Consider the following 144,179-nt stretch of genomic DNA (forward strand, 5'->3'; position numbering starts at 1 on the left):
GGTTTGTAATGTACAAAAGAACCCTTTTCATTCACAGAAGAGATTCTAAGCCAATGGTGATTCTTACTGGCAAAGAGGAGGAATTATGTCAAGTCAGTCTTACCTTAACATCATTGGTTAACTCAGAAGATACTCCAGAATTTCACAATTCGGGGACTCACAGAAAGAAATTTCACCAATGAAAGCAACCAATGAACTCAGTTCTACTCCAATTTCTTTCTTTCAGCAGGCATCTTATATGTAAGCCTGCAGATCACATGTGTTTTCTGCAGCTTGCAATGTTGCTTTGGAGGGGATGGCTTAGAATGGTAGAAAGTGTCTCGGTCATGGACCTGGCTTGGAGTGCAACTATGGGTGGGATACCAGCTTATTGAACTTGAGTGGCTCTTTCTTGGGATTATAAGAGGATGTGCTTTCACACCCAGGCAAGACAGTCCATGGGAACTGTTGCACTACTGATATCACATGGTATACTGGCACAGCAATCTCCACAATGTCTTCTTCTCATTGGAAATTTGGGGTATGGATGTCTCAGTACTAGAAAGTAAATCAGTCCAAGAAAGTGGCTTTACATCTGACACTTTATTGCGGTATCTTCATTGTAGGGACTAGGGAAGGGGTAGGTTCTGGCACCTACTACTGCTGGTTCACTTGTGGTCGGCAGAGTGCAGTACGCTTGATGTGTGCTGCGTGCGCATGCGCAATACTATAAAAATGCTTCTGTGCATGCACAGAAGCCAAAAACAAGATGCCAGTGCCTACAGTGTTGCTGGTAGAACCAGTTTGGGGGCATAGCAGGCCTGGGTCGCTACCGGTTCCAGCGATCCAGGCCGCCAAACCACTACCAGTTCAGTTGAACCAGTCTGAACCGGTAGGAAGCCATCACTGGACTAGGGCCTGTCAACTTGCTGTTAGTGGCAGAGAGCTATGACAATGACAGTAGTAGTAGATGGAGTTGTAGTGTTCTAAAAATTTAATTCAATGAGTAGGGATTTTCTTTTTCAAGTTGCCTATGATTCTGTTTCAGAATACTTTTTAATAATTTCATTAAATTGGTGCTTGATTGTGTGTGCTATTTTCTTCGTTTTTGACTTCAATAGTTTTATGAGGTGAGAGTGGAGCTTCAGTCTTGTAGCCCCTGGGATGGTGCCACAAGAATCTTAATTTTATTACATTGTTTGTATGACAACCAAGAAATATGAATGGAAATACAACTGCTCAGAAGAAAAGATATTTTACATTTACATTATATTCCTTGCTCAAGGTATGAATATATTATGTGTTTACTTCTTTGGTCTGATGTTCTGAGGACACAAAGGTCTGCAGATATGTAAGCATCATGGGTTACAAATAATATCATCCTATAATCATAAACTATTGAATGCTATTTCATAGTATAATTTTATACATTTTTAAAATAGTTATAGAAAATTCCAAAATACTACCACAAAAAAAAATCATTGTAAATTGCCTGTGCTTAATATTTTCCAAGGCTGAGCCCTTAAAGTTACTTTCAGTGTTAGGAACAAAACTTGGCAAAATAAAAACTTATTGTCTTTCACCAAATACCTTTTCTTCATTATTTAGAATAATGAAGAAAATATTTAGAAGATAGAATCCACTTCTATCGGACCTTTCTCATTTTGGAATTAAAACACTGTAGTTTGTCTTTTGAATGGTATTGTTCTCTTTCTGAAGATCCAAATTCACAGTATTTGTCTATGTTCAACCACCCTAGGCTTTTCTAAGCAGCTTTCTTAGCATGTGAAAATGTAGATAATTCAGGATACATTTAGGGGCACTAAACTTTTGCACGCCACTGAGTTTCTTTGGGAAGATCTTATCTGTTGATAATTGTTCATGTCTTATTTACTGTTATTTTGGTTTGTTCAAGTCAGTTTTTTACTATTCATGAACACCCCGTTAGTTCCTGCAGTCTTCTTGACAATATTTTTGTCAAGAATATTTTTGGAAGTAATTTGCCTTTGCCTCTTCCTAGGGCTAAGATGTAACAGCTGTCAGAAAGTTGCACAGCTGGTTTTGTGCCTAAGGAAGGACAAGAAGCCATGCCCTTCTGATTTGTTTCTTTCTGGTGGCTTTACCACTACACCAAACTGGCTATTTATGCCTTAAATATAACTCCTTAAAATACTGCAATGCATTCCTTGTGCCCTTTAGAATGAATATAGAGCACTGCTCCTGAATCAATATCACATTTCCAGATTGTTTACAAGCATAATATGAAGTGTTTCCTTTAATACATAAAGAAGCTGTGATGAGATTATACATTGCCTTCTTCTGTGAACTGCTTTGGAATTAACTCTATTAATTCTTTGAGCCAATCTGGGGCAGTAACACCAGCCTATAAATTGGGCGACAGTGAGTTTTAGGCTCACCTTAGGCACAAAGTTTTTCAAGTGACTTTGGACCAGTCAATTTGTCTCAGCCTAGGGACAAGGTAAGGGCAAACCACTTCCAAAAACCTGCCAAGAAAACTAAAGACTAGCCCAGATGGTCACCAGGAGTCAGCACAGATTTTAAGGCACAAATTGAATTAGAGGCAAGAGTTGTAAATATACAAAAGGGGGTCATTTCTGTACCAACTTGCTCCTAACACTCCTTCCTTAGACAATTCTTGTTGCTTCTTTCTCTGCCAACTTTGCAAGGTCCATTAATAGCTGCAGTTTGCTGATCTTCTGCTTGTTGCAAAGAAGAATCTTTTTGTCCTTTTGTTTTGCTGGGTGGTTTGCGGGCACAGATGGGCAGTATTTATAAATACATTTTAAAAACAAGTAACAGATTTACCATTAAATAAGGTCTAGCAACTATTATTCAAAGGAAGTGGAGATGTATTATAAAAAGTTAGCTTTGAAGTATTACTAATGGAATAGTAAATTGCTTGGGTTGGTATGCTGAGAGCACCTTTGCATAGCTTAAAAATGGATTTTGTTCTGGGACTGTAAGGTCACTTCTTCTGGATATAAGCATTACATCTCAATCAGCGTTTTCTTCTGTCAATGACATCTGCTACTGAGCCTTTTATCCTGGTATGCAAGTTCTACAACCTGAAAGTAAAATGAATTAAACATACAGTAGATGTAGTCTACCTCCTACTCTCATTCCCCTGGAAATAACTACAAATTCTTACTAAAAGTGACTGTCATTGATCTTGGCAAATTCATTTATACCAAAGACACAACCCTATTATTGGTCACTGAATCTCAACCATGCTTTGTCAATACCTTCATTGAAAAGACAATTAGCTGATTGCTAAAGCTGGTTTTATGAAAAAAAAAGAATTTCCAAAATTGATTAGGTCAGAATAATACACCTATTCTAATTATCTTCAGAACCACAACATTGCTTTGTGATTATTTTGAAGAGAATAAATAATCTAGTGCTGTGCCAACAATTTCTCACATTTCTTTCCTTTAATCTGATGTAAAAAAAAAATCTGATGAAAGGGTTGACAGACTCAGGTCCTTATTTTAATTACAAGATGGCCAAGGGATATGTATGAGTGTCCTTTCTTGTTATACAACTATTGTTTCAGTGATCTATAGATTCTCTGAAAGGGCAGCAATCACATCCTGCATCATCAAGCAACAATAAAAAGAACTTCAAATATTATCGGAAGTAGTTCTGAAGTATACAGAGAAGCAAAAAAACAGAAGCCTGTTTTGAGAGGGAAATTCCACAGTGTTTTGACAGATTGTGATTCAAAGGATGCTGACACGCTCACTGAGGGCTTTCAACTCTGCTTCTTCTGGTTCAGGATTTTCATTGTGGTTAGGGCTTCGACTCATAAGGTGTGCTGGATACTGCAAACTATTGTCTCCTGCAAATTGTTCCCACCGGGAATCGTCACTTTCATGGGTGATATAACGCTTGCCTATTTTGCATTCAAGTTCCCGCAAATCTAGCCAGGCTTGGTAATCCTGTAAAACGAAATAGTAATTTTAATTAATATTCAAAAAACCCACTGAGCATATAAACAATATCGTAAACACTTCATATTCTAGCAATAAAGGGTATGAAAAAAAACCTTACTTTTTAAATGTTCATATATAGATTCATCTCAATATGCAGATGGACCATTAGTTCAACTATTTCAGTTTAATCTATGTTCCAGGATTCCTAGGTCTTGGATATGGGATTTGAAATCCAAATATAAGAGATGCCAATTTGGGGAAAGACGGTGTAACTAAATGGCAAGAGTGTTCCAGGATTCTGGCAGTTCTGAACCCAGGGGTGGGCTGCTATGGGTTCACCCAGGTTCGGGAGAACCCATACCTAACCTTATGGCCAGTTTGGAGAAACTCCAAATCCCATCCCTGCCTGGACCTTCAGGGCTCTCATGGAGCCTCAAGGAGGGGGGAAATGGGCCTCTCGGAAGGCCTCCAGAGCCCAGGGGAGGCAGTTTTGCCCTCCTAGAAGCTCGAGGAAAGCTTCCAGAGCCCAGGGAAGGTGAAAAAGCCCCCCCTCCACTTTGGTGCAACAGGCTGACTAGGCCACGCCCACCATGGTCACACCCACCCAGCAACCAGGCAGAGAACCCATTGCTGAAATTTTTGAAGCCCACCCCTGTCTGAACCCAGGACATTCTGCATGTAAAGTATGGGGTGCATCATAACTTCTTGTCACCCAAGCAACACTGTAGACAATTCAATTAGAATTAAACTTGGACTCTGGAAAGCTATATATACTGAACCAGCCTGTACATGAGGGTATTAGCATTTAAACCAGTGCCTTGTTTTTCACATGTCCAGGTAATTGTGCTCAAATCTGTAGCAATTGTGGTAAACTGTTATCCTAACTACAATAAAAAAGAGGTAAAAGGCATGACATTTATAGCATTACCTGCAGCCAGGGGTGGCTTAATGTCTTGTCAACACTGTAACGTTTTCTCATTTTAACTTGCAACAAATTATTTATGAGATCTATAGCTAGAGAGAGAGAGACAGAGAATACAATTTCAGAGGACACCATTCTCTAACAAAGACAAAACAGAAAGGCCAAACTAATAATTCAGTTTTTGTCCTCCATTCTGACCAAAAGCTGCAGCTTAAATGTATTGAGAAGAGAAGTTTAATTGAACAGAAAGGAGGCAATCATATCAGTCTTATTTTGACATTTTGATTCAACAGCCTAATGGGCAGGACCTTAACATATAATATCCAACTTCTTGTTTTGGCTTTTCTCTCTGCAGTTTTCATTGCCAGACAAGCTGTTTGGCTGGAAAACTACAGTGGTAAAAAGTTAAATATGGTCCTCTTGTGGGCTGATATATCTATTCTCTATAGACAAATCAATGTGATTATGCTAGCATTTGTACCAAATAAGGAGATTTCAGAAGATGATTTTATATATAGAATATGATACTGTAATTCAACATAGGGCTTTAAAAAAAACTTATTCTCTAGCTGCTGCATTCTCCTAAATCAATGTTGCAGTGTTTTTTGGTGGGAGGACAATTACAACTGGAAAACGTCCAATAGACTTCATTGGTTACTCATATGATAAAATATTATAAAACGAAAGTGTTATTAGCAGAGTTAAATGTATCTTACTTCCATGCATGGTGTAGATTTGGTTCAAAGGAAAGAACTTTCATATATTAGGTATTCTTCTCCAGATATCCACTCTCAACACATAACCATTTCAGCTAAAACAGCAGATACCAATCACTTCCAGGGGCGTAGAAATTCTCTCGAATCATTACATGGTTCCTCTTTATATCAGGAAATATATGAAGGTGACTTGTAATGTATTGTTCCTATGAACACTTAGTTCTGGCTGTAAAACGTGCACCTCCATGTATTCTTCAATTTATTTTTTTTCTTGGTTAAACATGATTTGCTATTCGCAAAAAGTAAATTAAAAATGTGTCTTTAGCATAATTTGTCTGATGTTTTATATTAAGCTTCCACTTTAGAAATTTAGATACTCTTTAGATACTCTCCCAAAGTATCTGGAAGCTTCAGATGGTGCAGAATGTGGTCTATAGTGAGGGGCAAAGAAGATAATATATAACACTCTTGCTCCATGAACTGCACTGGGTACCAATTTGCTTCTGGGCCTACTTCAAGATGTTGGCATCACCTATAAAGCACTATATGACATAGAAACAAGTTACCTACAGAATTGGCCTTGCCTTATCTCATCAGCCTGTTGTCATTCAATCAGGCAGGGAAGGTATGATGCAGAACCCATCAGTCAAACAATTTTGATTGGCATGGTCTAGGAAGAGACCCTTTTCTGGCCTGCTTTGTGGAAGGAAATGGTCTACAAGGAGGGAAAGCCCCAATCTCTTAGTTTTTTGCAAAGGGGTCAAAATCTGGGTATGCAGCTTTGTGGGGGAGGGCATGGAAGACTACTCAGTTGTGGGGCTGGCTAGTCCCATGAGAACTGGCCCCCTCTGCATGTAATAGTCATTATTAAATGGCTAGCTTAGGTTCCCCCTTTTTTGATGTTGAATTGTCATTATTCTATAATTCTAAAGGTTTTAATCCTATTTCTATGTCATTTTATTTATTGTCTATATTATATTGTATACCACCCAGAGACCCTTTTGAAGGAGATGGCTGGTTTAGAGCTATGGAACATAAATAATAAACATTTTTTTTTTTTGTGATTAGTACATGTTTAAGAGCTGAGGTGGCGCAGTGGTTAGGGTGCAGTACTGCAGGCCACTTCAGCTGACTGTTATCTGCAGTTCAGCAGTTCTAATCTCACCGGCTCAAGGTTGACTCAGCCTTCCATCCTTCCGAGGTGGGTGAAATGAGGACCCAGACTGTGGGGGCAATATGCTGACTGTAAACTGCTTAGAGAGGGCTGAAAGCCCTATGAAGCGGTATATAAGTCTAACTGCTATTGCTATTGCTATGTTTATTGTCTATTCCTTGTCTGATGGTATGTTTCATATTATCCATGCAAATGCATCATAATATTTGGAATAAAATACTTACTGTATTTTTCGGAGTATAAGACGCACCTTTTTCCGTCAACAAAGAGGCTGAAAATCTGAGTGCATCTTATACTCCACTCCCCTTCATCAAAATGGTTGTGCATAGCTTGTAGGAAGCTTTGAGAGAGCTCTTGGGGGCTGGGGAGGGCAGAAATGAGCAAAAAATAGGCTGTTTTTTGCTCAATTTTGCCCCCCCCCCCACCAGCCCTCAGGAACATTCTATAAAGCTTCCTAATGCCCTTTATTTTTACAAGAAATGAGCCATTTTTTGCTCATTTTTCCGCCCCCCCTGGAATACTCTACAAGTCTCCTAAGGGCTATTCATGCCCTTTTTTAAAAATAAAACTGGCCCATTTTCGCAAAAAAATGGCCTTTTGGGGAGATTTGCAGAGTGCAAAAACTTTTTTTTAAATTTGCCTCTTCAAAACCTTGGTGTGTCTTACACTCCGAAAAATACGGTAATACACTATTTATCAGGACTATTACATTATTGTAAGAGTCTCATTAAACAATGTCATAAAATGCCCAGGGATATGTGTCTACCATCATTCTTTTTTTATAGTATAAGCTTTCAGAATTTTTTCAAAATTATTCAGAAGCCAGATCAAGAGTATTGACAGCTAAAAGAATGAGACTGCAACAAATAAGAAACATCCTATACATGGAAAATGTATGTTGTTTTATTAGCCAATTTTTGTTCATTGAAATTATTAAATTGCATCATTCTATTTTATTACTTTCTATAGCCTTTTGTCAACTGACAGGCAATTGGTGGCATAAAGGTTTGAATGCAGTATGCGGGCTAACTCTGCTCACTTCCAGAAGTTCGATCCTGACCTGCGCAAGGTTAACTCAGCCTTCCATCCTTCTGAGGTAAAATGAAGACCCAGATTGTTGGGGGCAATATGCTGACTTTATAAATGCCTTAGAGAGTGCTGTAAAGTGCTATGAAATGCCATATAAATTTAAGTGTTATTATTATTGCTATCAGTAATTGCTAATTCCCACATGTATTTTCTGAAATTCCTAGCTTAACATGTAGAGAGCTGGCTTAACATGTCACACAGAAACCATGAATTATAAGCCTAAGCATGGTACTAATCACAGGAAAAGTAGATCCTAATGAGCTCAATGTTAATTTCCAGCATAATAAGAACATATATAAGTTAGTTTTTAAAAGCTGGACATCAAGGACACTTTCCAAATGTCTCCATGTTCCTATTCTACATTAGGAACATGCTCTACATGGGGCTGCCCTTGAAGAGCATCCGGCGACTTCAGCTAGTACAGAATGCGGCCGCGCGAGTGATCGTGGGTGCACCTCGGTTCTCCCACATAACACCTATCCTCCGCGAGCTGCGCTGGCTACCTGTTGATCTCCGGGTGCGCTTCAAGGTGCTACTTACCACCCATAAAGCCCTCCATGGTAGTGGATCTGGGTACTTGAGAGACCGCCTCCTGCCAATTACCTCCTTGCGACCTATTAGATCACACAGATTAGGCCTCCTCCGAGTTCCATCCGCCAGTCAGTGTCGACTGGCAACTACGCGGAGGAGAGCCTTTTCAGTAGTAGCTCCGACCCTTTGGAACGATCTCCCCGTGGAGATTCGTACCCTCACCACCCTCCAGACCTTCCGCACAGCCCTCAAGATCTGGTTATCCCGTCAGGCCTGGGGTTAAAGATTATAATCCGTCCCCTCCCGAATGATGAATGAATGTTGCTTTTATTTTTAATTACGTACTGTTTTTATATGTCATTGTGTGTACTCCCTTCCCTATATGTTGTAAGCCGCCCTGAATCCCCTCAGGGAAAAGGGCGGCCTATAAATAAATTTATCTACATCTACATCTACTAGAAGAAGCTATCCAGCTGATACATACTGTAGTGTGTCTTTGAGGATGTACGGACTTAATGTACATACAGAGAGATTCAAACATGGAAGGATTCCATATCTGGTCAACGTCTTTGTGATGTTGGCAGTAATTCAATGTTCACTGGTATGTTTGGAGATTCAGTCTCCAAAAGTTCTTTGGAGAGCAGGAAAAAGTTAACTGCTTTAAGGCATTGCAGACATGTCCTCTTTGTGTTCCAGGGCTCACAGAAACAATTTTTGTGAAGCAAATCAGAAGTGCTGCACAACGCTACTCTAATAAATTGATGTATTTCAATGAGCCATAATTAAATATTTTCACTAATAAAGCTAAGTGGGAGTACAGCAACATAGGATCCTATTAGTTCCATTAAAAGGATAATTAGTTGTATATCATAAAGTCTCACTCTAGAGCAAGGGTGTCAAATGTGTCACATGCAGGCCATGCCCACCCCAGCTCCATGAATGGAGAAAAGTCATGAAACGTCACGTGACACCAATGTGACACTCCAAGTGGGACACCTGTGCTCTAGAAGTACTGTGTCTCCAGGTACACAAAAGGAGGAAATCTGTAGTCAAGTAACTTCTTGAATGTTTTCTTTTGATTTTTGATAAAAAGGAAATAACTTACCCACTTTCTATTTAAAATATTTATAAAATCACAGAATAATAAATTGAATGTCAGTAACAATATTCTCTTTAATTTTATAACAATATCTTTTTAAACTTTGGATTTAATTATGGACAATTATAGATTCTTATTATTAGATGATAGATATATAATATCTATTGTTGGAAATCATCTATGGAATAGATGATAACATTTATGAAAAGGAAAATGAATAGAAATGTAAGTACAATAAATAAACAAATAAAAAAGTAAGTAAATAAATACCTTCATGTGAGATTTCCTTCCAGGGATTAGGTGGGTACATAAAAGCAGCGTTCTGGATTTGATCATGAATATCCTCATCTTCATTGAATGGAAAAGTACCACTGAGGCTAACATAGATAATGACACCAACAGACCACATATCAAGTGATCTGTTGTATCCTTTATTTCTCAGAACTTCAGGAGCAAGATATGCTGGTGTACCCACAAGTGAACGTCTGAATGACTTCTCTCCAATAATCCGGGCAAAACCAAAATCACAAAGCTTCACCTATTTGATACAAAATTGATGAGACAACTTTTATGAAGTAGAGCTATATCCAATATCAGATAAATTACTTTTTACCTATAAAATGGAATAATTGATATCCTGATAACTGCTCCCTCTTTTCCACATGCATCACACCCGTTTGTTGTAAAAGATTTCATTTCATTTCATTTATTAAATTTATAGGCCGCCCAATCCCGGAGGACTTTCCCGGAGATTTATGAGAGTATCCCGGAGATACTCTCACCTACTGGAGAAAAGGGGTAGATTTGGTATGATGTCAATTTGATAATGGACAAAAATAGTGGAGAGCTAAAATCCTTATATATTTGATAAATTCAAAAAAGAGTGATATTAGTATGGTTCATTGTGGTTCTTCACACAGCCAGATGTTCAGACTGGATTTGACATTTTTATCCACCTATCAAGTACTTCCCAAGGATCTGGGACAGGCAGATGTTGATGTTATATACAATACAATAGCAGAGTTGGAAGGGACCTTGGAGGTCTTCTAGTCCAACCTCCTGCCTATGCAGGAAACCCTATACCGTTCCAGACACGTAAGTTACAATCTGGAACTCATCTTCACATAACTTAAAGCTTATATTATAAGAGGCAATGATAATGCCATAATTCCCCATGATAGCTAGCTAACTAACATACATACATACATACATACATACATACATACATACATACATACATACATATATATATATATATATATATATATATATATATATATATATATATATGTTATATTTATGCTGATAAATAAATAAAGGGAGACTAGTATAGATCTATTTCAAGCTATTTAGCTCTCATCAGCTAGCCATACCCAAGTTTGGGAATCGAACCTGTGCTCTATTGCCTCCCAGGCAGGGAGTTAACCATTTGAGCTACAGAGAACGACTCCTTATCAGCCAGCCAGGGTGGGAGGTATATACTTAAAGTCACAACCCCTGGTATGCCCAAGTATGGGAGGAAGGTCACACTTCCACTCTCTGTCATTAGGCTCGTCACAAGAGACCATCCAGACAGAAACCCAATATTTTTTACTGTTGCCTTTTTTGTTACATTTGTTATATTTATGCTGATAAATAAATAAAGGGAGACTAGTATAGATCTATTTCAAGCTATTTAGCTCTCATCAGCTAGCCATACCCAAGTTTGGGAATCGAACCTGTGCTCTATTGCCTCCCAGGCAGGGAGTTAACCATTTGAGCTACAGAGAACGACTCCTTATCAGCCAGCCAGGGTGGGAGGTATATACTTAAAGTCACAACCCCTGGTATGCCCAAGTATGGGAGGAAGGTCACACTTCCACTCTCTGTCATTAGGCTCGTCACAAGAGACCATCCAGACAGAAACCCAATATTTTTTACTGTTGCCTTTTTTGTTACATAGATGAGAGCTAAATAGCTTGAAATAGATCTATACTAGTCTCCCTTTATTTATTTATCAGCATAAATATAACAAATGTAACAAAAAAGGCAACAGTAAAAAATATTGGGTTTCTGTCTGGATGGTCTCTTGTGACGAGCTGAAGACAGAGAGTGGAAGTGTGACCTTCCTCCCATATTTGGGCATACCAGGGGTTGTGACTTTAAATATATATATACATATATATATATATATATATATATATATATATATATATATATGTGTGTGTGTGTGTGTGTGTGTGTGTGTGTGTGTGTGTGTGTGTGTGTGTGTGTTTTATTTGTGCTGATAAATAAATAAAAAATATATATAATTATATATATATATATATATAAATAAATGCACAGAAAGAAAATCTGGAAAGTATCATGTGGGTTCTCACATATAATTTAATCTACATCCATATAATTCATATTAAAATCAAGATGCATTGATTCACATTTTGCAATTTATAGAGGTGTAAAGTGATAAATTTTACTGATTCCATATTTGTGTTAAGAAACTACGGTCATGGAAAGCATTATTAGAACAAATAATTAAATCATACTCTGAGGAGCTCATCTTCAAGAAAATGAAACATGTTTCCTTTGGTTATTTTCTAAAAAAATAATTTCATATTTCATTGAAAAGCAATTAATCCTATAAATCACTTTCAGTAACGTGCTTTGTTTTAATAAATGATTGAGCTATATTCCTTCAAAGAAAAATATTCTGACTTGCCTGTGGAAAAGGGTCAGCTGATGCTAGCAATACATTCTCTGGCTTGAGATCGCAATGAACAATATTTTTAAAATGAAGATGCCTCAAAGCAACAAGAATCTGTAAAGAAACAAATCAACTGTGCTGCAAACATAGAAAAGCCATTCAATATTTATTTTACATATTAATGCATTCCTAGAAATGTGATATAACATCAACAAACACAAAGTTGGTGATTGATTTGAACTGATTTTAAAGATTTTATTTTTATGATCCCATTCCAAATTGGAACAATAACTTACAAAATGAGAGGAACATAGTATTAAGTTTCCATAAAATGTCACAAATACTCTATTGTTATCACTGACTCTACAAAAACATTGGCCAGTGCATACTGTCATACTAATTCAGGAAAAAGCAGTTTTAACAATTTCTTTGCTTAACCTGAATTGCACTGGAGAATTTGTTCAGTTTGCATTTTAATATCCAATTACCAATTCACACCTTCTGAACCAATACATGAATAATGCCACAGTCATTTTTGGTATTCACACTTCTTAAGAGTTTTGCACAGCAATTTTCCAAACAAAAATATGTATACTGATGAAATACTATAAAGGAAAACTGCTTGTAAAAAAATGTGTCGATGATGCAAAAATGCCTACAAAATGTGTAAATTAGGAGAAACGCACATGAAATATCCTCGTAGACTTTTTTTTAAAGAGAAACTGCAAACTAATGTAGAAATAGGACAGGGCAATTAAGATCTGAAAACATTACAAACCAAACAAGCCAAAATTGGCTTGTAGCTTCATTTTTCCAAATGGCTTCTTTCATACATAAAGAATTTTTGAAAATGTATTTAATTTATAGAATTGAATCTCACACAAAATGAAGTATATTTGATGTCTATCCTAATAGGCTCTTCTTACCTGTGTAATTAAAAATTTGGTTATCCTCTCTGGCAACCTTCCTTTTTCACTTGACAAAATCATCTCCAACATATCTCCATGGAGCTTCTCCATAACAACAAACACTCTTTCTGGTGTCTCAAACATGCACTCCAGATTTACAACCCCCAGGTGATGCAGATTCTATAATAAAAGATAAACACTATATAAATGAGCCAATTTGTCTCCATCCAATGACAAGGAAATATTATGTTATTGTGCAGCCATTCATTTTTCAAGTCCTTTGGCACCAGCGTAAGTGTAACAAGGCAGAAAATACATTAGGAATGATATACTGTGCTGATTAAGTACCCAGGATAACAGACCTGCTTAGAACTTGTCAAAAATTTGGTCTGACACATTAAATTTTTTCTCTAGATAGGGAACTGGTCTACTTTGTTCTAATCAAACTACAGGTCCTTGACTTACAACAGTTCATTTTGCGACCATTCAAAGTTACAAGCATTGAAAAAAGTGACTTGCAACGGTTTTTCACATTTACGACCACCGCAGCATCCCCATGGTTATATGTTCGAAATTTGAATGCTTGGAAACTGCCTCACATTTATGATGGTTACATCATAATTCTATGAATCTGCCCTGAGTAGTGTCTCTGATTTATTAACATTTTAAAAAGAGCTTGTCTTTAGCATCTAGGATGTAAAACCTTTGCCAGTGATGGCTAACCTTTTTGTCCTCGTGTGCCGAAATCTCTCAAATGTGCGTGCCACAGCCATAATACATTGCACCCCATGCATGTATGCACAACACCCTGTGGTTCCTCCACCCTTGCACATGCGCATAACTCCACACGCTGCCCCATGCATGTGGAAGACACCCCCATGCCCTGTTTTGGGCCTAGCAGGCCTCCCTGAAGCCTCCTAAAACCAAAAATGGGACACGGGGGTACACAACCCCCCATATGCACATGTGACCCCCACCCCACATGCATGCATGCGCATCTTCCATATACGTGGCAGAGTCCCAAAAGTCAGCTGGCCAGTGGGAGGCACACACACATGCGTGGTGAGCTGAGCTGGATGGGCTCTGCATGCCACAGGTTCACCATCACGGACCAATGCCATTAGCATTTCACTGTAAAACCATGTATACTGTACTGCCCCATTTAAATTTAGTGTTCACATCCAGACACAGGAAGCTTTCTTGCTGTAAACACTGCTGCTAAAACTGCAGATAATTCTGAACAGAAGTTGTCATCTGCCTGTGTTCAAAGGAAAATTCATTCTTCTTTCTCTTTCCCTCCCTCCTCCCTCTCTCTCTCACACACACAAAGACACACACTCCTCCCCCCCCCAAAAAAAAACATACTACAAGCCTCTCCCTTTTTCTAAATGACTGATATGGGTTAACTTTACATTGTTACAGAACCTTAATATACACTCAGAAGGACCAGAAGCCAGACTGCAACTGCACCATTAGCCACTTTAAACCCCTCCTATCCTTACATGAAACACAAACCCCCAACCAATCAGAACACACCTCCACCCAATCAGAACACAGCCAAGCTCCCACCCAATCAGCTCAAACCCCGACTGGCAGTTAAAAGGAAGAAACAGCCGAGATCTCACATTGCTCCTGGAAGCACGAAGCCTGAAGATGACAAATGAGACTTCGTCGAAACGTCGCTAAGACACCTCCAATTTTACGCGGGAGAAAACCCAAATAACCAAACACCTATATTTGTGTGTGTGTTTTTTTTTTATAATCTCTGTGTGTGTCTGTCTGTGTATGTGTGTGAGTGTGTATATATATATATGAATTATATGAATTATAATTGTCATATGTTATCTTACCGATGTATATTAACAACTATAAATACCGGTCATTTTGATTTCCAATTTGCTGTATTTAAAACAGATTAGAAATTATCTAAAAAGAGACCTTACTTGAGAAGTTTATCTGTTGATTCAGTGTAAAAATTGGTTCCACAGATTTCTTCTGCTGGAGCCTTTCTCAGTAAGTTTTATTGCCCTGCTCTAAATTAAATACATACAGGATATAATTGGTAATTAAATAAAAGATACCTGTAAAATTGCAACCTCATTACGAAGCTGGCTTTCTTGCTTAGTTGGAAATCTCAGTTTGTCAATGATTTTAATTGCTACATCTCTTCCTGTTTTCCGATGTTTTCCTGTTTGATGAAAAATATGCCAATTAACATGATCAGGTCTAAGAAGCAGTACCTTCTTAAAATTCACCTTTTTCTTTTAATAAAATGTAAGTTTTGCCTTTTATAATGGGAATTTTTGTCATCCAATTAACGGTTAACCCAAGGCAGGCTTCCCCAACTAGAAACCCTGGCATATTCTAGGATTACAATACCCATTACTCTCAACTACATTTTCCACATCAAATATAAAGACGAAAGGCAATAAATTTCCTTCACATTTAATCCTTTTTAAACACTTCTGATGGGGCAAAAACAGTACAGTTCTGTTACTAAGACTGTAGATAATTCTGAACATAAGATGTTATCTGATTCTGCCTATGTCCAAAGGAAAAACTCATTCTTTTTTATTTATCTATTTCTTTCTATTTCTATTCTCTCTCTCTCTCTCTCTCTCTCTCTCTCTCACACACACACACACACACACACACAGACACACACACACACAAACACACGAGAGAGAGAGAGAGAGAGAGAGAGAGAGAGAGAGAGAGAGAGAGAGAGAGAGAGAATAGGATAAGAAGAAAAGTTATGTGCAATTCTCTTTTTCTTGCTCTACACAATATTTTATACATATTTGCAAGAGCAAAGGGCTACGAATCTATCCAAACTACATAACAGAACTTCATTTGCAAACTACTTCTACATTTTGTAGAAGCAGAGTTTGCAAATGAACCTCTGTTATGTAGTTTCTTGACATTTTGTAAAATGTCAAGAAATTATGAAACTTGTCTAAGAACTAAAAAATAATATAGTCCATAATTTTGCCATGCAAACAGACCAGGCATTTGAAAGAAAGTGCCACTAGTCATACTCCAATATGTGCAACATGTTTCCCACAAGTTATTATAGAAAAAGAACTGGATGAATATGAAGCCAATTCTCAAGTGAAGCCAGTTTTGTTCCGAATTTTGTTCAGCAGCCTGAGCAAGTTTTTCCTTTTAAAAAAGCAGCACAGTAATACTCACGGGGGAGTAAATTTCTCAGAATTCAAATTCAAAAAATGCAAATGCAAAAGAAAATATCGCAAAGTGCTTTCAGATAATCATGAACAATATATCTCAAATTATAAAACATTGTGCCACTTGTTGAAAATGATGAAATAAGTATACTGCCTTTTGTTTTCCATGCAATTACCTTTTGAATAACTTCCTATTTATATAACATAAATAAATTTTAAATTACTAGAAATCCTGCATTTACATTTCATTTCATTTCCCCAATGTATAGCTAAAGAGTCTTACCCCCATAAACAATTCCAAACTGTCCAGATCCTAAAACTTCATCTGGAAATATTTGATATACTGTACTGATATCCTGTGGATACAAATGTTTTGCAACTTGAATTAATTTCTTAAAACTTAAATTAAAGCAAATAGCATACAAACATGCCACTGAATTCTGCACAAAGGGCAGTATCCTAAATGTTGGCAAAGGAGGTTTAAATCAATTTTGGTCAAGGAGGTTCTATTGTTTCACTCTACACTGCCCTAATCCAATCTGTCGGTGTTCTGAACCCAGTCCTGGGTATCACCCAGTTTAAAAAAAAGACACTGAAAATTGGAAATAAGTTCAAAGGAAGTTACTGTGGTGGTGAAAATTCTAGAAATCCAGCCCTATGATAAACAGTTAAAGGATATGGGTATAATTGCTTATAGAAAAGGTACTTGGGAGATATGTGTTCACCCAGTGGCTTCACATAGATGTTGAATTGGTGCAGAGATTGCACTGAATCCTGCAGCACCCTTCAAGGTAGAGGCTAAGGCAGTGATGGTTAATCTTTTCGGCACCGAGTGCGTGCATGCACTGGAGTGCGGGAACCCGGAAGCGACCAGCTGGCTGGTGCACATGCATGTCATCAACAGCTGTTCTTCTGGGTTCTGGCGCATGCATACGTGCCAACTAGCTGGTCTTCACCAGAACCCAGAAGAGAGCAGCTCTTCACCAGTCAGTGCTAGAACCCGGAAGAGCAGCTGGTGATGATACACATGCCCACAGTGCCACCTGTGGCACATGTGCCATAGGTTCACCATCTTGTGGCTAAGGGATCTTTCTCCCTCCTCCCCCCGCCCTCAATCACCACTGACTGATATCAAGAGAAAGGAGAAGAACCAGTACAGTAAGATGCTGCCCAATCCCCAGAGCTGGTGCTGAAAAATACCATGGGTGATGGTATCAAAGGCCTCTGAGAGGTGAAGCAGGACACAGATGGATGCACAAGCCCCATCTTGCTTCCAAAAGATATCATCCAAAAGCACAACAGATGCTGTTTCCATGTCATGCCCAAGGCTGAATCCTAACCAAAAAGGGTCCAGAAAATTCACTTCACTTAGGATCCTTTGAAGCTGCTATTTGCTATCTTCCCTGTAAGGGGAGGTTAGATACTGGACAAAAAAAATGTGTCTAGTATAGTGAGAACCAGCAATGGTTACTTGAGGAAAGGGTGAATTAATTGGTCAAGAGGCAGAGAAACAACCCAAGGAAAAACTCTCACCACTAGAACCCATTCACATGATATCCCCTGAGCAGCTTTAATTAGTCAGGAGGGAATGACTAAAGAGCAAGTGGCCATGTTTACAGTCATAAGGACCCTGCCCACTTATCAGGCCGACCAGATAACAAGGCAAGACTTTGCTCCAGGCATCTCCTTTGAACATAGAACAAGACTAGTGTCCAGCTCAAATGAATTTGACTTTATCCAATAGACTCTAAACAAATTCTGCTACATGGCTCTGCTGGGGTATTTCTGCAGTCCCTCTACCAAGGATGATATGTGTCATCTAAAATACTATCTGCAAGTTCAATAAGAGCAGAGAAGTACTGATGCTTCACTGTTCTTATTACTATAAAGTAGGCCATAATAGCATCTGTAACCCATGTTCAGATGATTTCATCCCTTGTTGGGCCCGAACAATGTTCTAGGACTTCTCCCATTTTATCTCACTCAGTTCCTCTATACACCACGGAGAATGATAGGATCCACAAGAGAGAAAAAGTTACAAAGGTTCAGTCCTATGTAAGGTCACAGCCCTCCTGTTCAAGGTGTCAATCAAGGTCTCAAATGCACTGTGCAACAGACAGCCAACACTCCAAGCTCCCTTGGAAACATAGGATAGGCCTATGACTATGATAGTAGCCATGAACTCCTGAGCTGCATCAGATCTCACACCTAGAGAAAGCAGATTAAAGTCCTCCAAATGTGTAAGTCTACAAGAGGAACCAACATGGAAATGAAATCTAGAACCCAGGCAAGGAGGTTGCTATGCAGCAGGAAGGCAGGTATAGTAACAACAGTGAAAATGTCCATTTAAGGAAGGAACTTTCTCTTATTAGATTCATTTAATGTCTTCTATAGTGCCGTGAATGGAATTAGATTTGAATTGAGAATATCTTCATTTGTTTAACTATACTTAAATGCAAGTAAAGAATGGGGGGGGGGGAATCATACTGCCGCAATAAAATATGGAAGTAACTAGTGAATTACCACATTCTCTTGGACTTCACAATTGGATACAGAAATACTTATGGATATATTTCCTAGAAAGAAAAAACCCAATCGTTATTTTGTAACATATAATATCAAATAAAAGGATACTGTAAAAGAACTGTACTATACTGTAAACTAAATAGCAGGTAGTCATACATGCATTTGTGAGAACTTGCCACATGCAAAGAAAAAACAGGAATAGGAGTAAGGAATAATATATCACTTCGATGTAACCAAATTAAGTTAGAATTGAATTGTAATGAAAATATATTTAAATTTTGCCTGACTGTACTCATCTGATAGCACACTGACTTGAATCCCTGCCTACTGGTATGGATCTAAGTCATCAACAACAACAACATCTTTTAATGACCCCCATAATCCCTTGTGGGGTGGAGTCTGGGCAACTGAATGGAACAAGTAGAGTGTTTAATGGCCAGATACCCTTCCTGTTGCCAATGTGGAGTTTGTTCAGCATATATATTCTCATTGTGCCCTGAGAGAGAAATACGTGTCTCTACCTAGGATCAAACGTACAGCCTACTGATTGTAAGACGAGAGTTCCACATCTAGGCTACCACACCACTCTACTGGTATGGACCTAGGTTCTGGGGTAAAAATGCAGAATTTCATTTCATTCTTTGCACTCATGTATCTCCTATCCTGTTTAAACATTAGTTCACTATCCAACAAACTGTTTCTAATAAATGTCTGTTGTTGATATGAGTCGCTTCAATGATGTGGAGATGGCAACTGAGCCTTTAATTGGTCTGGGATGTTTCCGTGTTATAAATGAATAGGGGTCAGAGATCTCAGACTTACTGTGTAAACTTGGTCCTGAACCAGTAGATGCTCCTTTAGGATTGACAGGCATCAGGGCATGCTGGATTGCCATTTCCCACATTCTTGCAACATCTGGGCCACAACCATTTGTGAGAACACTGTTATTAACTGAAAGACTTGGTAGGTTTTCAATGTTTTCCCCAACATAATAAACCACATTAGCTGTAGTTATTTCAAAGCAGTGGGGATTTGCTTCTTGTGATAAAAAACTGAAATTTTTTGCAGGTTCCAGGGATAGTACTTCAGACAATGGAATTTCCTGTGAAGAACAGTTATTCATGTTATTCCAAGACTTCTTTTTCAAAGTTTGTTTATTCTTTGCAGGACTGGTGTTCTGCTTACTTTATATATATAAATACTGATTTGTTCCCAACTTTTGAGAACTCCAGTTCTCAGCTCATGAAGTTCTATCTCTTCTATAATTTTCTGGTCCTTACATCTTGGTATTCCACCTGGGGAGGAAGCTAAATGTTCTTTACAGGGTTAAACTTTGAGAATCAAGAGCTTAAACTTATCTTCTTCTTAGCAAACTAACTTCTAAATCAGGGGTTCCTAAACTTTTTTTGCCATAATGGCTCCCCTTAATCTTAATGTCACTCTTCCTTTAAAAATTCAATTACAAAGTCAACACAAATGATCAATGAAAACAATACAATGAAACTTTGGTAAGGATAGATTTATGTTAAGATAAAAGGTAAATGTTTCCCTTGTCCATTGTGTCCAACTCTAAGGGGTAGTACTCATCTCCATTTCCTAGCCGAGGGAGCCAATGAGGGAGCCAATGTTGTCTGAAGACATTTCTGTGGTCACCTGGCCAGCATGTCTATATGCTGAGAGCACAGCTCAGTATTCGGGTACACTGTTATTTTCCAACTAAGCTGGCAACCAATTATCTATTTTCATTTCCATGTTTTCAAACTACAAGAGCTGGGGCAAGAACAGGTAATCATCCTGTCCTGTGGTACCTGGATCTTGAACTGACAACAAACCAGCATCTTAACCGCTAGACCATCCCACCCCATAGATTTATTCTAACAATGGACAAATAAAGAGATTCTTCACACTTCTTCTCGACATGGTCTATACCTCCATGTGGGAGATATACCTCACAGTTTGCAAAACCTTGTTCTAAATAGCAACAGCTCAATCCTACACACACACACACACACACACACACACACACCTTGTTCCTAACAATCTACAAATCACTAAAGTTTTTTTAACTTTATTCATTTATTTATTTATCACATTTTAAAACCACCCATCTCCCTCACTCACAAATATTCTGCTAGAATCCAGATAGTACTTTTAGCCAAAATCATGGTTAATATTAGAATAACTGAAAAGATAATTGCACACAGCTTTCTTTATTCTTAGAAACCCCAATTTAAAAAAAAAAGCTCAGGGAAAGGTTAGGTTTAAATATTACCTCCTACATTTTGCATGGCATCTGCCAATTTAAATATTATAATTATGTTTAGTAATTAAATGATAAATATTGGCATCAATAGTGATGTATTAGACATTAGGTTTTTACAAATCATTTGATGAGCTGATTTGCTAACTACCCCGCTGGAAATGTCTTCTGGGCATGCAAATGCATGTCCAAAAGATCTCAGGAGGACCTGGAAGCAGTTGTTCTGAGCTTTCAAAGCAGCAGCAGCTGCTCCATGGCTTTGAGAAGCAGATCCAGAGGGATGTTTAATTCATCAGTGAAGGCTCATCAGATAATTTGCACAGGCTAACTAGAAACATTGGAGAAACTTGGTAAGATCAAGTTTAATTCAAGGTTTGGAAACCCACAATTTCCATGCTAAGTATATTAAAAACATTATTCTTGTTTGCTCAGATTTAAACTGGAGCTGAAGTCGGATTCTCCCAAATCACTGGGAAAACTAAGCCAAGTTTGTTTCCAAGACATTAGCATGTGAAAGAGACAAGGACCTTCCCCACTCCTAGCAATGAGATAACCTTTTTCAGAGGACAACTCTCATTATTGTTATGGGCTGGATTTTTTAATTATATATATGTTGTTGTTTTTTTTATGTTGTGCCCATCCAGAGCCAATTGAAGTCAGGCAGCATCCAAGTCCAAATAAGTATGGAATTAAACTTCACCTTAAAAGTGAACCCATTTTTACCTTGTAATATTTGCTTTCAGTTTCATTTTGAAACAAAGTGATGCATTTGCTATCCAATCTCCAATAGTGCCGTTTCCTCTGTATGGAAATAAAAAATTCAAATACTTTAATTACTAGTAAAGAATGGAGCTATAATGAAATAAAATAAAATAATGCAATGACATGGATTTAGACAAATTAAGTGGTTGCAGTTAATATACATAATATATAATTAATGTAATGTAATATAATATGATATGATATGATATAATACAATACAATACAATACAATGTAATATAATATAATATAATACAATACAATATAATACAATACAATATAAAACATAATATATTATATAATATATAATATTATATTGCCTAAAAGTAATGTGTCAAATCCAATCTCCAGTAGTGCTGCTTTCTCTGCATATTTTGTTATGTTATTCTCTGAAGACTTTATTTTCTCCTGGGTAAAATAATATTTTCCTTGCCAACATTTATACTGTACAAAGTTTCTATTTATCATTTCACATTAACTGATCAGATATAGACTGATTAACATACAACATTTTGAGTCAATACTGGTATTATATGTGAAATATTGAAGTGTTAGAAAAATGATATTAATTAATTAATTTATTAAATTTATATATTGTTTTCAGATTATACATAAGGCACTGTTCAAAGCAAGAAACTGGGATCTATCAAATAACAGTGTATCAGGCAACCAAGCTGTTCTTGACCAGCGGTCCCCAACCTTTCCAGTTTTGTGGACCGCCAGTGGCAGTGGGGGAAGAGAGGGACTGGTTTTGTGTGTGTGCCGCTTGCACAAATGCAGCTTCGCGCACTCACCCACTGCTTGCATGGCCCGGTTCCCAAAAGGCTGTAGCCGTGCACCAGACTGCAGAGTGGAAGTTGGGATTTCCTTTTCTTGATTTCATACTAATCAACATAAGCTAATGGAAAGGAACCATGGAATATGTGGTGGAAAATATCTATTCTTATAGACATTGATATCTATTCTATAAGACAAAATATCTATTCTTATAGACATCAATGAGAAAAGATTACTCAATACAGGGATTGTTCCAGATGCATGCGTGAACTGCGCGCGTGCACGAGGATGCCGCCGGCCCCGTTCCAATCGTACCGGTTGGAACGGGATGAGCAACCCACCACTGGATTGTTCCCTTTATAAAAACTCTTAAATGAAATGTTACAACTTAGAAAATAATAGACGTTAGATGTTATTCCAATACATACAATAAGAAACCTATGTTGTGGCAACACCTGAGTGTCCCTTTGTATACTTCTTTGAACACCATCCCAGGTTGTTTGCTTTTTGTGTGACTCTTGAAGCACTTTGTATACATGGAAATTAAACTGCAGCATACACAATGTAATCATGAACAATGAAAGACTTCTGCAAAGAACCCTGAATGTTCTTTATTTCAGTGTTAAATAAATGAATAGGTTCAGCTAATTACTTACTTACCAAACTGTCTTTGCTTGTGTAGTGAACCATCCATCCTTCTTTTATTACTGTACTACTTCTCCTTTTTGCATGTTTGACAGATTGTACCACTCTCATTAATGGGATATTATTGCTTGTTGAAGGGCTTGAAAAAAGAACAGCAATGAATAACATCATTTGAATGAAGCTTTCAAAGAGAGACAATTTAAAGAGTTACTTGTTCAACTCATGTAATTCTAAACAGCTATTTATTGCAGCATAATAATATCTAGAATCACATTCATTTGTTATATATAATGAACCAACACAGAAATGTCACTAGAAGGTTTTAAAAAGAGCTACATGGCTACCTGTTTTGTATGATCTAATTGCATTTGCACTGTGCAGAAGGTTGATCTAGACCACAAGTATCAAACTCGTAGCATCACTGTTGCTGTTACGTGATGTTTTCCCATTTGTGGAGCTTGGATGGGCATGGTCTGTGTGTGGCACCTCCGGCCCATGGTCTGCTAGTTTGGCACTCCTTATCTAGATCATATATAATTTACCTTATATCTGACACATTCAATGAAGAAGAACATTAAAATTATATTATAATAAAACTAACATGGAACTTTAAATTTAGACACATATCATTTGATCTCAGTATGATATCACTTGGAGAAAAGAACCAAGAAACTCAAGATGGCAAACATATCCAACTGACCTTTCTACTCCTATTTTCCCACAACCATCCTGTGAGGTGAGTTGGCTTGAGAAAGTGTGATTGCCCCAAGGTCACCCAGCTGGCTTTCATGACTAAGGCAGAACTAGGACTTGGTCTCCAGCTATCTAGTCAAGTATCTTAACCACTAGATCAAACTGCTCTCTCACTATGCTAAACTCACTATGCTAAACTTACCTGATCATTCTGTTACTCTCATCATGGTCAAGATCAGTGTCCTGCATGTCTCCACTATCACCTGGATTCACAGTCACCATCTCAGCATCAGGCGCCATAGAATATTCCATTTCATCTAAGAGGCCACTGTTTCTTTCACTGTCATTGTCATCACTTCCCTCTTCCATCACTATATCAGTCTCCATTCCAGGGCTAAGCAAGTCTGGAATGTTTAAAAAAAAACGACATTGTTATAACAATCTGGAAAAATAGTTCAAGCTGAATTGGCTACATTATCCCAGATCACCTAAGTAAACCTTATCTCATCCTCAAGTATCTAAATCTGCTTTGGAGGGCTCTTTATCTTTGGAGCAGATTATGCAGTTGAGAGAAGGAAGAATAAAACTTCCTGGCTCATTGGTGAATACAAATTTAGTCATTGGATGAAGCTAATTGAACAGAATGTTATATCTAAACAGTATATCTACCTTTATGTCTACAATAAATATAGAAAACAGAAGTGAAACTACATCAGGAATATTCTCTAACTTCTACAAAAAATATTATCTTGTACTTACACAATGCATGTGACCATGCATTAGCATATTAGCCAATGCAAAGCATTCTTCCTATCAATAAGCAAGAAACAGCACAACTTTTATATACAATGTAGGCATACATAATGATCCATTTTATCTGTGGGATGCAAAAGCCTGATGAATATAAGGTAAAGATAAATTATTCCATGGACTCACATATATATTATTTTTGGCAACAATATAAATAGTTTGTCCTGGTCAAAGACATTGACTGCCTTTAATGATATTTTTCAACTTCTCTGTCTAATGTAACACCCTGTATTTTTTGTTCATCTCTGATTCATCTATATTTTTTAGCTTTTTAAGATCAGCTAATATTGGCTTCCATCTGCTGTAATCAGATGCATATAGGTGAAAACAACACAAGTGAGGGAAAAGCATGAATAATAAGTAGCACATCATGTAGTTAGATATAACTAGTTTTTTAATCTCATTTTATCTAATTATATAAATTACAAAACTAGATTAAGCCAAAATCTTCTCAAAAACTTGAAAAAAGAATAAGAGGAGCAGAAGATATAAAAAAATAAAGTCAAAGACTTTATGAAGTAGCAGATCACCAGGTGTTATTAAAGACAGGAGAGCAAATAATGATTAGTAGAACTATTGACAAAATTAAACAACATTTTAGCATTTTGCTGTAGCCCACATTGAATAAAATAGTGCATTACAATATGAAAGCTAAGCCTGTAAATATATTAAAAATATCCACAGATTACAAAAAAATATTTCATGAAATCAATAGCAACGTGTAAAATTCAAATCTTTGTCACAAAGTGTCATTTCTAAGTATTTTCTTATCAGCTTTATTCAAAATTGAAAACACACTAGGGGAATCAGCCTTTCCTCTAGTATCTTTTTCTGTAAGCTTACATGTTTTGTGCCAGAAAGAAATTGTTTTTCTTAATTATCTTTAGTTAGAATAATATAATACTGTAACTACTAGTACTGTAATCTTGTTTTTCTCTCTTGAAAGAATTTTCAATAAACATTTTTTCTAATCCTGGGCTGGTTGTTTAAGGATGGCAAACACCCTTGTGTAATTTCCTGAAAGTCATTCCCCTTTGGCAGACATAACAATTGCAGAGGCAAATATGATTTGCCTACAAATTGATTCATTTTTAAGAGATTCTTCACAGGAAAGTTGCTTCTAAATACTGAAAGACTGCACTACTGAAAAAAGTATGTTATAAAGACAACATTGATCAATTGTTATTTCTGGAATATAAATATTTTTAATAACTGTCTATAGAAACTTTAAAATGGGCTCTTTAGGAACTCTGGGGTTCCTAAATGTCGACTTCATGATAGACCTTGATTGCAGTGACCGTAGCATGTATAATATTTAAGTCTCATTTATTTTTTTGATCAGTTATGGACAACATTTTTAGGTCAAAGTCTATTCCAAAATGGTTGAATGATAATTGTATGCCAGAACCTATATTCCAAAAGTGAGCAGACCCAATATCAAGAAAAGGGTTTGGCTTGTCAACAATCACAGAGTTGGTCCAAGATCTGCAGAAGAAAATCTGAAGGCTGCTTGCTTCTTTCCAATATGGAATTCACTTATGTTGATGCATTAAAAAAAATTAGAAAAACTGTTTTTTCCAGATGCAATGTATGGCTGTGAAAGTTGGACCATAAGAAAGGCTGAGTGCCAAAGAATTGAGGCCTTTGAACTATGGTGCTGGAGAAGACTCCTGCAAGTCCCTTGGACTGCAAGGTGATCAAACCGGTCAATCCTAGAGGAGATCAACCCTGACTGCTCTTTGGAAGCCCAGATCCTGAAGATGAAACTCAAATACTTTGGCCACCTAATGAGAAAGAAGGACTCCCTGGAGAAGAGCCTAATGCTGGGAAAGATTGAGGGCAAAAGAAGAACAGGACGATAGTGAATGAGGTGGCTGGATGGAGTCACCAAAGCAGTAGGCGTGAGCTTAAATGGACTCCAGAAGAGGGTAAAGGACAGGAAGGCCTGAAAGAACATTGTCGTGATGGGTCAGACACAACTTCACAACTAACAACAACATTAACAAATTATGTATAACAAGAAGATTTATTTTATTTTTAAATAAAATTACGTATTTATATTTTAGACTTCAAATATCTTATGTATTATTTATGGACTAGAATTATTAAAGACTAGATTATTACATTTACAATAACTGTATTAATAGCTATTCTCAGTATTTTAATCTAAGGCTTATTGACATACACATTCTTTGACACACTATAATCTAAGCAAAATCCTATACCAGTGATGGCTAACCTTTTTTGGATTGCATGCAAAAGTGGGGGAGCGCAGGGGGCGTCATGCTCGGGCATGCCACACCCATAATGCTATGCATGCAAACCCCCTCTGTGCATGAACGTGTGACCCTTTCCCCCTCCCAGCTTTTGGCCTGTGATGGACCCATTTTTCGCCCTCCCCAGGCTTCAGAGGCTTTCTAGGAACCTGGGGAGGGCAAAAACAGCTTCCCTCCCCCTGGAGGCCCCCAGAAGTCACTTCCGGGTTGCCCGTAGGGCCGTTTTTCACCCTCCAGAGCCTTTAGGAGGCTTCTTTGAAGGCTCCGGACTGTGAAAAACGGCCCAATGCACAAACTGGAAGTCCATTCCCAAACTTCTGGTCTGCACATTGGGTGATTTTTTGCACTCCGGAGGGCGAAAAACAGCTGAAAAAGAAGGCAGAAGTCAGCTGGCCAGCGTGCACATGCACACAGGAGCTGACTTAACAATGCCTCATGTGCCCTAACAAATGGCTGCACGTGCCGCTTGTGGAATTTATGCCATAGGTTCGCCATCACGATCCTATACCATTTCAGACAAACATCCAATCTCTTCTTAAAAACTTCCTGTGTTGGAGCATTCACAGCTTCTAGAGGCAAGTTGTTCCACTGATTAATTGTTCTAACTGTCAGGAAATTTCTCCTTAGTTCTACAGTAGATTGTTCTAGGCTGCTTCTCTGCTTGATTAGTTTTCTTTCTTTACTTCTTGTTCTGCCTTCAGGTGCTTTGGAAAATAGACTTGTTCCCCTTGTCTTTGTGGCAGGCTCTCAAATATTGGAACTCTACTATCATGTCACTAATCCTTCTTTTCATTAAACTCAATATAGCCAATTCCAGCAACTGTTCTTTATATGTTTTAGCCTCCAGTTTCCTAATCATCTTTGATGCTCTTCTCTGCACTCTTTCTAGAGTCTCCACATCTTTTTACGTTTTTTTTCTTCATCTCACTAATAAATGATTGCTGTTTTTTCAAATAGTTTTTAGAGTACAGTATACTAATATCCTTGATACAACTTACCTCCGTTAATGGCCACTTCTCCAAGGCAATTATTCGGTACTTTAGGTGCACAGCGTTTGTGGCAGTTGAATCTACAATCTTTTTAAAGAAAAGATGCATGATTTGCACAAATTGCTGGGTTATAAAGTGACAGTTTCAGATACAAAGAACCTTGTTAAAGCTGGATATGAGACAGTGGTTCTTGACTCAGACAACAGATCTTAATTCAAGCAATCCAAGGTCTAATGCCATGTGAAAAAGCTGGGAATGAATTCCATATATTTCCTCCTCTTCCTGGAATTACTTCCCTACCAGCTATTCCATACAATTCAATCAAGTGACTATTCCACAGTAAAAAGGTAAAGGTTCCCCTCGCACATATGTGCTAGTCGTTCCACACTCTAAGGCGCGATGCTCATCTCTGTTTCAAAGCCAAAGAGCCAGCGTTGTCTGAAGACGTTTCCGTGGTCATGTGGCCAGCATGACTAAACGCCAAAAGTGCACGGAATGCTGTTACCTTCCCACCAGAGATGGTCCCTATTTTTCTACTTGCATTTTTACATGCTTTCAAACTGCTATGTTGGGAGCACACTCCATTTCATGGCACTAGGGATTCCACAGTATAGGACAGGGGTGGGTTTCAACCGGTTCACGGCGGTCCCCGCGAACCGGTTGGTCGGTGAACCCGGAAGTAAGTAACTTCCGGGAACGGCGAAGGGCCCACCCGCCCGCCCGCGCTCCTTACCGGTCTTTGAAGGCTTCTGCGCTTCCACGCAGGTACATGGCACATACAGCGCCTGCGCGATTCTCCGCGAGCAGCTGGATGGCACATACAGCGCCTGCGCGAGTCTCCGCAAGCAGCTAGAGCATCATGCAGGCACTAAGACGCATGCGTGAACTGCGCGCGTGCACGAGGATGCCGCCGGCCCCGTTCCAACCGAACCGGTTGGAGTGGGATTAGCAACCCACCCCTGGTATAGGATCATATAAAATATATTGTAAGCCTATTTTTAGAAGGCAGTGACAAAGTACATCCAAATGAAGAATGACATTTTACCTCTTAAGAAAGCTTTGCTATCTATGAATCACAGAGAGAATCCTGCACTAAGAACTTGTGCATCCTATTTGTATATTTATAGCATATTTTGCATCATATATTCAAAATCATTTAATATTTTGTATCCTTCATTCCAAATTTGCTACATTGTTACAGATTGTTACTATGACGGACACAGTAGGATTTCAGTCTAATTACAAGAAGTTTTATTCTTCACTCCTTTACAGCATATGAAAGTTTCATAAGCAACAGACATACATTCAGGGAGACATTCAAGCATCAAAGCTAAAATAGCTAATTATCTTTAAATAACATATTTCTGAAAACTTGTTCAAAGATTCGAGCCTGTTTACTGTATGGTACACTAAATCATCAATGTAGAAAAAAATTCCTATAATCACACATTTCCTAATGACCTGCTGAAAAGCTAAAATCTGGTTTGCACATGCACTGCCCAGTATTAAACTGTAGTGTACTTCCAAATAGCAATAGCAGATTTATGTAGCACTTCATAGAGCTTTATAGCACTCTATGAGCTATTTACAGAATCAACATATTGCCCCCAACAATCTGGGTTCTCATTTTACCAACCTTAGAAGGATGGGATGCTGAGTCAACTTTGAGCTGGTAATGATCAAACTGCTGGCAGAAGGCAGAGTCACCTGCAAGGTTCACCGACAAGTGTGCGCTCGACAAAAGCGTGCCGATGACAGCGCGCCAACAGAAGCACGCTCTAAACCTAACCCTAAACCTAACCCTAACCCTAACCCTGAACCTAACCCTAACCCTTATCTTAAACGTAATCGCGCTTCTGTCGGCGCTCTTTTATCAGCGTGCTGTCAATGTCACGGTTTTATCGCCACGGTTTTGTCAGTGCGCTGTTGTCGGGCGCACATTTGTCAGGTCACGAGTCTGCAATACTGCATTCTAACCGCTGCGCCATCACAGCTCATGTGCAGAATTTGCCCATTGTCATATCTCATAGCATGCAAGGTTGAGAAACACTGCATTAGAGTGTAATAATTGGGACAGACATTGGAGACATATAGTGTAAGCTATCTCTCTCATATTCCAAACTGATGATAAGAACAGTTGTATAGTTTAGTGCAGCTGCAAACAAATGAATTAAGGTTTTGTTCTTCAAAATACGTTTTCCAGCTGACATTGTCTGTATCCCACCAGCTAGGAATTATATCAGCATATAACTCAGGACACAGTAGTAACAAATAAAATATTAACATATTTTTAAATTTGTTAAAACAAATGCATTATGATCATGCTTTCAGTTCTAAATCACTTACCTTTGCACTGTAAGCCTTGTCTAAAAAGTCCTTTAAGTAATTTTTTGCAGTACTGACAAACTGTTGGCCTTGTATATGAGTGAATGACAAAAGTATGAGGCACTTTAACCTTGGAAAGTAAAATCTTGTCAAGTTGAATAGGTCGCCCAATGTGTGATTGTGAATTGGACCTCTTCTCTCTCCCAAGTGAAAAATCAGGTGGTGATTTCTGCTACAATAGGTCAGTAAGATACATAAAGTCATTTTAGTATGGAAGGCATTTTTGCATATATATATATATATTTTAAATACCTTAAACATATACTCTAGTCCTGTGATGACGAACCTATGGCACACGTCCCAGAGCTCTCTCTGTGGGCATGTGCACGATTGCCAGCTGGTCTTTGTGGGCACTGGAGCACTGGAAAATGGCCTGAAAATGGCACAAGAAATGCTCCAAAATGCCTATTTTGGGGACGTTTTTGGCCCTTTTTGGGATTTTTGGCCTAGTTTTAGGCGTTTTGGGGCTGTTTTCAGGTCAGAAATGCTGGGGAAACAGCCAGAAAATGGCTAGAGAAATGCTCAAAAACCAGCCTCTTTTGGGTGCATTTTTGGTCCTTTTTTGTGCTGTTTTCAAGCCAAAATTGGCTGGAAAATGATCAGAAAATGGCCCCAAAATGACCTGAAAAAGGGCCAAAACAGGCTCTTTTTCAGGCCACAAAAACAGGTATGTGTGCACTGGCCAGCTGGCCTACAGGTTTCTGGTGCATGGACACGCGCATGCACGCACGTTCTTGTTTGGGCACTTGGTGCCGAAAAGATTCGCCATCACTCCACTAGTCTCTCAGGCTCCTTACAGGAATTCCTTTTTGCCTTTTCTCCCTTACCCACATAGCATTTGTAATGAAGCAGCCCTTAAGAACATCAGAGTGGATTATCAGTTGAGACTTCTGGACATGAAAAATTCTACACTTGGCCAAATGTACGTAAATATGGCTTCTATGTTCAATTTCAGCAATACGATTAATTTTAAATCTAATCAGGTCTCCAGCATATTATTTAGTAAACATGAAAAAATATATAATGCTATAGAATACATGTATAAGAAGACTGTGTACTTTTAAATACAAAATACAAAATAGTGATATTATTAAATCATTGTTTGGAACTGATTAGTTGAGATGAAGAGAAAAACAGAATTGAACTTCAAACTAGTCCATTTCTACCACAGACATATAAACTGAAACATTTCTGCATTTTATTTAATTTATCAATTTGTTTAATCAGAAATATTTAGAATGGTTTTTGAATGTATCTTTATATATTGGGACAGTATAGTCCAACATAGTTAATGTAATAAGCCCTGCTTCCTATGTCATTTAAGAAGATCCACCTTTAAATGACTGAGTAACACCCACAACACAATTCTACAATATTCCCTGCCAATGTTTTCTATTAATGAAAAGCAGACAATAGAAGACCTAAAACTGGGACTAAAAGTTAAAGCAGTATCTTCGATAAGAAAGTGAAAGGATGCCTTAACTCTTTCTACAGTCATTCATTTAGTGACCTTTCAAAGTTACAGCAACACTGAAAAAAGTGACTTATGACTGTTTTTCACTCTTAGGACGGTTGCAGCATCCCCATGATCATGATTAAAATCCAGATGCTTGACAACTGTTTCATATTTATGATGGTTGCAGTATCCCAGGGTCATGTGATCACCTTTTGTGACTTTCTGACAGGCAAAGTCGCGGTGGCGGAGTGGTAAGAGTGCAGTACTGCAGGTTACTCCTGCTGATCACTCGCTGCCAGCAGTTTGTCAGATCGAATCTCACCAGGCTCAAGGTTGACCCAGACTTCCATCCTTCCGAGGTGGGTAAAATGAGCACCCAGATTGTTGGGGCCAATAGGATGACTCCATAAACCGCTTAAAGACGGCTGTAAAGCACTGTGAAGCGGTATATAAGTAGGCTATTGCTAAAGTCAATGGAAGAGCAAGATTCACTTAATAACCCTGTTACTAACTTAACTGCTGCAGTGATTCACTTAACAACTTGGTCTTAAGAGAGGTCTTAACATGGGGCAAAATTCACTTAACAACTGTCTCACTTAACAACAGATATTTTGGGCTCAACTGTTGTTGTAAGTCGAAGACTACCTGTATTCTTTCATCTCTCGAAGCTCTAGGAATCTATAGTCAGAAATAATAAACAAAGAACAGTGTAAAATAAAAAAGGTGCTTCAGGGCATTCAGAGTCCTTAAGTTCATAAGGAGCTGCAAATGGGTGATAGATTCAATATAATACATTGTGCTTTTGAACCCAAATTAGCACAAAGCCCTATTGTTATAAATAAATCTTTTTCTGCAGGGCAATAGGCACAAATTCCCCAAAATGAAATATGATTAGTGAGATAGAAATGTTTCATTAGCATAAAAGGTAGCACTAGTTCTAAAGTTTTCAACACAAAATTATATTCTGTTGCAAAAATATTAGGTTTCTTGTATCAAAGGCATAGTTGTTGTTTTTTTTAATCCACTATGCTTTGCTTAGCTACAGATTTCTTTGGTCCAGCCTCCCCGAATAGCTTGCCAGAATTCCTGACTCAGGAAGCTTGGATACTGACCAGGAAACAATTGCTCAGATTACACTATGGAAACTACAGAAGCCAGCTGTTTGTCATGCAATAAGCAAATTGCTCCAATTAATTTGCAGCAAGTATTCTGAGTCTGGGCAATAATATCTTTGAAATACTACAGGAACCTTTTGCAAATACTATGGAGGTTTCATTACAAGTGCCACATTGCCAAATGTTTCAGGAAAAAACTGATTAAATCTAAACTATCCTTTCAACAGCAAACATTCAAAGTTCAGCTTTGGCTAACTATAACCAAAGTTGAAAAGAAAAATATCCATAGATCTTCATCTTCCAAATACAGGATTGCCTGCACAAAAGGAAGAAAATTGTGGAAGCTCCTAAATCCAATTAGGCAGACTTGGGCCTCTGAGCTACCTGTGGCCTTCCCGTCACCATTTTTGTGGCTCCCAAAGCTCTCAGAACAGTGCCGTAATGCAAACTGCCAAGTTGTAATATTGCTGCTTTTTTGTTTTCAGAAATGAAACCTTAAAAGAGTTTTGTTAAACTGTAGATCCATCCTTGACCTAATGTCTTGAAACTTAAATGTTTGAAACTGTCTTGAACTACCCTATACACACCACTTGCTCTGATCTCTGTTCTTTTCTGTTGACTTGTTTAAAATGAAACAATAGAGAGCTAAACAAGCAATCTTTTTGATCATGGCAGCTTCATCCATCTCTGAGAGAAAACATGCTTGGCACAAACAGAGTGTTCTTTTTGGAGTCATAACAAACTCTTCTAGTTCCTTGGACTTTCAAAGTGATATTTTTAAAAATTACCTTATAGAGTCATCTTTTATTTGCTAACTATTCTAATTATGTGGCTTATTTGTTTCTTGAAATTTTCATTTTGTTAGTGAATGTGGAACGAGATTTCATGAAGGTATATAAAGGATTTCGGTGAACACACATTTACTGAAGAAATGTCCTTCTAGATTCAGTTCCAAGTGGAGAAAGACACTGGAAACATAGAAGCTGCTTGGAAAATGGTCGATAGGACCACATGGGTTTTTTGGTCCTGGGCAAAGGAAAAGCACATGGGTGGGAGAGAGAGAGAGATTTATACCCTCTCTTGGGGCCCACCTTGGAGCTTCCGGTTCCTGTGTAAGAAATGTATTCTGATTGGTTGTCAGATTCCCATGGGGCCATGCAGGGGTAACTTTGTATTGTCTTGAGTCCCAAGCTTGGTTAAACCTTGCTGGGTGATATAATCTCCCCAGGTGCCATATAGTGAGTTCTATTGCTAGACAGTTAAAGGTCTAATCCTACCTTTGGGAAGGCATTTGCTTATGAAGAGACTTAGCTATCTCTTTATCTCTTAACTGCTAGGATCTGCTGTGGGCTATTGATAAGGTGACCAGACGTCCCGATTTCAGCAGGACAGTCACGATTTCTAACAATTAGTCCCATGTCCTGGGGCGTTTTAAAAAAGTTCTGATTTTCTGGCTTCATGTTGAAAGCCCAGTGGATTTGCTTAAGAAATCCTAACCAGGGCAAGACAAAAGACACTCTGTCTAAACAGAGTTTCAGTGTCCTGGGGTCATATAATCACCTTTTGACAAAGTCAAATGGGGAAACCAGATTCACTTATGTTACTAACTTATCAGCTGCAGTTATTCACTTAAGAACTGTGGCAAGAAAGGTGGTACAGTGACCAAAGTTACAATGTCATTGAAAAAAGTGACTGATGACCATTTTTCACACTTAGCGACCATTTTCACACTTAGCGACCGTTCAGCATCCTCATGGTCACGTGATCAAAATTTTGATGTTTGGCAACAGTTACAATTTATATTTGTAAATTGTAGTTATGTTGAAATAAAAAAAATATTACAATACTATTTTTGAGTTGTATGAAAATTTTTGTTGCTCCATATAAAATTTTTAATCAAGCCCCCCCCCCCCCCCAGTCAAAGGTGTCCCTCTTTACCAATCTGAAAATCTGGTCACCTTAGCTATTGAAGAGGGTGGGGGCTATTAAGAGTGAGTCTGCTTCCTTCCTAAACAACATGTTTCTCCATTTCTCATACAGGGAAATACAATATTCTGCCTTTTTAATATTTCCTAGAATATTTCATTCTTCTAGGAGAGGGTTGGGTGCTAACTTCCTATACACAGACATACACAAATGTGTTTCTGTGTGTGAGAGAAAGTTTAACAAAGTATATTTTTGCTTTGTTTCAAGATATCAAATATGAAGTGTCACCTGAAATCCCAAAACTTCCCTATCAGTTTAATCCAAATATCTATCAACACATCTACTTTCAAATTCAGATGCTTTCTTTTTACTGTCACCAATCTATTTGTTTGCAAAACCTCTAATGCACAAAGCATCTTAATCTTTTTAGTACAGGGCTTCAACTTTTTTTCTCTTGCATTGCATTTTCTTCCTTTAAGCTTTTAAAACTATTTTTATTGAACAATTTTTAACAAAGTAAAAAAATAAAGAAAACAATAAAATGTTAAAAAAGAAAACAGTAGTGGCTTCCAATTTTCTTGAGAACAATTATAGATACAATTTTTCCATCTCTGTCTAACGTTGCATCATAATTTCCTTCTTTCCATAAAAAACCCTAATCTCCAAACCCATTAATCACAAAATATTTTTTCTCTTTTTTCAGCTAAAAGGGTATAATCGTTTAAACCCTTTTCTCCAAGGTGTGAAAAAAATCTACAGACCTCTCACATCCTGGACATAAATTGTTTCAACTTCTATCCTCAAAACGATGCTATACGATGCCACACCAGAACAACTAGTCACAAGGACAGTTTTTTTCCTGAATGCCATCACTCTGCTTAACAACTAATTCCCACAACACTGTCAATAATTTACTGACTGTATTACTACTATTATTCTTTTCTTCCTTCCTAGTATCTATCTCTCCCCACTTATGACTATAACCATGTTGCTTACATCTTTCGATTTATATTGTTTTTACTTGCTTCCTAGTACGATTCAATAGCTTATTAGTAACTTTGACTATCACTAAGTGTTGTATCTTTTTATTCTTTATGAATGTATTTTATTCTCCTTATGAGAGCATATGCACCAAATTCCTTGTGTGTCCAATCACACTTGGTCAATAAAGAATTCTATTCTATTCTATTCACTTGAGGTATAAGCCACTTTGCTATATTGAAACAAGTTTTGTTTCAGTTTGATAAATGCATACGTAAAATAATATTTGACAATGAAAATGAAAGTTTTGGATGAATTAGGCTGCAATGAACCACCTCTTAAAATATCAATATTTTCCATTACAAGCCTTGTCTCCTGGGCATTAGCTATGTTATGATACAGCATAATGAAGCCTTGATACATTATCTATATCCCTATTTCTGGCTAATATGTGGCAAAAATATGCCTTTTCCACTGTGTTCTTAAAGTAGTGCAGCATAATGCATCTCAAATTATAGGAGAATTTCTCAATGTTTTATTTCTGCACTGAGAATATATGTTTTAATCATACTATTATCATTCTTACAACTTCCAATTGTATAGAACTAAGGAATCATGATCGATCTGTAGTCTTACATGAAATTTACAACAAAACTAGAAAGGCTGAATTCCTGATATGTTTTGATATGACAGAAAACAAAAACAAAAACCCACCTCAAAACTGGGGCTTGCAGGAATCTAGAAAATGAAGATCACATTCAGAAAAAGGGGAAAACAAAATGTAGAGCAATATTATTTAGAAAGTAAATATAAAGTTTAGAACAAAATGTAACAAACTGAAACTTGCATGAAATTATTTAATACATGCATTCTCATTACATAATTGTTCATTTTTAAAATGCGTGCAGATTCTATAAAATTAATTGATCAACAAGTTCAGGATTGCCAACAAAGTAAACACAGCTAGCAACACAGACTTCCTCATTTTCCTTCTTTTTAATTAAAAAAGAAAGAAAATTCTTTTGTGAAAATTAAATTCTGCTCATGCAAAATTCAATGTTCTTTGCTATTTTTTAAAAAGCCATAAAATTATATTTGGGTAATTTACAGTTTGAACTTTAATACCAGAAATGAACTACTGTAACTTTTCAAAGTTCAAAAGAAAAGAATGGTAGAAGATTGGAGCGAAAGGTTCCACTAACCCACCCACCCACCCACCCACCCAAAAAAACAACCCACCTAAGGAATGTTTTTGATCCCAAACATGTTTATCTTACTGGAACAGTTTGATACAAAAGTTTGGAAAATTCTACCATACTGAAGAAATAAGAGGCAACTAAGATCCCCTCCCCCTCATTTGTAGAAACTGTTGTGCTGTTTGTACAATGAGTTTGGTTATGGGATTCCAAAAGCATTTATGATGGGACACACTTGTGAAAAGCCCATCTACACTACAAAAAAACGTTCAAATATATTCATTACTCAGCCTACTATTTTCAACATTTAGACATTCCGTACCTGGAGTCCTTCATCTGCAAGCGTAGATGAAAGTTCAGCAGACATTGTTCTGATATTACCAAGTCCTGTTAATGAAACATTTGATAATCGCCTCTTTCGGACACAACTGCAGTTATTAGGGATTTTAAATGCACATCTCTTGTGATAGTTTAAGCCACATCCTGAAAATAAAATAAAAACCTATTACTCCATATTACAATATGATGGAAAAACTGAAATCAAGAGCAATGAATACTAGAACTTTATAAAAAGGCTATTATGTTTTTTTAAGTTTGCATTTTTAAGTAAGCATGAAAAATAAAATGTACAGGTTCACCAATATTCCATGCTTTGTTTCTGTAACACAGTCCTTCTCATCAAAGTAAATTTTTATACTCTGGAATATGCTAACGAATCTCTAACATATGGACTCCATTTATGCTGTCAAGAACATGCATTAAAAAAGCAATTAGATTTGAAAAAGGTTCTTCACTTAGGGATGATCTAACACACCTTATATTAATAAATTTCCCTTGAGCGCAGATTTTTTTCTTTCTGAAATGATCCAAATTCAAATCCATATTTAGTAAGTAAAATAAATATGTAGCTTTTCAACAACAGCAATAACACCAAGACACAAATACCATTTTACAGTGATTTACAGCTCTCTTTAAGCAGTTTACAGATCAACATATTGCCCCCAACAATTGGGGTCCTCATTTTACTGACTTTGGATGGATGGAAGGCTAAGTCAACCTTGATTCCTGTCAAGATCAAACTGCTGGCAGTCAGCAAGCAGAGTCAGCCTGCAATATTGCATTCTAACCACTGCATTACCATAGTTCCTAATATCCTTTTCTTCTTCTTTAGTCTTCCTTGGTGCTTTATCAGTGCAGTAAAAAAAATGTTCTGCTTGTAGTAGTTGTGGTTATAAAATTGTTTTTACTATCACAGAGCTTTAGTTTAGTTCAGTTTGGGTAATTTACTGGTCACCATTAAAATCTACCCTTCAGCCTGTTTCTATGAACTTCTGTGAACCAGCATGAAAAATCTTGTTTATACGAAACCAACTAACAGGCAAGGTTAGCATATTTAGTGATCCCTTGCAGAGTTTCTTTATCAGTTCAAAGGATGAAAAAGATGGGGAGGGGTATCCTCACCACAAGGAAAATATCCCCAAGAAGCAGCAAGTCCTGCAATGACCATGTTGTGTAAACAAGAATTCCCCTTATTTTGTAAGCACGCAGAAAACAACCTTTTCAATGCATTTTATTATTTGACTTATACTTGCTACAAGTTCCAGCTCACATAGTGTATGTCATTCAGTGCCCTCGTCCTGAACCTTGTATGGACAAAACAACTAGAGTTTTCAAGACCAAAATTAGAGATGGTTTCGGCATCATAAAAAATACAAAATGGGAGCCCTTCTAGGGAAAAATGCACTAATATTCATGCTTTGGGGCAATGAAACCCTACTGACCTTATATGACAGAGTTACTTTTAAAAAATAACAAATAGATTTTAGTACTGAACAATCCTAACTACAGAAGGAAAACATCAGTAACCTTTTTATTTAAACATATTCCTCTTTAAAAGTTTGCCCTTATAGTTCATTGCTCTCCTTTGCACTAGAAATTGCCACAACTGCTATCAACATCAGTCAGTTTTATAGAGTACACCAATCAATTAAACTCATGGACATTCAAGAAGTTAAAACAATCCTGTGCTTAATTTTGTGTTTGTGGAGTCTTTTCTTATTCACAATAATAATAAATGCTTGCTACCTGTTCTAAGAATCTCTGTGTTACTTGTAGATAACTGTTCTTGTACTTGTTACAGCAACATTCCTATCTTTAATAGCTAAATTCAGCAAACAGATATATAATTCCTTTTCCCTACAAATGATTTGCATTTGTAACATCAGGCTATTCTGTTTTAGACCTTTACTGACTTATTTTGAATATACACAAAGAACACTGACCATTTTTAGAAATATTGTTATACATAAGTTGCAAGTCATTCTAATAAAAAAAGGACTGCACTTTTTAAAACATGCTGAGCCAAATAAAAACTTTTTTTAAATTGGAACTCGGAATTCCTCACCCTCTCTTTGTTTTTCATCAGAGAAACCAGAACAAGATTAGGAAAAGGGAAAAAAAAAGCAGCGCCCAAATGAAGAAAAATAACAGCTCCCGAAAGAAACCAGCATGGCTGCATAAAGAACTCTCTGATAAATTGAAAGACAAAAAAGATAAGTATAAAAAGTGGAAAGAGGGGGACCTAACTAAGGCAGAATATCCGCAAATAGCCCAAGCCTGTAAATATGAAGAGAGGAAAGCTAAGGCTCACAATGAAGAAAGTCTTGCCACAAAGGTAAAAAATAACAAAAGAAAGCTTCTTCCAACATGTTAAAAACAAGAAAAAGGTTAAGGAAACAATTGATCCATTGCTGGGAGAAAGTGGCAAGAGGTGATAAGCAACAGGGAGAAAGCAGAACTATTTACCATATTTTTCAGAATATAAGATGAACCGGAGTATAAGACGCACCAAGGTTTTGAAGAGGCAATTTTTTTAAAAAAAGTAGGTAGGTAGATAGAGGGATAGAGAGGGAGAGAAAGAGAGAGAAATACAGTACGTAGGTAGAGAGAGAGAGTAGGTAGGTAGGTAGGTAGGTAGGTAGGTAGGTAGGTAGGTAGGTAGATAGATAAAGGGATAGAGAGAGAGAGAAACAGAGAGAGATGGAGAAATAGAAAATACAGTAGCTAGGTAGGGAGAGAGTGAGTGTAGGTAGATAGGTAGATAGAGGGAGAGAGAGAGAGAAATACAGTAAATAGGTAGGGAGAGAGAGTAGGTAGGTAGGTAGGTAGGTAGATAGAGGGAGAGAGAGAAATACAGTAGATAGATAGGGAGAGAGAGAAAGGTAGGTAGGTAGGTAGGTAGGTAGAGGGATAGAGAGAGAGAAAGGGAGAAATACAGTAGGGAGAGAGAATAGGTAGGTAGGTAGGTAGGTAGGTAGGTAGGTAGGTAGGTAGGTTGGTAGGTAGATGTTTCCAGATGTATTTATCCATGCGCTGGAGAAGGAAATCACTGACAATCAGCAGCACCTAAGACTTGTTTCTGCTGGCACAGCACTTGATCAATCTAATTCTCATCAATTATTCTAACTAAAGAGCTTTCAGAAAGGGAAAAAAAGTTTTTACACTCTGAAAACCTTCCAGAAAAGGCATGAATAGCCTGGGGGGAGGGGGCTTGCAGAGTGCTGCTGGGGGGTGGGGGGCCAAAAATGAGCAAAAAATGGCCTGTTTTTCACAAAAATGGAGCCTTTTTTGTCAAAAAAATTGCTTATAAAAGGCTTATAAAGTGCTGCTGGGCGGGGCAAAAAACAGCCCATTTTTTGCTCATTTCTACCCTTCCCATCCCCAGGAGCTCTCTGAAAGCCTCCATAAGGGTATGCATGGCCATTTTTGTGAAGGGAGCGGCGCTTTGGGATGCAATAAAATGCTGTATTTGATGTATAAGATGCACCCAGATTTTAAGCCTCTTTTTTGAGGAAAAAAGGTGTTTCTTATACTCTGAAAAATACAGTAACTCATTTTTTGCATCTGTCTTTACACAAAGGGATAAAACAGTCCAACCTATCAAAAACAGCACCACAAAAATCAGATAAGGAACACAAGTTAAAATAGGGAAGAAAATGGTAAGTGAGCACCTGTCTATGCTAGACAAGTTCAAATCACCAGGACCGTATAGATTATACCCCATGGTTATAAAGGAAATGGCAGACGAGATCTCAGAACCACTGAACTATATCTTTCAGAGATCCTGGAGCACCGGGGAACTGTCAGAGGACTGGAAAAGAGCTGATGTGGTTCTCATCTTCAAAAAAGGGAAAAAAAGTAGATCCAGGAAACCACAGACCTATCAACCTGACCTCAATACCAGGGAAGATTCTGGAAAAGATAATCAAGCAATGATTTAGCCAACACCTAGAAGTAAACAAAGTAATAGCCAAAAGCCAATGTGGGTTTGTCAAAAACAGATCATGCCAGACTAATCTTACTGCATTCTTTGACAAAGTAACAAAATTAGTGGACCAGAGGAATGCTGTCAATATAGTTTACTTGGACTTCAGTAAGGCATTTGATAAGGTAGATCATAACCCACTACTAGATAAAATAGAAGAATGTGGGTTAGACAGCATCATCACCAGATGGATTAGTAACTGGCTGCCAAACCGCACTCAATGTGTAGTGCTCAATGGAACTGCATTTACATGGAGGGAAGTATGCAGTGGAATACCCAAGGCTCTGTTTTAGGCCCAGTACTCTTCAATATCTTTATCAATGATTTGGATGAGGGGATAAATGGGGAACTCATCAGATTTGCAGATGACACCAAGCTGGTAGGAATAGCCAACACTCCAGAAGATAGGCTTAAGATACAGAAGGATCTTCACAAATGTGAACATTGGGCACTATCTAACAAAATGAAATTAAATGGTGAAAAAAGTAAGATTCTACATTTAGATAAGAAAAACAAAATGCACAGGTACAGTATAGGTGGTACCTTGCTCAATAGTAGTAACTGTGAGAGGGATCTTGAAAGTCTAGTGGACAACCATTTAAATATGAGCCAGCAGTGTGCAGCAGCTGCCAAAAAAGCCAACGAAGTCCTAGGCTACATAAACAGAGGGATAAAATCAAGATCACGTGAAGTGTTAATACCAGTTTATAATGCCTTGGTAAGGCCACACTTGGAATACTACATTCAGTTTTGGTCACCATAATGTAAAAAATATGTGGAGACTCTAGAAAGAGTGCAGAGAAGAGCAACAAAGATGATTAGGAGACTGGAGGCTAAAACATCTGAGTAACATTTGCAGGAACTGGGTATGTCTAATTTAATGAAAAAAAAGGACTAGGGGAGACATGATTCCAATGTCTCAGGGGTTGCCACAAAGAAAAGGGAGTCAAACTATTATCCAAAGCACCTGAGGGCAGAACAAGAAGCAATGGGTGGAAACTAATCAAGGAGAGAAACAACTTAGAACTGAGGAGAAATTTCTTGACAGTTAGAACAATTAATCAGTGGAATTTTTGCCTCCAGAAGTTATGAAAGCCCCAACACTGGAAGTCTTTAAAAAGATGTTGGATAGCCATTTGTCTGAAATGGTATAGGGTTTTCTGCCTAGGCAGGAGGTTGGACTAGAAGACCTCCAAGGTCCATTCCAACTCTACTATTATATTATTGTATGTCTTTTCTCCACACATACAAACATATCTTATTGTATGTTCCAAAATTTCACCATTACATTTTCTTTTCCTATGTGTGTATGTATGTGTGTGTATACATACATACATACATACATACATACATACATACATACATACATACATACATTTGTGTGTGTGTAACTTGCAATACATTTTGAAGCATGCAAAATATGTAAAGGTAGATCTTTCACTTGCCTTCACATTTAAGCCCTTGACGTACAAGCCCCCACAGCATTTCTCCACAATGGTCACAGAAGGCTGGTGCTCTGTAGGAATGGACAAACAAAGCATGTGGCCGAATCTGAAAGTCTTCAAAAGTTGCAGAAGCTGGTAAAATAAAAGATAATTTACAATTTTAAAACATGGTGATTTAAGAGCTACATTTATTTTGTCACTGTTTATTGCTCTTCTAAACAATTGAATACTTGAGTCATTCTGGCAAAGGAGTATACATTTAAAGACTTTTGTTCAACTGAAACACAAAACAAAGATTCATAGGATGATAATAATAATGAATGGAACAAGTAGAACAGTTTACTTAGTGTTCCCAAAGTAGCTGTCAAATCATTCTGCATCTACAGATATCTTTTTTGAGGTTATTTAATAAAAGCATATTGTAAACAATATTGTAAATATGAATACTACCTTCAAATTTATAATCTAAAAGATACAACACCAAAAGAAAATGGAAAAGAGAAGCTGAAGAAATCCAGGGCTCAGATTTAACAGGGAAGTTTTTTCTCACCCCAGCAACAAAGATATGGTTTCTTCTCTTCCTACTTAATATCACTTAAATATGAGCCAGCAGTGTGCTGCAGCTGCCAAAAAAGCCAATAAAGTTCTAGGCTGCATAAACAGAGGGATAGAAGCAATATCACATGAAGTGTTAATACCACTTTATAATGTCTTAGTAAGGCCACACTTGGAATACTGCATTCAATTTTGGTTGTAAAAAAGATGTTAAGACTGTAGAAAAAAATGCAGAGAAGAACAACAAAGATAATTAGGGGACTGGAGACTAAACCATTTGAAGAATGGTTTTAGGAACTGGGTATGCCTAGTCTGATGAAAAAAAGGAGTAGTGGTGACATGATAGCAGTGTTCCAATATATCAAGGGCTGCCACAAAGAAGAGGGAGCTAGGTTATTCTCCAAACACCTGAGGGTAGGACAAGCAATAGGTGGAAACTAATCAAGGAGAGAAGCAACTTAGAACTAAAAAGAAATTTCCTGACAGAACAATTAATTAGTGGAACAACTTGCCTCCAGAAGTTGTGAATGCTCCAACACTGGAAGTTTTTAAGAAGAGATTGAATAACCATTTGTCTGAAGTGGTGTAGGATATCCTGCCTAAACAGGGGGTTGGACTAGAAGACCTCCAAGGTCCCTTCCAACTCTGTTTATTCTATTCTATTCTATTCATTTCTAGAAATTAAGAAAGAATCGAGAAATATATGTCCCAATGAATATGGAGATTTCTTAATTTCTATGAAGATGGAAGGATTAAATCATTTTAGCCAGAAAGATGGAAAAAGCAGCATTTCATCCCTGACATATATGAGGCAAATCCATTCACAGAACACAAATTTGCTGGCCTAATGAAATAAAAAATGTTTAGGTCAACAACTAAATGGAGCATAGTGTGAATAAATTGAAGGGCTCAGAAATAATTATTTCTACGACAACTGCAAGACTACTTTGAGAGGAGTACATTTGTTTTGCATCATTTGCATTTGTTTTCGTAGAAGACATCTAACTTTGTGTAAGTTACATATCTCTTCAGAAATCAAATTCAAACTAGTTACCAACTAAGGCAACTTCATTGATGTTAATGAGTATCAGGTTTGTTCCCTGCTTATGTGCAGTGGGATGCCCTACCAATATTGGTGGGAGGGTGGTTTTCTCCTTGATAATTCCTTGATTAAAGTATTGGTTTTGGTTTGGTTTATATATTGGTTTGTGTGCTATCATGATGCATCAAATGTACCATATAGGGAATCCAGGTGGCCCTCGCTAACCTATCATTTGTTGAACAACCATTTGCAGTCAGACCCATTTGACACTGTAAAGGAGGCCTACAATGGTTATCACATATGCAGCATATCCATAGTCACATAATTACAATTTGAAATCTTCACTGCTAACTTCAAACCAGCAAAGTCAATGTGGAAATCATTGACTTATTGACTAGAAATAACATGAATTTCATTTTCTGATCACATTGCCTCGCAACAGAGTTGCCTGCCCCAATGGTGATCAATAAATGAAAACTATCTATATACTCCAGCTATGGTCTGGCCACTTTGGACATCACTTCTAATCAAACAATAGCTTGGTTTTTCCAGGGTTCCACTTTGGTTCTATGAGTACTGTCGTGGCCTTCACCAATTCCAATAGTCATTTCTTCTCCTGATATCAAAGATAGCATATTTGACTTAAGCTAACAAGGACTTGCTTTAGTTTTATTTTGAAACATGTTTTTGTTATTAAACAAGATGCCATAAACAACTAAAATATGAACATTTAGTTTCTCCTCTTGATGTACAATTATGTTTATTTAAACACACAGGATCATTTTCAGAAGATATTCATATATTACTCATAAGTAAACATAATAGTAATAACTCCCAATACTGCAGCCTCCATTACTGTAGCAATTTTATTATTATACAGCCTTCATCCTAATATTCCAAGTCAGTTGATTGGGAAATAACTAACATATATCTTATTAAAACCACTGTTTGTCCAGGAAGGCTATTTACAGATTAATTATGGGATTATCACAACTCCTTTTCTTGACATAAAATCAGAATGAGTAAACAGACTTGAGGGCTAAACCCAAACAAAAGTGACAACTCAAAAAAATGTTAAATCAATCAAACATGTTTTCTATTAATTTATCCCATTATGTAGGGTGTGTGGTGAGCAGGGCTTCAAGATGACTTTAGTGGGTTTTTTTCAGCTGCAACATGTGAAGACAAAAAAAAATGTAACATTGCATTAGAAGACATCCAGAGGATTTCTTCTTCACAAATGAGTAATTCACACTAGCGTTAAAGTAGGATGAAGACCAAAGAAGAATGCTTTTGATACCTATAAATAAGCTTTCGTTACATTTAAAATAATTTGAGCACAAATGATGAATACAAAATATTCATTTAGAAGTGAACTATGTGAACCAATAATCCATAAATATACCTGTAATGCAATTTTAAATGTCACAATAGTAAAAAAAAAATGTAGTACCACAGTCAGAGAAATTCCCGTGGAAACATAACTATGAAATATTATTCCAAATAGCAATAGCAATAGCAGTTAGACTCATATGCCGCTTCATAGGGCTTTCAGCCTTCTCTAAATGGTTTACAGAGTTAGCATATTGCCCCCACAGTCTGGGTCCTCATTTCACCCACCTCGGAAGAATGGAAGGCTGAGTCAACCTTGAGCCGGTGAGATTTGAACCACTGAACTGCAGATAACAGTCAGCTGAAGTGGCCTGCAGTACTGCACCCTAACTACTGCGCCACCTCGGCTCTTAATCCAACAGCAATTGAGAATCATACAAAGATTAATCTTATGTTAATCAGCCCTATATATTTTTCTAACACAAGCCTATGTGTTTGATATTTTAACCTAATTTTATTTAACAAAAATGTAATTCTAAAGTTTCTCAGCAATATTCCAGGGTGAAAATTTAAAAACAGTTTGTCCACACTTGAATGTTAGCTTTCAAGGAATATGCAAAGCTGCAAGGGGACTGCTTTGATTCCATAAAGCTTCCATCAGATTACTCCAACGAAGCACATTCATGAACACAAATGGGGACATTTGTATACAGTAATGCCAGTAAGCGGATGTGGTGGGTCAGTGGCTGAGAAGCTGAGCTTGTTGATCAAAAAGGTCAGCAGTTTGGTTGTTTGAATCCCTAGCACCGCATAATGGAGTGACTCCTGATACTTGTTCTGGCTTCTGCCAACCTAGCAGTTCGAAAGCATGTAAAAAATGCAAGTAGAAAAATAGGAACCACCTTTGGTGGGAAGGTAACAGCATTCCATGTGCCTTTGACGTTTAGTCATGCTGTCCATATGATCATGAAGACATCTTTGGACAGCACTGGCTCTTTGACTTTGAAACAGAGATGAGCACCTTACCATGTAACAAAGCCAAGCCCAGAAAAGTCAACATTCATCTACACTACTGACAAGGTTAAACCAGCTATCCTAGAAACAAAAATGGGAAAATTACAGCATACCTTTTAAACAGCTTTTGAAAGGGTTTGGTATTCAGTTAGGATAGAACTCATTGCATTAGTTCAGGATAATTTAGGTTCTTTGCTGGGCAATTCAGAGGCTGTTGTACTATCCTTCACATCCCTGCCTGAAAAGAGGTGCAGATAGAATATTTTTAAAAAACTAAAGAAGAAAATGGGAAGACATCCAGTGCCACATTGCAGGACCAATTTCAATTAACAAATTCACTGCCCTAGCTATTCTCATCCTTTTATTTCAAAAGATGAAGTAGTTGTAGGTGCTTTGATGCTTCCTTATCACAGCCTATGGATCTTTTTAAAACAAAAAACAGCATTTTAATCCTGAATTATAAATTTAAATAAGACCTGTCTTGAATCTCAGATCTCTAGTTTAAATCGTACCACATAATTCACACCAGCAGAATACTAATTCCATAAATCTATGCTCATTAAGCATCACTAAGCCCTTAGAACCCACTTCAGATTAGAAGCATATTTAGGATTGCAATGCAATTGTTTCTTCCCATTCATTTGAATGGTAAACTGCAGTAAATCACTTTATGCCTTATTTATGAGCAATTTAGAAGAGCTTTCTGCTGAATTATACACTGTGTTTTACTATAGTGTATAATTTTATTATTTCTTTTCCTTGAACATTTGTAGTTGTTTTACCTTAAGTATGTGGATAAAACATAAACCTTAAAAAATCTAACTAATACTCCACTATAAAACTAATACACTTGCAGGATTTCATTGAGTAATTTGTTTAATTAACATATCCCCAACAATAATTCTTTTGGAAGGGTTTATGTCACTGAACCTATATACTACTAAAGGTTTCATATTTATTTGTTTGTAACATTAAATTGGGTGAGATTGGAAGATGCAGGACAACAATTATTGAACTAATAAAATCCAAATAAGTTAACTTACAGAATGCTGGAACCCATGAGTTCCATGGAAATGAAATTTGGGACAGCTGCTGCCATTTCAGTGCCACTGTGCTAATGGTGTTCAGTGTCTCCACTGCACTGCCATGGTCAACTATGGTCAGATGATTCTCACTTTTAACATATTCTGATAGCTTCCCAGAAGTCGATAAGGAAACCAGAAGGAACTGATATGATGCTCCTTGCCACCTTCCCACTAACAAAATCAGTGCTTAGGGGAATAAGTCAATGGGGAGCCCTGGAAACCACCCTTGCACCATCTGCCAGACCTTCTGGGTTTGCACTGCATTAACTACTTGCACATTCCCTCCTTCCTTCCCCCAATTGGCAGCAGCCACTTACCTGCCAGCTGGAAAGGGAATATGGAAAGAGGAAGGGGGGAACATTTTGAACATTCCCTGCCAGCTTCCTACAAGCAAAGTCAATGGGGAAGCCAGCAGGAAGTAAGAAATCATTCCCATTCCGAATGCCTTTTTGCCCACCCATGGTCATTAAGAGTCATGTCCTAGGATTCTGATTTAGCTGCAAGATGGGCTCCTCCACCACTTACTTCCCCCCTTCCCAAGCAAACCCTTCTAGGATCTCTGCACCTCTCTAAAGTGTGCAACTCAGGAACAAGCAGCAAAACATTGCACTTATCAGGGAAGTATGACAACATCTGTGCATATTAAGCAGGGAAAGGCTCTAAGCCTCATTGAAACATTATTCCCTTGCTAGACGCAACTGCAGCATCTGGCTTGCATACCATACCATGAGTCATGATATCCAGTTATTTACACCCTGGCTTGCATTGTAAATCATCTGCTTGACTTTGTACTGCTGACTTGGAATTCACATTTCTCACCTAAGTCCTTATCTATATCTGACTGCTGTTTTCTGCTGCCTTGCTGTACAAAACTTGCAGAAGCAATTCTTCCTTCTAACATAGTGTGGTCTTAGGAACTGGGTCTGTCTCCTGAAGGAAATCCAGCACATCAAATTTCGTTTCATTGTTTAGGTAAAGAAATATCTCTGAAATGATGACCCAACAAATCATGGCCTGTCTAGTTTTATCTAAAGAGGATTAGAATATATCATGAATCCTTATTTGAGAAATAATTTTATTATTATATCGACTGCAAGCCATTATATTTCTTATATCCTTTTTCCGCTATCAATGTTTCTGTCTGAAAGGAGGTGAACTGAAATCCACCTTGAATTAAGACCATTTTCAATGCAAACTTGCCAAATGTAAGTCACCCACTCTCTTTCTTCTTGTTTGTCTGTGGCTTGACTGAGTCATAATCTTTTGTTCTGTTCGAAAGGGCATGGTCAAGAAAATAGCAAGACATATTGTTCCTAGAGATGTAAAGTCTAGGTACCGTATATACTCGAGTATAGGCCGAGTTTTTCAGCCCACTTTTTGGGCTGAAAAAAGCTGCCTCGGCTTATACTCGAGTCAGTGAAAAATTTGCCCAAATGGAGGAGAAAAAGGGGCGCCCCTTTTTCTCCTCCATTTCGGGACCCAGTGGAAGTTCTCTGCGCGAGGTGAAATGGCCGGCAGCAGCCTCACTCTCCTGCCGTGGCTTCCGTTTCAGTCGCGCAGAGAACTTCCACTCGCTTCCCGGGCTTGTGTTCTGATGAGGGGGAAAGAGAGGACTTTCCTTACGCCCGCATGAGAGCTGGACGTAAGGACTTTACCCCATTGATGAGGCGGGCGGCGCGGATTGTAGCAAGGACGGCCGCCGATCGCAGCCTGGCTGCGCTGGCGGGGACGGGCGGGGCGGGGTGGGATGAGACTCCCCACTCGCCAAGATGGTAGGACTCCAAGTCCCATCCCCTCCACCCGTCCCCACCAGCGCAGCCCCTGCCGCATCAGCCGGAATCTAATTTCCCCCTCATCAGAGCTCGGCGCGGATTGTAGCAAGGACGGCCGCCAATCGCAGCCCGATTGCGCCAGGGGGTTCCGCTGGTTGAAAGAAAGTCCTTCTTTGCACCAAGCGCTTTTCCCTCCCAACTAATTATAACTAATTATATTAATTAGATAGATCAGTGTTTCTCCACCTTGAAGACTTGAAAATATGTGGACTTCAACTCCCAGAATTCTGGGAGTTGAAGTCCACACACTTTCAAGTCTCCAAGGTGGAGAAACACTGAGATAGATGATCCACGGTGTTTATTTTTGGAAAAAAGCGCCTCCTGCTCTGGACTGCCGGGAACGCGATCGCGTCTCTCTCTCTCTCTCTCTTCCCCCCACCCCCGGCTGTTCCCACCCGGGAATGTTCTGGCGGGCTAGGCAGAGGGTGCGTGTGCGTGCATGTGTGTCAAGGGTGGGGAGGCTAAGAGGGCGAGGTGAGATCCTGGCGGGGACCGCATTTCACCCGCCGAGCTTCCTTTTCCCCCGTCTTTTCCTCCGCTTGCCGACTTCCTTTCTCCCGTGGCTGACAGGTGGGTGGGTTTCCCTCCTCCTCCTCCCTGCTGGACGTGGATCTGCGGCGTGGGTGGCCGTCCTTGTTGCCCGCCGGCAGCAGGTCGCGGCAAAGAGAGGGAGAGGGAGAGAGAGAGAAATGCCGCCGCTCCCCGGCTCGCCTCTTTTTCCCGGGATCGCCGTGATGCTTTGAGTTTTCCTTCTGCGGAGGTGGGGTGGAAAGAAGAAGAAGTGGGGCCCTTCCCCGCTTCTTCTCGGACTACCTAAGCGTTGGGTGCGCTGTCCCCATCTGGGAAAGTAGTGCTGACTCATCAGGTGTCTGGGAACGGGTGGGGCTGAGGAGCGGCTGGGGGTGGGGGGTGTTTCACAGAGCGGCTGGGGGTGGGGGGTGTTTTACAAAGGGATGAGGTGGACTGAATTACCCCCTTGTATCTGCTGCCTTGTTTAGTGATTGTTTTGTTTGCAGCTATAATGATGGTGAAAAAGACCTGTAAAGCAAAGGAAAACTGAATAGGATCCTCAGCCCAGTCACAGTTTCATTTAACAACCATTTAATGACCAAGATACTAGTCCCAGTTATGTTCACTAAATAAGGATTATCTGTAAACTGTTCTTTTGGTATCCACGTATGCAAAAGACTGATAGCTGTAGGAGATGACCAAGCTGAGCCCAAGGGAAGGGTCAAACACATCAATGGCCAACGTAATTGTTTCAGGGTTCATTTTATTTACACCAAATATAATTCATTTAAGAAATTGGACAGCACATCCTTTATTAGTTTCAAATTCTTTCTTTAAAGATATCCATGGTGGAATGTAACATGCTGAAAGCAACAGTGGCAATGGGATGCTTTTGTGGCCCTTTGGGATAACCAAGAAATAAGTGTGTGTGTGTGTGTGTGTGTGTGTGTGTGTGTGTGTGTGTGTGTGTGTGTCAGAGAAGAATTTTTAACACAGGTATGTTGTACATGCATACATTTGGACAAACTTTGCAGAAATCTCCTCTTTTTTAAGTTTTATTTGGCATCATTCAATAGAGCAAAGTCTGAAAATGAAGCTGCATGCTACTGTAGGAGTCCAACAGTTTAGCAAATAAAAAGAGAACTTAGTGTTCCAGGGAGATGAATTTAAACTGCATGGAGATGAGGTGAGTGAAGTATTTCATTGAATACACCGGTATTGTGTGATAATAATTTGTTATCCAGAGCAAATTTTTACAATGGCTACTGTATATTTAATGGGCACAGGCAGGCTGTATATGTTATTCAATGGGCAATGGCAGGCTGTAATTAATGGACACAGGACAGGCTGTATATTCAATGGGCACAGGCAGGACACTGGTAGAATGTATATTATGAGCCTATGAGTTTTGAAGGATTTTAACTCGTGTTTTAGCTTGGTTGCTGAATGAGCTAAGGTTTTTGTACTTTTAAAGTTATTGTTGATACCATATTGTTTTTATTGACCCTCTTTTCCACTTACAGAGCTAGTTTACTGTTTTTCTTTGAAATAAATATTCAAAAACATTATTGGTATCTATTTTTATTTTTGAAATTTACCGGTAGCTGCTGCATTTCCCACCCTAGGCTTATACTCGAGTCAATAACTTTTCCAGTTTTTTGTGGTAAAATTAGGTGCCTCGGCTTATATTCGGATCGACCTATACTCGAGTATATACGGTACTCTTAAATAAATCATGAGCTCTATAAAATTCCAAAAGCAGTCTGCACCGTAAAATATGAGAGGAACAGGGCATTTTAAAGAAAAAAAGTTTAAAAATGTGAAGTTGTAAGTATTCTTGTATGTGAAATACTTCTGGAGATCTAAGCACAACCTGGCAACAAAAGTATCTTCTCTTTTCTGTTTTCTCTTGCTGGCAATATCCTCTGTAACTAACTCCCTGCTCACATCACACTAACAATCCATTTCAGTCACCGTCATTGGAATGTGCGTCCTAATTAGTCACAGCCATCAACCATTATGGTTAAGTTCAGAAATATCAACTGAGGATGAATAATCACGAATAAATGAAGTTCTGCATAACTAGTGGTCAGACTTGTAGTAACATTCCTGGCTTGTCATTCTCCACAATCTATCAAAATGGTTAAACTGCTATACCAAAATCCAAGTTATACAAGGAACTTTCAATTTGTTGCACATCAATTGTTTTCACATGACACAATGAACTACAAATATACAAATGTAGTTTACAGCTATCGGATTGTGTACCTATAGCAATGGTGGGTTGCTCCCGGTTCAGCCCAATTTGGCCGAACCAGTGGCGGCGGGAGGCTCCGCCCATCCAACTGGATGCTTCTGCTCATGCCCAGAAGTGTCATGCACAAGAGAGAGCACACAGGGGAGTGAGCCCGAACCAGTAGTGAAAAAATGGGCACCCACCACTGACCTATAGCTTATGGTTCAGAACAATATGTGAAACTAGATAAGACCATATTAAAGTTCAACATCAATAAGCATGCTATATAAACATAGGTATCAGGAAAACAACTGATTACGCCACATTCAATTTGATATTTCTAATAGGTTACACACTAAATATGCTTCCACTTTGGAATATATTTTTAATTACTGTACCTATATTCTACTAATTTAGTCACTTCATCAAAGAATGAAATAAGATTGGTTTGCATGATCTTTTAACAAACTCCTGCTGACTTCTAGTTGTTACTTTATTTGTTTCTAGATGTTCACAGATCTATTTTTTGATTATCTTTTCCAGTATCTTCCTGATTGGTCTATAGTTTCCCGAGTCTGAGGTTTTTTTTTGTTTTTTTTCCCTTTTTTGAAGATAGGAACCACATCAGCTCTTTTCCAGTCCTCAGGTAGTTTCCCAATGCTCCTGGTTTTTGAAAGATATGGTACAATGGTTCTTAGATGGCATCTGCCAACTCCTTTAGAACTGTGGGATGTAATCCACCAAATCCCAGTGATTTATAATCATCAAGATCATATAGGTGTTCTATTACATATTTTCTTGCTTATTTTAATTTTTATTTCTAGTCTGTCTTTTATAGTTATGTTTTTGGTAGATTGGGCTATAGTTTCTTTTTGTGTGAAGACTGAAAGCTCTGCTTTCTCTCTACTGCCTGTTACTTCCTTGGCATTTTCTATCATTAGTGGACCGACTGTTTCTTTGTTTTTTTTTCTTGTTATTTATATGCTGAAAGAATTTTTTTTAATTCTTTGACTTTTGTTGCAAGTCTTTGTTCATTCTGAGCCTTTGCTTTGTTGACTTCATCTTTGCAGATTTTGGCTATCTGCTGACATGCTGCCTTTTTTATGTGTCCCTCTTTCCATTTTTTGTACTTACCCTTCTTTCAGTTTATCAGAGAGATATTTGTGCAACCATGGTAGGTTCTTCTTGGATTTGTTGTTTTTCTTTTTCAGTGATATTGGGCTAGACTGGGATTCTATGATAATATTTTTCAGAGTTTCTCAAGTTTCTTGAGTTGTTTTCCCTTTAGGATTTTCATCCAAGGAATCTTTCTCAATCTCTCCCTGAGTTTGTCAAAATCAGCTCTTTTAAATTTTCTGACTCTGATATCATTATCATTATTGATGTGTTTGCATTACAGTAGAATCTATGGTCATAACCATAATTTATTCCATAAATTTGGCTGCAAACCAATTTAGTCATGATCCAAACCTAATTTTAGAAATTTTGCACTTACAAAAAAATGGTGTAGAAGGGGAAATCAGCCACGAAAAAAAGTGTGAATTTTTTTGGTCAGAACCCGATTTGGTCATGGTCAGAAGTGTTTCTGATCAGAGGTTCTATTGAATATTGAATTCCAATATGCCATGGTCACTTTCACTCAAGGTTTCTGCAATTTCAACTCCATCTTCTCTGTACATGAGAATCTCATAAATATCTAATTACCTGCCAATCTGCCTTTAATTTGATTCATAAAGGTTTGACATAAGTATGAATCACAAACTGACACACAGATAGAATTAATAGAATCATTTTTTTTAAACTGTCAGCATACACATAACCTTATATTTGAGTCAAAATGTGGATTGGGGTGGATAATTTCTTATTTCTTCTTCTGAAATAATCATTGCTACATTTCCTCCATATAAGAATGATTACTATATTCTTGGAAGTATGTGGAAGAATGAGGTTTTTTAAAAGAAATTACAGAAAAATAACCAGATTTTTAGACACCACAGAATAATATCATAGGAAACTTATAAAAAGCAATCCATATATGATTTGTTGTATAGTGACTATGCATAGGTTGTAAATGGTATGCTTACTAACCCTAAAAAACTACTATTTTCCATTTCATACTCTCAGACTATCTGAGATCAGATTTGCTCATTAGAGGGCTATACCTTGAACAATTTATAATGTTCAGCTTACTTCTAGACAGTTACCGGTGCAATGTTATTTCACATGGTCCAATATAGCACTCAGATGCAGAAAAGGATTAAAAAAATCATTTTCCATCATTGGGTTAAAAAAAAAAGAGCCCTTATTTCTAAAGAAAAATGCCTGTATGAAATATCTCATTTTCTCTCTGATTACATTAAGTTGATATGCAATGATTCCCATGTGCCTTCAAGGATAAATCTGTAAAATGTAATTTTATATTGAATCAGTGCTGGTATAAACTTTAAGATTTCGGGTAAAACTATTATATAATAGTTTTCATTTCTTTCAATTATGTGATGCTGTGAATTTCACTGGCAGGTGGCATCAATCTGGCTTAAAAAAAAGTTTTAATCTATTAATGCCTGATGGAACAAACCTGTGAAAATATCTCCGGTGTTCCACTTTTTTTACATTGTATAAGAAACCTGTAATTTTACATGCCAGGGAAGACATCATCTCAAATTGAATGCCTATTCAAATTTATAGAACATCATTTTAAATGTACTTTTCTTTTCTGAACAAAAAAGAACCAGATATATGAAGACACACATGAGTTCTGATCCAACTTTACAACAATGTGCTACTATAGAGCAGCTATTCTTTGTCTCTTCAAAAAGAAGAAGATGCTTATCCCTGTGGGATCTGTCAAATTCAGGATATAAAAATCTTTCACATAGAACAATGTTTGATAGAAAAAGAAAAGATACCTCTACATCAAAATATGAATATTTAAAATAAGATATTTTTCATATTATTTGAATGCCTTAATGTCTTGCATCCCATTACATCTCATAAACATAAATAGAACCAACTTTTCTAAATTTATTGCTTAAATTTCACTGGACAATATGCTCAAAAATGACTAAGGGAAAATGCTTTACCTAGATTTTGACTACATTTCAGTACATTGCAAATAATTACACTCAAAATAGAATAATACACAGATTTATCTGGAAATAACTCAAACGAACTCACAGAATAGATATTGTAGAACTGAGTATAACTAAAATCATATATTATGTACCAATTAAACTCTTGCTTTTTTTTCTTCTCATGTGGTTCCACAGCAAGACATTGTCCCTAGTATCCAAACATTTAATCATGTGACAATACAAACCACTTCATTTGGTTGAAAAACAATTAAGAAACTATTTTCAGCCAACTCTCTGTCCCTATATAAATCTCTCAAAGGCTCCCTATTAGATTCAGCATTTTAACCATAATTGTTGGTGAATTTTCCTTATTGCATCACTATTCGTTAATTTAAAATCTTCATATGACTCACTTAATAATAATATTAATAATTCATCAAGCCTGCATTACACCTAACACCCAATGACTCTGGGTAGCTTACACTCATTAAAGAATCTGCAATAAAATCAACCAAAGATAAAAGATGGCAGACATGGCAGGCAGATGGAATGAAGCAAGTGGTCTCATATGTCTTTGTCAAATGTCTAGGTGAAGAGCCAGATCTTCATGACTCTTCCAAAAAAACAGCAGAATCAGAACCATCTAAATCCTGGGACAACCATCTTCCAGAGGGCAGGGGTTGATACACAGAATGTGCACTTCAAGGGTCTTGATAGATGACATTGTTTAATCGGAAACACAATATGCACAAACCATGCAGAATTGAACTGGCCAGGCAGATAATAGGAGAGATAAGCAATCCGTCAAGTAACTAGGCCTAAGCCATGTCAGCAAGCACCAGTGTGAATTGTACCCTGAAGCAAACTGGCAAGCAAAACAGCTTGCACAGGAACATATGTCATACATACTGAGGCATATCTATTGCTGCTCATGCCACTGCATTCTGAACCAATTGAAGCTTCAAGGGCAATCCCATATAGAACATGTTTGCAGTAGACATTTATATGGTAATGTTATTTCTGGATATTTAGCTTATAATTCTAATTTTAAAAGAAATGATCTTTTCTGACAGAAGAATGGACTTCTAGTTGGGTAAATATTCTTCCTTGTTAGAAATGTTAGTTGCTACATGCAGTCACCTCTTACTGAACTGTTCTTTTCTTTTTAACATGACTGTGCATTTGTTACAGTACATTACAAATGCATCTTTCCAATTTAGGATTTATATTTTTACTTGTTCTTCGATTGCAGGAAAGGACAGAATACCAACTACATCCCCTCTTTTATACCCCCGTGTAATTAGTGGACCTTGAATATATTCAAAATATATGTAATTTTTTTAGGAAAAAGGAATACAATACAATTGTACAATACAATATAAAATAAGTATTTTACCTGATAAGACAACTTCAACCAGATCACCCTCTTGGATATCAGTAGCTGATTTCACCAGCTGGAGTATATTTTCAGTAGTTGGATCATGACGAAAAAGCAGGATTTTATCATACATCCCATAGAAGCCACACTCAGGAAACTGTAAATGGATAGTATTGAGACTTTATCTCAACTGTACATAATATTTAAACATTTTATTAATATTATTAGTTTTAAACCAGAAAAAATTAAAAGGGATACAATAAAGCTGCAAATATAACTTCTACAGTTTTCAGATATAGAGACATTTTAGACAGCACAGTTCCTATATATTCATCATGAAAATATACTCTTAAATATATTTTTTTAAAGTGAAAGGACTTTCCCAACCACATATATTGCTGATGAAATCCAGAAGTATTTTCTGGGACTATCTCAGATACATATTTGTTCTCTTACACAGGAAATCATTCAATCTCAGTAGATCATCAAGTCATTTTGATGTGGTAAAACTATGATGTATACGAAGCTGTAATATTTTGTCAGACAATAGATCCATCTGTTTCTTGGCAGCTCTTCATGATTTAAGTGGTTCCAAGCCCTTCTCAATTATTTATCTTTAATATGATGGAATGCATCAAAAGCCATATAAATTTTACTTGCATAGTACAATTTCTTTCTTTTCCTCTTCTCCACCCTGAATTTTCCAGTACAGCTCAAATCTGCTGTGGTAATATTCTGGATCACACCTATAGTAGCACTGAACTATAGTTCCCTTCCATGTATAATCACATCTGCAGAGCCCACCTGATTTTGGCAGGTACAAATTATAATACAGTCCTTGAAAAATGTTGTTCAATCATATATCACTGTGTTTCTTGCCAACTTAAGAATTTGTAACGTAAAATAGTTAATCATGAATAAGGGGTGCCAATTAAGGAGGGAAATACGTTTGTTGAGTAAAGATGGTTATTTGCTAATTTTGTCCCCTATTATTCTACTTTCCCTATTTCAGCTGAATAAAGTTGTGCTGACGCTCATATTTTGATGCCAAATAGACTTCGGTCTAAGAGCTGTTTTATTTTTCTAGCATAATTTTTCAAAAAATAAATGATAGGTCTTAAAGATTACGGAGATACTTCCCTATACAGACTAAAAGCATAATAATGTGCTAAGCTGGCTACTAGAGCCAGTTCTATTATGGTAATAATTGTCCTCTGGCAGAAACAGAATGAACAGATGCAAAAGGAAGAGCTTTATCTATGAGGCTTCATTTTAAATCCAGAAAGTGGTGAATGAACTTCCCATGAAAAACAGATATCTAAATGTTCATAGTATAACATATGATCTTGAATTTATCCCAAAAGATATCTGTCAAGCAACCTTTGCATCAAAATCTTGGTTTAATAAACAAATAAAAAAAATCTTCCAATTATTCTACATCGAGAATCTGGTAACGTCTAATTCTCTCACAATCTCAAATTGTTCTACATCATATAATATTAGAAAATAAATCAATGATTTTGGCATTCATAAAATTTTGTGAACCATATGAAAAATCTGAATTTCAAAAAAATGACAGTCCTGTGTGATTTTTATATATATATATATATATATATATATATATATATATATATATATATATATATATATATATATATATATATATATATATATGTTTTCTGAGGTTTTCGCGGGTGTTAGTATGTAGGTCTCTAGTTGTTCGGGTTTTCTCCCGCGTAGAATTGGAGATGTCTTGGCGACGTTTCGACGAAGTCACATTCGTCATCTTCAGGCTGCTGCTGACTATTTCAGGTTTGGTGTTTCCAGGAGTAGTGTGGGATCTTGGCTGGCTGTTTGTTCCTTATAACTGCTGGTAGGGGATTAAATTTTAACTGCCAGTAGGGGATTAAGTTTTAACTGCCAGTAGGGGATGAAAACTGATTGATCAGTTTTCATCCCCTACTGGCAGTTAAAACTTAATCCCCTACTGGCAGTTAAAATTTAATCCCCTACCAGCAGTTATAAGGAACAAACAGCCAGCCAAGATCCCACACTACTCCTGGAAACACCAAACCTGAAATAGTCAGCAGCAGCCTGAAGATGACGAATGTGACTTCGTCGAAACGTCGCCAAGACATCTCCAATTCTACGCGGGAGAAAACCCGAACAACTAGAGACCTACATATATATATATATATATATATATATATATATATATATATATATATGTGTGTGTGTGTGTGTGTGTGTGTGTGTGTGTGTGTGTGTGTGTGTGTGTGTGTTTATTTGTGCTGATAAATAAATAAAGGGAGACTAGTATAGATCTATTTCAAGCTATTTAGCTCTCATCAGCTAGCCATACCCTTACTGGGATTTGATATAAATTATATATATAGAATTTAATTTTTGGGACAATAGGTACTATTTTGCTAAAGTTTAATCTAAAAATAGATTTGTCAAAACTTAGCTATGAAAACAATTTTTTCTGGAGTCAATGAATGGAGACTATAAGTCTAATTTAGAATCATGACCGAAAAGAGGCTTCAAGGGGCTTGCAATTGGTCTAATGATAAAATAAACACTTTAAAAGCTAATTAGTAAGTGACAGAAGATAATGAACTTCCTTCAGATTTGATACTGTACATCTACCTCGATCAAATTTATATGGCTGCCCATGTGACAGAAAGTGACTCTGGGCAGCATACAATGCTCCTGAAAGTACAGTCAATGGAAATTTTCAATCATCCAGGTCATGATTCTGAATTGAAGAAGCTTCTTGGATAAAAAGTAAAACATTTTCAAAAAAGAAAGTCCAGTTACCTTTTGGAAAAAGATCTCAAGAAACAGTAAAATTAAGAACACTGAAGCAGATTCCATTAAGAACTGTAAGATTTATTTCCAAGTAAATAGGCCCAGGTATAGGACTCAAGATTTTTTTTTAAAATCATCACACAACCAAACAATAATTAATGTATAGATAAATACGCATAACTATATTTACAAACAGAGGCTTAAAGATATAAAATGCATTTTGTGAACCTCTGGACTTCAAAAGTGAAATACTGTCTATGTTGACTCTATTCATAACATGCTATACATAGATTTGATTTCTAAAAGTACTAACTTTCAGCTTTCAATGGAGTATATTTTAGCACTGAATAAACAATGAAGGTTTTTCGAAATGCAACTGAGAACTTATAAAGTCAAAATGTGACATGAATTGAGAGTTTTCATTTTCTTATCCACTGTGTATTACTTAGAGTGTAAATGACCTTTCGGTTTGCATGATATAGAAACCATGTCTCCCTTTTCTAAGAAGGCAGGAAGGCTTTACAAAATTTGTTCTCTCTTTTAAGATAAGTGATCAATTCTTTTCCTGCAGAAGAACAACAGGATTTTCCACCATTATAATTTTATATGGCATTGCTGGGATTTGAATGATGGTATTCTATACTGCATTCCACCACTCATTTTCACTGTTCAGCTGACCTTTCAATTTTTCTCTACCTCTCCTTTTTCCACCTACCTTAGCTTATTAGTTCCCTGCTGATTTCACTCAGTTTTCTAAAGTTAATTACTCTCATTGAATTCTGCTGTTGCCATGTTTTCACGAAAGCTTCATAATTCTCTTCATTCTTCATGCTTTGGTAATATAGAACTTTCTTTGTTTTAAGGGTTTTTCCCCCCATAAAATTTAAATTATCTGTTTTGGTTCTTTTCCTCTCAATTTCCTTCTTCCCTTGGAGTCTTTCAGAGCCAAAAGCCTGTTATAGCTTTCCTTTCACTCTTAGCAGGGCAAAAACCTGCAACCACTTTTCTTTCAGCCTTTACATTCTTTCTTTTGGTAGGACAAGGATGAATTTGGCTTGCTAAAATGAAAAGCTTTTGTTCTATATAGTGCTGTGACAAATTTTGCCACCTACTTTCAGGCAAATCTTTAGGCCTATAAAGTACATTGTTTTTTACTGCCTGTTTTTTTCATAGAGGGAAGAATTTCTTTTTAAAACATTGCAGAGGTGGCAAGAAAGGTTATTTTTGCACTGTTAAATGCATAAGGTGGCAAAGAAGCCTTTTCTCTCACACTTTAACACTAAAAATGCCTCAAGTGTGTTTAAAGCACAGCAACACTTAACTATACAACTTTTTAAGTCAGAGTACTTCTCAGAGAAATCACATAAAGAGAATTAAGCCTGAATATCAACATTGTGGAGGGACGTGGTGGCTCAGTGGCTAAGAAGCTGAGCTTCTCGATTAGAAAAGTTGGCAGTGCAGCGGTTCAAATCCCTAGCGCCACGTAACAGAGTGAACTTCCGTTACTTATCCCAGCTTCTGCCAACCTAGCAGTTCAAAAGCACATAAAAAATGCAAGTAGAAAAATAGGGAGGACCTTGGTGAGAAGGTAACAGTATTCTATGCACCTTCAGCATTTAGTCATGCCAGCCATGTGACCACGGAGACGTCTTTGGACAGCACTGGCTCTTCAGCTTTGAAACAGAGATGAGCACCACCCCCTGAGTTGAGAACAACTAGCACATAAGTGCGAGGGGAACCTTTATCTATCAACATTGTATCTTCATACTTGGCTACGATTCTCTGCTTTAATTTCTTGGAATGATCTTGTGATTTCATAATGTTGTGTCACGATTTCACTAGCGCAGAAAATATTAACAGAAGTTCTTACCACAGTAAAGCACAAGAAGCAGTTTTAATGTTAAAAAAAAGATATCTAATCATTTAAGTACAATCTCTCCATTTCCATTGGACATTTCTAAATAAATTATTCTATTTTTACTTCCCTTTATATTTTGGGTGAATAATCCATATCTTAAAAATTAGCTAAATGTCCAAGTTCAATTTAACCCTTTCACTGTGGCGTTGCTTACCAAACTTATAAATGTTGTTTATTCCAGTAGTTTATCATTATGTAAGATTATGTAAGAGTCATTTCATTACAAGATGAGTGACAAGTGAGAGAGAGAGAGAGAGAGAGAGAGAGAGAGAGGGAGAGGGAGGGAGAGGGAGAGAGAGAGAGAGAGAGGGGGGGGGGGGAGGGAGAGGGGGAGAGAGAGATATTTAATATACAAGTAGCTTACTGTGTTCCTTTTTTATGTCTATTAGTTGCTACAAATAGTTATTCCCAATTCTGGGAATTCTCAGCAGATCCAGAGTATGAATGTTAAGTTTATCCTTACACTTTTTGCTCCACATACATAGGTTAATGAAATATACCAATTCAGTCTGTCTTTTTGGAAATTATTCTCCTCTACTGATCTATAAAGACCTTCTGCTTCCTAGTCTTTTCCTTTATTTGCTAAAGGCTGCAGCTCTATCTCTATTTTACTTTGATACAAGCTTCTTGGAATTTAATGAAAGTTATTTTTCACAGAACTTTATTTAAACTCAACTGTCTCTTCTCTCTGTGTATCTGCTTGCTTAATTTTTCTTTGTACTTTTACTGTATCTATTTATCTATCTATAGGCCTTTCTTTAAATTGTGCCCTTTATTTTCTCTGTTCCTTAAATATTAACCTGTGACCCTTATGCTATTTTCTATGTATTTTTTCACTTGTCTTACCCCATTCTACCTGGAAAAGTCATTCACCTGAGAAATTCAGAAAATCCCTAATAAAAATATTACATATTCTTCTCTTGCATTTTGTTCTTTATTAGATTTATCATCCCCTATTAATCACTTATTTTATTTTTTAGCATCATATAAATGAAAAATCCATTTGGTTTTTTTTTCAAGTTTAAAAATATTAATTGTAGGATCGCAGGCTGAGGCTTCTACATGCCTCATAATATGGGAATAAAAACAACGAGGACAAGACAATACAGATGGAAAATAAGCATCCTGTGTGAATAACGTGTTTTTACTTGTTTAATTTTAGATGTAATTTTCTTTCTTTTAAAAAAATCTTTGGCACTAATATAATTCAAGGATTTAATCTTTTCTTCCTTTCAGTTTTAGAAAACTCCTTGATATATTTTGTCTAATTCTATGAGGCTAGGAATCATGAATTGTTTTGCAGTTGCATCTCCATTCAGTTATCTAAATGAAATTCTAAAATAGTTCAACACTATATGGAAATACATTCATACAGTATCCACTATCCATGTTTTGGTAAACTAATATTATCACATCTCCACACCTGATACCCACACAAATTAAAAAATATATTTGATTCCTAGACAATATAATCATGGCCCTACTAGATTGAATTAAGTCCATCTGTGGTGGCATAATGGTTAGAATGTAGCATTGCAGGCAAATTCTGCCCATAGCTAGGAGTTCGAGCCTGACCAACTCAAGGTTGACTTAGCATTCCATCCTTCTGTGATTGGTAAAATGAGCACCCAGACTGTTGGGGCAATATTCTGACTTTAGAGCACTCACATAGAGAGCACTGTAAAGCACTATGAAGCGGTATATAAGTCTATTGCTACCCATCTCTGGATCTTGTTGCAATAGTGACATACCTTCCAGAAAGCCCTCATAGAAATATAGGAACTCAAAAATAAGAGTGTTTCTCCACTATTCAGACCCAGCTGATATTCTACAATATATTTCCATTCAAAAGCCATTCAGAATCATCATAATTCCGTCTCTTTTCAAGCCAATTAAAGGCCAACAGCACATTCTTAAATTAAATATGTGCTTGCTGTTCCTCTGCAGAATCTTTTGCCAATCCAATATTTTCATCAGCAATGCAGCCTGAGAAATAACCTTGATGTCCCTGATGCTACTAATGGTCAGCAAGTATTGTCTAAATCATAACTATTTCTGATCCTGTGTGTGGAAAATACAAGGAAAGGATAACCATGGGAAAACTTTTGTATGCTGTGATCCCTTTACATAAGTTTTCACATAAAGCTGTTTTCTATTCTTTTGTTTTGTTTTGTTTTGTTTTTCTTATTTCCCCCTAATTTGATCGTGTATTGTCTAAGATATTTATTTCATGTTTTGTTCCTTTTTCTTTCTATTTATGTCTTTTTCCAAGCCACTCATAAAATCACCTCCATGTCCTGTAGTACACTGATTCCTCTTTGTCCTTTATTCTCAATGTCAACCTGTTCATTTCTGCACAGACATTAATCTTCTTTATTACCTCCCCTTCCGATGGGATTTTATCTGCTTTTCAGTTTTGTGCAAATACAATTCTAGCTGCTGTTATTTTTTGTACAATCAAATATGAATTTTCTTTACTATATTTGTCTGGTAGAATACCCAATAAAAATACTTCTGGCTTAAACTCTACGGGTTGAAGCTGTTCTTTATTCATTCACAACAATTCCAATTCCATTTAGGCTGCCTTAATTTTCAGAAGTTTCAAAGTGGGAGGTTGACAAGTCATTCTGACAGTGGATTTCCAGTCATCCTTTAGTTACCATGGAAGCCAAAGCAAAGGCTTTGTAAAATATTAAACATTTATAGGCAGAACAAATAAACACATCACTTGAAAGCAGAACAAACACGTTACTTGAAACACCTCAATAGAAAAGGTGTGTGTGTGTGTGTGTTTTCCTTTTTAAAAAATTCAATTAATAGAATAAGATGTTATATTGTAGATAATGTAATAAAACAGTACAGAGAAGAAGCACATAATTGTATCATTCGATGCTAATAGCAAACTCATTCTTTGGAGAAAGAGTACACTCTTCCTAATAATAAATTAAATAGTTCTTTAGTATTTATACATTCTTCTGAACTTTGCAATGCAATTTTCTGACAAAAATACTTTCAAAAATGTTGGTATTAAGGAGAATTGTCATACAAAAGTACGTTACTTAGAAAATATGTCTATTAAGCAAAGAATTAAACAAAAAGGCTCATATTAGAAAAAATAAGTACAAAATGTGTATTGATTTCTACATGAACTCCTTTGATTAAAAATGTACAAATTAGAGGCTTATGCAGATCATTCCACTGGTGTTAATACTGATGTTATCTCTTAACATCAGGATTAAAATTAAACAGATGGCTAAATTGCTCAGTGGCTAAGATGCTGAACTTGTCAATCAGAAAGGTCGGCAGTTCGGCAGTTCGAATCCCTAATATAGGTCTCCTGTGTGACGGGGGATTGGACTAGATGACCTCCAAGGTCCCTTCCAACTGTTACTGTTAATTTAATAATTTAATCTCTGTTTGTCTTGGCATTGATTGCTAGTGAGGAAGTGAATAGGATTTTTGTTTCCTAATCAAGGAACTGACAAGAAAACTACACTCCCACCAACACTGACAGGGCAATCCATAGTATATACACAGTATATATAAACCTCCTTCCCTTCTATCAGGGAAGATGTTATGTAATTAGGGTAAGAAACCAAGCTCAGAGAGCACCAAGGACTCCACAAAAAATATTTTAGAGACAAAATGACTCACTCATAGTGAAGGTAGCAAATTCAACATGCAATAGCTATGAAGAAAAGCAAACTATATGCTGGAAATCATTAGAAAAAGAACTGAACATAAAAAGGCGTGATTGCTTATATGCCATCAAATCAAAGTTAACTCTGACCAACAACATAGATATACCTTTTTCTGGATGATCTTTCCCCAAATTGGTTCCTTGTTTACACTGACTGTCATTGGAAAATGTATTACGTGCATAGTTCTGATCTTTGTAGATATAAGTGTGTTATGGCACCTAAGCCTCCTTTTTAATACTTTTGTGGTTACTCTACCAAAGACTAGTATGTGGCATATTTCTTAGCTTCTGGTTCCATTGCTAATGGAGCCTAAAAGACAGAGTTTATGCACTATTTCAATACCTTCATTGTCAATTATTTCAATATCTTAATTGTCAATTATAAGACTGATTCCTGTTTTAGCCCCATTTTTTCACCGTTCTCCTTCACTTTCATTAGCAGAGTTTGCAGATCACTTGCATTTTCAGTTATCAGAATGCAATTTATTGATGTTTCTTCCCCCAATTTTAAAAGCATGCTCATCTTCTTCCAATCCAGCTACCCTCAATATCTGTTCAGCATATAAGCTGAATAAATAATGAGACCATAAAACCTTTTATCTTTCCTTTACTGATTTAGAGCTAGTCTGTTTCATCGTATTCCATTTTGACTGTGGTTTCTTTTCTTTATATGTCTATAAGTATTAGTTTTGGATAATATGGATAATTGAATATTTCCCTTTTTCCTAAGGACATTCCACAGCTTTGCCTACCGAAAAATGAAAACTAAAAAACAGCAAACATAGTTTCAATATTCAAAAAAGAAAAAGGAGAAGGAAAACTACCACCTGATTAATATTTGTACTGGGCAAGATACTGAAAAAACCTGCATCCAGATTAAAGTTAAAATAGTTGCAATGTACTTCCCTCTACTCTTCCTTTCCCTCTAATTAAAATCCTACACTAAGTCACTCTAAGCATTTGATGAAATGAGCTGCAGCTCACAAATGTTTAAGGCTTTTAATTACCTTTGTTAAGTAGAAATAGTACTACCAGATCTTTCCGATTTAGGGTACTGTGTCCAGATGAGGGGCACCCTGCTTTAAAAGGGGCACAGAGAACCTATAAGGATTTCAGAGAACTGCCAGTTTGGTACAATGTCTGAAAAACAAGCTTTATGAAGAATAGTAATGAGATGTATATCTTGTAAAGGGGAAGACTGAGAGGAGATCTGCAACTATCTAAAAAGGTTTCACATGCAGAAAGCAGACATGAAATCCTCTTAACTTCGCTACCGGTTTGGAACTGGGAGCATGCTCATGTGTGGCACTTCTATGCATGTGCAGAACCTTCTGTGCATGCAAAAAGCATCCATGATGATGTCTGGGTGGGTGGGTGAGTAGGTGGGCAGAGCTTCCCGCCACCGCTGCTACTGGTTCGCCTGAACCAGGGCAAACTGGCAAAATACCACCTCTGGCAGAAAAGATCTATACACTGGAAGGAATTGTCTGACAGTAAGGTTTATTAGGCAGTGGGACAATCTGCCTAGTAGTGGATTACCTCCTCATATGAAGATTTCAAACAGGGACTGGAGGACTATTTATCAGGAATAGTTGTCTGAATTAAACTAAATGATCAATAAGGTCATGTGAAAATCATACATTATATGACCTACCTATCCATATTTCTCAACATTATCTTTGCTGAGGTAACGTTTTCTATCAACATAGAAAAGAATCAAAGTAACCATAAATTTACATAAATGTACATAAATTTAAACTTACATAATTAAACTTACATAAATTTAAGGTTGTCAGAAATGTAACCAACAAGAATAAAATAATGTTGTGAATAGAGGATTAAAGCAATCAATAAACAGCTGATTATTTAACAGGACAAGAATGGGAAAACAATAGCAATAGCAATAGCAGTTAGATTTATATACCGCTTCATAGGGCTTTCAGCCCTCTCTAAGCGGTTTACAGAGTCAGCATATTGCCCCCAACAACAATCTGGGTCCTCATTTTACCCACCTCGGAAGGATGGAAGGCTGAGTCAACCCTGAGCCGGTGAGATTTGAACAGCCGAACTGCAGAACTGCAGTCAGCTGAAATAGCCTGCAGTGCTGCATTTAACCACTGTGCCACCTCGGCTCTTGCACTCTTAAAACAACAGTGCAGGCAATGAAAAAAATGTTAGCAAATGACAGGGTTGCAAAGTTTTTGAGATAAAATAACAAAACCTTTAAACTAAAGCTGGGGCACTTTTTATGAGTCCATAATACCGTCTGATCCCAGACCAGATTAGAGTTTCAAATTTCAAATGGTGTAACTTAATTTATAGATTTATCATACCTAAAAAAAAGTGGTTCCAGGTAGCAATTAAAACCTCTTTGAGAAAGAAGGCAATCCCACATTTCTAAAAATGTTATCTACTTTATGATAATAATTATACTTTAATCATAAATTTATCTCTCATAAATAACATGGGTTGGACTAATAAAGGCACCCATATGAAAATCACTGGTAGGCTTATTATACCTTATGGCTGAGCAGAGATGAAGTAACTTTTTTCCTACCCAGAAGATTGGTTCTAAAAAGTGGAAGAGGGTTTTTGTTCCACATGCTTTTTAGAACTAGGAGGCAGATGATTTACATAGTTAAGGGCCCACAACATTAAGACTGGGACCATACACAAAACAAACCCATACTTTCCCTACAAATAAAGCACAGGTAGTCCTCAACTACAAGGGGTGCACTGGCTCAATGGCTAAGATGCTTGAGCTTGTCGATCAGAAAGGTTGGCATTTCAGTGGTTCGAATCCCTAGCACCACAAAACCGATTGAGCTCCCGTTACTTGTCCCAGCTTCTGCCAACCTAGCAGTTCAAAAGTATCTAAAAATGCAAATTGAAAAATAGGAACCACCTTTGATGGGAAGGTAACAGCGTTCTGTGTGCCTTCTGGCCAGATGACCATGGAGACATCTTTGGACAGTGCTGGCTCTTCAGCTTTGAAAGGGAAATGAGCAACACTCCCTAGTGTCAGGAATGACTAGCATATATGTGCAACGGGAACCTTTACCTTTTAGTCCTCAACTAATGACCACAATTGGGACTAGGATTCATAAGTCATTGCAGTCGTAAGTCATCACGTGACCAGATCCAATTTTGAGACCATTTTTACAACAGTAATAAGTTGAGTCATATGATCATAAATTGATTCATCTGGTTGTAAGTGTGAATCCAGATTAGCCAATGACAGGTTCGCAATCACATGTCCACAGAATGTTGCAAGCAATGATAAATGTGATCTGGTTGCCAAGTGCCCGAATTTCGATCATGTGACCATGGGGGTCAGGCAGTGGTCATAAGTTCAAATAAAGATCTGAACAGCTGCTGTCATTAATTTGCATCATGAGGGTTCAAGTACTATCTGCACTAGAAAAAGGCTCAATTACAGTAAAATATAAGGATTTGAAAGCACCAAAAATTAATAAATCACAGTTTGGCTGCCAAACATCAGGCCAAATCCTGAGGCTACTGCAGAGGAAACTTTAGGAGTTGTAGAAGATGTTGGGAAAAAGGTCTCACATAGTACCTAATTTTGACCTCTGTGACACTTTGGCAGTGTGGCTTCCACGGGGAAAAGGGATTACTCACTCCTGATTTCAACAAAGCCAATATATTACATAGAAGAGATTGAAGAAGGAAGAAGAAAGGAATTGTTTATTTGATTTTTGAACCCCTCTAGTTATGTGACTATGGTGTATTTTGTCTGAACAGACAAATCCTTGCTTCCCAAGAGGGTACAATCTACCTATAAGAAAGAGAAAAACACTGAGAAAAAGGAAATAATGTGGCCATCTATATCTCTATTTATATCTCTCTCTATTTCAAGCTTGAAACAGTAGAAAATAGAGTTTAAGAGGAAAAGACCAAAATTACATAGGAGAAGTCAATCTGGGAGGGTCTTGAAGAATTGAGAGGTAGCACCATATGAGGGTTCATACAGGCTTGTAAAGTAAAATGTATATTATGTTAGTCACTATGTTTGTATTAAAATGTTAGGAGTTTTTGTTTTCTTTTTAAACTTTAGACTGTATTTAAAAGTCCTTTAAAGAACAGCTTTGTAGTAAATATTCTGAAATGAACAGACTTAAGCCTACACATCTGCATTCAGCTGAAACTATTATTCTTAGTTGATTATAAAAAAGAATAGAAGCACATTCTTTTGGTACAATGTAGTTGTTTGGTGTTTTTTTTACAAAAACAGGACATTCATGCCACATTCTTTTCTGCCCTTCAGTGTTTCCTTGGGGTTTGCAAATATTTAAAATCTGAATTCCTTTCCTCTCCAGGACTATGGAGTTGTTTCATACAATAAAACTCTTGACATATTATATACTCAGTTTGATGATGGGTGGAAACACAGCCACCCCCAGTCAATCGTCACTGACTTCAGAATAGTTGACAACAAAATTCCATTCGTGCTGTTTGTGAATCATGCTATGAATCTTTAAAATTATTTGTAATAAGTAAATTCATACAGTTAATCTCAAATGAATGGCTCTATTTTAGTATTCACTAATACATATGTCAGCCTAACACCCAAACAACTTCATTCTGCAGATCTTTTACATAATAATTTAACACTTAATTAATTAATTCTTGCTTATGTCTTACTCCTTCTTAAATAAAATTGGGATTGGAATTAACAAAAATCTGTAACAGAAAAAAATCCCACTCTATATTTGTTGCATGATTCACTAATCTGAACATGAATGTTGATAGGATTAAGATAAGAGGTTAGTAATTTATACTAAAAGGAGTCAAGCACATGCTTCCTTAACAGGACCTCTGACATCTTAAAATGATCTATTTATATTCAATTTGGATACAGAAAAACAACCAGTTCCATCAAATCAGGATGAAAGGAGACAAGACCACACCACATATACATGCAGACACAAAATAGCAACTTTGTATAACTAATTAATTTGACTGTACAAGGGCTCTTAATAATCAATGTATTTCTTGCAACATGCTGGGTATCTCATACCAATACAATAATTTCATTCACTCATTCATTCATTTTGTCAAAACAAATATTACTCTGATAATTAGTTGATTATAAACAAATTTTAAAATGTTCTCCCAAATAACATTTTCTAACTAATAATTAGCACCTTGAACTGCACCCATTTTGCTCTAGTAGGCTTTGGAAACATTGCTTTATAAAATTGTACATCCATAGCAGTGATGGATTGCAGGTGGTACGCCCCGGTATGTGCATATGGTACCTGCCGGGAGCACCAGGTACCATTCTGGTATGGTGCTCCAGAGGGCCCACCCGCCCGCCCTTACCTATATTTGAGCTCTTCGGTGCGTATGGTGCCTGCGTGGCATTCTGCCGAGCAGCTGGAGCATCGTGGAGGTGTCGCGGAGGCATCAGAGGACGTAAGTATGCATGCACGCACTGCATGCGTTCATGTGGTGGATGCCGGACCCTGTTGCACTGTACCAGTTGCCACGGGATCCGGAACCCATCACTGATCCATAGTCATTATTTTGTATGATCAGCCTGAAACAGAAATGCTGGAGGCAAGCTTCCAAAATTTTGTTTGAATTTTTCAAAATTCAATTTCTATACCCAGCCAACTTAACTATGTGACTCGAAGTGATTTATAATTCTAAAATTTAACAAAATTAAATTATAATTAAAACAATGAAAACATCCATAAAATAAATGAGTACAAACAGCAGCTGTGATTATATCTTATATATTATCTATACAGAAATATTTAAGCCTTTAAGCCAGAGCCAATGTCGCGACGAGATGGTTGTGTGGTCTCAATGCTCTGAGACCACAACCAATACTTTTGCCACTGGGTGGTCCAAACGGACCTAAACCCTCCTGAAGAAACGGTGATCAGGAAGAATGTGTCTTGCTGATCTCAGGAATATCGCAAAATCCTCGAAAGAAGCAACAGAAGTTCTTCGAGCCGGTGACAAAAAATCCAGTCAAAGGCTGACAAAGTCGTGGCGGCCCAAAACAGAAGGATACGGAAAGAGAAAGTGTTTTCAGCTGGTGTGGAATTTTTATTGTTTTAAAAAAGAGTCTGCCTATAAAACCTCAAAAACCAATTTAAATTACAGAATAGAAGAACCAAGCAGCGGAATTGAATTTGGAATGGTTTTGGACAGTGGTTATCTTACTTTTTAAATGTTATTAATCTACTAATAATAGATATAATTATATCTATAATTGATAATGATAATAATGTATACAATGTGTTGTGTTATGATAAGTAATAATTGGATATGAATATTGAATGGTACTCATGAAAGGAAGATTAGAAATCCTTTTGGATTATATACAAAGGTTAATAAAAAAGAACTAAATTAGATACAGTTAAGTTTTGATTATTAGGGGGAAAATGTTATGATACAGGATATAGTTAAATAAAGGAGGGATAATGATGACAACCTATATATGTATGGGTACAATATAAGGAAACTGGATGAAAATTGCCAACAGTGATCTCGAATGGAGGGTTAGAAAAGTTTGTTACTAAATATTATGGATGTTTAGCTAGAATAGGACATAAGGATTCAGTGCTATTGGAGGATTTTAGAAATACTAAGTGAAATGCCAGTATGTGGTTATGTATCAAATCTTGGTATAGTTTATGATGAAGGATGTTTAAACAATTATAGTCAAATAAAAATTGGAGGTATAAGGGCAACATGTATAAATATCTGAGTTAAAATACTATGGCAGAATGTATAAGATTGTTTTGTTATTGGAAAGATACAGGTTGATAGATGGAAGAATATAACATAAAACTAGTTAAACTTAGTGAAACTTAGTAATAATAAATATAATTAAATAAATAATTGATAATGATAATGTATACAATGTGTAGTGTTATGATAAGTAATAATTGGATATGAATATTGAATGGTACCCATGAAAGGAAGATTAGAAATCCTTTTGGATTATATATAAAAGTTAATAAAAAAGAATTAAGTTAGATACAGTTAGGTTTTGATTATTAGGGGTAAAATGTTATGATACAGGATATAGTCAAATAAAGGAGGGATAATGACGATAACCTATATACATATATATGAGTATAATATAAGGAAACTAGATGAAAATTGCCAACAGCGATTTGGAAAGGAGGATTAGAAAAGTCTGTTATTAAATATTATGGATGTTTAACTAGACTAGGACATAAGGATTCGGTGTTATTGGAGGATTTTAGAAATATTAAATGAAATGCCAGTATCTGGTTATGTATTAAATTTCGGTATATTTTATGATGAAGGACGTATAAATAATTATAGTCAAATATAAATGGAGGTATAAGGGTAACGTATAAATATTTGAGTTAAAATACTTGAGTTAATATGAATTATGCTTGATGACTGTGGAAGAGATGCACGAAAACCTTTTGTAACCAACTGATACACTTTCTACAATATGTAAGGAAGGAAGATTTTATGTGTTCTGTTTGTTTTGAAAATAAAAAAAGAAATAAAAAAGAAATATTTAAGCCTTGCTAGTGAAGAAGAATCTATTAATAACTACCAGAAACAATACATTTATTTTAACCTCAATGAAATAAACTCACTTTGTATTCTTTCCATTACTTTTAATAATTTTGAATTTTACTCCCTACAAAGACTTTCTCACATGTTGATTTCTAATCATTATCTTTATTTCTTCTCAGAAACTCTTTCACTAACTTACAAAACTCTTCTCCTTTGTAAATCCAAGTCACTCTTCTGATTTGTTATTGCTATAGAGATTTAGAGATTTAGAGATTTATTAATATTTGTAGGCCGCCCTTTTCCCTGAGGGGACTCAGGGCGGCTCACATAAAATAGGGGAAGGGGAGATACAGACATTAAGGTAAGACATATAATAAAATAATAAACAACATACATTCATCATTCGGGAGGGGAATTATCCTTGTCCCCAGGCCTGACGGGCGAGCCAGTTCTTCAAGGCTGTGCGGAAGGCCTGGACGGTGGCGAGGGTGCGAATCTCTACGGGGAGCTCGTTCCAAAGGGTCGGGGCTACTACTGAGAAGGCCCTCCTCCTTGTAGTTGCCAGCCGACACTGGCTGGCCGATGGTATACGGAGGAGGCCTAATCTATGTGATCTTATTGGTCGCAGGGATGTAATTGGCAGAAGGCGGTCTCTCAAGTATCCAGATCCACTGCCATGTAGGGCTTTATGGGTGACTAATAGCACCTTGAAGCGCATCCGGAGATCGACAGGTAGCCAGCGCAGCTCGCGGAGGATAGGTGTTATGCGGGTGAACCGAGGTGCACCCACAATCACTCGCGCGGCCGCATTCTGTACTAGCTGAAGTCGCCGGATGCTCTTCAAGGGCAGCCCCATGTAGAGCACGTTGCAGTATTCCAGCCTAGAGGTCACAAGGGCCCGGGTGACTGTTGTGAGAGCCTCCCGATTCAGGTAGGGTCGCAACTGGCGCACCAGGCGAACCTGGGCAAATGCCCCCCTGGTCACAGCCATTAAATGGTGGTCAAACGATAGCTGTGAGTCCAGGAGGACTCCCAAGTTGCGAACCCTCTCTGAGGGGTGTAGAATTTGACCCCCCAGCCTGAGTGATGGAATATTGGTCGAATCTCTGGGAGGGAAACACAACAGCCACTCGGTCTTTTCTGGGTTGAGCACGAGCTTGTTAACCCTCATCCAGTCCATAACAGCTTCGAGGCCGCGGTTCATCACGTCTGCCGCTTCATTGAGTTGGCACGGGGCGGACAGATACAGTTGAGTATCGTCCGCATATTGATGGTATCTAATCCCGTGCCTGCGAATGATCTCACCCAGCGGTTTCATGTAGATGTTGAATAGTAGGGGGGATAAGACCGAGCCCTGAGGCACCCCATAAGTTAGGGGCCTAGGGGACGATCTCTGCCCCCCCACTAACACCGACTGCGACCTGTCCGAGAGGTAGGAGGAGAACCACCGCAACACGGCGCCTCCCACTCCCACCTCCCGCAGTCGTCGCAGAAGGATACCATGGTCGATGGTATCGAAAGCCGCTGAGAGGTCTATATCTTCAATTGTCAAGACATCAACCAGTTTAAATCCAGCATGTCATCTTTGACCAAATTATTCTTATTCTGACATATTTAAAACTATATTCAAATCCACATTCAAATCAGCCTCACTCTGTTTTATCCAGTAAAATCAATTCTTCTTCCATAACTTCATTTGGATCCAATTTTATAATAGCAGATAATCTTAAAATTTCTGAATGTGTTGTTCCCAAATAGCCTTGAATTATTTCACACTGAAATAATGTTGCTCCATTCTGTATTAATAGGTCTTTGTTCCTTTAATTAGGAACTTTATTTCTTTCTGGTTCAGTCTTGCCAACCTTCAAAAAAACCTTATCACGTACATTATCTGTTCACCGGGTCTCCTTTCCACTGCAGTTCTTGGCTCAGCCTCAGTCCATCATTATGCCCCATTACTTTGTCAAAACAGTTTCTTTTCTTATGAGTAGCTACTTGCTTTGCAATTGAGTTAATTTTTGACCACAAAACTTTCTGTTGTACATTATCATAAGGTAGCAGGCAAGAAATATATAACCTCATAAGTTACATTGCATTCTTTTTCAGGTAATGCCTTTTCAGGAGGATGTGTGCTTGTTAATCATTATGCCAGCTTAAAATGCTCCATGCATGCTCCTGTTGTTAATTTATTCAGCACACATGTCAGCACCAGAGCAAGTATTTTGAAATAATTATATCAAATAAAGTCATATCTTCTTTCTCTCTTCTTCGCTTCATGATTGTCTGAGTACAAATGGAGCCAGGAGATCTCTGCACCCATCTCTTATGTAAATCTCATTTCTGTAGAGTCTGAGCCAATCATGATATTCACAAATGGATTCATCACCATGTGGAAGTTTTTTTTTCTTGTTTTATAATTTTAAAAGTGTATTTTATAGTCAAGTGCATAGTTACAATTTAACAACTATGGGAACCATGATGTTCACTATGTTTTTAATTACTTTAAGAACAACGTCTTGCAACATTGGAAATTTTGATGAGATTTTCATTGTTCTGATGAGATATCAAGGTTGAGATCATTGAAATCTTTGGTGAGGTATTCCATTTAAAGACATTTTAACAAACAAGCCTGGTAACTATACCATGACATAAGATTGTATTTAGCCTGATGCTAAAAAGATTATTGACTTCTATTTTGGCATTATTTGTCAATCCATTTATTATGCCTTACTTAAGGAACTATGTTTGCTTTAACTTGAAATGTGCATTCAGTCCTAATTTCCAGATTGCCTTACACAAATATTAATTAATGTGAGAGGTTAAATAGGTTTAATAGAACTGTTAGTGACCTCAAAGATAGAACAAGATTGAACAAGAAAACCATCTGCATTACTCATGTAAATTCAGGGGAATGAAATAGAACTGTTATATAGCCAATATTCAAAACACATAAAATTTCCAAAAATATGTTTAAAAGAATATGATATAGTCTCACAGTTATGTTGTTTCCTTGGTCAGAAAAGGTCATTCACAAGCTAGGCAATGCAGTTTTAGTGCCAAAATCAAAACCATGAAAGTCTAAATGCACCATGAATTTTGAATTAGCCTTATTTATATTTATATGGAGAGAACCAACAATTCATGACTGGGGGAAAAAGAACACAAGAAAAGAAAGAATGTTCTTTCTGCAGCAACTGAAAAAGCTCAAATTGCCCAAGAAGCTGCTGATTCAGTTCTACAAATGAATCATTGAGTCTGTCATCTGCATCTCTATAACTGTCTGGTTTGGCTCTGCAACTAAACAAGACAAACATAGACTTCACGGATAATTGGAACTGCAGAAAAAACAATTGCTACCAACCTGCCTTCCATTGAAGACCAGTATACTGCACAAGTCAAAAAGAAAGCTGTGAAAATATCTGCAGACCCCTCACATCCTAGACATAGTTTTAACTTCTACCCTCAAAATGACTATAGGGCACTGCACACCAGAACAACTAGACACAAGGTCAGTTTTTTCCCCAAATGCCATCACTCTGCTAAACAACTAATTCCCACAACACTGTCAAACTATTTACTAAGACTGTATTACTATTCTTCTTCTTATCCTTCTATTACTGATCACTTCCCACTTATGACTATAACCATGTTGCTTGTATCTTTACGATTTATATAGTTTTACTTGTTTCCTAGTATGATTTTATTGCTTCTTAGTAACCTATGACTATCACTATGTGTTGTATCTTACGATTCTTGATGAATGTATTTTTTCTTTTACGTACATTGAGAGCATATGCACCAAAGACAAATTCCTTGTGTGTCCAATCAAACTTGGCCAATAAAGAATTCTATACTATTCTATTATAGGAAAAGTATATAATGAGTTAAATTACACAAATATCTCTTTTTAAAAGCAATACATTTTCAATCCTGAAATATTAAAAAATAAAATGTTCTGCCAAGAATGAGACAAGTTCCTTTGAGATAATATAAAATATGGAGAAATATGTAAACTTAACAAAAGAGCATAGGGTTTTTTTTCTCTCCATTGTGAGAGCACTATAATTTTAGCCAACTAGTAGGTGTTACTTTTGAACAAAATAGAGCTGATAAAGCCATACATTTCACTACTATAAATATAACAGTCATTTTTCAAGAAGGCTTCAAAATATCAAGCTCTCTTTAAAGCTTTCAGAAATTTACATAACGACTCATGCAAGGAGAAGGAAAAACCATATTTTTTAAAAAATTAGTCAAATTATAAAATCTGTACTAAGCTTTAATTTTAACATATTTTGCAATTTTATGATTCAAAGTTCTAAAGAAATAATAAAACTATTATGCATTGCAATATTTATGTTTTTATATTTATGTATTTATAAAATACATATAGCATATATAAATATAAATACCCAAGTATATACTACCACAATTAGCATATACTAATCATTCTATACAAGTAGAGCCAAGTTATATCTTTTCAGAATGTAGTATATCATTTTTCAAATAGTGTAAGAGCTCAGAAAATAACTTAAACTAGTAATTTCAGAGGCAAGACCAAAATATCTTACTTTATTTAGAATGTCCAAAGTCATTACATGATATTCTTGGCAAGTCAGAAGTTCCTTATTATCCATAGTTTTACACAAAATGTGAACTGACCCTCAGAAAGGATACACTGAATTGAAATGAGATGTACCTCTACTGGTTTCATTAGAAATGATGAAATAGTTTCATTAAAAGTGAGAATTCAAACTGATTTTCCCTGAATAAGATAGAAGAGTCATTTTACCACCTATGGTGGTAAAAACCTATGGTGGTAAAAACACAAATTGGTACTTCTTGACTAGAGATCATTCCAAAGTATTACAAACAACCTCTATCTTTGTGATAAGGCCCTTAGCCTCTGTATTACCTGATGTCTGTATAAGCAACATTAAAAATGGAAAAGATTAAAATGCAGTAGAGCAGTGATAGCAAACCTTTCTTGACTGCTGTGTCAAAAGCGGGGAGAGCACAGGGGGGTCATACGCTGGCGTGTCACACTCATAATGCTATTCAATACCCCCCCCCTTTGGCCATGTTTTTTTTTTGCCTTCCCCAGCCCCCAGAGGCTTTCTAGGAGCCTGGGGATGGTGAAAACAGCCTCTTCCCCCCCCCCCCGACGCCATCCAGAGGCCTCAGGAGCTTCCTTGAAGCCTCTGGAGGGCAAAAAATGGACCTATGGGGAACCCAGAAGTTCGGGGATGGCGTCTTCTGGATTGTCCATAGGGGCCAATTTTCGAGCTTTGGAGCTTTCAGGAGGCTTCCCTGAAGGCTCCGGAGGACGAAAATCGGCCCTATGAACAAACCGAATGTCACCATTCCTGAACTTCTGGGTTCCAGGTTGCCTGTAGGGCTGATTTTCATCCTTCATCCTTCAGGAGGCTTCTCTGTAGGCTCCAGAAAGCAAAAACCAGCCCTAAGAGCAAACCAGAAGTGACTTCCTGTTTGTCCATAGGGCCGATTTTTGACCTCCAGAGCCTTCAAGGGCCTTCAGGAGGCTTCGCTGAAGGCTCTGGAGATGAAAAACAGCCCTACAAGAAAAGGGACTTCCTGTTTGCCCGTAGGACCAGTTTTTCACACTTTGGAGGCTTCAGGAAAGCCTCCAGAAGGCGAAAAATGACCTCAAAAAAAGGCTGAAGTCAGCTAGCCAGCTTACAGGGCAATGCTACATGTGCCATAGGTTCACCATCACGGACATAGGGTGTCCCAAAAATCTTAGGGCAATTTATGCTTCAGTGTTTTAAAATTGCATTAAAGCTTTGTATATAGTCTATATGCATTGTGTATATAAATCCTATTTCTCCTGCTTTAAAAGTATAGACTCTTTCAAATTAAACTCAACCTCTGATAATCACATTAATACAATCATGCAGTGGAGTGATTGCAGTGCAGTGTATAATCATGCAAAAATGTTTGTTAATACTTTTTCCAAAATGTTGTTCAACTTCCCAGTCAAGCCTATACCCCTAGCCTTCCATGGTGATCTCCAATCTAAGTATTCAGTGGAGTGGATCTTGCTTAGCTGAAAACCAAACAAAGTCAGTTACAGTAAGTGTTGGCACATGCCAAAATCTATTAAAGGTTACATACTTTAATAATGACTGAAGAAGATATTTTCTGCTTGGAGCTATCCAGGGTCCTGCAACCCCAGCATGACCCCATCTGCCTGAGTAAGTCAAAGAAGACTTTGATGAAATGGAAATCAAATGAAATTTAAAAAAATGGATGACTGTTCATTTTATCAAGCAATTGCTCTTAATATGTTAATCAAAATTCTATCTTTGTTAAAGAATAAATTTCTGCAATATTGGTTAGCTCTCCACATCTCTCCAAAATTTGGATCAATGGTTGGAATCAATCTTCCTTTAGAGTGATTTCCATTACATTCTATTATTTCAAATAAGAAAGTTACAAATCAAACTTGGGGGAAATGCACTGTCTAATTGTCAACATTTTCAAAACTGTAAATATCTTCAAGACAGTCTAATATAAATGTCACAAAGGTGCTGTTTTTCAAGAGACAACTGGACTTCCCGGGGGGGGGGGGTGTTGAAGACATTTCGCTTCTCATCCAAGAAGTTTCTGCAGCTCTTGGATGAGAAAGCTGAAGAAGCTTCTTGGATGAGAAATGAAACATTTTCAAAGGAAAACCAGAAAGTCCAGTTGCCTCTTGAAAAAGCATCTTTGGGACAACCATGACCTGGATGACTGAAAATCTCCAGCCAGCCTAATATCAAGCTATTTAAAGATTTCAGACTTCTGACATATTTAAGCACAAAAAGATGCTTCTCCAGATGCTTAAATCCCAGGTAATATGTAGCTCAGAAAATTAAAACTAGTATGAAATGTGCTCAGAAAAAAGTAGCAACGAGTAAAATTGTGTAAGAATGTCACATATTCAGTTTGGCTAGTGCCAGTCAACAGTTTCAAAGCCATAGTTGGATACAATAACATGTTTAGAAAATATTTCTTAAAGTTGGGCCATGAGAAATTATTTGTCATGGTCCCTACTGTAAAAATAAAAGAAGGTTATTGTCTTGATAATCAACTACTCAAAGTCAGCATAATGTCACAGCAAAGAAAAATATCATTTAGGTGTTTTAATATTAAAAGGTTCTTGGATTTGCATTAAGTATATCAATCCAAACAAACACTATTTAGGCAAGATAAGGCACACTTGCAAATAAAATAATTTGATTCTAAAGAAAGATCAGTTCTAAACTGTACTTCTCTCAGTATATTTTAATTAAGTTTTAATATGCATGAATTGGTTAAAGGGATTGATTAAAGGAAATGGTTAAAAGAGTATTTTATGGAGAGGCAAATTTAGTTATCCACCAAATGTGCATTCAACAGATGTTCAAAAGCCTCTTAAAGCTACTTTCTCAAAATATACCTGTATAGTTTAACAATATTTATATTTTATATGGTTGTCAAAACACATTGCATGAAGTGGATATATATTTATGTACAGGTAGTCCACAGTTAATGATACTAACTGGGACCATGCAACCTAGAAAAGGCAATTCTAGCAGTCCTTGCTGTCAGTGAGGACAGAATGGAGCATTAACTGAGGACCTCATGTAACTGCAGTTTCCAAATTCTTGCCCCCTTCCCTGTTGATTTTGCTTTTCAGAAGCCAGCGGGGAAAGTTGCAAATGATGATCACATGACTGCAGGATGCTGCACCAGCCAAACATATGCAGACCACTCATAACTACTACTTGGTTAATGCCTTTGTAAGCTTGAACAGCCACTGAATGAAGGGGTCATAAAACGAGAACCACCTTCACATTATCTACATTTCAGTGATAATTCTGAACATTTTAATGTGAGATATTTTATGAACAATTGTATCATAGTAGAATTCTAGATAACTGTATTGTGTATGAAAGAGAAATAATAAAAGTAAAACTGGAAAAAAGAAATGTGCCAAATAATAAAATTACTTTTTTAATCTATTCTATCTGAAATAATTTGCGAAAGGAAATTACTAGACTGGTAATTATTAATCTCTGAATAATTATATTTATGTTCTTATAATGGATAGGTATGAGAATAACACAGCTGTCAATTTTTAGCATCCAAAGAATCATAAAGTTGTTTTTTCTTGCACTGTAGCCACAGTAGTAGCACAGATTAATTTTGAAACAGATGGCAGTTTTCAAAAATATTTTCAAACACTGCAAGAAAGTCATCCATCTAAAGAAGAAGAAGAAAATTAAAACATTCTACTGGAATAGCATAAATCTCCCAAGCCACTATTTAGATCCCAAACTTGACTTATGTGATATCCTAAAACTAATCTTTGCTATTGCAATGTCCATCTGTATGTCATATAAAGAGAAATCACCATTCCTTTTTTATATATAATAGAGCCAAGAAAGCTAAATAAATAAATAAATAGTTAACCATGATAATTGGGACCAGGATTCCTATAGTAAGTGACATTTTGTATTAGGTGACCATGCCAAATTATGGCAGTTCTGTTTGCCATCATTAGGCAAATTCCTTATGGTCATTAAATATGTCATCACATGATCACCATTCTGTAGTTCCCCATTGACTTTGCTTGTTGGAAGCTGGTAGTGAAGGTCACAAATGATGATCATATGACCAAGTGATTCTGTTACATCATAATTGCAATCTAGTTGCCAAGCACCTGAATCACAATCATGTCACGTGGTGGCACTGTGCTGCAATTAAGACAATTGCTTAAAAGTGTCTGTGTAACTTTGAAGAGTAGCTGAACAAGGAATCACTGAACAAAGATAATACAATACAATACAATACAATACAATACAATACAATATAATACAATACACAGTAGAATACAACAGAACAAAAACAATATACTGAATTTCCTGCAATTACATTGGATTCATTGTAGCGTACCTTCCATACCAGATGGACACACAGTCTTCCTAGCAATATCAGTAAAGCAATGAGTAGCTATGGGTTTTCAGGATGCATTTCAACATGAATATTTTGTGCAATATTGTTATAAATGTAGCAAACACATACAGGAATTGGGGAGGTAATCTGGGATTTTAGAAAAATCCATTTAGTGATTTGATATTATACATTATAAAATATTGTATTTGAATGGCAACAACTATATATAGGAAGCAACTTTCTAGTTTATATGTCTACATTAAATTCTTTTTAAATATTCAGGTGGTTCTCATTTAATGACCATTCATTCAGTGACCATTCAAATTTGCAACAGTGCTGAACAGGTGGTAGTTACAACCAATCTTCATACATACTATATATGGGTTTGACATGTCCATGTGCTCATGTGACTGCCATTTGCAACCTTCTGATGTCCTTGCTTAATCTGGGATGATTCACTTAACAGTAAAATCAGAATATCAGAAGTTCTGCCACTAAGCAGCATGGTCACATGATGTTGCATTACATTGTCATATTGCTTAGCAGTGGAAATTCCAGTCCTAGCTGCCATCATTAATCAAGATCTACCTATAATGATCAACTCATGCAATGGAAAACATTTTGCTTTAAAGCAAGAGGTTCTACTCTGAATTTTACTATCGTGGTGTCACAAAGACAAAGAGAAAGGGATGGAATGGGAAGAAGTGAAAAACCTAAACTTATAAAACTTCTAAAGCTTAGAATTCTAAACTTATAGAATTCTGATCCACTCCATCAGGGGAACTTTCAGAATTATAAACTCCCAGCAGGATCATCCACTGTTTGAATGAAGTGAAGATCTAGTTCATACTCTGTACAAGTACCAAATTTAAATTTACATTATATTACCAAAGTACTATGAACTTACGAAAGTGCATAATAAAATCCTAAAATATCTGTAATCATATTTTACTTTAAAAAACTACATGGAAGCTCTTATTTATGGTATTATTATGTTAGGTAGATTTCTAAATGCCAATATTATGTGAAATTATCACCCATTACCTGTAGTTATATCATTTTAATTCTCCTTCTCTCACCTTATATACAAAGTGTATATTTGAAACCTACAGAGATCCACAGATTTCTTTTTTTAAACTAGCACTACATGCAGCAATTCATGTTATCTTATATTCAGAGTAGTGATTCCCAGTTGTTCATTATCTGTTGTTTGCATTCATATGTTAACCTTCAGTATCATAATAATTATATAATTATAATTATAAAATACCACCCCTAAATTTACTTCTGTGATTGCAAAGCAATCCTTGGCTTTAACCAGGAATGAATTCTAATGAATAGTTTTGGATCAGCATAGAACAGAATACCAGTGTTGAAAACCAATTGCTAGCATAGCTAAAAATTATCTAATTGCTAAACAAAAGTTTAGCCGTGATTTAATAAAGGATAATTAAGTTCATATTTACCTTCCAAGTTCTAAGTATCATGGTTATCAGCAATGAGGAATAAATTTGATGACAACTATAATAGAATAACTAAGTTGGAAGGGACCTTGGAAGTCTTCTTGTCCATCCACCTGCTCAAGCAGGAAACGCTATACCAGAGGTCTCCAACCTTGGGCGCTTTAAGCCTTACGACTTCATCTTCCAGAATTTCTCAACCAGCAAAGCTGGCTGAGGAATTCTGGGAGTTGAAGTCCACAAGGCTTAAAGGGCCCAAGGTTGGAGATCCCTACACTATACCATTTCAGACAAATGGTTGCCCAATCTCTTCTTAAAAACCTCCAATCTTGGAGCACCCATAACCTCTGGAGTCAAGTCATTCCACTGATTAATTGTTTTAACTGTCAGGAAATATCTCCTTAGTTCTACATTGGTTGTCTCTTTGATTAGTTTCCATCCATTGCTTCTATCTCCATGTATAAATGGCTAATGATACTTTAGCAATGTGGATTATTTTGTTCTAAACAATTTTTTATATGTAACATCTCCTCCATATTTCTCTATTATTCTCTGAAGCAACCAAATCACCTTTTGATTCTTACGTAGATATATAGATACTGTACACTCTATGATGAATTACCATTTAGGTCTCCTTAGCTGCATTTTATACAAAACTTCATTCTCCAAAAAAAGCTGCATTTGGGACTAGCCCATGATTCTGGACACAGTAACATTATTAAATAATTAAATGGCTCTTTAATTAGGTAAGACTATCAAAGAAGACAACATATTTTGCATAAAAAACTTGTTACATATTAAAAACAGGGACTGTAATGTATGCAAAACAACAGATGTTCTCATAGATATTCTGGGCTTTTCTCAATTTAATCTTAAATTAAAAGAGAGAATTTAAATTGTGCTGAATCTTATCCTCTTTTAACTACAGTTATCACAAATATATTTTCCTACTTTCCCCCATTGCTCAGATTTGAAATGACATAACATATAGGGAGCCATAGTTACCATCTTGATTACTCTTACTGTATCTGTATCTATAGGGCTTTACTGTAATCATACGTGTCACACCTATTGCAGCTTGGAAATTTAGGAAAGAAAAACTCTTGACTCCAAGAAAGATATATCTTTACTAAAACCAAGTGGTTACAGCATAAGAAAAGCAGATCTGAATATTCCCATGTAAAGCCAATAGTTTTCCCTTCTCTTTCCCCTTTGGTCATTACACTAGTGCCCAATAGAGTTCAACTTAGTTGTTTTGGTAACAAAGTTTGTTGGTGGGCATTGGTGGATGGGTCCTTTGGTGGATGGGTCCTTTGGGGAGTGTGTCCTTGGATCATTTAGCTGTAGTCTCCTTTCCTCCTTTCTCCCCCTCGCATATTTATAGCAGGCTGCCTTCAAAACAAAGTATGGCCGCAGCAGTGTAATGACAGATCTGACAATAAGGCTTTATTGTTCATTCAATCTTGTTCTTTTTTAACTAGCCATTGATAGTATTTGATTTTAGGTGTTAGCCAAAACACTTGCATTACAATGGTTTTTAATCTTGAAAACATAGAACACACATACACAAAATTCAGATTTTTCACAAAATACTTTCAACTACATAGAGAATGGATTTCCAATAACACATTAAAACTTGTATTATTCAGCATCTTGTATAAAGGTTGTCTTTATAATATCAGTTGTGGATGTCATCTTTACTTTTTTGCTACTCTGATTAATTTTCAGTAAACTGAAGAATAGCAGAAATTAAAACCTAATGTGCAAGCATTAAACAATGTATTTGTCTCCATGAAGTAAAGGAAGACAAAAATGTGTGGGAAATTAAGTAATGAAGCCTTGGTTTTTTTTAATCATTATATATAAACTAGAAAATGGTGAGGGGATGCTTTCTTGTGAAGAATTTCAAAATCTTTCAATAAGCATTAAATGTAAAAAAATAAGGTATACATTTCTCTAAATGCAAATTATGAAATTCTCTCTTTTTTTCAAATTAGCACTAAAGATTTAATAAACTGAACTATTGACTGAATTACTCAGATTACTGCTAAATTAATTTTGGTGACAGTTTAGAGTGGCAGATTGAGATAAAGCAATCAGTATGACAGTCCCCTTTTAAAAAAATCAATAGGTACTTGAACTTGCTATTGAAAAAGAAAATGACATATCCAAAAAGCAACCTCAACATTATTAAATGTTCCATGCTCTCATAATTCTAAATGGCAACATTTCTTGTATATTCTGTTCAATTTGCAAGACAGCATTACTAAACAGTGGCTGCTTTGAAAATACCCGAGTTACTATTGCATCTTTTGAGTATCTATATATACAATATAATCACAACAGAAAAAAAATATATACAAGCGGGGGGAAAACATGAGGTTGTGTGAATGAATACTATTTGCAGTGTGGAAGACTGGAGTATAAAATTATTGTTTACATTCTTTACATAAAAAGTACATGGTTCAAGAGCTTGGCAGACAAAACAAAAGCATAAGTTTGATCAAAAACAAAAGTTAGCTTGAACTTTAGCTTTAATAACTCCTACTTGTTAACATCTACAAAACTTATTTCACATTTTCACTTTATGAATACTTGTTCCATGTATGTCTTGAAGCAAACAATCATTAAAAATCAAATCTTTGCCAACAAACTTCCAAAATTACTTATGAAAAAGCAACACTTTATTTTGATAAATGTAAGTTTATATTCCAACTTTCTTAACAACTGAAGGAAACTAATTTTGGAAAAGAAAATATAGTTTTAGTTGAAAATCCCTATGCAAATAATAATTTAAAAAATGAAGCTGGGAACTTTGAAGCCTTAAAGTAGCAATTATGTTAATATTGATTTAAATAAGGATTGCATCGATGGTGCTGTTACACTTCTAAAATAGCTACGTTAAAAAAGGAAACAAGTCAATAAGCAGCTTTTATAAATTTGAAAAAGATGATAATACAATAACTTAACATCTCATTTTAAGTTTGCATAATATAAAATTAAATTGAAGTTCTAAAGATTTTGAATTACAAATATTAGACACTTGTGCATATGTATGCATCATGTTCAGAAATACTAACCAATTAGAATGTACCCAAATTATTAATAGTTTAATATTAATAAGATTAATATTCCCCAGTTTTTACTAGCTGCATGAAACAGTTGGATCCAGACTTACACCAAAAAAAATAAAAGCAATCCAATGGGGATTATATACAACATAAATGTAGTTTTTCCCAATCACAAAAATTGTTTCAAGACAGTATCTGTTAAATGTTAAATGGTAATTCAGAACAGAACAAAACAACAAAATTGGAAGAGACTTTGGAGGTCTTCTAGTCCAACCCCCTACTCAGGTAGAAAACCATATTCCATTTCAGACAAATGTTTGTCCATTCGTCTTCTTACAACTTAAAAACTTCTTTAAAACTTCCAGTGTCGGAGCATTTCTGGTTACAAGATTAATGTTACAAAATCAGAAATAAGCACACCCACACCCACACCCACACACTAATCCTATAATTATGATCTGGAATTAAACTTTGGGTTTGTGTTCTAAGATAAAATTTGACCAGATAATTCACTGGATATGCCCAAATCATTTTCTTGGCAACAATATGGAAATGCTACTGTCATCTAACCAGAATCTTTTTTTTATTCCCCTGCCCCTCAAAAAAAAATGTTAGTAATGAAATTAAGATACTTTATTTTTGGATTTAATCAATGTATTCCATCCTAGCCTCCAATTATAAATGGCATTACTACGTTTTGAAAATGTTTCATTAATGTTAAGAGCCTATTTTTACTTTAGATATTTTCCTATTACTATGTAAATTCCTAACTTTAAACTATATTGAAACTTTATGTTATTATTTGTTCCAGGTTTTAGAAAAACAAGTTCCAATATTCTGCACAATACATTTATCTATCTTGCCAATATTTATTATTTTGCAATATGTGTAATCCACTCCAATTCAAAATAAGTATGAGTGGCATGCAACATCCAACAAAAACATCAAAAAAAAAAGCCTGTAAAATGCTAAACCCAGAACAGTATCACAAAGAAAGAATAAAAACTTCCAATAACAAAACAAGTTTAGCTACAATAATTCAGCTGTTCCCAGCAACTGGTGTAAAACACATTGGAATGCACCTGTATTGTGGGAAAGTGGGATCTGTGGGGAGAATTCCAAATGGTGGGGCTGTGAAAGCTGCCATCTCACCCACACCTTGTAAATCTTACAAGGGAAGTAAACTTTCACCTGAACCATTTCATGACCCCACTGGATAGACAAATTCAGTTCTTGTAAGGTGTTACCTGGTCTCCCACATTATTTTCTTATTTATGGGGCATTACCAGGATTTTAGATGACCCATATATCTTGGTCCTTGGCAATGCTAGCTTGGCCAACTTGGCAGTTGAAATCTACAGTAACTGAAAACCACCTAGCTTTTAGCCCAAACCTTTAGCATATCTTCAATCTGCTATGTATTAGTTGATACAGAGAATTAATCATGTGACTAAATTCAATTACAAAAAATAGGCTGTATATTGATAGGATGTCCTTTTAACTATTTATTTATCGTCCATTCCCCAAGTCTTTTGTAGATACTCTAAGTAAGAGATGTTGTGAACTGATAGAAGAGAATATTTGTAGCTCAGGCTTTATCTCTGGGGTCATGGTGCTCTCTGAGTTTGACAGTTTTCTTGTAGATGTTTTATTACCAAACCAGGTAACATAATCAGTGCAAGAAAACCACCAAGCTCAGAGAGCAGTAAAGACCCCACAAATTGTGAACTGGATGAAAACTAAAATCCTGTTCAAAAATTTATCCAAATGTACAAGACCTCCAACAATTGTACAACAAAGTGTCACATGCCAATCTTGCTTTTATATTCTCCAGTTTCAAAAATTGGATGACTTGTATTTATCCAAACACTTATAAAATATTGTGTGTGATCATCCAATATAATAGACTCATATTCTTGGAGAGCATTCAGCTACATCAACATATTCAAGAAATGGTATATTATAATTGAAGCACTGGTGACTTCAGACACAGCTACAATATTTTTAAAATATAGGATGCACCTTCCCCCCCCCCAAAAAAGAGGGTGAATATCTGGGTGTGTCTTATACACTGAATACAGCATTTTTGCCCTCCCAAATCCCCATCCCCCGCGCAACCCATTTTTCACAAAAATGGACATGAGAGGGTTTGGAGGGGCTGCAAAATACTCCTGAGGACTGGGGAGGGCAAAAATGAGTGAAAAATAAACCATTCCCCTCCCCCCAGCCCCCAGGAGCGCTCTACAAGCCTCCCAAAGCCCACGCAAGCCTTGTTTTTCACAAAAAAGGTTTGGGAGGCCTGCAGAGTGCAAAAACGTATTCTTTAATTTACCTCTTCAAAATCTTGGTGCATCTTATACTCCGGTGCATCTTATAGTGAAAAATACGGTATGTAGTTTTTTTGGCAAAAATATAAAAAAAGACGTGCCATTGCTTTCTTCCAGGAAAGTTGTCTGTGGTTTGCACTGAAAGAGTGTACATCAAATAATATAATGGTAACATTTATAATATGTTTTTCTCCCGTTAAAAGCAATAGGATTCCAGTTTGACTCATTTACTCTGAATCCAATCCAACATGGGTCATTTCTTATTAGCCATTTAACCGTACTGATTTCAGAGCTGAGCTTGCTTTTTTTTTCCTGCACACCATATTTTAGAGCATCAATTTTCCAAGATAATGTCATCCAAATCAAAGCAAGGTCTGTGTCACCTTTTATTTCACCAACAACAAAATCAGCCTTGAAAAATGCTTCAGGTCAAGTTTAATCCATTGACTGCAGCTGTCAAAACGAATCCTTGATTTTTGTATTAGAGAAACTGTGTATTCAAAAATAAAATCTGACTATAGGAAAATGGTGGGTTTTAAACAATGTGTAAATCAAGTAAGAAATAAAATGTGTGTCGTGTCTTTTGAAACAACCCTTCAGGAAGCAATAGATGAACATCTAAATCTGGAATGCAATCAACTTAAAGCACTGGTGTGAACATGTGGCTTTCCAATTATTGCTAAATTGCAGCTTTCAGATTTCTTCTCCATTATTCATATAAGCAAGAAATGCTAGGAGCTATATAGGTTCAGTAACATCTTTAAAATCATAGATTTCCACTATGGCTTTAAACAAACAAATATAAAATGAGTAATTATGTTTAATTAACCAAAATGAAAACATATCTGGAAAGATATATTAAAACAGTGTGGAGAGTATTCATCTGGTTCAGAGAACTGATCTAGACCTTCATAACTGTCCAAATCCAGTCCAGGTGACTTCTAAAATAGCCAATTAATCTGGATAAATCTGGATATGGCAGATTTATTTTGAAGCTTTATTCTTCCATTCTCTATCATGGGAATACAAATGGGTGCGATTTTAATTGGCATTAATTTTCAACAGAAATACAGCTTTACAAGAGTATGATGCAAATCAAATTGCACAGAAAGTATATTAATTTTTCAACTTGATAATTGACTGTATGGTAGGAAATAGCAATAGGACTTAGACTTTTATACTGCTTCACAGTGCTTTACAGCCCTCTCTAAGCAGTTTACAGAGTCAGTATATTGCCCCCAACAATCTGGGCCTTCATTTTAATGACCTCGGAAGGCTGAATGATCCTTGAGGCTGGTGAGATTTGAACTGCCAAACTACTGGCACCTGGCAGTTAGCAGAAGAAGCCTGCAGTACTGCACTCTAACCACTGTGCCACTGAGGCTCTTAAATGTTCATACCACATTTCTGAGAGGCAAATTAAGAAGGTTATGTATAAACTGAAGGTGAGGAGTTTATTCATGAATCTGTGTTTGGAATTGTGGTACAAAAATATGAATGAATTTTCAAGTATCATACAAGTCAGGGGTGTCAAACTCGCAGCATCACAGCAGCATCACATGACGTATCACAACTTTTTCCCCGTCTGCTAAATGTGTGGCCAATGTGTGACGCATCCAGCCCACAAGCCACAAATTTGACAGCCCTGATATAAATGACTGTGTTATTTCTGGGTTCTAAATTTAAACAGCACAAAGTACTTGGTGGACTAATGTCCAGATACTGTAGGTGTAGGATAGAAAACATGCATTTCTTTCAGGCAGATAGACCAGTATAACAAGGATTAGCTGTGTTAAGCCAATGATTAAACAAAGTTCTCTCAAATCCAAAGTACATTCACCCATCCAACCATTCATTGTAATCAGGATAATCAATGGTATCTTGATGATTACAGGTCTTTGAGTATGTTTCAGACAGCTTGAAAAATACCACTTGAGATAAATATATGAATTAAAAGATTGAAATAATTTCATTTTCATTCCATTTCTTACTTTGGTCACTCAAAGGTTACTGAAACTTGATAGAATTCTACCTATGAGATATAAGCCCTCTATTTGTTTTAGATATGTGAATCAGCATACATATTAAAAGTTTTGATTCTTAATTTATTGCATACTCAGATCTTCAATGACTTATTAAAGAAGCTAAATCAAATTTACACAATATAAAAATAAAAGGAACAGTTTTGGCAAAATAAAAATACATACCATATTTTTTGGAGTATAAGACACACCTTTTTCCCTCAAAAAAAAGGGGGGGAAGGGCCAGTTTTGCTCATTTTTAACCCCCCCCCCGTCCCAAAGAGCACTCTATGAGCCTTTCAAAGCCTCTGCATGGCCTTTTTTTTTTTTTTTTGCAAAAAATGCTTGTTCCCCCCTTCCCCCTCCAATCTCCAGGAGCACTCAACAAGTTTCCCAAAGCTCTGCATGCCCCCCCCTTTTTTTGCAAAAAAGAAGGCGTGGAGAAAGTTTGGGAGGTCTGCAGAGTGCAAAAAAAAAATTTTTAATTTACCTCTTCAAAATCATGGTGCGTCTTATCCTCCGGTGCATCTTATAGTCTGAAAAATATGGTATATTTAGCTTGCAAATCAGTTTGATTTTAAACTCTAAAGAAGACTTAGCTGTTTGAAGTTTATATTATTGTTTACAGTAATTATCTTCATTTCAATTATGGTAAAATATGATATACATACATATTTGATATGTTTGTTGAATGATTAATCAGATATTAATTCAGCAATATTACAAAGTTAAAATGTTAAATGTATATACCTAAAAATTCCAAATTTTCAACAGAACATAGAACTGAAGATAGTATTGCTAATTCAGGCTATCCACATTTCAAAGCATTAATGATGTGGTGGTATTTGAATCCTGTGCATATTATGCACTATACAAATCTTAAAATAGCAGTTCTTATGTGTTACAAGACTGGCCTGTGAATGCAGTAGTTAAAGCACATTGTCTAAGCATCTGGAAAACTAAAATCTCAAAGACCTCTTCTTTCTAAACATATCATTAGATAATAAGGGTAATCTCAAATTTATTTAAAGTCATAGTAGTGAGCTGCATGTAGAAACGTGTATATTTGCTTGTATTATTTAGCAACCTACAAACATTAGCTGTCAATCTAAAAATCTTTTATTTAAAAGGAAAATGGCTAAAACTATTGAATCATCTTGCATGATTCATTTGACTTTTTAAAAGTAACATTCTGATTAGTGTTAGACAGTAATCATTTAAGAATTTTGTTATTTCACCTACAAACTATTTAGAGATCCTGTTAAGACTTCAGGACATTTGTATACATTGTCTTGTTTACATATTCTATGTTTAGGTCCTACAATATGTCATTTATGCTGCTCTAACCTATGTGAGTTTTCTGAATGCCATTTACTGCAACTTTTCTTCATGAAATCTTCTCACAAAGTAGCTGTCTTTCTTTTATGAATTGTGAGTGGACATATTCCTGCAGTTTTCTTAGCAATATTTTCAGAAGTGCTTCACCACTTCAGGTGCAAAACTGCACTAGAACTCATAATCTCAGTTTCTAATCCAGTCTTTTTAACCACTACAGTAAACTGGCTCTTTTTACGATCATAGAAATGTAATGGTGCTGGACTAAAGGCAGGAACATCCAAATTCTAATTCTCTCTTAGCCATAGAAGCTGGCTGGATGACATTGAGCCAGTCCCATCCTCTTTCAGCTCTAGATTAGGAAGTTTGAAAAACATCTATCAACCAACCATAATTGGTTAGCATTGCAGATTTACAGACTTGACTTACAACAGTTCACTTAGTGACTGTTCAAAGCAGTGGTGGGTTTCAAAAAATTTTAGAACCTCTTCTGTAGGTGTGGCCTGTTTTGTGGGAGTGGCTTGCTGGCCGTGTGACTAGGTGGAAGTGGCTTGCCAGCCATGTGACTGGGTGGGAGTGGCTTGCCAGCCATGTGACCGGGTGGGAGTGGCTTGGCAGTCATGTGACTGGGTGGGCGTGGCCAACTTGTAAAATGTGTTGAAACTCACTTAACAACACTCTTGCTTAGCAACCAAAATGTTGGCTCAGAAACTCTGGCATTTGAAGCACACAAGTCTTAAAGCTGTCAAGTTACAAGACCCTTGCACCCCTAACCCTTTAGAAAAAATCCCCAGGGGTGTAAAAAGTTGACAGCTTTAAGACTTTAAGGTTTAGATAGGACTCTTAAAAGTGGGTGGGGCAATTGGTGAGCCAGCTAATCAGTGAGTGGTGGGCGGGGCAAGCATGGTGCAGATGGGCGGGGGAGGGAGCTGGAACCAGTTCTAAACGGCATGGTAGATTTGTGGAACCTCTTCTATAGAAAAGGTTAGAACTGGCAGGAACCCACCCCTGGTTCAAATTTACAATGGCACTGAAAAAAGTGACTTATGGCCATTGTTCAGACTTATGACCATTGCAGCATCTCCATGGTCACATGAGTTACATTAAAATGCTTGACAACGGACTCACATTTATCACAGTTGCAGTGTCCCAGGGGTCATGTGACCATGTTTTGCCACATTCTGACAAGCAAAGTCAATGGAAAAACCAGATTCACTTAAGAACTAGATTACTAATTTAACAACTGCAGTGATTTGCTTAACAATTGCAGCAAGAAAAGTTGTAAAATGTGTTGCGGTCTACCAGCGGCCTGTGGAGCTGGCAGCAGAGTCAGACAGTGAAGAGGTTGGGAAGGAACATGAGCCAGTCCTGGAGTCTGGGGAAAGTCTGATAAGGGCTCTGTATTAGAGGCAGAGAGGGCCCCAGGGCCATCTGGGAGTTATGTGCTGTCTCTGAAGTGTCCAGAGTTGGACATCAGCAAGGCAGAGGAACAGGGGGAGCCTGTTCCCAGTGCGTGCATGCACAGAGCTGCCAGAAAGCAAGAACAGTTAAGACAAAAGGGCAACTTGGGAGTAAAGCTTGGAGATGATTGGCCCCTCCCATAAGACATAAAGGAGGAGCAAAGGCACATGAGCCTTGCAGGAAGCATCTTTGTTTCTTCTGTTCTGAAGCTCCGTTTTGACTCTGTGCTCCATGTGGCCTTGAAAAACTAATTGGCAATTAGGTCTTTGGCAGCATTTCAAGGGAGATAAAGGTGAGTGCTTATCAGCCTTATCCCGAAGGACTGTGGCAGACTTCTGTTAGACTTTTTACAAACTATTTGTGACTGATTACGGGCTGTGAATGAACATAATTCACAACTGTTGAAATAAAAAGAGGGTTTTGGGGACCAAGCATGTGCTTTTTACTGTCTCAGGAAGCCTACGTCAGAACAAAATGAGCCAAAATTCACTTAACAAATTTCTCACTTAGCAACATAAATTTTGGACTCAATTGTGGTAGAACATTGAGGACTACCTATATAATCTTCAGTGGTGAGAGATTCATCCTGCAGTGGATTGATGTGGGATGATCATTCTCTCACACATATACAGAGGAGGCATAGAACCTGACTGGTGGTGATCAAAATATTGCAAGATAATTTGGAGATCTTAGAATGCCACATTGGCAATTCTGTTAGAAATATTTGGAAGCCAGTGGCTTCCCAGGACCATTATTCTGTTCTTTATTCTCTTCATCTTCTGCTTTCCTGGATATATTAAGCTGGCTTGTAGATGTTATAATCTCATATATTGAGAATTTCAGTTTCCTTCCTTCCATCATATCAATATTAGAGTAACCTTGTAACACCACTGGAAATGATCTCTGTTGGCAGTGCCCTTGAATACGCTGTAGTAATCAATGTTGAATGTTTTCATTGCGATGAGAAATTTTATACCTATTTACAGAAATAAGAGCACAGCATATAGATGATCATATTTTCATGGGAAATTCAAGACTTCCTGAACATATAAACTCATCTGTGAAAATAGGTTAACTTTTTATTCATCAAAACTGCATTGCTGTGGAAATACTCCATAGTTATGTTCAAGTCTTTTAACTTTTTAAAAAAGATGTATTATAATCAACTTAATTTTACTTTTTTTACTTTTTATTCTTTCCTGCCTTTTCCCTCAAGAGGATTCTGAATAAGCCCCTCAAGATGCAGTCCAACAAGAAATGAGCTCTTTTTCCAAACTGTTGAATGGAGATAGAGACGATTGGTTCAGATCTCCTTTCTGAACATAAAATTTCATGTTCTATGGACCTAATTATAGCTTCTGCTTATATGTTAAATTATTAGATGTATATCAAGTGTACTTTTCAATATAGATGCCTCCGTTTGGTTTCTGATTCTACATTCCATTTAATCCTCAAAATGTTTTAGTCCCTATGACATAGCATCTCAAACGGAATTTATCTCTATCTATCTTCTATCTATCTATCTATCTATCTATCTATCTGTCTGTCTGTCTGTCTGTCTGTCTATCTATCTATCGGTGTGTGGATGGGTGTGTTCCAGAATAACTCTGAAATGCTTTGAGCAATTTCAACCAAACTTGGTACACAGATGACTTACCTCTGGAGAAAAATACTGTGGGGGTAAGACACCCCTACCACCCTTCAGGGTGTGTGTTCTGTTAATATGCAGCCTGTTGTGCCTTTAAATGGCTTCTACTGTATTGCCGTAAAATGGTTTCTACTGTACAGCGCAGTGGAGTTGCCATGGGCTTCATAATACTCCACAAGGGGGCTCACTCTGGTAAGGGGGAAAAGCCAACATTAGAAATTACGTTTGGTATGGACATTTTCCCATTTATAAATAAATACCTGGGCAACGGTGGGCTATTGCCTAGTCATAAATAAATAAATAAATAAATAAATAAATAAATAAATAAATAAATAAATAAATAAATAAATAAATATTTTTTAGTAGAATGGTAGCATTTTGTTCCAACATCATTAGAGCCATGAGTATATATCAAAAACTTTATCTTTTGAGATCAAGGGACCTCTGTCTAGAGCAGTGATGGGGAATTTTTTACCATCTGGATGTTGCTGGTGATTATTAATGCCAATCCATCATTGGCAATGTTGGCTTGATTGTAGCTCAACAAAATCTAGATGGCTTATAAAATAGCATTGTGCAGAAATTCCCTTTTTTCTACTGGCAAATGAGTTCAAGTCTTGCTTCCAGCAATGAACAAAAATATACTGTTTAGCACTTGGTATTAATGTAGTTGTAAGTTAAAAACTATTATAATTTTATTAATTTAGGAAATATATACTTTCAGGGGGATAACAATAAAAATACAATTACAAAAACCAAAACCACACATGAAAATAAATCCCTAATTTTTTACAAACTTTATTAAAATTTTGAATTTTTAGAAATGGTCTCCTTTTTAAAACTGATGACATGCTGTATCTTCCTCACAATCTAAATCATAAATTACATAGTAAAATTCCAAGTGTACTTGTCATACCATTTTCAGTCTTTCTAATTCCTTCTGGAGCTTCAGAGAAATTAATGATCAGTCTTTGAAAAACTCATGATTCAAATTTCCCCTACAAGTGTTACAAGAAAATTATTTAGTTCCTTCAGTTTCAGAAGTAACGTTTTACACTGAAAAGTCCAAGAGTATTTGGTCTAATTCTTACAAAAGGATAAATGTATTTTATCTATGCTAGTGGCATATAGTTCACTGAACAGCAGAGGCGCCAAAATCAGGATTAACTGAGATCCCCTCAGTGAGACTAATTTTCTTATTTTTCTGAAGTAATAATTTGTCTGAGGAATGTATTACCAACCTCATGAAGCCTTTACAAACATGCAAGGCTAAAAGACAATTATCATTATAAGGGACATTTCATCAAATGGATCTCTCTAAAGCCATTGTCAGTTAATATATTATGAGCCATTATTTTTCAAGAAGTTTAAGAGTTGCTTCAGCTGAAACGCTTTGTTACATTTTAGGTTGCTCTACATAATCCCCCTTAATTTTGCTACATAATCATGTTTTATCTCCTTTGTGAACAAAGGAATACAACAATTATTTCTTCAACAATCTGAGGTATCAAAGAAAGATTATGTTAAGTAAATGCCCACAATTTTACAGTTGCAATTCTCTCACCAATTTAAGTTTAACTTACTCAATAGTGTTAGATTCTTGCATAGTTACTTAATTAAACAACCAAAATTTCTGCCTTCGTGTTAAAAGTCATTAGAGGATTTTTAATTATAAATATTTGGGAGCATCCTTATAAGAAAATTTCCTAATAAAGGGAACAAAGCAGTGGTGGGATTCAGCCAGTTCACACCTATTTGGGAGAACCAGTTGTTAACTTTCTAAGCAGTTCAGGTTGTTGGAAGGAATCTCATTTTGTTTTTTTCCACTTTACAGGGCTAATCCTGTAAGGAAGTCAGGAAGGAAACATTCTGGTGTTGTTTCTAGCCTAATGTTTATTGCTCTGTTTACAGAAACTGCCTCTCAGGTTAACACTTATTACATTGTAACAGTTAAGGCAAAGCACCAATCGACCTGAGTGACATTGAATTGGCCACATCCACATGGTCATATGACCACCGAGCCACATCTACCCAGTTGGTCGTTAGAGCTGAGAACCAGTTGTTAAATTATTTGAATCCCACCACTGGAACAAAGGGATTCAAATATAGCAAACACAGACTTTGTATGGATGTGTTTTATTGTAAAGTAGTAATAATAAAAAATATAGCATCTAGAAAAATGCCTACTAGCTAAGATAGTGATAGAAGCAGCAAGCTTTGACATAGCCTTCTTAGAATATTTGTAAATTAAACTTTTCTTATATAGTTTTTTTTACATTCAGGGAATAAATAGAAATCAGCAATGGTATAGTTTAAAAGTAATTGCACTGCATAGCATCGCAACCACACCAAAATAAAAATCCAGAATAAAATCACAGCAGCAACAAAACACAATGATGATGCATAAATAGTACATAATCTAGAAAGACTTTATAGTTATGGTGGAAGTTCAACATGGTAGATGTAAGTGACTGTTTCCTAACTTAATACAAAAATGAAGAGCCATTTCACTAAACACTCTCTATGGGGGTTAACTTTGTTCTCCTTTAGGCAACAGATAAAAACTTTTCTTCTAAGCCTTTCTTAACTAAACGAACTTTTAACTACCATGAGTTTCTGTTTATCCTTGAAATTGACCGTACAATTTCTGTAATGAATTTTGAATTTTACAGTTTTAAGTGTACATTGTTTGGAATAGCTGGAAAGGGAAACAAATGCAATAAACTAAAAACAAATGATGTCACCGTTGATATTAAAACAAATGTTGTAAATTGTTGACATGACAAGGTTATGCAATTTACTAAAATCAACTGGTATATTGTTTTAATTATGTTAATTTTGTTCTGCTGTAATTGTAGAACATCAGCCAACAGTATATAATTCTGATTGTTCGTACAAAACTAAAATCAATAGGCACCATAAAAATAATGCCATCTCATTACAGAATTGTATACAGATCTGTGTTTTTATTATGATGAACTAAAAAGAATAATGTCTGGTTCAAGAGCTTTTGTGCTGATTTGAATCTCCTGGTAGCCCCCTTGTGACCCCAAGATAGACTTACTTACTAAATAAATATAATTTTGTGTTATAAAACTCTGTTGTACCAACTGATTTTCTATATTTTCATTCCCATAAATGAGTATTATAAAGCAACTTTTGACCCATTTATAAAAGCCCAAAATGATGTTTAAAAAAACCCAGAAGTCTAAGTAATACATTTGAAAATGTTTAAGTATGCAAAGTAAAAATAACTATATTGAAAATACATGATCATATCAACAAATCCATATTGAAATTTGAACCTGGTTCATTTTTAGTACTTTTAATTACTGCAAAAAAAATTACATAGTATCCATAACATTCAAATAAAACAGCCTTGACAATAGAAGAAAAACAAGCAAGGATTCAAAAGTAGATCTGAGGAACTAACAAAGGTCAAATAAAATAAACCAGACTGTTATATATTAGGCCACTATGCCAACTAGGGATTTTTCTTCATATGCAAAGTCACTGCTGCAGCCGCCATTCGCTACCGCCGGGGAAACCTGGGGTCTTTGCTGTGGAGCAGTTGATCGGTGGTTGGATCGGCATCCTGGAATACAGATGATCAGATGTTCTAGGCAGTGGGGATTGCCACCGCCGATCACTGCCACCACAGTTCACCACCGGCTGTGGCAATTGGCAGCAGCAGCAATAGGCAGCAAACAGTGGTGATCAGTGGTGACAGTGCTGACGATTGGTGGCGACTGGTGGTACTCGGCGATGATCGGCAGAGGTGGTGATTGGAGGAGAGAACAACAGTAAACAGCAGTGGTGACGATTGGCAGTGGCAATCCCCGCAACCTAAATAAGTAGTATTCCGGAGGTCGATCCAACCACCAATCAGCTGCTCAGCAGCAAAGGCTCCAGCATTCCCTGGTGGCGGCAGCAGCTCAACTCAGTTGACTTGTGGTGGGAGCAATGGAGCAGAGCCCTGACAAGCCACCTGCTGGGGCTGCAATGATGTGCTGAAGTTGACCAGGCTGTTTGCTGCAATGAGATTAGCCAGATGAATGCTGGGAGGCAAAGGCAGATTTTTTTCTTGTTTTCCTTCTCTACAGCTAATATGGGTCTTATGGTCCAGTATGTCTTATAGTGCGAAAAATACGGTACTCCCTCAAGTTGACTTTAACGTAACTTCGTGGATACACAACTGCTCAAGCATATTTTTGCAATTTGTGATCTCTCCTACAGCCTGGGATTTCCTAGCAGTTTCTCATCCAGCTACTAACCAGACTTCATCCTGCTTAGTTTTTGCATATCTGTCAAAGTTAGAGAATTACCTCACTCTACCTAATGGTACATCCTATCCAAAAATACATTGTTTTTTTTAAAGGGTATTATTGTTGTTCAGTTCTATGAATCTGTAACAATTTCAGAGAGAGATTAAATTCAATCCTGAAACTGCCAACTTTTGCTTTCATTTTCCATCTGCTTTTTAATTTTTTCTCCATCTAATTGTAATGCATCTTTAGGGAATCAAATCTATTTCCTTTCTCAGTATAAATGTATGTATTCTTGCTTATTCCATAAGTTACTACTACTTGTTGTTTTACAGGATTCCTTCCCCACTGCTGTCGTTGTACTATTTTGCCTTAAAAAATGAATGTTCCTTTTTTGTCCAAAACTGAAATAGAAAATGGGTACAATCAAAACTGATAATAACCCTAGTTTGAATTCTTTCCACATTCCATTCAATCTATGAAACAAATAAAAACCAAGATTAGTTTGCAGAGTATGATGAGCGCACACACACACACCCTTCAGCTGCAGTTCTGTTTCACATGCATCCATGCATACTAATATCTTAAAATGTGATGCTGGGAATTGGAGACAATTACTTCTACGTTGCAAGGCATTTGTAAGATGTCAGTAATATCAGAGCAAATACCATGACAGTCAGATCCAAAATGTTCACTTCAGCAAATCAAATATTTAGTCACATGAGCTGCAGATGTCAGGGGGAAAAATGGAGTGGGGAGGGAAAGACGATATGCACAGTATGTCTCAGATTGGGCTATTTTTGAAGACTTCCATAGGCACGCGATCAGTTCATCTTGAAATAAAATAATCAAAAACACAAAAAGCCCTTCTCTTCTCAAGACATCAACTACGAAGTTTGATATAGAGTATTTATCTACAGATGTAGTATTTTAGTGTGAATTATCTCATCCTGAAAATGCAGAGCATTAATTTCATACAGGAAGTACTCAACGTATGGCCACAACTGACCCCCACATTTCTATTGTTAACTGAATCATTTGTTAAGTGAATTTTGCCCCAGTTTATGACCTGTCTTGCCTCAGTTGTTAAGTGAATCATGCAGTTGATAAATTACTAACCCCGTTGATAAGTGAATCTGGCTTACCCATTGATTTTGATTGTCAGAAGTTCACCAAAAGTGATCATGTGATCTTGAGATATCACAATGGTCATAAATATGAACCAGTTGCCAAACATCTGAATTTTAATCATGTGATCATGGGGATGCTGGAAATGTCATAACTGTGAAGAACGGTCATACGTCACTTTTTTCAGTGCCATTGTAACTTTGAATGGTCATAAACAAATGTTTGTAAGCTGAGGACTACCTGATGTTTTGTCCTTTCTACTGATCAAAGTCACTTCAAAGAGGGATAATTCTTCTATTGCTTGTATAAAACTTTCATAAATACATTTGTTTTCAAGACTCACAGGACATATTACTGTTGTGAGCCACACACAACTGTGTTTTGATGGACAGTTATACAAATCTTTTAAATAAATGAATAAAACATAGGCACGGCAGGGCAATCAACAACACTACTAGATGACAGGTAAGGTTAACCAACCAAGAGGAATAACAATCCAATATACTACCTCTTCCTCAATACAGACTTTATTCGTTCTGCTGAGTCAGTCAGTAGCTTTTGCAAACTTTGGTAACAGCAGCTGTATAGATATAGCACAAGGAATTATTAGATATTAAAAGGGAAGAAAGATGTTTTCAGATAACTTTCTGTATGATTATCCATTACGTTATTTATGGAAATAAAAATACTATTTTTAAAACCTTCAAATAGAGCTATTAGTATAAGGAATTGACAGGTTTTCTGGATACATTTTCAGGAAAAACACAGCAGTTTTCAAATCATTCAGATAGAGGAATGTACTAATCATTGTTGGATATAGAACAAAAGTAGCTACCTTACAGCGGGAATTCTGGATTTGGGAAAAACTCCAGATCTTCAAAATCTTAAGCCATTCTCCTGAGACCATGAAGTTGGAATATCTTCACATAAAGTATGAGTACTACTATCTAAGCATTATCACTCCTGATACAGGGTTGGGTTTCAGCCGGCATAACTGCTGGTTCACTTGTGCGTGTGCTTCACTGGATGCACGTGCATGCATAGTCCAATGGAAATTGTTCTGAACATGCGCAGAATTTTTAAAAAAGATGGCAGCAGTCATCGGGGAACTGGTTCAGGGGCATGGCCAGCCTGAGTCACTGCCGGTTCTGCGACCCAGGCCATCATACCACTACCAGTTCGGCCGCACCGGGCCTCACCGGTAGGAACCCACCTCTGCCCTGATAGATATTAAGAAATAAAACAAAAATGCCCTATAACTCTCAAGCAGCTAAAAACAAATAGTTGAAACTGGACAGAAAACTAATCGATGTTACAGTACATTTCAAATAGGAATTGTTTGTAAAGTGCTTCTGTATATCCCTATTTTAGTTTAATATAAGCATATTTTTTTAAAAAAAAAACTAGCTTGCAATAATTTATGATTTAGTCTGTGAATTCTTAACACTGGCACAAATCTGCTCATCAGGTGATGGGGGGAAAAACGCACAAGATATTCAGTCCTTATATCTTATCTGTTGAAATGGAAACACAGGTTGATAGGGAGTCAAACTGTTGGCTCCTTTCTCTTTCTCCAGGACAAAGACTCTCCACAAACACTTCCTAGCCCAAAATGGAATTATCATCAACACCAGTTTGAATGTTTTGCTTACTGCAAGCTCACAGCAATAAATTAAGAGCATAAAGACCCATATAACTTTGAGTGTAAACATAATATAGATGAGGAGTAATAAAAACTGACTCAGAATTCTATTTTTAAGGAATCACTACTGCTAGCAACAGTATAAATTAATGACCACTATTTTTGCTGTTTCCACATTCTTTCTTATAAAGTATTATGCTTAATTTTGCTCCTAGTCCTAAAGCATTTCAGAAGAAGAGGTGGTTTAGGACTAGGCCTTCTGAAAACCAAAGTCCTTGTCTATTAGAAATAAAGCACAATTTCTATTAAGAGAGATGTCATGCGAAGTTGTCATTGCCAAAATAATTCAGTAGCCTTTTCAGGACAGGTTACATTTAGGGGAATTGTACGAACAATGAGTACAAATAGCAGCAATGAAAGGATTCATGGGGAAATCCTGCACACTTGAGTTCAGGAAATCCGCAAAGATTGGAAACTATCTACAATACAGCAGGCTTGTCTACAAATCACAATGTAGAAACAAGCAGAGAGGTTAAGACATTCATCCACCAGTTTATCTGTTTCCAGCTGAATTAATCAACGTGTGGATTTGTGGGAGTAGCAGAATGTTGGCATTAACAGAAGCTGCACTGAGGGGCAAAGAAAAGCAGGATTGCTAATTTTCACATAATGTTGATGAACCTATTTTTTATTTCATTCCTCCATTCCCCAATAACTGCCAGTAAAAAGCTTTTCAAAACCAGTAATTACAAGCATGTAGTCCAGCATTAGTTTTTTCTTGGGAATTTGCCACTAGAAGGCTACCAGATGGAGATAACAAGTAAGCTTGCCTAAACTGAACATCTCTTTTCACTGCATTATGATGATATCACTAAAGAAACAGGGCAATGATTATCTGAAAACAAATGAAAGTTGGAGTTGAAAATGTGAAAATTCATTTTTTCCTAATTTGGCCAACAAGTCTTGTTTTATTTGTTAATCTTTAACTCGAAGTAGTCATTCTGTTGCTTACAATGCTTACAGTAAAAAGCTAACATTGCAAGCTAATAGTCTGCTATGTGTAGCATTTACATATTGCTGTATGATCACTCTCTTCTTCAAGAGATATTTTTCCAGTGCTAATAAAGTCACTGGTTGACTTTTAAATCCTTTTTAGTTACGCATAGATGATTTGCTACACTTAAGGTGAAGAAAGAAAATGAATATCTACATATGCAGACCAGACCTGGTATTCAGCAGGTTCTGACCATTTCTGGAGAACCAGTAAATACCACCTCTGGCTGGTCCTGCCCCATTCTATTCTCTGCCTCCTGAGTCCCAGCTGACTGGAAGGAAATGGGGATTTTGCAGTAACCTTCCCCTGTAGTGGGGAGGGAATGGAGATTTTACAGTAGGCTTCAACTGCCACACCCAGTAAGTCATGCCTACCAAGCCACACCCACAGAACTTGTAGTAAAATAATTTGAATCCCACCACTGATGCAGACACTTGAAACCTTTAAGATCTTTTTCAAAAATAACTTCTGTAAAACATGGAAGAATTGTTATTAATCACTATTGTAGTATTTTAAATATATCAAGCATTTTATTCCTACTGTTTAGCTCTTGAGTTTTATCTCTAACCATATGCTCTAACAGTTATCAGAATCATAACATGCTTTTGTCATTCATTCATTGATAGCATTTAATACGGAGGGCATCCTGGCCTATAATCTATAATCTAGAGATTTCCTGGTCATCTATCATTTAACCAGTATAGACCCTACCTAAGAATAGTCATTGTCAACTATGCACTGCTATATGTTGTGACTAGGGGTAGGCTTCAAAAATTTTAGCAAGGGGTTCTCTGCTTGGTTGCTGGATGGCCATGGCCATGGTGGATATGGCCTAGTCAGCCTCCTGCACCATAGCGGGGGGGATTTTTGCCCTCCCTGGGATCTGGAGGTTTTTCTGAAGCCTCCAGGGCGACAAAAACAGCATCCCCAAGCTCCGTAGGCCCTCTGGGAAGTTTGGGAAGGCCTGTCTATGGCCTTCCCAAACTTCCAGTAGCCCTGTCTTTTGCCCTCCCTGAGCCTCCATGTGTGCCCTGCACCTACCTGCATCCAAACAGGCCACATGGGGGGGTCCTAGGGTGGACAAGGCCAGCCATGAGTGGGATTGGGGGTTCTCTGAACTGAACAGAATCTTAGCTCTCAAACCCCTCCAAAGCCCCAGCAGCCCATTTGTGACTAACTATAATAATGGATTCAAGTCACACTGCAGTTTGATTGGCACACTCAAGTTCCCATTAATAGCAATCATTGAAGAAGCAACTTCAGTCATGAGACAACTTTGTATGAAACAGGATCCTTCCATGCTGCTAAATAGAAGTAAACTCTCTGGGTCACTCTTGATTTTTCTTAGGCCCACGTCCCTAACATTTCACATAACAGGTAGTCCCTTTTCATATCTTTAGATTGGGGTAAGATTCAAACAATTGCCTTGTTTTACAATCTTTCAGCAAGTTATAAATTATTTAAGTCATGTAAACTTGCACTGCAAGTCTACTTCAAAACACAGAATTTCTAGGGTCTGGATGGGTTAACAAGCTTGTACTCAATCTGGATAAGACCGAGTGGCTGGTGTGTTTCCCTCCTACTAATTGGCCAAGTTTTCCATCTCTCAGGCTGGGGGGTCAAACAGTACGCCCCTCAGACGGGGTTCGCAATTTGGGAGTCCTCCTGGACCCACAGCTGACTTTTGAACACCACTTGTCGGCTGTGACCAGGGGGACATTTGCCCAGGTTCGCCTGGTGCACCAGTTGCGTCCCTACCTGAACCGGGAGGCCCTCACAACAGTCACTCGTGCTCTTGTGACCTCTAGACTGGACTACTGCAACATGCTCTACATGGGGCAGCCCTTGAAGAGCATTCGGAGACTTCAGCTTGTCCAGAATGCAGCCGCGCGAGCGATCGTGGGTGCACCTCGGTTCACCCACGTAACTCCTATCCTCCGCGAGCTGCACTGGCTGCCTATTGGTCTTCGGATACGCTTCAAGGCACTAGTCATCACTTATAAAGCCCTTCATGGTATTGGACCTGGGTACTTGAGAGACGGCCTGCTGCCAATTACCTCCAATAGACCGATTAGATCCCACACATTAGGCCTCCTCCAAATTCCATCCGCCAGCCAATGCCGACTGGCGACTACCCAGAGGAGAGCCTTCTCTGTGGCTGCTCCGACCCTCTGGAACGAGCTCCCCGTGGAGATTCGAACCCTCACCACCCTCCAGGCCTTCTGCAAAGCCCTTAAAACCTGGCTGTTCCGACAGGCCTGGGGCTAAAGAGCTTTTGCCCCCCCCCCCTCGAATGGTATGGTTGTTGTGTGCTTTTAAATTGTGTATTGTTCTGTTCGTCTTTTTTATCCCTTATCTGTACCCCCTTCCCTGACTTGGATTGTGAGCCGCCCTGAGTCCCCTTCGGGGAAAAGGGCGGCATATAAATGCAATAAATTCAATTCAATTCAATTCTAACAGCAAACCGGATTCAGAAGGAAAGCAGACTCATTGTCAGAGTGAAGAACGCACACACAAAGAAAAACCAGGTATACAGGTAACAACTTGGATACCAAGGTTCACTAGACAAGGGAGAAATGTAGTTATGTAAAAACAGAACCCAAGAACCCAGAAGTCAATCAACACAGTCTGAGCTGTAACAGAAAACTATTTCAACACTTAACAGTGCTTGAGTAAAGCCTTAAATACACACTCTCTCAGATTCTGCCAAGCACAGTTGGTGCCTATCAGACCTAATTACAAGGCCTGGCACTTCAAGCCCACATGCTACTTAGAAGCAGAGCTATTCCTGCTACATGCCTCTTCCCACAAATGTGCACTCCTCTTTCTGTCTTTTGCTTCTGTCTAAAGCCATAAGTGTTCCCATGAGCTAGGCAATATGAGATTTAATTAAGATTCAAGTTGGGATCTGCTAACTGAAATAAACTTTTCAGCAGCTAGAAATTCTTCCCTCTTTTCCTCCTCATATAAGAAGCATCGTAGGCAGGAACCACTTAAGAACTAACCTTTTTAGATGTCAGTCACTGTCACTTAATTTTGCATATTGCTTTGTTAGGGATGCATAAAATGATTCAAATTTGAAAAGTGCAAAGTGAGTCATTTTAGCCACTTTTATTTGTAGAATGGTCAAACAGCCTGTTAAAAATTCAGTGCTTTCTCATCTATAGTGTTGTTATAACTAAACAAAATATTGCAATACATGAACACTATCAAATCATATAGGATCTTTTCTTGAAATATTATGGCAAAATTGCTCTGAAATATACATATTCACACTTTTGGGGAATCTTGTGGATGCTATCTGAAGGAATTATGAGTAACATGATTTCTGGTAGGTGCTACATACCAATCCTTGCTCTTCCAATATATTTGATGGAAGATGAAACTACCTGATCTCAGGGAAGGAATGTAAAATCCTCTTCCATCTCTTTTTCACAAATATACTTATGTACATACAGACAAAGTAACATAATAGCAATAGCAATAGCAGTTAGACTTATATACCGCTTCATAGGGCTTTCAGCCCTCTCTAAGCGGTTTACAGAGTCAGCATATTGCCCCCAACAACAATCCGGGTCCTCATTTTACCCACCTCGGAAGGATGGAAGGCTGAGTCAACCCTGAGCCGGTGAGATTTGAACAGCCAAACTGTAGAACTACAGTCAGCTGAAGTAGCCTGCAGTGCTGCATTTAACCACTGCGCCACCTTGGCTCATAATAGAACCAGATTAAACATCCTGGTGAATTATGCATTGAAAGGCTAAGGATTTAAACAAGAAAGAAGCAGAAAATTTGTATTCCAAAACTATTCTCTAATATATCATCTGAACATTAGCTGGGAGATGATTCATTGACTGAATTTTAGAAGGAATCTGGATCATGTTGATACATGTAAAATGGGGTGGGGCTTCAATCACAGAAATATAATGGACACTTTGGCTTTCCTGATCAACCCCAACCCCAGTGAAACTATCTCCTTGGAGCCTTCCTATGTTCTGTCTTACCTGTTACCAGAAACAAAAGAGATATAGAAGAAAGAAAAGTTACACAATTCCTTGGGAGCACCAGAAAGTGTCTATCTGAAAAATCAGAGATATTTTATAGCATTGAGTGAAAATATGATACAAAGAGTGATGAAAAGGTTTTTATCAACGTAAGTGTCATTACATTGTACACTGCATACATACATACAGTAGCTCAATAAAGGGAATGGGACAATTCGCTGTGGTGAAGATGCAGTGTCCAACCCACCATGGCCAACTCAACATGGCCAACTCGCTGCAGGACAACTCGTCACAGCCAACTTGCCACAGTAAAACTCACCACTGGACAATTTATTAATTCAATTTAATTCAATAAAAATTGTTTTAATTTTTGTCATTCACATTTCATTCTGTCTGTCCCTCCCTTTGCATCCTTTCTTTAATGATTCTATTCCACCATTTCTTTGATATTAGTGTAACTCTTGTCTCTCAGCGAGACATCCCACAGCAGAGCATGTTGTCCTAAATCTGCCAGTTCCATGGCTATTAGTTACTCTCTTTTATGCATGTACAGCAACTCTGACTGTAAATAATAATTCCTTGACTCTTCTAAAAACTTTCAGATTCATTTGGTGATCTTTTCCTGGTGTATATCCTACAGCAAAAAATCACTAAAAAAGTTCAAACAGACTTCACCTTTATCTTCAATAAAAAACATATACTTTTCCTCATACTCACTTGTATGTATAATAAAGAATTTTACATTGTAAGTATATAATAATGGGCATCACAGTCAGGGTAGGCAGAGCAAATGGCTCCATATGGCTCCAATAAAAGTGCCAAATGCACCCTGCTGTCAGCACTCAAATTCTCAAGCTCTGGGGAACTGAAAATAGAATCGGTAGCCTGTCACTAAATATCCAAATGCAAAAACAGTGGAGTGCACCAGGAAGCCAACTAGTAACACCTTGTCCACATGAACAACCAAAGTGTAGGTGTGTAATCACAAACTCTCATCTCCTGTGGCTTACACATGATGTACGTATACATCTCGCAAAAATTTTCTTTTTCTTCTCATTCATAACTGTTTTCTGCTCATTACCAAGAACCTAGGCATTAAGATTAAAGAGTATATACACTCCTTGATTGAATGCAGAATAAAGAAGTGGCATACAACTATGGATAATTGCATCACCGTGTTTGTTTTGGTTCATCAAACTCAGGAAGCAGGAGAAAAGCCTGCAGAGCAAGTTAGGTGAAGAGTCTAGTTGGGATGCAGCCAGATAGCACTCACTCTCTCTTCATCCCCCCCCCCCCCCCCCGCTTCCCACACAACAACTCCAATACGAAGTGAAAAGTCTGTTGTTTCTTAGCTCAAACTTCATAGGACTTCCTACTCGGTCTTCCTTTTTCCTGAAAAGACAGACAAGACTGTTGCCTCTGGAGCCGAGAAAAAACAGCCTTTTCCCCACATAATAAATTAGATATTCAAGCATACTTCGAAGTTTCAGACTCTACTTCTTATCTAACCAGATGTCAAAGTTAATTTTTTCACTGTAATTCAATAAATTTAACTTGGTTACCTAAACTGATGCAGCAGAGCACAAAACACGTATAAGGATAATTTAACAGTATCCTTTGTCAGCTTTCCAGAAGTTTTAAAGGAAAAATAATGTAATAATGTAGAATGTAAAAATGTAAGCAATACCCAATTTTCTGTGTAGCTAAGCAAAACATTGCTATGGTAGCTTTTTGCTTCTTAATAAATTTCTAAACAAAATAAAGATATGAACTTCACCTTTTCTAGCTAATGACAATGACTAATAACACCCCACTTTCCTCTGCAAAGTGGGAAGACACTTCACCTCCACCAGGCATAAACAGAGTTTCACTATGATTATTTGATATGTATGGCAGAAATTATTAGAATACACATTTTGAATGTAGTCATAATAAATAAGATAGCAATAGCTCTTAGACTAATATATTATCCCCATAGTGATTTACAGCATTCTCTGGATGGTTTACAAGTCAGCATATTGCCCCCAACAATTTGAGTCCTCATTTTACTGACCTTGGATGGATGGACGGCTAGTCAAACCTGAGCCAGTCAGGATCAACTCCTGGCAGTGGGCAGAATCAGCCTACAATTCTGGATCCTAACCATTGTGCCACCACAACTCTAGCTGTATAAGAAAGCTCTAGGTCAAATTAACTTTCAACTATTTATATGCTATTTAAATTAGTTAAATTGTTTCAGTTTCATGGGCAGTAGGGATAGGCAATGGTTCAGATTTCGGCTGAAAGGATTACATGTTCATAAAGTTTGAAAATAATTAATGGAGTTGTTTGTTTTGTATTATCTTCAGTGTCCATTTTTTTCTTTTAATAAAATGCTGAGCTCATTTAACATAGCTTTCTAAGTAAGATGTGAATGAAGAAATCATGTTTCTTTCATATAAAAGTTATCAATCATTTCTTAGCATGTGTAGGAATGGGTTAATACTTCAGTAACAGAATCATAAGAAACTCTATACCTATCATTTGATGCATTTTCCTTCACAAGCGTTGAATCTGTCTGGATACAAGAAGAGGGGAAAGTTTAAAACTTAAAACAGAACAATTTCACAAGGTATAAGTCTGCTACTCTTTCTTTAAGGGGTACAATGCAGAATATTTTTTCTGTCAGAAAAACAAACATTGCTTGTAGCAAACAATGCTGTAAAGAAATGTATTCTAGATTTTTACAGTCAGTCATTCAATGTAATTGAATTTAAAAAACAACAATAGACAGCAGTTTGCTCTCAAACTAAGTTTCAGTAATCTTGTATCTTCTGCTTGTATCTTCTACCACGTTGAAAGAATCTGCTTTTGGTATTATACATTTATCTTCATGTCTTAATATGTATATAAACAAGTTAATGAATCCAGCTGAAACAGTTATCTGTGTGTGCTTTCTGGATTTGATTTTTCTGCAACAAACTCTCATAACTTGAACATAGAAAAATCCCAGCATATAACACCTGGCAATCAAAGGTAAACAATAACACCACTCATCAAAAAAAACACATCAAGCCACAACAGAGTTAATCTACCCTCCTAGCCCTAATGCCTGGGGAAAACGCCACAACATGCTTTGTGAAAGCTAACAGGGCTGGGGCCATCTGAACCTCCCCAAGGCTGCTGTTCTAAAGCGCAGGCACTGCAACTGAGAAGGCATGGCTCCAACACTCATCAATATGTCATTTTTTGATAGAAAAGGTGCGGATTTGCACGAGGCTCATCATCCTGCACACATTACACGAGGGGTTGACAAACTTAAACACTCAAAGAGCCATTTGGACCTGTTTCCCACAGAAAAGAAAACACCGGGAGCCACAAAGGTCCTAAGTGGAAGCCCCCTGTTCAATTCTGGAACTGACTGGAAGTTCAGTTCCCCCACCATAGAGTCTCCTCCTAGCATGGGGTACTTTTTCTACCTGTCATAACCGAAAGCCCTATCAATTGTAGAGACAACTGGAAAACCCTCCCCTTGCCATGAAGTTTTCTCTTTTCTCTCCCCCCCACCAACACCAGAAGCTCCTTTCAAAATTGTGCTGCTGACCGGTGACGGAGCCGCAGCAGAGGGAGAAAAGATCCACATGCGGCTCCAGAGCCGCAGTTTGATGACCCCTGCATTACACTATTCCCATAACAAAAAATCGCTGACATTTTCTCCCTTAGAAAATATAATCATCTTAATGGACCACCAATATATAAAAGGGAACAATTGCATTTAGGACTTTTTTTATTCTTGTTTCAGCTAACAACCTAATACTCTTCCTACCCTGTGTCACTTTTTTTTCTATTTCTACATAGGCCAGAGTGAAAAAAAATGAAGTTTATTTTTAAAAAGGAGATATTAGTTTTTCTCCATGAACCATTGGAACTAAGAAATAAACTTTAAAGCCCAATCATTTCCATCTTTATGTGGACTCCCAAGTATGTTTAGAAAAGTTCACAACTTAAATAATGCCGCAATACTGACATTAGAGACCGGGTATGGATAACTCATCATTACTTAAACCAGATAGTCAGATACTTAAAAAAAAACAACCTGTTCAGATATAAAAGAAAACCCTAAGGTTGAAGGAAATTGATCCCATCACTCCATCTAAGATGCATTTAACTGGATCTGAACCTGATTTTATTGCAAACCTTCCCCATCAATAGTGAGTCAATGAGATGGAAAGACTATGAGAGAGCAGCATGTATTTTCATCTCAAAGATCTGGGATGCAAAAATCTAAACCAAGGGTGTCAAACGTGCATCATCACTTGATGTATCGTGATTTTTTTCCCCTTCACTAAACTGGACATGGGTGTAGCCAGCACATGGTGCATTCAGCCCGTGGGCCCTGAGTTTAACAGCCCTGATCAAACCATCACTGGATGAGTTAACGGTTTCTACCACTCTTTGATGGATTTTTTTTTTTTTTTTTTGCAGAAAGCACTAACTCTTTATAGCCATAGACCAGTGATCAGGTTCTCCTTTCAAAGTTTATTATGCAAAGAGGTCACCTGAGAATTCCCCCAGCTGAAATTCAGCACCAACACTTTTAAAAGGTTCCTATCCCCTCTGACATCATATTTTTGTCCTGGACAAAAAGCCCTGGCATACCTATCCCAATCATTTACATCAAATTCAATTTGGTACCAAACACAAACCTTTCCCTAAAAGTTCACTGAGCATAATACAGGTGTTAGAAAATAAGACTTTGTTATTTCACATACAGTATGTACACCTGTCATTTTTCTTTCAGTGCCAAAGACGTCTTAGCCTTTGCTACGGTATTTTCTTTAACAAGGAGTCAAAAGTATCTGTTATGTAGTTAGGGAAGTCCCCAATATAAAAGGGTAAAATCCAAAAGTATTTTTGGCTTCTATTATCAGGTTCTTAGTTGCAACAGTTTGGAACTTCTGTCCTTATGCCCACAAGATTTGATTATTTTTAGGGCATGTCATTGATTTTTAACAGCTTTTTTGCACTCTTCATTATTTCTTAATAAGAAATGCTTTGGTACCTTACAGATTTCCACATTATAATTTAATTACCAGCCCCTTTTTGTTTCTAAGTATTAACACCTTTCTATTACAACAATTGTGTATGTTACCAATGCTTCAAATCACAACATTTTACTACTAGGAAAATTAAATAAAAACACAATTATTAGCAGTACATATCATTCTTTCCTCACTATATCCTACCTGAATCATGCAATGTTATATCAGTTTTATTGTTTTCTAGAACATAATACATTTGTTTGCTGTACTAAACTATTTTAAAACAATTATCCATCTTTGATCATAAACAAACAAAAGGATTAGATCTTTGCAAACCATAATCACCCTGAAACAACAGCAGCAGCAACAATACAATTTTCATCCACAACTTCTTAGTATGGAGCGATGATTAGTCAGTGTGTGGAGTTTTAATGTGGGAAACCCCTGTTTAACTAGTCACCCAACCATGAAGGTCACTTGATGGTGTCAAAAAGCTACAATGCATCACATAATTGCTACAATGGGAGCAGATCATCATTCTTCTGAACTTCAACTCTATTCAGTCTCCAATAAAGCAAATAAAAATTGGGTATATTGCAGCTTAATGCAGAATTAATGCAAAACTACATTGGTAGTACAACAACCACAGTAAATTAAGATGTCAGTAAAGAATAAAGAGTAACTAAGAATAAAGGAATCTATGGAGGCCTTGTTGTTCTCTGAGGTTGGCTGTTTGCAGGCAGACATTTCATTATCTAAGTAGGTAACATCATTCAGTGCTGATGATGTTACCTACTGGTAGTCAGGTAATGAAATGTTTACAAGAAAACGACCAAGCTCAGAGAGTACCAAGGCCTCCATAGTTCAACCCTGAACTATATATATTATTTTCTACAATATAGGAATACAGGAATCTGTTACAGGAATGATGTACATCTACCTTATGATTTTGTTAACAATAGCATTCCTTCTTAAACAGGTAGAACACACACATGTAAGAAAGTATTAGATGAAACTTTTTTGACCCTCAATTGCAAAACCAAGGTTACTTGATTAGGAAAGTAGATTAGGGTATTTGTTTAGGAAAGAGAGTTCATTTCTTTGAAAATCCCTTTACACTCCCATTAGAGGTATTAAAAAATTTCCTTCCATAGCAATAGCAATAGCAGTAGACTTATATACCGCTTCATAGGCCTTTCAGGCCTCTCTAAGCGGTTTACAGAGAGTCAGCATATTGCCCCCAACAATCTGGGTCCTCATTTTACCCACCTCGGAAGGATGGAAGGCTGAGTCAACCCTGAGCCGGTTAGATTTGAACCGCTGACCTGCTGATCTAGCAGTAGCCTGCAGTGCTGCATTTAACCACTGCACCACCTTGGCTCTTGGCTCCAGACACATTTTTTCTTAAGCTTTAATTTCTTAATATGACACCATTGTCTTATCATACACAAACACACAAGACAAACAGCAAAAAAAAAAAAAAAGATCAGTGAACAGGAAGTTGAATCTTGTGGGAAACAAATGGTAGCTGGCTATGGATAAATAGAAATCTAGGAAATAATCAACTGTCATCAGGGCTACTTTCTAAATCCATTTTATGCATCTGTGAAAATTGGCTGTTTCTTGAAAAGCCCATTCCATAACAAGCGGGTTCGTCTATAAAGTACTCCTTCATATCTTAAAAGGCTTTCTGTGAAACCACTAGATGTTTGGAACTGAACATTACCACTTTCAAAGAGGAAGGTGCAATCTGTCCCCAAATTATAGCCCCTGCAATTTTACCACCTTCCAAACTAGAATGGGAACTCCTGGGGCAGATAGCGCTCTTAGGTGAAAATGGTACAAATAACACCATGTCAGCAGTTCTGGGGTTTGAATTACCCTATTCTCCTCAGCCACATGCATTCATTCATTCCCATGTTCACCAAATCAATACATGTTGTGATGTACCAAAGAAGGGGAAAAGGTAATATCATTCTCAAAGTGAAGGAATGGGGGTAAAGCAGATGACAGGGAAAGTATGAGAAAGAGAGTCAAAATAACTTTAAAAATTTGGTATAGTTGTTGACAGTTCCTTAGATAAGCAAACAAGGCTGCTGCAAAATGCACATTTAGCCATAAAATACCATATTGTACATCTTTTCAATGTTATAGGCATGGAGCTTGAGACTGCACTTTTATTCACCAGGTAGTGCTCCCTAAATTTGTCACCTCTGGTGCAGAAGACCTCTGGGTGTTCCAAAAATTATAATTTTGGGGAAATTTGCAGGATTTGACTTGGCAGAATTTAGGTATTGGGGTTACATTGCAAGATGCCAATTTTGTAAGAGCAATACCTCTGCCTACTTCTGCAAAATCACACACATTTTTTTAAAAAAATGGATTTATGGAATTCTCGCATTTCAGCCCAGGAATCTTTTTTTCCCTGGACTGGCAGCCAGACTCCATCTATAAGGTCAGAGCCGGCATTCCACATATCCCAGGTCTACCGGCTTGCAAGCATCGGATTACTTTCCTGAGCACAGCCTGCCAAGCGTGCCGGCTTGTTTTGCTTTCTGGCTTGCAAAGTGGAAACTTTTATTTCCCCAGCGGGTATAATGCAGGGTCGAGGGATTATTTTGACAGCTGCCAGTGCGCCCCTATCTCTCGTTTTCTTTCCAGCCCCTCCTACTAAACTCTCATTCTTGGACACAGGAGAAAGGGGGGGATGGAGAGGGAGGGAGAGAGAAGGCGGAGCAGTAAACTTTTTTTCGCGCGTGGCAATCAAACTCTGCCGAGAGTCAACAAATACAACTAGCCAGTACAGAAAATGTAACGCGACCGAGGAAGGAAATCAGGGGATTCGGTTGAAAGATCAAAGAAAAGACGCATTACAACTTTATTGCATTATAGTCTAGTTCGAGGAGGTTGTAGTCAAAAGGAATTGGCGTTTTATTCACTAAAACGAATCCCAAACCTTCCTGAAGCGGTGGCTTCCCACCCAAATTATCTTGGGAGACTTTTCCCAAACGAGGCGAGCAAGCGGGGGCCGCGGGGGCCTGCCTGGGATGGCAGAAGAGGAAACCTAGCTGGGAAGGCCACATGCTCCCTCTCGTACAATCGGAGAGTCTAACGTCGCCCGGTGCCCAAACATTCAAGCCGGGGACGGAGGCGCCTTACCTTTTGATCGACGATGGAACAAGCCATTTCCCGGACATGGGTCAGGCTGAACTCCCCCGAGGAGTCTTGCAGCAAGAGCACCGGCTCCCGGCTGAGGCCGATCTGAAGGTGGAAGGAGATGCCGCCGCCGCCGCCGGGCTGCGAAGGACTGGGCGGCCGGATGACCGGCGGAGCACTCATCGACAACTTCCCGCAGCGCGAAAGATGTGGCGGAAAGAAAGAGAGAGAGAGAGAGAAGCGCGGCTTAGTAAGAGTTTGCCAGGATAAGTGCCGTCAATTGGGGGGGGGGCCGCTTTGGCAAACTTCCTTCAGCCGCTAGCGCCTGGCAAGAAGGACAGCGGCGAAGGACGCCCAGCGGAGCTCAAGCCACCCTTGGAGAAGAGGCGAGCCTCGAGGGGGGAAGCGCCTCTCCTGCTGCTGCTGCTGCCGCCGCCTCGTCTCCCAGCGCTCACTGGAGGAGGAGGAGGCGGCGGCGGCCACTGGGCGGTCAAGCACGCTTTGAGAGAGAAAAAGGAAGGGCGGGAAAGCAGGCGTAGGCGCCTGAGCCACCACCCGGCGGCCTTGAGCAGCAACAGCCGCTCTGAGGCGCCCGAGTGGCGGGGCAGTGACCCAAACTCAAAGCGACGGACCTCCCCTTCAGGTGGCACCAAACAATTCCCTTGGACGCGCCTTTCCCTCGGTGCTCACCCGCCCCCCCCACACACACACACCCCAACCCGCTCCAGCTGCGCTCCGATAGGCGCTGAGTTGACTTCCAAGCTCGCCCCGATGCTTTGTCCCTGACAAGCGCTCTGGGACGCGTCCTTGGCCTAACTGTGGGTCAGGACCGGTTCCCGTCGCCTGTATCCTGATTAGGGTCTTGTGGGCTGATCAGCAGGTGAAATTTTAGTCCGGAGAGAAAGAGTCACCTGGATACTTCTGCTTATTTCATAGCTGTGAAAAATAATACAAGCCTGGTTTGGAAAAAGAGAGTTGGCAACCCTTTCTTCCAACTTTAACTTTGCTAAACTCCACTAACTCCTATGCCAAGCACTTCTATCCTCGCCCTGCCCTACACCTGCCTGACCTAGCTCTTTGCTATCCATCTATCACAGCCTTCCTGTTTTCAAAAGAAACTCCAAGGTAGTTTTGGTTTTTTTCAGTAGTAGAGTCTTCCCCATCCAGGTGCCTTCCAAAGGGGAAGGGAACCACAACTTCCATCATCCCCAACCTGCATGGCACATTTGCTGAGGATGAGAGGCTATCAAGTTAAAAAGGGCTGATCCAGAGAGAGAATGTTACATACTCCAAGTTCCCTTTGATTCAGTCAGTACCTTCAAAGCTGCCTTCATCCCAGATGCTAGTGGTTCTTCCACAGTTGATGCTCTTGTATTAGTGAAAGGTAACAACAGCTCTTAACTAGAAGGAAGAGCCAGGAGAAATTCTGAATCCTCCCGCTTTATGGCTGCTTCTGAGCCGGGTTACAATTTTCGTGTAAGCAAGAGTTTAAACCTGTCAGCTAATTCCTTCCAGTTGTCTTCCATCTAGTAGAACAGCAGTGAGTGATGCCATTACCCTCACCAAGAGGCAGCCACATGCAGAGAGGAAAGAGAGTGTGCTGTCACTACACAGTAGAGGCTCTAGCCTGTTCCTTATTTCAGCTGCTGCTGCTGCTCCCCCTCCCCCTTAATTTGTGACAGAAGAACAACTAGCAAGAATCCCACCCACCACCTGTCATTTTTCTATTTACTAAACATGAGGTGAGGGAAACATCCTATCTAGTGATTGTCATTTTCTGAGCAGAAGCCCTTAATCTCACCAAGGAGGAGGAGTTTGTCTTTCCATCACTGGAACAAATGCAAGCCTCCTCCTACATGTGCCCTGTCTTTCAAACAATAAAAGGAGGATAAAACACTGTCATTTGTTTAGCACGCTTGCATCCCAGGCTTTCTCTAAAGACTGCTGGAAAGCCTCTTAGGAATTTGTTCTGGAAGAAAAGATTAGGCAATAATTTGAACTAAACAGGATTTCAAACTTATTTCGCCCTGGTCCAAGAAACTATATGGTCACACTTGCATGTCAGGTAGTGTCAATCTGAGCTATGCTGATAGTTATTTATGAGAAGTGTTTTAAGAGAAAGTAGAAAAAACAGGGTGTGTTTCATCCGGACCCATCTGACATTTCACACTTCAAATTGCTCCTGCAAATATCAGATTAAAAATGTGGCTTTGTTTTTAGAATACCGAAATATTTTATATAAACTTAAATATCTGGAGGAGTTATATACATTTTGGTGGGAAGTTTGTAACTGTATACACATTTAATGTTTGCAATGCTTTTCAGTGTCTTGTATTTTGTTCCGTATGTATGTTGTAATATTTTAGAGTAGTTTTATTTTCTTTTTGCCATGAGGCAGAAAGGATCTCTGCATACCTTTAGAGAAAGCATACATAGGAAAACAGTGGCAATAGTTCCTGCTGAAATACAACCCAATAATTCTAAAAGAAAGACCAAGACATTCAAACTTAAGATGTAGAATACGTTTTCACAGACAGTACTTGAGCTGTTGCTATACTTGGCCTGAGACAAGAAAATGCAGCCTCCCTCCTTTACATAAACTAAAAACCTGGGGGGAAAATCTAAGGAAGATCAGACTTATAAGTATTTGAATAGAAAATATCAGAACTGTAGGTTAGATATAGAAGTTGACAATGGGGGAACTCAGGTGTAGGGGAATCACAGAAGAATGGAATGACAGACCATTTTTCTCATGCATAAGTATGGGCTACACACTGTCATTCAAGTGAACACTACACACAATACACACAAACAATTCAAAAAGTAGATGTCTCTGAAATCGTATTCAAAGTATGACATATAAAAGTGATGACACAAAAGAGGGACATATAAAGAACTGATCATTGTTCTTTTTTAACTCTTTCCATTGATACAATAATGCTTGGAGAGCTTTCATGATCATTTGTTAATTTACTGATAAAAAGTCATTTTTAAAAATTTTTAACTACAATTGCAGGAACAATTGAACTCTAGTGATATTAAAAAGTTATATAGTAAGAGTAAATTACAACTTTTCTGAGTTATTTGGGGGGGGGCTTCCCAATTCTCAATATCTACTCTTTTCTAGACAACATAACAGATGGCTATATATATTATGCAAAAGGTTGAGAAGCTCACAATGATACAGTACGTCTGTTGAACAATTTATTCATAGGATCTTCATAGAATCCCAGAGTCAGATGATACTTTAGAGTCATCTATTCTAAGTACTTGTTCTGTGCAGTTCCATTTGAAGAACTCTTGAGCATGATTAGGAAGAAACATCCGAGCCCTTATATGGCATCTCTTCTCATCAACTTATATAGGCTTCTGTGAAAACAAATCATGTTTTCTTTCAAAAATGAAATCTTTTCAATTTTTTAAAACTAAAAGCTGGATCAAAAATATTGGTTGGGTTAGAACGCAGTATTTATAGTTGTGGTAATCATGCCACTTAGGAAACTATCTGATTGATAGCTAGTGCTCTTTATCAAAAGGTTATTGCCCTCAGTACATCACTGTTTAGGATCTAATTTGAAACAATTCTGTTATCAGGCAAATTACTTTATACGAGACTGTATAAAATGTATACACTTTCCCATTCCACAAAATCTTGGGTAGTTGATTTCTCTTGATCATTGAACTTTAGACATGTTTAGGTGACTTACAAAATGAAAATATGCCAAATTAGTGTCAGAACTGTCAGGGTTCCAAGTAACAGATCAACACAATCAAGACTCTGAGACCTAGGTGTTCTTCAAAGTACACATTTATTAGGCATGTCTGAAAGCCCCACGGTTTTCCCCACTCATATTAAAAGTCAAAGTTCTTTCCCTCAGCCCACATGTCTATCACATGATCCAATCCGGTCACCGTCCACACTGCAGTTAGTTTCAGACCATACCTCCCCAGCACCTGGTGAGAACATCCTTGGTTCCCAGGAGAAAGAATTTTATTTTTGCTACCCAAAATAAAATAGGTCCCAGCTATCTCTATCTCCCCCCCCCCTCCTGTTCCCTCAGCTTTAGCCAACCCTGCTATGGCAGCCCTGAAGATGCTCCAAAATGGCTTCAGGGTTGACAAGAACATCTTGAAGTCCACGCTTCTCAACTCTGAAAATTGCTCTTCCCCTTTCCATGCCTATGCAAAATATTAAGACTTTCATTTCCATTCCCTAAATACCAAGTGACAGATGATAAAAAGGATAGTCTAATGTATATGTTTAAAATTCAGGTTTAGAAGTTGCTGTCAGTTTTTCCTTCCATGAAGCAATTCCCTGGTAAAATTGGTACAACATATGGCTAACAAGTAAAGTTTCCCCAAGTGAGAGGATATGGCACACAGCTTAGGATATATTGTATTTCAGACTATAAGATGCACCAGAATATAAGATGCACCAAGATTTCACAAATAAAAACAAGAAAAAATAGTTTTTGGCCTCCATGTGTCTGGTTTTTGCTTCACCAGTCCCCATGAGAGCTCTGCAGGCCTCCCAAAACTTCTGTGCACCCCATTTTTGGCTCCCAAACCCCCAGGTCAAAGGTCATATTCAGCAGGTTCTGACCAGTTCTGGAGAACCCGTAGCAGAAATTTTGAGTAGTTCGGAGAACTGGTAAATATCACTCTGACTGGCCCCGCCCCCATCTATTCTCTGCCTTTGTCCCAGCTGATCAGGAAGGAATGGGGATTTTGCAGTAACCTTCTCCTGCCACACCCACCAAGCAACATCCACAGAATCGGTAGTAAAAAAAAGTAGAATCCAACCACCGCCCCAGGTGTGATGTTTTTGCTCTCCCCAGGCCCCAGGAGCATTCTGCAGGCATCCCAAACCCTCTGCATGCCCCATTTTTGGCAAAAATGGATGTGTGGGTCAGGGTTTCAGGAGGCAAAAATGGCCGCATTCGGTGTGTAAGATGCATCAAAATTTCTACCTCTTTTAGGGTGGGGTGCATCTTATACTCTGAAAAGTACAGTATATTGTACTTAGAATATGTTTCATCGGCTTAGCTGAATTTAGGAAATTTTACAGTCACTATTATTATTTCATAAATATTATTCCACTGCCCCATTCACCTCCAGTTCTCATAATATAGAATGGACAAGCTGATGATTTTGAATGGCAAACCCTATAAGCCCCAATCAGCATGAACTACCTCCAAAGGTCACATCAAGTACAGTACCTAAAACTAGGATTAAATCCTCTAGGGTTCAGATAAAAGAAAAGCTACCAGAAGACAACTGAACTTATTGTCCCCTTCATTCAAAAGAACTAGAGATGTGGTTGTTCTAAATGCTTTTACATTTCTCCCAGTGTTTTTTCTTCAGGAAAGAGCCAATTGTCAAAGTCATAGCTATAAAGAGGTTTGTACGGAAACTTAAGTGAAATGGAGATGGTAATATAAGAAGCCTGCACTACTCTTAAATGATACAATGTGAGTGGGACAGTCACTATGTAATTATTCTGAAATAAACACCACTTCAAGATGAAAGAACTCTTTTGAAAGACGCAGCAAATTAAACAGTTCTGAATTTTAGACCCTTTTCCTTCAGAAACTGTTTGATCAGACTTTTTGAAGCAAGTATGACTTGGACTTTTGGAGGGAGAAAGAGGTCTCTTTTTTCAGCCTGATAAAAATAAAAAGGATTTGGGTTTATGAAGTATTTCTTTCCACATTTCCACAAAAGTAAGCAATTAATTCAACCACAAAACCCAATGCATACTAACAATATTTTCTCTTTCCCTGTTCTTGCAAATGTAGGTTGGGGAAATCAAGCCAATAAGCCAGCATTACACTTGGATCCGGCCTACTCAAAACTGTAAACAGAGTAACCACCATAAAAAACTGGGCAGTTTTTCATCATAATTAGGATTCTGCTGTTCTCATTATTCATATGTACACTAAGAAAAAAAGCTTCATATGTTTTTAAATAAGGCTAGTCCTATCATAAATGTGGTAATTGGTTACCATAATGTGGTAATTATTTCTACTTAAGAGTAAGTACTATGATTTCAATTCAAAACACATGATATAGAGAGTTTATGGAGATCACAAGAAGCTTCTGGTTTCTTCTGCAGGAAGAATATCTGCCAATTGCCAGATATTTTTCAGTAGCAATATAGGAATTTCAGGGGGAAAGTAGACTGGTTTTTGAAGGATTATTTAGAATTAAATATATAGTATGTTTAACTTTATGCTAACTATACTTGTTTTAACATATGCATTGATAAGTTAGATAGTATCATACAAATGAATTGGACTACCATTCCATGTTCTGGTCCTTTCTAACATAATTTGGAGGTGCTATGTTAAGAAATGAAATGCTAACAAGTACTTTGAGAGTTGCTAATTTTGGAGTTTCAAGTAGAAAGCTCTGTTTCCCATCATTTTCTGAACTATGAAAAATTGTAAGTTAATTTATTTAAGCATCTTGATTAGTTGAGCTGTGTTCTTCATGTATAAATCAGCCATCATGAATCAATTGTGAAGCATGGAACTTCCATATCTCCCATTGTCAGTTCAAAACCAGTTCTGAATAGGGATAGATGCAGTTGCAAATAATTACCAGACAATGAGAAGCAAAGTGATGCTCATGCATCAATACTTTTAAAGGGGGGGAGGAAGAGGAAAAACATAACACTTCAATTATTCTTTCAGTCTGAAATCTGGCTAGGAACCAGTTCCATCCCATGCTTAATGTATTACTCAATTCAGCTTCATTGCGATATAAGAACATTTGGCATTTCCTATGTAGCAATAGAATAACTTCCAGATATTGGGAGAAGCCTGTTCAAATTGAAATAAATGCTGATGTGCTATAATATTATTATGCTCTTCTATATTATGTCATTCAGTTGCATATATTAAGATGTATATAATCAATTAATTTATATGTGGCCCATCTCACTAGCCAAAGTGACTCTGGCCAGTATAGGTATACAGTACATAATGTATTGCTGCTCAATATACATACTGTACTTAGAGAAAGTAAACATGCTTCACTTTTTCTGAGTGTTCTGTCCTGGAGCCTAGTGTGTGAGGTTCTATTCAAACAATAGGTTACTAATGATCAAAATGACATAAGTGTAATCACTAAAGTAGACCAACAATGTTTGGGTTTTTCTTTGTGTTCTAGAGGAGGAAGATAAGAGACCCAAAGTTGTGACTCAGAAGTATAGCATCATTAGAAAAATCTGACAGACAGACAAGTAGTCAGGGCTCAAGGATAATTGCTCACATGGCCTTACAAATAATAAAAATAGCACTGAGCAGTTATTTATTTTCAGAAAGCTTTCTACTAAAGGCTGCTGCTATTCAGCCATTACTCTTTGGAGGCTCGTTAAATCTGATCTGGATGACAAGGCCATCTAGGAATATTGATCTTTTCTTGAATAGACCTTTGTTCCCAAAGAGTTCATCCCTGTAGCTGTGTCTCCCCTGTAGAAAAGCATTTCAGCATCCCCCTGCCTACCTATATTTACTGTAATCCTTTATATCCTAATGTGGAAGCACATTGTTTAGGCTACATCCAGGGATAGGTTGCTAACTGGTTTATTACCAGTTCACTCGTGTTCACGTGAATGTGCAGAAGCGTCCGGGCAGGTGGGCAGAGCCTCCCACTGCCCCCACTACTGCTTCGACTGAACTGGGCCAAACCAGGAGCAACCCATATCTGGCTACATCAAAGTAAAAGGTCCTTAGTTACAGGAAACTGATCTTGGTCTGAGTTCTGCTTAGGATTCATCTGCTATACAGGACTTAGTATAGCCCTTCTTCTTCTGTAGCAGCATCTTTCTCAAATAAGACAGAACATTTTTCTATGTTTCAACATCATTAAAATATTGAAGCATACTGCACATGTGGCTACCTTGAAAAGTATCCAGAGATGTCAGCTGCTATAAAATACAGCTGTTGGGTTCTTCTATTAACAATGGAAAAGCCTGAAATCGTTATCCACTGCTTTCTGGGAGGAAAAATTAGGGTATTGTTTCAACTATTAAAGCCCCAAAAGGTTCAGCATTTAACTATTTGCCTTTGTGTGAATCATTCCAGTCACTAAAGTCAATTTCCTCAATTTACCAAGTATGCAGGAGAAAGTTTCCTATAATAATGTTCGTAATATTCTTGTGTTGTGAAATAACATATCCTTGCAAGTCAGAACTGCATAGGTCAGTGTCTGAAGAGAAATAAAAATGACAGAGAATATTTGTCTAATCAATAGGACACATGTTGCAAAGAGAAATGCAAAATAAGTTTCTTAGACAAGGAAACTAAATAAAATGTAGAGTGCATCTGCTACTGTCTTGGTCAATAGCTTTATAGGTGCAAAAAGGCAGTATATGCTACTGAATTCCAATGCAAATCATCCCGAATAGTGGTGGGAAATACAATGAAAATTGAAATATGGAAATACATTGCATTAGAATTAAATATGCTTCAAAGAAAACTTCAAGAAATGACTTGCCTTGAACTGAGAAATGTAAGAATTGTGGTGCAACAAGATGGAAAAGTTTCTGGAGATAGGAGATATGCCTCTGAGATTATCTGTTGAATACTAGCGCGGGAAATACAAGCGCGCGAACAAGGACTCTTCCTGATTGGCTCCCGGGCAGAGCCGGCTCAATCCTCGCCCTGATTGGTCGAGCTACAAAGGACTCTTCCTGATTGGTTCCCGGGCAGAGCCGGTCCAATCCTCGCCCTGATTGGTCGAGCTACTCGACGCCCATTGGTCCCTCACTCAAACCTGGGGGTATAAATGTAGGGCGCGAAATACGCCTCGTTGAATCGTTTCCACTATGAGCTGAATAAAAGTCACTTTCCTCATACTTCTTGTCGCGTCCCTTCCCTTCGCCCCAAGATCTAAAACTGGCGACGAAGGTGGGATCCCGATTCCCGCGACCACGAAGAAGAACAGCCAGCTGCCACCGCGTCTGAACCAGCCAGAACGCTATCGTCAGACCGAGAACTCCGGCAGCGAACGCGAATTTTTCTTCGTCCTTCCTCTCCCCTCTCCGGCCCCACACCACGATGGCGTCATCGCTTCCTCCTTTCGCGCCATTCGGCGGAGCCACCGGAGAATCATGGGACGGATTCATGGAGCGGTTCGAGTGTTACCTGATCGCCTCGAAAAACCAGGCTCAGACCGATGAGGAGAAATGCAGCTTCTTCCTGTCCTGCTGTGAGCCGTCCATGTTCGCCTCTGCGAGAGCCCTGGCCGCCCCGAGGCCAGCATACAAACTTGGGTGGGCCGAGCTGATGTCCAGGCTGAGGAACCACTACGCTCCCTCACCCTCTTTATTTGCACGCCGTTTCGCTTTCCGCCGCCGAGTACAAAGGGCTAATGAATCCATTAGCCAATTTCTGGAGGCCTTGCGCACTGTGGCCGCCCAGTGCGATTTTGCAGACCTGGAGGAAAACCTTGCGGAGCAATTTGTGTGCGGGGTCCGCGACGCACACTTACGCGGCCGATTGCTCCGGAATCACAAGATTACCCTGATGCAAGCCGTGGAAATAGCGCGAGCTGCCGAACTCTCCGAGCAATCCACGGCCGACATGGAACGCCTCCAGCTAAACCCCCCCGCACAAACCGTCGCGGGGCCGCTCGCCCAGACGAACCTCGTCGACGACCTCTCCCCTGCCGAAAACGAGGAGGAGGAGGAGGAGGAGGAAATCGTCGGCCAGATGAGGCTGCAGCCCAAACGGAGGCCACCCCAGCAACCACCGGCACCCGTTCAGCCGGCCTCAAACGCACCTTGCCGCGGATGCGGCGGCCGCCACAGCCGCACAGCCTGCCCGTACCGTTCTGCCGTCTGCCGCCGTTGCCAAGGAGAAGGACACCTCGCCAGAGTATGCCGGGCTCCCCTGCCAGCCCCGTCGTTCATGCAGCCCAGCGACCGGCGCCCGGCACCACCACGCCGCCAGCAGCCACGTCCCGCGAGGCGCACGGAGGACTGCCACTCAACCTACCAGCCCCCCAGCGCCGACTGCGTAGTCTACCAGGCATCCCCCGTTCCCGCCGGCCACCGGAAAATAAGCACCGCCGTCCGTCTCGAAGGTCAGCTTTGCCAAATGGAGGTGGACTCCGGTTCATCCCGTTCTCTCCTATCTTGGGCTTTGTTCTCCCGCCTTTGCCCCGGGGTTCCCCAGAGAAAGCTGCGCCCCGCCAGGGTCTCCCTCCTAGATTACCAGGGAAATGGGATTCCCACAGCTGGGTTATACCACATCCGGGTGGAATATGGAAATTTTAAAGGGAAACTCCCAGTTTTAGTCGTAAGGAACAACCTGCCCGCTCTCCTGGGGTTAGAATGGTTCTCCGCTTTGGGCCTCACCATAGAAGGGGTACACAGGGTAGTTTCCCTCCCCGTAGATAGCGTCCTAGACGAGTTCTCAGATGTGTTCGACGGGAAATTGGGTTGTTACAAGGGTACCCCCATTTCTCTCTGCCTCGATCCTCAGGTCGCCCCGGTTAGGCTAAAGGCACGCAGGGTCCCTTTCGCATTGAGAGCAAAGGTAGATGCGGAACTCGATAAGTTAATTGAACAAGGGGTACTCGAGCCCGTAGATCACGCCCGCTGGGAAACCCCCATAGTCCTCCCGGTCAAACCCGATGGATCGGTGAGAATATGTGCCGACTACAAGTCGACCATCAATTTGGCCCTACAGGCAAACCCGTATCCGGTTCCCGTAGTACAGCACCTACTCCACTCCTTAGGACAGGGCCGCATTTTCGCTAAGCTAGACATGGCACAGGCCTACCAGCAGCTCCCCGTAGACGACGATGCGGCTACAGCCCAGACGATCGTCACCCACCGCGGAGCTTTCCGTTGCCGCCGTCTGCAATTCGGCGTCTCGGTCGCCCCTGGGATTTTCCAGAGCCTCATGGAGCGGTTGCTCCACGGGCTCCCAGGCGTCGTTCCCTATTTCGACGACGTCCTGGTCGCAGCCCCCAGCCACTCGGAGCTCCTGAAAACGCTGCGGGAGGTCCTCACACGTTTCAGGGAGGCGGGACTGAAATTAAAGCGCAGCAAATGCGAAATTGCAGTTCCCAAAGTTGAATTCCTGGGGTTCCTCATTGATGCCCAAGGCATCCACCCCACTCCTTCCAAAGTTGCCGCCATCAAAAATGCACCCGCACCCACCTCTAGGGCGGAGTTACAAGCATTCCTGGGGCTCTTAAATTTCTACGCCCCGTTTATCCCCCACAAGGCGTCACTAGCTGAGCCGCTACACCGTCTACTTGACCGGTCAGCAGCCTGGAAATGGGGTAGCCGTGAAGCGCACGCGTTCGCGGCTATAAAGGATATTTTAACTTCATCGGCAGTCCTAATCCAGTACAGCGATAGGATGCCTCTAATTCTGACTTGCGATGCCTCCCCCTATGGCGTAGGGGCGGTGCTGAGCCACGTCCTCCCAAACGGCTCAGAAGCCCCCATAGCCTTCTATTCCCGGACACTCTCCTCCACGGAGCGGAACTACAGCCAAATCGATAAAGAAGCCCTGGCTGCAGTGTCCGGCATTAAGCGGTTCCATGACTACCTTTATGGTAGAAAGTTCACCCTAGTCACGGATCACAAGCCCCTCCTGGGGCTACTGGCGGGTAACAAGCCGACTCCCCCCATCTTGTCCCCCCGCATGACACGCTGGACAGAGTTCCTAACGGCGTACTCGTATACGCTGTTATACCGTCCGGGCAAACAGCTAGGACACGCAGACGCCCTGAGCCGCTGCCCCCTGCCAGAGACGGACACAGCCCACGTGCCCGCGCTCTCTGTTCTGTCCATTGCCGAATCCGACCTCCCCGTTTCTGCCACGGACGTGGCAGCCTGCACAAAGGCTGACCCCGTCCTATCTCAGGTCGCTTCATGGGTTTTGAGGGGGTGGCCCACGGAAAGGGTAGCGGAACACTTCCGCCCATTCAAAGTGCGACAGGCTGAACTCGCCCTTCACGGGGGTTGCCTTGTCTGGGGGGATAGGGTAGTGATCCCTACAGCCCTACGAGCACGAATCCTGCCCGCACTCCACAAAAACCACCCAGGCATAGCACGAATGAAAGCCTTAGCCCGTAGCTACGTATGGTGGCCCTTGTTAGACACAGAAATCGCAGACTACGTAGGCCGATGCAGGATCTGCCAAAACTCTAGGCCGAATCCCCCCATAGCCGCCCCTCAAGAGTGGGAGATCCCTAGAGGCCCATGGTCCCGTTTACACATCGACTTTGCCGGCCCCTTCCACGGCCGGAACTTCATGATAGTAGTCGATGCTTACTCCAAGTGGGTGGAGCTAGTAATCATGACCTCCACCACAGCAGAGAGTACAGTAAGGGCCCTCCGTAAGATGTTCGCTACCCATGGGTTACCGGATGTGATAGTCTCCGATAACGGGCCCCAGTTTACCTCCACCACGTTCCAAGAATTCCTGGCCGAACAGGGGATCAGACACGCGGCCACAGCCCCCTATCACCCAGCTAGCAACGGCCGGGCAGAGCGCGCAGTGCGCTCAGCAAAAGAAGCCTTGGGCCGCATGGACCAGGGCGACTGGCAAGAAAGAGTAGCGGCCTATCTCTTGAGCCAGCACTCCATACCCTGCCCAACGACCAACAAAAGTCCCGCGGAGCTCTTGATGGGTAGGAGATTGCGAACCCCCCTAGACAGGCTCCATCCACTTTACGCAGGAGATCCGCCAAGCAACCTGGGGGCCCTTCCGTCCCACGCGTTTAAGTTAGGGAATCCTGTATGGGCCCGTTCCTTTTCCGGGGATCCACGGTGGGTTCCCGCAACCATCACAGCTCTGACCGGCCCCTGTTCCTTCAGGGTCGGCCTGGCCGACGGGACACAATGGAGGCGACACGTGGACCAGTTAAGGCGTCGCCTTCCTGCGGAAAGAGACGGCCCCAGCTTCCCAGAAATCTGCTCTCAACAGGAGCCACCCCCATTGACTCCTTTCCCCACGGACCGTTTCCACCCGGCGAACGGGGGTCAAGCCGTCGCGAACCTTCCGGGCAGGCACACCCCAGCTGGTTACTCCTTTCCGCGGAGCCCTTCTCGAGACTCTGAACCTACACCCCAACCGGACTGCACGGGGCCCCTACCAGACACCCCGTTGGCCACAGAGACGCCACCCCAGGCGGACGGACATCGGGCACGGGACCCGGAGCCAGTGCCCTCTCGCGGGGCCGCGCCGTCGGCTCAAGCCCCCACCACGGACACGCCTCCGCCAGCGGCCCCCCCCCCCGTCGACGACCGCCGGGGAACCACGGAGATCGGGACGAGAACGCCACCGTCCCGCCTACCTACAAGACTATGTTTGCCCCTCCTAAAGGAACTCTATGACTGGTGGGGGAGGGGTGTTGAATACTAGCGCGGGAAATACAAGCGCGCGAACAAGGACTCTTCCTGATTGGCTCCCGGGCAGAGCCGGCTCAATCCTCGCCCTGATTGGTCGAGCTACAAAGGACTCTTCCTGATTGGTTCCCGGGCAGAGCCGGTCCAATCCTCGCCCTGATTGGTCGAGCTACTCGACGCCCATTGGTCCCTCACTCAAACCTGGGGGTATAAATGTAGGGCGCGAAATACGCCTCGTTGAATCGTTTCCACTATGAGCTGAATAAAAGTCACTTTCCTCATACTTCTTGTCGCGTCCCTTCCCTTCGCCCCAAGATTATCCATCCTAGTGTTTTGATTGATTCACATCTTTTCCATCACTCACACCTGGGAAGAGGTTATTTTAAACTCAAAGGGATTTAGATCAGAATCAATAGGTACAATACAACACAACACAACACAACACAATACAATACAATAGCAAAGTTGGAAGGGACCGTTGAGGTCTTCTAGTCCAACCCCCTGCCTAGGCAGGAAACCCTATACCATTTCAGACAAATAGCTATCCAACATCTTCTTAAAGACTTCCAGTGTTGGAGCATTACAACTTCTGGAGGCAAGCTGTTCCACTGATTAATTGTTCTAACTGTCAGGAAATTTCTCCTCAGTTCTAAGTTGCTTCTCTCCTTGATTAGTTTCCACCCATTGCTTCTTGTTCTACTCTCATGTGCTTTGGAGAATAGCTTGGCTCCCTCTTCTTTGTGGCAACCCCTGAGATATTGGAACACTGATATCATATCTCCCCTACTCCTTCTTTTCATTAAAATAGACATATCCAGTTTCTGCAACTCTTCTTCATATGTTTTAGTCTCCAGTCCCCTAATCATCTTTGATGCTCTTCTCTGCACTCTTTCTAAAGTCTCCACATCTTTTCTACATTGTGGCGACCAAAACTGAATGCAGTATTCCAAGTGTGGCCTTACCAAGGCATTATAAACTGGTATTAACACTTCACATGATCTTGCTTCTATCCCTCTGTTTATGTAGCCTAGTACTTTTTTGGCAGCTGCTTCACACTGCTGGCTCATATTTAAATGGTTGTCCACTAAGATTCCAAGATCCCTCTCACAGTTACTACTATTGAGCAAGGTACCACCTATACTGTACCTATGCATTTCATTTTTCTTGCCTAAATGTAGAATCTTACTCTTTTCATCATTGAATTTCATTTTATTAGATAGTGCCCAATGTTCAAATTTGTCAAGATCCTTCTGTATCTTAAGCCTGTCTTCTGGAGTGTTGGCTATTCCTGCCAGCTTGGTATCATCTGCAAATTTGATGAGTTCCCCATTTATTCCCTTATCCAAATCATTGATGAAGATATTGAAGAGTACTGGGCCTAAAACAGAGCCTTGGGGTACTCCACTGCATACTTCCCTCCATGTAGATGCAGTTCCATTGAGGGCTACACGTTGAGTGCGGTTGGTCAGCCAGTTATGAATCTGTCTGGTGGTGATGCTGTCCAACCCACATTCTTCTACTTTATCTAGTAGTAGGTTATGGTCTACCTTATCAAATGCCTTACTGAAGACCAAGTAAACTATATTGACAGAATTCCTCTGGTCCACTAATTTTGTCACTTTGTCAACGAATGCAACAAGATTAGTCTGGCATGATCTGTTTTTGACAAACCCATGTTGGCTTTTGGCTATTATTTTGTTTACTTCTAGGTGCTGGCTAATTCGTTGCTTGATTATCTTTTCCAGAATCTTTCCTGGTATTGAGGTCAGGCTGATAGGTCTGTGGTTTCCTGGATCTATTTTTTTTTCTTTTTTGAATTATACAATACTTTTGATGTTATGCTTAAGCTTCATGTATTATTTATTTAAATATTGGATTCTTCAAAAGAAAATGTTTATTCATTCTATGATTTTTATAAAATTTTAAACTACATGTAAGTAATAATCTGGCTTCTAATCAATCACAAGGTAATTGGTCTCTTGTTCCTTACCAAATATGAATAAGTTCAAGGAATCCTGTTTGGAAATGATTCCAGGAATAGTAGCAATGAACCCCTTATGTCCAGCATGATTATGTCGATGAAGAGCTTTGACATCCCAAAATAAACAACCAATCTGTTCACGAACTATAAAAATTTCTATGAAATGAAACATTATACAGAATTCTGTGCACCTGCTCTTTTCTTTCCAAATTTAAGATTAGGGAATTTAAAATTCTTGCATAAGAGTGAGAGCACTTTAACTCAAGTTACTTTTGCACCAGGGTGCTGCAATTTAGCTGAGCTAAACATGCCATTTTATAACAAAATTCTGGGATAGGTTTCCTCCCCCCATTTATCTCAAGATTAGTACTGTCTGCCAATTAAAGAGCTGATCTATGATGCTAGACATTATCCAGATTCACTTCTGTTTCTACTGTTATAACAAAAAGGAATGCATATATAAGGACATAAATCTTATAGAACAGAGATACAAAGAGCTTAAACCTAGAAATATTCAATAGAAGTCCTCCAACTGCATGTAGCCAAGGTTTCTTTACCCACTTGCCAGTAGCATTACAATCATTAAAGCCTTTGGGAATATAGTCACTAATTTGAAGTTGCAATGATATTTACAACACAATTCATCTCATTTTTCAATGGATCATTTACTCAGCATTTCAGTTCAATTCTGAAAGATAGTATTAAGCCCAAAAAAGTATTTCCATACTGAACTTTTTTGGCTATGGTACAATGAACTTTGCTTGAATATTTCCTGTTTTTAATCTGCATAGGTCTAACTTCACTTTGTGTTTCCTTCCCATCCGAAGCCAAGCTTTAGAAGAATGAAGGCTAAACTCAAAGTCACATAGATCGTATTTCAGTACTTCAGTATTTCAGTTAAACCACAGCCTATTCATATTTGAGTGGAGGCACATTTTAAAAAAAAACCCTGTACCATACTTGCAGTCAAAGGGACACAACCAATTTGAAGAGACAGAGAAACATAATTGTGGTCAATCATTATTGAAAAATGAAAAAAGATGTCAAATTATTTGGAATTGATGAAGAATTGAGAAACATTGTCCATTCATTTCTCAGACAACCTCTTGCCATCCAGGTTTGATTCTTCATTCTTCTGCATTTCTTTAATTTAGAGATGATAAATATTTGTCACTTTCCTGGAGGTGGTTAACTTATAAATTTTAAAACAGGTTACTTAAAAAAAAGACAGAGCTGCATTGTAGATCATACAGTACTTTCTTTTTTTCTTAAATAAATAGAAGATAGAAATAATGTAGCTGTTATGTATGTATTCTATTACGGCATAATATAGATAATAAAATTACTCTAAAAATACTGAGTATTTTAAAGAAGCATAAGAATTATATTCTAATTCCTAAAAGCATACAAATGGTTCCAAATAATATTGCTTGTCCTACTTGACTCCTTCAAGTCCACCCACTGCTATAGAACAGCAATAGATGTGATGTAAAACTTCTGTTTTTTCTTTCTTATATCCAAATCTGCAGTTAGAAATCCAGAAATTCGAGATCAAAGGAATGTGAGTAAAAAGAACAAATGAGAAATCAACAGCAAGAGGACTTTGCATGCACATTTTTTTTCTGAAAGAAGGCTTTCTTTATGTGCAGTTAGCTTCTCAATGCTGAGAGGTTATTGGAGGACACTTCTGTAACCCTTTCCTTAACACACTAAGAGCCAGACCTTCTTCATCCAATACAGAGTCTTTAATGGATTTAGCTTCCTTCAGAGTTATCTTTTTGATTGATTGATTAGATTTTAAAATGTTCTAATGGTTTAGCATTGCACTTGGACAAAAGAAAAGAACAAGAATGAGTGTAAGAAGTAGGCTGGCAGAAGAAAAGAGAAATAGAGACTTGCAAGACTGTAGTCACCTTGAACAAATTTCTGAAATTGGCAATGAATTCTAATTACCAGCCTTGAGTTGATAGAAGTAGAAGAGACGTGACCCTGATACATAGTTTTGGTAAAGACCATTTAGGTATACATTTCGTCCTTGACTTTTACACCTTGGAATTTTGGTTGCAAGTAATGATGGTTGTAAGTTGAGGCACCCACATGTCTGCACCTGATTTTGCCACCATTTTTACAGCAGTCATTAAAGAAAGCATACAGTCATGTCCAAATTATACAATCACTAGGCAAATCATGTAAACTCATTTTCCTGGATTTTCTGCCTGAAGCCAGCAGAAAATATCACAAATCATAGTCATGTGACAACTAGAACATGTTGCAACCAGACATAAAGTTGAACTGGTTGTTAATTGCCAGAAATGCAGTAATGTAATCATGGGTTGGATGGCATGACGTTTTATGATGTCATGATACAAGTGCTTTAAGGTCCATAAAGCAGCCTTTCCTGGACCACCATAACTTTGAATGATCATTAAACTACTAGAAAAACTAGAAAACTGACTAGAAATACTAGAGCTACAGTATTTCTAGTTACAGTAAACTTTTGTTTATGATATGATCAGTAGTAAACTATAGATCATATCATGAACAAAGCTTTACCCTAACTAGAAATACTGTAATTCTAGTAAGGACCATCATGTTATAAGTAGAAATAGTTCTAGTAAGGGCCATAATGGAGCGTGAGTGTTAGAAAAATGATCCGGAGAAAAATATTTGCTCAACAGAACAAGCAATTTGTTGAAAATTAAGGGAGTTGAAAATTAAGGATTAAAAAGGTTTGAGTCTTATCATGAAAAAGATACCTGATAATTTCAGAGCAAGTCCACTTTTGAACCAATACGCTCAAGAGTAACTCTTTTAGTATGTGTTGCTCTTCTGATAATTTTTACTTCTTTGGGGAGAGGGGTTAGTTATAAACATATTGTTTGAGTATATAAGTATCAAAATTGATTTTTTTTGTCATTCTGGATTTAATGTGGCCAGATATGTAGTTTGACACCTAGGCTCAGATATTACCCCACCCTTGAATTTGATTTCTAGGGTAAGTTGTATTTGAACTGTGATAGTGTTGCAACAGTAAACTGCATTTAGACAAAAGGTTCTGCATTCTAAAGTTCAGATTTTAAATCTACCTTCGATCATCAGCTTATCTTTTAAGAAATGGCAGCCATTTTATAAAAGACTCCATTATAGTTTTTCAAAATCCTAAATGACCTTCAGTGGAAAAACATAAATCATCAGCACCTTATGTCATGTATACTAATACAATCAAGAAATTTCCATGGGGAAAGAGTAACACAGCACTGATATAAATCAGACAACCTCTTGTTCAACTCTACAACCAAGAGACAGATATGAAGAGAGATTTCATCTCAAAAGGGTATAGTGAGTGTTACATCCTCTCTCCGGCATCAAATGTGGATACAAAGCCTGTGTTGAAGGCAATCTATGTTGATCATTAATCAGTGGAAGGGCACATTGTTAGTGTACAAGAACACCTTGATTTAATCTTGAGCTATAGAATCACAGGAAAAGAGTTGCAAAAAGAGATATATACAGTTGAAATAAGATAATGTCACTGAGAAGATAAATGTGCCAATAATCTGATCCACGTGTTTTGATCCTCTTCTACCTCAAATGCTCTCCATTTTTCTCAGGGTATTGGTAGTAATTTGAGGTTCTTTTCAATTTTCCAAGTGACTTGTCCACACATCAAGTCCATAAAGTATAACGAAGAAAGTCAGATCTTAAAGTGTCAATTTTCTCTGACGAGGCTTGGTATCAAATTAAACCCCTTAGTACTATAATGTCTGTCTCTTTCCCAGGCTCTGTTCCTCTCTCTGAAAAACAAAGCAATTCTAAGGCACAAAATCTGCTCTAGATTACAGCATTCCTACTTCTTTATCATACTCCCATGAGCTTTATAGATGCACTGACTGGATTAATGTACCAACTGGGTAGAATATAATGGTTTTGAATACAAATGTGGCCGTGTCTTGTTACGCTTTACATCTTGAGTTTGGCAAAATCAAATTTGGCAATATATCATATGTGCATCACGATTCTATCTGCATCACAATCCTTTTTCCCTCAGCATTTGGGGTTGTACACATTCATTGTTATATTCAAAGGTCAGTGTTTCCAAGCCTGTAAAATGTTTAAAATGGGAAATTGGTCTTTCTTCCCACGAGTTGTAAGTTACAAAATTGGAAAGCACATTGATTCTGCTAAAATTAAAAAATAATAACTAGATTGAAGAATCAGCAATCTTTCCATTGGATATAATTTTGGGGTTTTTAAAGTCTAGTTTGTGTTCTACATGAAAAGAAGGGGAAGATATTTGAATATGGTTCATCTGATTCCAATTTCATTCATTGTTAGATGTGTGTGTGTGTGTGTGTGTGTGTGTGTGTGTGTGTGTGTGTGTAGTATTTGTGCTGATAAATAAATAAAGGGAGACTAGTATAGATCTATTTCAAGCTATTTAGCTCTCATCAGCTAGCCATACCCTTACTGGGAATTGAGCCTGTGCTGTATTGCCTCTTAGGCAGATGTGTTAACCACTGAGCTACAGAGCTCGACTTCTTATCAGCCAAGCCAGGGTGAAAGGTATATATTTAAAGTCTAAGAGGCAATACAGAACACACAAAATGGTAGGATATGTGTGTGTGTGTGTGTGTGTGTGTATATGTATATGTGTGTGTATGTGTGTGTGTGTGTATGTGTATATGTATATGTGTGTGTATGTGTGTGTGTGTGTATGTATGTTTGTATGTATGTATGTATGTATGTATGTGTGTGTGTATGTATGTGTGTATGTATCTATGTATGTATATGGTAGGGAAAAGGAATTTAAGGTTCACCAATATTTGAAAGTGCAAATTATGAATAATTACATCACCTAAATATTTTTACACGCAATAGATCTGTAACCCTATTTTACCCCTTTTGAGTATGTTTATAGAATAAAATCCAATTTTATTTTATACTGCTGACATCATATTAGCAGAAAGATTTAGTTTTATCAGTATTTAATTTCATAGGTATAGTACACCTTGGACAATTAAAAGGTAGACCCACTATATCCTTCCAAGTATGGTACAATTTGGATATAGACTCCCAAATGTACATTTACATGGTGAGGCTATGCATTGAATAAATCTATATTAGTATAGACTGTAATTTTTGTCTGTATTTTAATCAAGAATCTGCTTCTCAATACGCATATTTATTTTTCATTTTTAGTGTTTTAATTCATTGTTTTTCCAGAAATAAATTTTATTTTTTCCTTTAATATATTTTATACATTATATGTTATATAATGGCAACAAAATTTGCAGCTTCCCATTGTAAAAGTATCAAATATTTTCTTCTTTTTTTAATATTGGAAGAACTGTATCTGCCATCTACTGGAAAGAGAAGGACAGTGCATTCAAGGAAACACATCTGCAATCCCTACTCCTTTATTTCTTTAAATATTTGTAATTAATTTATTGTAGCCAGCAGTTTAACTGTTTTTAATTACAATACAGACTAAAATCTTTATCACTATTGAGATCTTAATTATTATTATTTAAATGTAAACGCATGTATATACATTGCTTTCCTAGGGCAGTTCAGAAATCATGGAAGTAAAAAAGAATTATAGAAATACAACAAAAGAAAGTAAAAGTACTTGGATTCAACTAAATCATAACTCGCTGTAATTTTAACAACAATAAAAGTTATGTTTACTACACCAAATAGAGATTTGTCAGTGATAATAGTGCATCAAAGAACAGTTTCAATGAAAACAAATAGGCAAGCTATACAGGAAAGTCAGTAGTCCTGTGTAGTGTAAATTTACTTAGATCTAAATAATTAAGCAACTGAATTACATCTGGGGATATATTGCTCTGAAAACTGAGTTAGGCACTAACTAACAAGTCAGTTTCAGAACACAAAAGGAATTGGACTCAATATGTTTTTGATCAGATCCACCGAGGCACTTCTAATTTCCCTTATGTTCTCATGCCCAATTGAAGGTTTAAACCCCTTTTCAAAATTTGCATTCCCAAATGATCAACTTTTTCAAGAAAAGTATAAAAAATAAGAATCAGGGATTCTTAAACTTTGCAATACAGCTAGTCTTCCATTTAAAAGTATTCATTTAGTGACCAAAGTTACAATGGCACTGAAAAAAAGTGATTTATGACGATTTTAGACACTTAGGGCTGTTACAGCATCCCTATGGTCACGTGATCAAAATTAAGACACTTGGCAACTGGCCTGTACTTTCAGTGTCCTGGGGTCATGTGATCACCTTTTTCAACCTTCTGACAAGCAAAGTCAGTGGGGAAGCCAGATTCACTTAAAAATTGTATTACTAATCTTTTAACTGCAGTGATTCACTTAACAACTGTGGCAAGAATGTTTGAAAAATGGGCAACTGTCTTGTTTGGAAAGGGAAATTTTGGATTAAATTGTAGGTCATAAGTCGAGGAGCACCTATATCAGCCCCTTCTTAAAATGATATGTTAAATGAATTTATGAATTTAATAAAACAAATGATTTATTTGGGGCTAGAGTTAGGCAATAAAGAATATACTGCTTATTTTTAACCATTCAAAAGAGACAAAATCAGATCAAGCAATAATATAAACCTATGCTTCAATCAAATACATTTGTTTAACTGGAAAATAAAATTTAAATCCATGCTTATAACGGGAGGAAGGAATTTGCTCAATTGAGTAGAATTCCTGAAATCTGGTTTCATTTTGAATATAGCCATCCACACCCACTGAAGTCAGGTAAAAAAAGAAGAGCAAAGGATGTTCCCTATATTTAGACTGTCTTTTAAAATGTTGCAGCTTGTAAAATACTAGCAAAGTGTAATTATTTTGACATGTTCTTCCAGCCATATGGAGATAACCAGCCCAGACCTCTTCTCTTCCCTGCCGTTATAATTCCTCTGCAGAAGTCAGTCCTGAGTCAGATCCTCAGAGCTTTGTACCGAAGGACTGTGTCCTCTAAATCTGAATATGCCTTTTTTAAAAGGCAAATGCAGTGTACTAAAAACAAAGAGAACATTCAGAACTTATACAGGACTCTGGAACATCACACTACTTCGCATTCAGCACATTTTGCCTGGAATTGGCAAGACTACTTAGAAAGGAGTTGCAAGAAAAGACTTTGATGACACGTCGGCCATCCATGATCCCGTGATCCTCCCTGCCTAGCATACTACCACCTAGCTTCCTGAGGATTAACATTCAAGTCCATTGACCAATCCTCCCACATTATATGCAGAACTTTTTATTTATTTTATTTATTTCATCATGAATGCATTAGATCAGTGGTCTCCAACCTTGGCAACTTTAAGACTTTAAGCAAAGCTGGCTGAGGAACTCTGGGGGTTGAAGTCCACAGGTCTTAAAATTGCCAAGGTTGGAGACCACTGCATTAGATAACATATATGTGTATAAACATGATTTTGAATGCATGAAATGGATACGAATAAAAAAGAACATTAGGACAGGGATGGTAGGCACGTTGGTGCACTTATGCATGCCCCTTACAGACCTCTTAGGAATGGGGTGAGAGTCAGGTAGTGCATTCCAGGAATTGACCACTCTATTGCTGAAGTCATATTTTCTGCAATCCAGTTTAGAGCAGTTTACCTTGAGTTTGTATCTATTGTGTGCTCGTCAGGGGTGGGTTTCAACCAGTTCGCGGCAGTCCCCGGGAACCGGTTGGTCGGCGAACCCGGAAGTAAGTAACTTCAAGGAACAGCGAAGGGCCCACCCGCTCGCCCGCCCGCGCTTCTTACTGGTCTTTGAAGGCTTCTGCACTTCCACACAGGTGCATGGCACATAAAGCGCCTGCGCGATTCTCTGCGAGCAGCTGGATGGTACATACAGTGCCTGAGCAATTCTCCGCAAGCAGCTGGAGCATTGCACAGGCGCTACGATGCACGCGTGAACTGCGCGCGTGCACGAGGACGCCGCCAGCCCCGTTCCAACCAAACCAGTGGAATGGGATAAGCAACCCACCACTGGTGCTTGTGTATTGTTGTGGTTGAAGCTGAAGTAGTCATTGACAGGACATTGTAGCAGATAATTTTATGTAGTACGCTTAGGTCAGACTGTAGGTGGCTTAGTTCTAAGTTGTCTAAGTCCAAAATTTGAAGTCTGGTGGTATAAGGTATTCTGTTGCGAGCAGAGGAGCGAGAGGACTCTTCTCGTGAAATATCTTGGGCTCCATCTTTGTCAAGCTCGCATCATTAAAAACCATGGAAATTCCACTAGAACCAATAATAATAATCCCTTCTGCCTAATTACTTGATATGGGTTTCTCTGAAAAACCAGTCAAAATGAAAACTGGAGAATCAAAACAACTAGTGAGCCTGCATTACACTGAAAGGATATTTCCTATTCTGCTTCAGTTGTTTATTAACTGAGCAAAAATGGAATCCCACTGCTTGATCTTAAGTCTTGTATTAAATTGTCACAAGCTGTCCTTTTTGCCGCATGGTCCCATTTTCTTCTATCTATTGCCAACTGGAACAATGCTTCTTATATCTAAGCAAGTGAACTCTAGCCTACAAAAACAAATGTATCTCTTACCGTACAGCCCTATGCATGTTTACATAATATTGAATTGTACTGAGTTAGTTAGAACTTCTTTCTTATGAAAACCTGTGCTACATTGCAACCATATGGTGCTATTTTACAGTCAACATTCAACCACCTAAGGGGACATAGGGTTATGCCACACCATAAGTGGAAAATATACTTGTTGTCAGGGTAGCCTTTTTAATATGTAAAACTCTTTAGGATATGCAACATAATACGGGACATTCACAGAAAGTGAATGCACATTTTAGCAGACCACAACCCTTAAATATACCACAACATATTACATTTTTATTATTTTTACAAATAACTCAAAGAGATAAGCATATCTAATTCTCTTTCCTGCTCCTATTTTCCCAACAACCACCCTGTGAGGAGGTTGGGCTAAGAGAAAGTGATTGGCTCAAAGTTACCTACCATTTTTCATACCTAAGGTGGAATGAAAACCCTGATGTGTTGCCTGGTGTCTTAACCATTGGACCAAACTGTCATATGACACTGGACCAAAGTGTCTTATCTCATATGTCTTATCTACCTATAATAAGTAATCAAGAAATTTTTTTAAATATTATTATGGTAATAGTAATAGATCATCCTACAGGATACAATATTCTAGAAGATGTTGCTTTAAGATCTTACATAGCGAAAAAGTAAAGACTGGGCCAGAAAACATAGGGTTGTGATCAATTGTCTGATAATGGGTAAAAAGTGAGTAACAGCAGGTCTTATTTGTGAATTGGATACAGGACAAGAAATTATTTTGGGATATTGGAGAGGAGAGATGAGTGAAATGATATCACTACTGCAGCTTATTGTCTTCAAGGGGCAGCCCTTGAAGAGCATTCGGAGACTTCAGCTCATCCAGAATGCAGCCGCGCGAGCGATTGTGGGTGCACCTCGGTACACACATGTTACACCTATCCTCCGCGAGCTGCACTGGGTACCGATTGGTCTCTGGATACCCTTCAAGGTGCTAGTCGTCACTTATAAAGAGCCAAGGTGGCGCAGTGGTTAAATGCAGCACTGCAGGCTACTGCTAGATCAGCAGGTCAGCGGTTCAAATCTCACCGGCTCAGGGTTGACTCAGCCTTCCATCCTTCCGAGGTGGGTAAAATGAGGACCCAGATTGTTGGGGGCAATATGCTGACTCTCTGTAAACCGCTTAGAGAGGCCTGAAAGGCCTATGAAGCGGTATATAAGTCTACTGCTATTGCTATTATAAAGCCCTTCATGGTATTGGACCTGGGTACTTGAGAGACTGCCTGCTGCCAATTACCTCCCAAAGGCCCATTAGATCCCACAGATTAGGCCTCCTCCGGGTTCCATCTACTGGCCAATGTCATCTGGCTACTACCCGGGGGAGGGCCTTCTCTGTGGCTGCTCCGGCCCTTTGGAACGAACTCCCCGCAGAGATTCGGACCCTCACCTCTCTCCAGGCTTTCCGCAAAGCCGTTAAAACCTGGTTGTGCCAGCAGGCCTGGGGTTGACGAGTTCCCTTCCCCTGTGACTGTTGACTGTCTTTTTAAATTCTCTTTGTACCTTGTTTGTTGTATCCCTTCTTGTTTGCCCTCCCCCCTTGGGTTTGTTAGCCACCCTGAGTCCCTCTGGGAATAGGGCGGCATATAAATACAATAAACCTTAACCTTAACCTTCTGCTAAACAGTCTAGAACAGGGGTGTCAAACTCGTGGGCCTTGGGCCAGATGTGTCACATGCTAGCCCTGCCCCTACTCAGTTTAGCAAAGGGGGGGGAATCCCAATATGTCACGTGATTATGTGAGTTTGACACCCCTGGTCTAGAACAACCTATGATCTAAGTCAATATTTCTGAACCTCAACTCCCAGAATACACTAGGATGCTGGCTGGGGGAATTTGAAATCCACAACTGGTGAAGTTGGGAAACACTGGTCTAAATGGTCAGATAAACAGAAAACAGCAGCTGCAGGCTAAAAGCTGCCCTCTGAACATTCTGTTATCATTTCCAATGGCTAAAAAGCATTCATTTCAAAGAATCTCAGAGCCACTTGGCACAGTAATGCCCTTTTCCAACAGAGATGCATTATGAAGGGATAAGAAAAGAAAAACTTTTCTCTAGTAATTCCCTGCCTCTGGAATGTTATCCTGAAGGAAATCAATCTGCCATATGATTTCCTTTTCAATTTTATCTTGCTTTTCCCCAGAGCATTTTGTTTCTAGTGAATTTTTTCTTGCATTTTGGTGGGATGGTAATTGGTTGTATTCTCTGGCTAGCAAATTTATTTCATATATACCTTACTTTGTTGTGTAAATTACATTGCAGTTCTTCCCACCCTTTGCTTGTTTGAATCTGTCTGGTGGGTTGGTAGGATGTTTATTACAAAGAAAACAGTGGAAGCATTTTAAGGGAAAGTATTTTTTTTAAAAAAACGCTATGATAAGGACTACTAGTCTTTGTCCAAAGAAGATATTTTTTGTTTAATTATACATTTCAAAGCTTTTGAATATAATCTAGTTTAGCCATTGTTTGAGATAATTTACTTGTGCACTAATCAGCACGATATTGGTCATGTGGTACCAGAAAAAGACTGTTCAGATAGGACTTACTGTTATTACAAACTATGGACCTTAAAGCCGATAAAAGGCAACCATAAATTAAATGTTCTCTTCATTGATAAACTCTAGTAATATCTTTTTGCTCTGAGAAAACCTAAAACTTCAAGCAGGGTAATATTTTTCTGAGTTGCTATGGAATTACACTTTAAGAAAAACTGAGCAGCTCTAAGAGACAAGGGTTTTTCATACTGAAGAGATGACACTCCACCTCTATTTTATTGCACATCTGAAGAAAATGTAGACAGCCAGAATCCAAAGTTGCACACGAACTCTCACAGAATCTCTCCAAAACAGAATGAAAAATCATTAATAGTCCAGATTTCAATCTCTCATAGACAGCTCAAGTAACAATAAATGAGTAATTTACTCTCCTGGCTTTGGAAAGCTTACACTTAATGGTTACTAGGGACAGGATAATGGTTCCTTAGTGATTACACCATGTTTTTCTACCACTTTCAGGGCCTTTGCTTTCTGCCCTAATGAAAAGACGGTCTTGGAAAAAGGAGCCTATTTTTATTAGAGGTGTTCAGACAGACTGCACCAAAATAAAATGAACTCTTCTCAGGCTTATGTCATTTACCGGAATTGGGAAATGGAACAGATTCATAAGATGAACTGAAGGCATTGGTTAATTCCAGAAATGTCTGGAAACTTAGTTTTAAAAAGTTTGGAAGTAACTGGCCACTATCCGGTCTTTTCACAGTCACAAAATATTGTTTAGTCATCAAAGTGATCAGGTTACTTACGATGTAAGATTTCTTCTGTCAAGAGCCTCACTATGTTTAAGTGATTTTTTTGGGACTGTTCTTCAAAAAGGAATAGGAAAAATCAAGCCAGCATTGAATTAAAATTCCAGTAATTAAACACAGTTAATGTAATTATTCTCTATCCATGTTAATAATTGTATCCCTTTGACATTTAAAATTAAAATATGATAGCAATTTTTTTTTGCAGGACATTGGGCCTCTTTAACTGCTTTGACACATAAGAAGTTCTGTGTCAATTTGTAAAGAGACCACCCAAATTCATAATAACTCTTATCCTGTTAAGAATCTATTTCACAAAGCTTTATAACTATGAAAAAATACTAAATAAAATTACCAAGGAAAATGGTTGACTAATTCATTAGATATGTGAGGGTTCTTCACCCCCAGCAAACAGAAGAGAGAAGAGTAAAGAATTTGAGAACTTATCAGAGACAAAAGGAGCATCTCCTTTGTTAAGGATGAATAAAGAAGGAAAACATTATTCATTTATAATACTAATTGGATAAAGTGATGCTGAATGAAAAATTCAATCATGGGCTTCTAATGTAATCTGATCTCTGACACTGTTAGGACAGAAACCTTCACAGATTGCTAAGTCACAGGAGGAAGGAAGAGTATGGAAGCAACTAAAGATATTTAATATGCCAGAAAACCCAGCTTTTGCTTTTCAAGAAAAGCAAAGTGGATTGCCTGATGAACAGTTGGCTGGTTCCTTGTTCAACTGCACTCTATTCCTACGAGGGAGGTGTCAAGATGCTGAGCAAGGCTGGTGAGGGGTAAGGAAGATTTAGGGAGGAAAACTATGAAATTGGCAAAGTGGAATCATCTTGATGATGGTCTGAACAGCAACCAGCAAGAGCAAAAAAAAGATGGAACACCAATCCAATAAGCTTTGTGGTTTAGTAGCAATGGGTCAGATTCCATTAAGTCACTTTCTTTTTCATCTGAGCTAAGGTAATCAGCTTGCCTCCATCCCTTACTGGATATTCTCTGGACTCATGGGATTCAGTCTCATGCCAATTAGAATTTGAGCACTGAGAATATTATTGGCTGAGCTTAGAATATTATCTCAAAGAGAAAAAAGCCTGCATAATATTGTTCTATCTCGATATTCCTCAATAACAGATGATCTAAACTATCATTATTCTGCCTAAAGTAATGTGAACATTAAAAATGAGCTTACATTCATGGTTGGAGACTGATTTTTGGGACCAGATGGAATTAGATACATGCTAGGCTTTCTGACTTCTCATTCCAAAATGGAAAAGAAAGATGGAGATAAAGATATAGAAAATTAAGAAATGGGAGAGGGTGAATCAGAAGCACATATTACTGAGAGTTGTGGGGAAATTCTTTTTTATAGTTACACCAGTCAATAGTCGAACAGTTTCTATTTTTTACACAATTCTGTTTCATATTTCAAATGCATCTAGTATCCAAAAAATAAACCCAGATCAAGAAATCCCCAACTCATTTTTTCAAATCCCCAACTCATTTAATAAATGTCATAAGACTTAAGTATAAAGGGTATGGTT

At 38.1% G+C, this 144,179-nt stretch overlaps 1 protein-coding gene across 1 annotated transcript; it reads right to left on the reverse strand.

Annotated features, from left to right (window-relative positions):
- Positions 1-1,122: 1,122 nt before the first annotated feature.
- On the reverse strand, positions 1,123-115,893 carry PRKD1 (protein kinase D1). Its single transcript, XM_032237096.1, has 19 exons — positions 115,363-115,893; positions 56,880-57,018; positions 42,804-42,935; positions 37,357-37,517; positions 36,553-36,576; positions 30,322-30,532; positions 27,985-28,062; positions 24,103-24,304; positions 23,223-23,346; positions 21,749-21,826; positions 19,588-19,867; positions 18,763-18,815; positions 16,523-16,595; positions 15,136-15,242; positions 13,073-13,234; positions 12,162-12,260; positions 9,734-10,001; positions 4,861-4,946; positions 1,123-3,938 (listed from the first exon to the last, which is right to left on the reverse strand). The coding sequence occupies exons 1-19, from the start codon at positions 115,540-115,542 to the stop codon at positions 3,720-3,722; spliced, it is 2,676 nt and encodes an 891-aa protein (XP_032092987.1). The 5' UTR covers positions 115,543-115,893; the 3' UTR covers positions 1,123-3,719.
- Between the last annotated feature and the right edge of the window lie 28,286 nt (positions 115,894-144,179).

Source organism: Thamnophis elegans, chromosome 1 (genome assembly GCF_009769535.1).
Source record: "Thamnophis elegans isolate rThaEle1 chromosome 1, rThaEle1.pri, whole genome shotgun sequence".
In the NCBI taxonomy this organism is placed as follows: domain Eukaryota; kingdom Metazoa; phylum Chordata; class Lepidosauria; order Squamata; family Colubridae; genus Thamnophis; species Thamnophis elegans.

Coding starts and splice junctions, on each gene's coding strand:
- PRKD1 (XM_032237096.1), bottom strand. CDS start 115,542: ATGAGTGCTCCGCCGGTCATCCGGCCGCCCAGTCCTTCGCAGCCCGGC. Junction 4,947..9,733: donor GAAGGAAATCTCACATGAAG/GTATTTATTTAC, acceptor CTCTCTCTCTAG/CTATAGATCTCATAAATAAT. Junction 3,939..4,860: donor TAAGCCACCCCTGGCTGCAG/GTAATGCTATAA, acceptor TTCGTTTTACAG/GATTACCAAGCCTGGCTAGA.